The 125735-nt window shown below is 40.7% G+C and overlaps 1 protein-coding gene across 7 annotated transcripts; it reads right to left on the bottom strand.

Annotated features, from left to right (window-relative positions):
* Window positions 1–35615: 35615 nt before the first annotated feature.
* Window positions 35616–119223, bottom strand: CSNK1G3 (casein kinase 1 gamma 3). Of its 7 annotated transcripts, none has more exons than XM_081941658.1 (16): window positions 118680–119223; window positions 117963–118200; window positions 106621–106691; window positions 103797–104217; window positions 85346–85386; window positions 76668–76737; window positions 67892–68040; window positions 64988–65222; window positions 63183–63268; window positions 63000–63084; window positions 56986–57134; window positions 55564–55659; window positions 53122–53211; window positions 44315–44421; window positions 43053–43101; window positions 35616–37872 (listed from the first exon to the last, which is right to left on the bottom strand). In XM_081941658.1, exons 4-16 carry the CDS (start codon window positions 103969–103971, stop codon window positions 37747–37749), a joined length of 1458 nt encoding a protein of 485 aa, XP_081797784.1. In that variant the 5' UTR covers window positions 103972–104217; window positions 106621–106691; window positions 117963–118200; window positions 118680–119223; the 3' UTR covers window positions 35616–37746. The 7 variants fall into 7 exon arrangements, with proteins under 7 accessions (XP_081797784.1, XP_081797781.1, XP_081797785.1 ...); XM_081941655.1 differs by having other exon boundaries at window positions 53116–53211; window positions 118680–119220; XM_081941659.1 differs by lacking the exon at window positions 43053–43101 and adding an exon at window positions 43354–43377 and having other exon boundaries at window positions 53116–53211; window positions 118680–119218.
* Between the last annotated feature and the right edge of the window lie 6512 nt (window positions 119224–125735).

Below are 125735 nucleotides of genomic sequence, written 5' to 3'. Positions count from 1 at the left end.
ATTGAATTGTTTGTAATTTAGTTGCACAAAGAGCACTTGAAACATGATACTTGTTTTTCCGAGGCAAAACTTTCACAGTAATTTTAGTCTAGATGAAATCTTTTAAACTCAAAATGCAATTATTCTTGTGTATCTTCTTCATGCCACACCCCAGCATGCTTCATATTTCTTAGTTCAGTAACACTTCATTTAGGATTGGTTGTGCTTGCTTGCATAATATCAGTGTGGTAAACTGAGCGTGCTAAACAGAAGAGAATAACAGAGTTGGAAGCAGACGTGGGTTTCAGCCGGTCCTATCCGGTACGTGCGTACCAGTTGAAAGAATTTAGCCTGCCTTCCTGTACCGGGGATTCCGGGGACCTGGTACTGGAATGGTTCCTCCCCTGATCTGCCCCCGCCCCTGCTTGCCTGCCAGCAGAAGCCTTCCGGGAGGTTTTGGCTGGCACATGTGCAGAGGGAGCTTTAAGCCTTTTTGCCTTCAGCAGAGCTGATTCTGCACCTCCTACGTTTTCCTGGGCAGCCGAAGGAAAAGTCCCGGGGAGATATTGGATATTTTAAATGTATTGATTGGCTTACTAAATTGAAAGGATTGAGGCAGCTATAAAGGGAGCTGCCTAACCTAGTCACCCCACGAGGGGCCAGATTGCCGGTCCGGTGTTATGATCTAGCTATCTGCTAAATGTAGCAAAATAGATAGGAGAGGAGTGGCGGGCATCTGGGAGCGATCAACAAGTACCATTTGGCTCACAGGGATCATAGTCCGTTCTACCGGAAAGTCACCGCTCGGCTTTTAGTGCAGATTACAGCCGTTGGGGAGCGAGCCAGCCAGCCACTACTACATGAGCTGAGCTGCCTGTTGAGGCCGATTTTCTGCGCTTATCTCTGTTCCAATCGGCAATTGAATTAGCTGTAGCCGCTTGACAGGGTAATTACCGGCCGCACTGTGAGGTGATTGACTTTGTATCAATATCTCCCTGGGGCTTTTCCTTCAGCTGGCAGGAGGAGGAGAGCAAAGCTGCTTTGGCCACTCTCTTCCAGAAGCACGGCTGGGACCGAAAAGGCGTCCTTTTGGCCAGGAAGAGATCAGCTGCAGATGTGGAACCATGCGTAAGCTGAGCAGAAGGAACGGCCCTTTCCCACTCCAGACCAACCTGTGTAAGGCAAGACAGACAGGCGGGTGTGCATGTGACTGCCCAGGTAAACGTAGAAGGTGCAGGTCTGCCTGAAGGTGAGAAGGCTCAAAACCTCTCCACCGCTTGCCTGCCAGCAGAAGCCTCCCAGGAGGTTTTGGCTGGCGGGTGCGTGGAAGGAGCTCCAAGCCTTTTTGCCTTCTGGAGACAGTATTTTCCAGGGTCTCCTAATTTGTTGCTGGAAAGTGGTTGGTGGGTCGCACTATCCCCAGGCTAAGCCTCTGAAAAAAAGAGGGGGGTGAGGCAGAATGAAGCAGAAGAGAAGAACTGGGGTTCTAAATTCACCAAACAGGCTCACCATCTTTTCTCTTAAACCAGTGAAACATCTTGTGCCAACGCAGCCTTTGCTTCGGGTTTTGGGGGTGGAGGGTGGGGATGAAGGGCAAAGCATACAAAGAAGTCTCGGGGGGGTGCGTGCATACACAGACGCGTGCATGTTTCCCCATGCATACCTCTATCTCAAACAAGCCACTTGAAGGGTGTTGGTTGATTCTTGATTGTCACCAAGACCAGAGCTCCAGAGAAGATGTGATACCAGATGTTAGTTCTCTCCACTTTGGGAGGGAAAGGATCAACAACTTCAGCTTTGACCTAAAAGAAAAGAAAAGAGAAAAGAAAAGAAGCCCAAATTCTTTCTCTCCTCCTTTCGCACCTTCTCCTGCTTTCTGGATTAAACGGACCTTTATAGAGGGTCTTTTTTCTATTCTAGGCAATCCACTTCGTTCCCCCCACGCCCCCCTAAACAAAAGAGCGGAAAAGAGTGAGAGGTCTCTCTAAAAACTACCCTAAAACTTTGGTTGTGAGTCTTCGCCCCCCCCCTCTTCCAGCTTTGTTTTCTTTTTAAACGGCAAAGGGAAGAGTGCTTATGCTAACACACACACGCACATTGCCGCTTTCCTGGCCAGCCACCCAGCCAGGCAGGGGCGAGCAGTAAATGAAGAGAGTGCCGGCCAGCATCTCCGCCTCCTTCCTCTTGGAGCCGCTGCAGTGGAGAAACAGAGGCTTCTTTTTTGTCAGCCTCCCAGCTGCTCCAGTCCCACTTACATATGCGCCTTGCGTAGTGTGTGTGTGTGTGTGTGTGTGTGTGAGAGAGAGAGAGAGAGAGAGAGAGAGAGAGAGAGAGAGAGAGAGAGAGAGAGAGAGAGAGAGAGAGAGAGAGAGAGAGAGAGAGAGAGAGAGAGAGAGAGAGAGAGAGAGTACCTTCCATAGCATGCCCAACACCTTCGGACACTCAACAGGTCACCCACCGAGTGGCAGAGAAATCAGGCTTCGGCAAAAGGAAAAAAAGCCATTTGAAATTAGCCCTCTCTGCTGCTCTGCTAAAAAGGCGGGAACTGCAGCCAAAAGATAACAAGACGACTAACTTGTCTAACATATTCAGTTAACCCCCAGAGCAGTAAGAGGCTGAATTGGGAGCTCTGTGAATTGGCTTGTAGGACACAGAATGCCATAATCATAGGATTTATTGGGCACCAGTTTTAGTTCATAAAATATATCTACTACGAATATAATTGGAAGGGATGTGTGTGTGTGTGAGAGGGGGGGGTGGGAGAGAGAAAGGAAGAGAGGAAGGAAGGAAGGAGGGAAGGAAAGGAAGGAAAGTAGAGAGGGAGAGGGAGAGAAAAAAGAGGGAGAGACAAAGAAAGAGAAAAAGAAAAGAAAGAAAAAAGAAAGTGGGAGAGAGAGACGAAAGAAAGAAAGAAAGAAAGAAAGAAAGAAAGAAAGAGGGAGAGAGAGACAAAAGGAAGGAAGAAAAGAAAGAAAGAAAGAAAGAAAGAAAGAAAGAGAGAGAGATAAAAGGAAGGAAGGAAGGAAGGAAGGAAGGAAGGAAGGAAGGAAGAAAGAAAGAAAGAAAGAAAGAAAGAAAGAAAGAAAGAAAGAAAGAAAGAAAGAACTTATGACCACAATTGAGCCCAAAATTTTGGTTGCTAAGCAAGAACATTGTTAAGTGAGTTTCACCACATTTTCCAAGTTGGCCACGCCTACCCAGTCACATGCCCACAAAGCCACACCCACCCAGTCACATGACCGCCAAGCCACTCCCACAAAATAGCCCATACCTGCAGAATAGGTTCTAAAAATTTTTGAAACCCACCACTGGTTGGAAGGGACCTTGGAGGTTTTCTACTGTTTCCCTCTGAAAATAAGACAGGGTCTTATTTTCTTTTGACCCCCAAAATAAGCATTTTGCCTTATTTTGGGGGATGTCTCATTATTTTTGAGGTGCAGGAAGTGGCGAGCGTGGTCATCTCATGGCTGCTGCAGTGTTGCAATATTTTCAGAGGGCTTATTTTTGGAGGATGGCTTATTTTAGAGCATGCACTCAAAAGCCCAACAAGCTTATTATCTGGAGAGGTGTTATTTTGGGGGAAATAGGGTAGTCCAACCCTCTGCTACAGCAGGTAACCCTATATAATTCCAGACAAGTGGCTGTCCAGTCTCTTCTTAAAAGCCTCCAATGATGGAGCACCCACAGCTTCTGGAGACAAACTGTTCCACTGGTTAATTGTTCTCCCTGTTATGAAAGGTCTCCTTTGTTCCAGGTTGCTTCTCTCCTTGATCAGTTTCCATCCATTGTTTCTTGTTTTGCATACTGGTGCTTTGGAAAATAGTTGACCCCTTCTTCGTTGTGTCAGACACTCAAATATTGGAACACTTCTCTCATGTCATCCTTAGGCCTTCTTTTATCTACTAGACAAACCCAATTCCTACAAACATTCTTCATACGTTTTAGCCTAATCATCTGTCTGGAATTTTTTTTTAATGAAAATGAGGAATATGGTTGGGGTTTTTAAAGATCATCCTGTTTAATTATGCTTCAATAAATAGCTGGATCTGGCTGGCCTTGCCTGAATTCAGCAGCAAAATAGGGTTGGTCTTGGATAATATAGGTAATCCTTCTTACAACAGTCCAGTGACGTGCGGTGAGCTTTACAGCTGGTGAGACTGGTGACGTCATCAGCGTGAGCTGCGGTCCCCTTCATGTTGACTCAGGAGTCAGGAAGGAGGGGAATTCCCCTCCTTCCTGACTCCTGAGTCAACATGAAGGGGACCGCAGAGCGTGCTCCGCGGGACCGCAGCTCACGCTGCGCAATCCCTCCTCCGCGATCCCTCCAGCCTCCCTCTTGCGCACATCCCATTCCCCACCTTCCTAAGTCAACATGAAGGGGACACGGAGCATGCTCCGCGGGACCACGGCTCACACTGCACGATCCCTCCTCCGCGATCCCTCCAGCCTCCCTCCTGCGCATGTCCCATTCCCTGCCTTCCTAAGTCAACATGAAGGGGACCACAGAGTGTGCTCTGTGGGACCGCGGCTCACGCTCTGCGGGACCGCGGCTCACGCTCCGCGGTCCCCTTTATGTTGACTTAGGAAGGCGGGGAATGGGACGTGCGCAGGAGAGAGGCTGAGGCTAGAGGAGCCTCCTGCACATGTGGTCCCATTCCCCTCCTTCCTGACTCCTGAGTCAACATGAAGGGGACCACGGAGCGCTCCCATTCCCGACCACGTGTGCAGAAGGCTCCTCAGCGCCTTTTCCCTTTTTTTAAAATTTTTTCATGATGAGAGCGGTGCAGCTCTGCCTCCCCTGCCTCCCCTGACCGCACGTCCCTGCAACAGTCCATTTAGTGACTATTCAAAGTTACAATGGAACTAACAAAAATGAAATGATCATTTTTCATACTTATGAACATCGCTGCATCCCCATAGTCACATGCTCAAAATTTGGATGCTTGGCAATTGGTTCACATTTATGATGATTGCAGTGTCCTGGGGTCAATCAACTTTTGCGACCTGACAAGCAAAGACAATGGGGAAGCCAGATTCATTTAACAACCATGTTAATAATTTAACCACTGAAGTGATTCACTTAACAACTGTGGCAAGAAAGGTTGTAAAATGGGGCAAAAGTCACTTAACAAATGTCTCACTTAGCAACAGAAATTTCTGACTCAATTATGGTCAGAAGTCAAGGACTACATGTCCAGTTTATACTATAGCTATAGGATAAACTGGAAAGTTGACCAAAGATCCCAGGACAAGGTGATAGCAGGCCACAACGTTTTATGAGGGAGTCCAGGAAGTCAGGAAGTAGTTTTGAATTAAGGACAAGACTATATTTATTTCACATTATCTGATGACCCGGCATTGTCCAGGTATTTATAGACCTCGAAGTGTTTGTCTGACAGGGAACTGTTTATCTGCCAGGAGCTTTTCTTCCTCCTACTCCCATGCCCATCATCCCTGCCCTCTCCCTTCCCCATCCCATGCACTCCTCTTTCCCACCCAGTCTACAATACTGGTGCTTTGCCTGACAGGGCGTTTGTCTGACAGGGAGCCATTGAGAGGAGCCTTTCTTCCCCCTACTCCCATGCCCATCATTCCTGCCCTTTCCCTCCTCCCCCCCCCTGTGGTCCTCTTTCCCGCCCTATCTATGATCCTGGCACATTGCCCCAAATATATATAAGATTAGAAGAGCGTCTTCAGCTTTTAATGAAATGTGAAAAGGAGGGCAGGAGATATATACATAGATATATTGGATTGCTAGTATTTTAAACAGTATATTAAAAATGTTACTCTTAATGTCAAGGTGGCACATATAATACACAATGTATTTTCATAATAGCCGGAAACTTCTAAGATAGGTTTTGACTGGCCTAAAATCCTTCAGTGAACTTTGGTGACTTCTATACCTCTCCAGTCTAGTCCAGCCAACCAATCACAGGCTTCATCTTGCTTCTCTTATTTGCTTATCTTAAGCATGCTTATAGGCATAATGATACCTAATTGGTCCAAATAAGATTTTGAATGATAGTTCTTTCCTTTAGTCCCAAGATAAAAGCACATAATATGGCTTTCATCTATATGTTTATATATTTATCACCATAAATACCTAGTGTCTTACTGCTTCTCTTTTCTTTTACCTTGCATTGCCTTGCATTCCACCATTATGAACTCATTAATTATGGTGGAAAATATCCAGCAATATAAATGAGTTCACACAGCACATAAATTATAGTATGATTTGTTCATTTTTATATATTCTATTAAACAAAATTATTGCTTTTGGTTTGAAGAACCTAGACTAAGAACCTAGACAGAAGCTTCCAGGGGCACCTGAAGTCAACTCTATCTAACCAGTTTAATTCCTAGCCATTTTCTATAAACACTTTTCCATGACCCTCCTGACTTTTATCAACCTATCACTACATTCAGGCATTAGGGGTTGCCAGGTCCTAATGATCCCAGTATGGCTCTTCCAGCAGTTTGGCTATAGCACTAATAATTCAGTTCTTTCTACAATATCAGCAAAAGTGAATTCTGCAGACTTTCCCCACATATTGAGGATTGCAAGGCTCTTTTCCTCTCTGCTTAAAGTTACATTCTAGAAAAGGGCAAATCTTCTGTGTTCCTCCTTTGTTTTTGTTTTTCAATGAATGCAACCTTTTGATCAGAATAATTTTTGCTTTTCTTTTTTTTTTCTCTCTCTTTTAATGTTTGGGGGACGTTTTTTATGCTGTCCTCTTCTTTCACTACATCGTGATTTTTTTAGTATGCTGTACAGAGGCAAAAAGGAAAAAAGCTAGCTATCTCTACTTATCTATCATCTCACTACACACACACACACGCACACACACACAAACTGATAGCTTTTGCAGAATTCTACTTTATAGGATTGCAAATAGATATTTTTTAAAACAAAGTAAAGGCATAGTTGACTCTTATCTTAAACAGCTAATTTATGCTGTGGATATTAAGAAAACTCACTCAGGGACCAACATTCAGATAGCAATTAATTAAGGGACTACTAATGTAAGTGCAGAGAGCCAAAAGTAAAGCTACTTTAAATTAACCTAATGAATTTATAATACACATTTAAAAAAGGAAGAGAGGAGAGAAGGGTGAAAAAAATGATTTGCAAGTATGCACTGCCAGACGGGAAATGGTTTTACAATCTTTACTTATACTTTATTATGGTCAAAGACCAGCATAGAATATTACAATATAAAAACTTTATAAATCATAATAAAGAGAGGGAAACATTCAAAACAAGGCATAGTCAATCCATAGTAAGTATTAAAAACCAAAATAAAAAAGGTAAAGATAAAAGAATATATAGCCAATTCATCCTGTACAGAAATAATATGGACAAAATGGAAATAAAATTACCCTATACAATATATACTCAACCACAGGTAAAGCAGGAAAATACCAGTGCAAGAAAGAAGTACATCTTTAAAAAAAAACTTGCTGAAAACAGAAAATATGTATGTTAAATATAATTAACATTATTTCAAAAAGCTATTACAAGTAGTTTTGGAGAGAGAAAAAAAGCCAGTCTAAAAAAAAAAGTACAGGTAGTCCTCTACTTACAACAGTTCATTTAGTGACTGTTCAAAATTACAATAGCACTGAAAAATGTGACTTATGACTGTTTTCCACAGTTATAATAATAATAATAATAATAATAATAATAATAATAAATATTTATTTCTTAGCCACACCCTCTCCCGAAGGACTCGGGGCGGCGTACAATAAAACATATGAAATAAATATATAGACAAGACATACATATAACAAAGACATATACCAAGACATGTACAAGGAGGAGGTCGGCTAGTGAATAAAAAACAATTAAAATACAATGTTTAAAAAAAAACCCTAAATAATTGAATACAATTAAAATACCCAAATAAGAACCCGTCAGGAGCGATATAGTTAGATCAAAGTTGAGCCAGGCCAGCTACTTGGAATAGGTGGGTCTTGAGCTTAATGCGAAAGGAGCGGAGGTCAGAGGTATTCCTAATATCCGGAGGGAGGTCATTCCACAGGGCTGGGCCCGCCACAGAGAAGGCTCTACTCCTAGGCGCCGCCCCCCGACACTGTCTGGTGGACGGCACCTGGAGGAGACCCTCTCTGTGCGAGCGGATTGGTCGCGGGGATGTATGGGGCAGAATACGATCCCGCAAGTAACTAGGTCCTGAGCCATGGAGCGCTTTAAAGATTGTTATCAAAACCTTGAAACACACCCGATAGACCACAGGAAGCCAGTGCAGCTCGCACAGGAATGGTGTCACATGGGAGTACCTAGTACTCCCCATAATTACCCGCGCGGCTGCGTTCTGGACCAACTGTAGCCTCCGGGTGTATTTCAAGGGAAGCCCCATGTTATGACCTTGCAGGGTTCCCATCATGTGGTCAAAATTCAGAGGCTTGACAACTTGGCCTTTGCTGTGTCACAAAGTCATGTGATCACCTTTTGCAACCTTCTGACAAGCAAAGTCAGTGGGGAAGTCAGATTCACTTAACAATCCATGTTACTAACTTATCAATTGCAGTGATTGACTTAATAACTATGGTAAGAAAAGTGATAAAATGAGGAAAAACTCACTTAACAAATGTGTCACTTAATAACAGAAGTGTTGTGCTCAACTGTGGTTGTAAGTGAAGGACTACCTTTATTGGTAATATTTTGGAGGGACCAACATCTTTCTCATCTTACATGCCACCACACAAAATTTCACTACCTTGTACATTATGGTGAAGCTCCTGCCAGACAATAGATTGTGATGTGTCTGGATGACCTGGAAAATCCAGTAGCCATGATATAATAAATATACAGTTGATTGTCAATATATGACTATATTATCGGCAAGCAAGTAGCACATTCTCAGTTGTGTCTAACACTCCATCAATCAACTTGGACTGAAAATATTGTTATGTTTCTTCTCAATCACTGTGAAGGAAGGGCCAGCAAAAGCACTTCTATGCCCTGAATAACCAGTTCTGATCCTACCATCAGAAATTCCCAGTTGCCAAGGAATTAAGGTTATCCACAACATATCATTCATTTGCCAAGGGAATGTTTCTCCCACTGTGTCTTTATTATTCAATTTTACTTGCAAAGAGAATTATGCTATTTTTCAGCTTAGTGAATTGCTGCAATCAGACAAAAAAAAAGATAGGCCAAACAACAGCAGCAACAAATAACTCCATCAGCCATTTAGCTGATATGTGTACCTGTGTAACATACCTGGAGGGCAGGTTTCTGTGACTTTTTGTCCCCTTTCAGATTTTCTGAATTTTTGCATATTTTTTCTATTAAATATGATCATAGTTTCATGCAGGCCCAGCTGATGCATATAGAGAATTTGGTTGAACAAATAATCAATTTTGGCTGTTGCTTCCTTCATTTATCTCTTAAAATGAAGTCTTCCAACGCAAAAGTAATTATCCCTCAAATTCTCTAATTAGTTGTTCACCTTTGGCTGCAATAAGTGCCAATTAAATTCTTCCCATAAGTGATCAGCCTGTCTTATCATTGGGTAGGAATTTTGGCCTGTTCCTCAATGGCTATTTGCTTTGACTCAATAATATCTGAAGGCTTTCTGACATAAATCATTTGTTCCAGATCCTGGCACAATATTTCTTTGAGTTTAGGTCTAGACTTTGGCTATTCCAAAACAACAAATTTCTTATTTCTTTTCTTATAACCTTGCTTGTACATTTAGATTATTGCCTTTATGTATGACCCCTTTCACTTTAGCCTCAGGGACCTAAATGTCCTATACAGTTCTCTGATACAAAGCAAAATGCAGTCTTCTTTCAATGAAGACATGATGTCTGGGTAGCAACATATCTCTAAATGTTGTCAATGCCATCTTCATGCTTGAAGGGTGATATGATGTTCTTATTGTGAAATGCACTGTCTGGTTTTCCACAACCCAGATTACACTCATGCAATCCAAAAAATTCCACTTTTCACTCATCCTCTGTAGAAAATTCTACCACATTAACCATGTTGTCTGCTCTTCATGCTTTTCTGGGAATCTCATTTTTATTCACATCTCTTTTGAAGATGGATCATGAGCACCAACTTTAGATAAGGAGAGAAAATACCACCTGGATATCCTTCTGAGATTTTTCGTGTGTTGCCAGACTTGTGCTGTTCACCTAGACTATTTTTATAGTTTTTTGGGAAATTTAAGCTTTTTGCTTATCTTTGAGCAATTGTAGAAGCACAAACATTCTGAAAAGCTAAAAAAATATTGTATTGAGCTTAGCTCTTGCTAATTACTGATACATGGCCAAATCCATCCTTGCTTCCCTCTTCCTCACAGTAATATGTAAATATTTTGCCACTTATGCTATGCTGATGACATTATTTTGATAGCTGAAAATGCAGATGTTTCACTGGTTCTAATAATGAAAGTCAAGGAGCACAATAAAAAATGGAACTAAGATGAAGTATAAAGAAAACTATGACAACAGGTATAAAGTATAAAAAAACTATGATAACAGGTACACCAACCAGCTTGAAACTGACAATAAAGATAATGAAATTGTGAATAATTTCTGACTTTTAGTATTCATTAAATCTTAAAAATAAAGGAACAAGCAATATGCCATTGATTTGATAGAATAGAAATCCAGTTTTTGGAAAATATGTCAGATACTGAGACATGTCTATAACTACAAAGATCAGAACTGTGTAGGGAATGGTTTTCTTGCAACAGTCATAGAAGTGAAAGTTGTCCTTTGAAGAATCAGGATAGAAAGAGTAGTGGCACTTTTAAGCTTTGGTGTTGATGTTGGAGAAGATTACGGATAGCCAAGAAAACAAACAATGGATCACTGAATAAGTAAATCTATAGTTTACAATGGAGGAGCAAAAGCTCAGATTATCATACATTATGTGAAGACTTAGGTCTCTGAAGAAGTCTATAAGTCTGGGAAATCAGCAGTAAGACATGTGTAACATTGAAAGACCTGAAGGATCAGGTTGAAGTCAGATTGTCATGGGAAAAAATATATGGCACATAATCAGTCAATCAATCAATTTGTTGTGCTATCTTCTGGATTGTTTGTTTATTTAACTTCTTAGTCTAGTTTATAGCCATGGGAATTCCTAATAATACTAAGTAGGTTTGATCTTACTTAGTTTTTCTGAAATCTGGTTCTGATACTTGCTGTGACAACAAAATTCTTCATGCATCCCAAATTAAATGTTTGGGAAATTATAATGTTTTTAAAACTAACTTTAAACTTTTAAAGCACAGCTCTTTTAGGCAAAGCATCTGAAAGTTTATTCTGGTAGCAAAAAAAAAGTATCTCTTCTTCTCCCCCATTTGCACCTGGCTCAGAAGATGGATTTGAGAGCTCAAAAAGTGTTATATGGCAATTTGCTCTTTTTTTGCTCCTGTTTAGATCACTCATCCACTGGGCACAGGAAGATAACTTCAAAAGCATTACCTAATCTGACCAAGGGAAAATATACAATAATTATACTGATGATCTTGCACCCTGTACTGAAAAATGAAGTATCATATAGCTTCATATAAATGTTAAATAGGAGTGGCAAGAAGGTGGAACACTAGGACACCCAACACAGCAGGAGCTTCAGCTTCAGACCCTCCCTTCCTCCAACATCAACTGGAACCAGTATCAGTCAAAAGAAGAGGACTACTAGAAGCAGGAGAATTATACACAGGAATGGGTAAAATGGATTGATTATATACAGAATAAATATCGGACTAGAAAGTACTATGTAGCCTTTAGGTAAGAATGTTTAGATTGACAGATGAACAGAGTAAATAACATATGGGATGTTTGGAATTACTGGAGTGGTGCATAGCAGAAGCTAGGGGGGTGGGTTTGATTGAAAGGTGGGGGGAGGGTTAGGGTGGAGGGTGGGGAAATATATATATGTATAATTAATTTAGAAGATGGGACTAATGGGATATTGTTACTTTAAGAGGAATTTATGCTATGATTTATATATGTCCAATTAATTTAGAAGATGGGGTTAATGGGCTATTGTCACTATAAGAGAAATTTAAATTATGATTGTTGGGAGGTGAGGGGGTACAATATTTGAATGAGAAACTTATCTTAAGACGGGGGGAGGGAAGAGGGTATGGTATTTGTATGTGATCTATATTATATGTCGGGGGGTAAAAGGGGGGGGGATTTGTTTGTATAAAACTTTTTCAATTAATTTTTTTTTAAAAAAAGAAGAGGACTACTGAATAATAGTGCCTCTTACTCATAGCTCCTCAGCCAGCCCAGAAGAATAAGCAAGACTTGAAGACTACAGTATTGAATTATTGAAGACTATAGTGTTGAAGACTACAGAGAAATCAATGAGGGTCAGATTGGAGGCTGTCAACCATCCCACTAGTTGAGACAGCAAAGGAGACTCCTATATTCTTTACCAAGAATATATCTTTTTTGAAAATTCCATGTGGAAAAGCCAATTCTAACGTTTTCACACACAAACAGCATAGGAAAACTTTTCTTTCTCCCCTGGTGCTGACACTTTCTAATTGTCTATCCAATTGGTTACACTCGCATCGTTTTGGGAACAGTCTCTCCACTTCAGACTTTCCCAGCTGATGACCTTGGAGAACTGGATCTGCCTCGAGCTTCAAGTTGGCACACTTGCATTCCTTTACCCTCCCCGGCTTGCCTGCTTGCATTCCAATGCATTTCTCTCCCTCCCGTTGCTGATGTCTGGTTATGAGTGGGGTTTGGGTAGAAGGCCAACTATGACAGATGCATTAATGTAACTCCAAGCCTGATAAAAGTCATGACAAGTGCAATCTTAATTGTATGAGAAGGTCTAAATTCTGACAGAAATCCAGTTTATGACAAAATAGTTCAGGTTTCTTGGAAATCTGCATGACGTATACTTGTAATACTTTTCATCAACTGATCATTTTAAACCAGTTTATCTAAGCCTCAGTTTAAAGGTGAATAAATCTTTTCTAGAATTAGCTCCGTAAGTTTACATTACATACTGTAAATGGATGTGTTACAGTTGTGCCTTAATGTAATCTATTCATAGTTCACCTGCTTAGCTACTTTTAGTCCTTGCTTTTAAAAGTTAGGTTGTGGTTTGTGTGACCCAATTGATTTTGCAAGAAATAAATAAAAATACCAATTCAACTATCAGATGGAATAGATTATAAGTATTGAATAAAAATGTGGTCTAAAGTAGGAAAACAGCAAACACAGTGTCTACTATATTAATATGTTCATACATAATGCCAAAATAGAAAAATAGTGGAATATATAATCAAGCTGACAGCTAAAATTAGATCAGTTTGCTTGACAGTCTTATTCTTTGCCTTTCTATTGAGAAAAAGCCAATTCAAACAATGAGAGAGAATATATACCAACAATACATTGCTACAAATTGGGATAGGAATTATTTTTCCAATGTTCTATAATAATTATTTTAGTTCCTTGCCATTTGACTTATTATTGATACATAAAAATAGATTTCATATGCTAAAGACAAGAAAACAGATGCATGTTTAACAATCAGCAGTCATTTTAAAATCATATTAATAACATTATGAATTTTCCTCAAAATTAAATAATAAGAGAAGGCCAGATTCATGTCAACAATTGTTCTGGAACTAAACTATAATTCAAGCTACATGGAATCTGCAGATAATAGCACTGTGGCTTATATATCACTTCATAGTGCTTTACAGCCTTCTCTAAGTGGTTTACAGAATCAGCATATTGCTCCAACAATCTGAGTCCTCATTTTACCAATCTTGGAAGAAAGGCTGAGTCAACTTTGAGCTGGTGAGAACTGAATTGCTGACAGTCAGCAGAATTGGTCTGCAATGTTGCATTCTAACCACTATGCTACCACACCTCTAAATAATAGTTATTTAATATTCATAATTGAATATTAAAATTCCATTTGAAATTAATTTTAAAATGAATAAAGTCCTCAAATGACCATGACAATTGGGACTGAATTGTCATTATTAAGTGAAGTGGTCATAAAGCGTGATATCATGTGACTATGTCTGTCACTGATGGCAATTCCAGACGTCTTCTATCTTGTCTATAAGCAAGGACCACAAAGGTCATTAAGTGACTTCCTGGCAGCTTCCCCATTGAGATTGCTTGTGGGAGGTTGTCAGGGAACATAGGAAATTGTGATCCCATGCCCAAGAGATACGACAGCAGCTCGAACTATATCACCCTTTGTAACTTATTTTTCTTCAGTGTGATTGCAATTCTGAATAAATGGTTGTAGCCAAAGATCAACTGTATGAACTTATTTCTATTGCATTCACCTTCTGCTGGAAGCCTGATAACAGCAATCATCCATTGTAGGTAGAACTGTAGCAGATGCTACATATAATAAATCCAAGATCAAAAGGAGAGAAGTGGTAGTACTGTGCTGCAGAACATATTTATTCCCAGATGTTCTGCTGTATGGGCAGTATGGGTCATCATTCTTTGCTACCTGCCCATAGGATATCCCCTATAGCCTCTACATATCCCCTACCAATAGACCAAGGTGAATATTGTGTTTGTCTCTCCACTAGTGTGCCTACCACCCAGTTGCTTTGCCCTTAGTGTTATTTTTCCTTAAGTCATTATCATAAGGAAACATCTGGTTTTCTTCTCATTTTGCAGTCGAGTTAAACATGGCTTAAGAGCTTCTTATTTGGATACAAAACTGTAACTTGCCACGAAAAGGCCACAACTTCCTGTGTTATTCTGATAACATAGGTTTGATTATATATAATTAAAAAGACACACCAAAAGAAATGTCTCAGGGAATATCTTTTGTCTTCCATTAATTCACTGTGAAAACATTAAGCAGTTCTCTGCCTTAACATCTCCTCCAAACCCTGTTATTTGTTTAAAATATACAGGAATAGATATGATTAAGATACCATATGCTTTTATCACCAGATAATATAACATATCCAATGCTCTACCAAAAGAAGATGGAAAGCAGTCAGCATTTTATTGACTTGCAAGCAGCATTCAGAAAAAATGTGGATATTGTTTTTCCCAGCACTTTGAAATGTTACCATCCTAAATGGTCAAAGTGTACTTCATTTTACATTAAATTAAGCTCAAGAGCAAGAACGTAAATCACATGCTCACCAAGTCTTCTTCCGACAAGCCTTTGTTACCATGGAAACATTTTTTTTCCACAAGCATCAATCAATGAGCTGGTGGAAAACAAAAGATTATAGCACACCAATTATACTTTAGCCAAATTAGAGAGGAGAAAACTGATAGAAAATAAGACAGGAAGAACAAAATGTAACAAAAACTTTGAAGAGGAAAGGAAAGCCTATGTTAATTTTAAAACCTAGAATTTTGGAGGCACACAGAGAGAGAGTGAAAGAGAAGAAGGGAGGGAGGGAGGGAGGGAGGGAGGGAGAGAGAGAGAGAGAGAGAGAGAGAGAGAGAGAGAGAACCAGTTAAACATGAGCGATAGAAACATTTTTTTTACTATTTATTTGGCTGAAAATGCCGTGTAACTCCCTACTTGCCTCCCAAAATAACACCTATTGATTCACATTTTTAAGAGAAAATGATTTGGAAAAGCTGCTAAATTTCCTTATTTAAGCTTTGCCATTTATAAGATAATTGTATTTCTATGCCTAAAAGAGGGCCTCAAGTTGAACATTAAAATGAGCAAGATGCTTTGTGCTGATGCATTGGAATGACTGTCATTCTTTGAGGAGCCAGCAATGTGACAGACAAGTTAAGGCCAAGCTTAATGTAAGACTATGAGTCTGTAAAAAGCAAAAGACATCCTGCCTGTCAAGACATCCTGGCTGGGTATTCAGCAAAACAGTCCAGACAGTGACCCTGAGCAGCACACAGTGGGGGTCACGATTACATGCCCCTTTGCTTGGAGTCATAGCTTCAGGCAAACAATAGACATTGTTCACACTCCATTGTTCAAGAGCATTTGAAACATTCTATGGGGGAAAAATCAGTGTTAAAACACAGCTGGAACATTCCGCTATTCTTTCAGGAAATTAATAGTATCAACTTTTTATATCCTGTTCTTTCTTCAGTAATGTTCCATGGTACATTTTAGCTGAAGAATAACTATATCCAAACTGACCATAGTATCTCAAAAATAAGTTGGTAGCTCTTACAAATGCCTTTATTATATGTGTTCTTTATTGTTCTAACAAGTTTTCTAGCAAAAGCATTTGGCATCATTTCAATATTTATAACTGGAGTGGTCTAATATGATGTTGCTGGATGTAATGGACTTCTATAAGCCATCTTTTGGGTATACTAGTGTTCATGAAGCTCTGAAGTTTATAACAATACAACGTAGCAAAGTAGCTAACTATCTGTCTGTCTACACCAGGCATGTCCAACCCATGTCCTGCAGGCTACATACTGCCCTGGACAGCTAGTCTCACAAAATTGTAAACTTTTTTCATTATTGTGTGATTTATATATATTAACTATATTATATATTTTGTATGCAGTCCAGGACAATTTCTCAACCAGGCCCAGGCAAACCAAAAGTTGGACACTCATGGACTACACACACAAACACACACGTGCACACACACATTGAAAACTGGTGTATTGCAAAGCAACTTTTTTGCCTTTTGCCCCATCGTTTTCGGAAATGCATTTGAGCGCTAGAAGTGTATTAGAAACTATCTCACAGTGGTAGATAATTATAATTTAGTTGTTGTTTTGAAGTGGCCCAGAAACATAAGAACTAAAGCAAATGTTAGAATCTTTCTTCTGAATTAGTGCTGGAGGTAAAACATGACCTCGGTAGCTAAGTGCTTTAATATCTGTAGCAAACTTGGTTATCTGGTTGGTTTTGTTGTGGTTTGGGGGAGTTTGGAAGTTTTTATGTGCAAAGATATATCTGCCAAGATTTCAGAATCTAAACAGGAACATGATTAGCTTGAAAGTTAAGCAAGCATTGAGCCTATTCACTATTTGGATGGGAGATTTTCAAGGAACAATAGGTTGGAGGGTAGATTGAAAAGTCAGAGAGTATGGCATAGTTGTGAAAAGTAAAAAGTACAAACTTACATTTGGTTGGGTAGAAGAATCCATGAACAAGTTTAAAATGAATAGGATTCCGGGAGAGGGGGTGGACAGGGGAAAAAAACCTTTCCCACAGGATCACAATGGGAAAAGCAGTTGGGGAATGTCTCAAAATGCTGCTAATTGCTCAATGCATTCAAAATAAATGTCATTGAGAACAAAAACAGCAAATGAATTCTTTGAGCAATTAAGATATTTTGGAGCTACAGCTTTCCTTTTGTTTTGCATTTAAGCTTTGAAAGGTAGTTATTATTGTTGTTTTACACAAACACACAAACACACAAACACACACACAGGGGAAATAAGTGAAGTGTTAGTTGTTAGGCCTGTTCACCATGGCCATCATCATAAAGTATTTATCTAAAGGTAGAATAGATTCATAGAAATTTTTCATAACACACTTTCTGTGTATTTGATACACTGCTAGAGAAATGAGGTTATTGGGTGAATGTAATGAATTTGAACAAAATATGTGTTGAGAAATTGAGTTTTGCAATACCATCTGGGAAATATCTTTCACTCAATAGTTATAAAGGCCCGAGTTTTCCAGTATTCTGCAAAAGCTTCTTGTTTTGTTTTGTTTTTAAAAGTGAAGAAATGTTTTAAAATAAAGGTCCCAAACTTTTTTTTTTCATTTCACTTCTTTATAAGCTCTACAGCTTGATTTTCTGCTGGGATTACTCTCCACTAGTAGGCAGTGCTGAAACTCGAGGCAGGTTGTGGTGATTTACAACAGACCTTATTTACCCAAAATAGATTGTAAGGATTTAAATGGCACAATCCATTTCAAAATTATCATCTTGATCCACTGATTTAATGCATTGCAAATGCAGATATATTAAATACTATTCAGTAATATAAGATGCCAGAGTAAGGAGGGACAGAGGTGAGTACTGGTTTTAGTGATCCACAGTTCTAGGTTATAGCAACCGTATGACCAGAGCAATAAGCAATAAGCATTGCCTAACTTTCAATGATTTTGGAACAATTGAACCACTGAAAGTAATTTATGTAGCCTGCAGAGGAGGCCAAATTTCATGCCCCAAGAATGAAAATTGGAGCAGGGATATTTGGGAGTGCCACAAAGGTCAAGGGGAGAGCAGCAGCCATGTGACTGAAGCCTCATCCCCTTTTTCTTTTTTCTTTTATAGATGTCAGAGATGTAAAATAATGGTTGAGAATAATAATGTGATCATAGCAATAATCTTGATTTTGTTGGATCCCCGAGATCACATTCCTGATCAGATGGACTGCACAATTTCTCAGTGCCTAGGACCAGAGGTGGGTTGCTACTGTTTCGCACTGGTTCGGACAAACCGGTAGTGGAAATTGTGACTGGGTCACCGAATCAGTAGGGACGCCTGGCTGGCCATGCCCCCGAACTGGATCCCTGGTTGGCCATGCCATTGCCAGCATGTTTTTAGTCATTTTATACTGTTCTGCATATGCACAGAACAATTTACAGCCAACTGCTCATGCGTAAGCAATGTGTGGCGGGCGTGGGCGCGCAAAGTGAACTGGCATTAATGCCTGCAGCAACCCACCCCTGTCTGGGACCTATCATCTCTGCCCCTGACCCATTCCAGACTTGGTTCTCCTCCAGATATGCCTTATTGTTGGGATAGGATAGGATAGGATAGGATGTTTTTTTTCTCCTTAAAATCTCCTCTCTCTGTCACAATAATCACAGTAAAGAATTACCCTTTCTCTTGTATGAACCATTTTAAACTGTGAAAAATGCTATACATTTTCTCCACCAGAGGAACTCTTTTTGCTCTTAATTTCAGTGTATTTTTCCCAAAACAAACAAAAATTAAGGGTTGTAAAATATTTATAAAGAGTGTGTAGTTTGAGAACCTTTACACAGATTTCTAGGAAACTGCTCATATTTCAGCCTTAATAATAATCTAGATTTCCTGTAAACATTATCCATTAAAATAGGAAAAACATGAGTACTTTAAAAAGAGATTCAGCTTAATATTTGTTCTGGCAAAAATGGATGATTCTAACCTTTTTGCAAAATTTCATCCTGTTATGGTAAAAAGAAACAAAATCAATGTAGTCATTTATGTTTTCCCCAGATTAAATAAATAGGAGAGCAAATATTCTGACTGGATGCAAGTCAAGTCACATGTTTCTGGAAGGGAAGTAGAATGGATTGGGCCATTTATAGAACTCTTAGAAAAGGTCTGGTTGGTCTCTACATAATCACACTAAATGTATAATTTAGGGCCATGAGATTTAACATTATTGGAAGAACCCATTGCATATTTAAATAAATAATGCACCTTTGAGCATATTTAAGGTTTTTTTTTTGGGGGGGGAGAAATGAAAGAGGAGGTATGATGGATGTAATCATGTCACATGGATAGGCAGGACTGAATCTCTTCCCCCCCCCCCCGAGTTTTCTTGGCAAAAAATAAGATTGGGTTACTCTTAGTTTATTTTACCATATGAAGCCTGGTTTGCAACACAGCTATTATTTTGTGTGTCAAAAATGAAGTTGTTTTGGTAAAATTAATTAGCATCATTGGATCAAAAAAAAAAAAGGCACTTGGCCCAGAAGCCATAGCTTTTCTACCCCAGGTCCTGATGATTAGGGAAAAAAGGCAGAATAACCACAATAAGAAAAAAATATTTATGCAACTACTGTGCTTCTCAGCAAATAAGACAGGGTCTTATTTTTTTGACCCCTGAAATAAGCACTTGGCCTTATTTTGGGGGAGATCTTATTATTATTTTTGAGGTGCAAGAGGCAGCGAGTGTAGTCACCTCATGGCTGCTGCTGTGTTGCAATATTTGGGGAGGGCTTATTTTAGGGGGAGGGCTTATTTTAGCTCATGTGCTCAAAAGCGCGGTTGGGCTTATTATCCTGGGAGGTCTTATTTTCAGGGAAACAGGGAATTACATATTAAGTCTGAATTTGCCTTTGTATACTACAGAGCAAACTATAAAAGAGTTGAACAGTAGAGTCTTGGTGCTCCCTGATCTTGGTTGTTGGCTTTCAGATGTCTCATTATCCATGCACTAATGATGTTACCTAGTCAGGTAATGAAATGTCTGCAAGGCAACAACCAAGCTCAGAGAGCACCAAGGACTCCATAACAAACTATGTTTCCATATGATGAGGTCATATTTGGAGAATATTACATAGCTAACTATCTAACAGGATACCAACAGGGCCTGCACACACACACACACACATATATATATATATATATATATATATATATATATATATATATATGTATGTATGTATGTATGTATGTATGTATGTATGTATGTATGTATGTATGTATGTATGTATGTATGTATTCACAATTTGTGGTCATCAGTGATGATGTCATCACTTTATTGATTAAAACTGAGTGGCTATTATTTCACAGTTCCCATCATTGGGAATGTAAAATGGCAACCTGCATCTTTTTAATACTGCCAGAGAAGCTCAGAAATCCTTGCAGATCATTTCATCAGCTGACTGATAAAGACAATAACTGTGGCATCCTCATTTCCCTAAATACAATGGAATCATATATAACATATATCGCTTAACTTATCAGTAATCTAATGTTTGTTCCTCTTCCACAGAGCCAGAAATAACAAAAATCAATAGGATGGTAAAAACAGCCTATGCCTTATTATAAACACTCAAAAATTAAATCTGAATTAATACCTCACTTTATCCCATTGATTTGCTATGTTAAAAGCAAATTAAGCCAGAGGAAGTTGGAAAAGTCAGGAAGATTTACCCTTAACTCAACATTGGCTTTCACACGAATGGAATTTTATGGACTTTGTGTTACGGTAGAGCTGAACGTTTGCAATTCTTACTTGTTCATGTTGAACTTCTTTCATACAAGATAGCTTATTCATATTACAGCTAGAAAATAGCTTTTTATTATATTGATCCAATGGTAACTAAGACAAGAGCAACTTTATGGAAGGAGACTTTATACAAACATACACACAGACAAACCAATAATAAACAATTAATGGCAACCATCCTATACCTGCCGATCCTTGTTTCATTGGGTGGGGTACCTAGATGTTTCTTTTGACAGTAGTCCTCAACAGCTGTGACTTAATCCTTGTTCTGCAAAAATTGATGATTCTAATCTTTTTACAAAGGTTCTCTCAGCAGAGTTTCCTCTGTGGCTTCAACTCTCACACAAATAATTGTTTTGCAGTCATATTATGCAATTATTATTTTTCTTTCAACAGAGAAAAAGCCCTGAGATGTCATGCTGATCTGCTGAGGTATGGTTTACTACCTGCAGGGTTTGGGGTTTTTTTTTTTAATGAAACAGGCTTTAATTCAAAACTATATTTGATTTCTGCTAGCTTGCATTAAAAAGTGTGTTGGTACATCACTTCTTTCATTCTAAGCAACATTCTTATAAATACATCCTTCAAACACAGAGTTGAACATGCTTTAGAAAATTCAACAGAATTTCTTATACATGATTTGTTCTAATCAGTGCATTTTAGATACAGCACATGCCTCTCCCACTTCCTCTCAGTTATTTTGGCTCCCCCACCCCTTTTGTCATCTTATATTAAGTTTACACATGCAAGGTTTCTGCCTGCACAAAATTTCCCAAAAACATCCTGAAATAATGTCACAGAAATCCATAGAGCTGTTCTGTAATAGATGTTTTTCCCTCACTAAATCAATTCAGGGGCTAATTGGGGTGGAAGGTGACTATCTCTAGTGGTTATAAATACATTTGCATTGCTATCAATCTTTTCCCACAGCCAACATTTAAGCAGGCAGAAGGAAAAAGGCCCATCAAGTTTAACTACATAGGCAATGCTGCCATCAAGTGGCAAAATTATTAGTTGGTGCCACTGTGAAATAAATTAACAGTGCAAGGGACAGGGAAGAAAGGAGACTGGATCTTAAAATAGATTGTTGCTGGAATGGACTGAAGCATTTACAGTATAACATTGTTTTTTCATGCTGGTACCTTCCAGAGTTTTCTACTAGAACATGGTTTTGTTAAGTCATCTTTGAAAAACTGTCACACGCCTCTGCTCATTTTGGCAGTTCTTTTGCATAGCATGTGAGCTGCTGGTCCTCTTTGTGATTGCTATATAAAAATACTTCTATTTAACCTTTCATGACAGCCTCAAGCACCGGGTATTCGGAAGTCTGCTATGCGTTTGCATCTAAATCTCTTTTTATGTCCCTATTTAAGACTCCTGAGGAAAGTTGAATTCTTACACACCCAGCCTCCCACGTATTTTTCCTCCTGCAAAATAGCACATGGGATCAAGCAGCCTTAAAAATGGAACAAAGATAGAGAGGAAGTTGTTCCATCTCAAAAGACCCTTAATTAGGCAGATAGTAACTCAAAATAAGATTCTTAGCTGTAGATGAAATACCAGATTGCCATAGCATCAAATGTAATGTCTGTGCTGTGTCAAAATCATTTTTCATGTGGACAGGTTTTCCAGGATGCCAGATAGCTCATTTAAACTAGATGGGCTTTTACAATTTCAATTGTTTCATTTGTTTGATAGCACTCTTGCTACTTGCACTGTTAATTAAAAGTTTAAAAGTATTGGTCTATATGATTGCTTTGAGAATTCACTCAAATTTAAGGGCAGCATCGTAAAATGAGAATGCACCATTTTGTGACCTGAAAGTCACATGCCATCTTGAAAGTCTGGGATTTAACCTCCAAGATCATTTGAATGATTGCCAGAGAATTATATTTAAAGTGATGGGGCAAATCATTACAAACGTGGGATTATAATCACATTGATTGTATTCAATTTTAATGTATTTACATCTGTTTTAATTTTTTTTTAAATTAAATTCTAGCCTATCCAATAACTATTCTCAATTTTATTTAATGAGTTCTGTCAGTGATGTCCATGTGAACTTTCATTCATATGAAGGGCCCTTTCATTCCCATCTTTCAGCATTGCCTCCTGTCAAGAACAGAATTGGGAGAGAAAGTTGAAAGATACAGTGAGCAGGGAACTTTGCTTAGCCAGCATTTTTATGGAAGGATATAGGTAAAGGTTCCCCTCGTGCATACAGTATGTGCTAGTCATTCTCGACTCTAGGGGCGGTGCTCATCTCCATTTCAAAGCCAAAGAGCCCATGTTCTCCAAAGACGTCTCCGTGGCCGTGTGATAGGCATGACTAAACACCAAAGGCTCACGGAATACTGTTACCTTCCCACCAAAGGTGGTTCCTATTTTTCTACTTGCATTTTTTTACATGCTTTCAAACTGCTAGGTTGGCAGAAGCTGGGGCAAGTAACGGGAGCTCACTCTGTTACACAGCACTAGCGATTCAAACCACTGAACTGCTGACCTTTTGATTGACAAGCTCAGTGACTTAGCCACTGCATCCCTTTTTATGGAAGCATAACTTCAGAACATAAATACCTTTGTAGAAGCAGCAATGGATATTTATTCTATCACTTTACCTGATTTAAATTATGAACTGATAAGAGTATAAGGTAATAAATATATAAAGGGAATCCCATAGAAGGTCATGGTCTGCTTCGTAATGTTTCTCACTTCAGGATAAGGAGTAGCTGTTTTAAGTTACAAGAAAACATTGAGCATAGTAATAGGCTTGCTAACAAAACAAAACTAATATAACAGGGAAATTTATCAAGCTAGTGAAGCAATTGATAAGGTACACCTTTAGATGTGTTCAAGCAAGAGGTAGGCTATCATTTTTCAAAGATACTTTGATTTGGATTTTCTTTGTGGCACCCCACAAATACTGCAACAATGCTATCATGTTGCTCCTAGTTCTGGCTCTTTACGCTAGAAGCAGAGCCCCAGTTAAGTCCTGGGCATATTTATCTATAAGTAAATATGCTGCCAATTTCTCTTTCCAGGTGGAGTTAACCCTTCCACTCACTCCATTCTATAGGTAGTACACACTTAACATCTGCTCACTTAATAGAATAGAGTAGAGTAGAGTAGAGTAGAGTAGAGTAGAGTAGAGTAGAGTAGAGTAGAGTAGAGTAGAATATAATTCTTTATTAGCCAAGTATGATTGGACAAACAAGGAATTTGTCTTTGGTGCATATGCTCTCAGTGTGCATAAATAGACAAGATATGTTCATCAAGAATCATAAGGTACCACACTTAATGATAATCATAGGATACAAATAAGCAATCAAGAAACAATCAATATCAATATAAATCATAAGGATGGCGAGGCCACAGTCAGCGTCTTTGGCAAGTTCGGGGACCTCACAAGGCCTTTGCAAGGTCCCCGGACTTGCCTAAGATTCCTGGCCGCCAACAAGCATGGGTGCGGGGATGGGGATGGCGGTGGGAGATTACGCAGCGTGGCCAGCATCTTTGGCAAGTTCGGGGACCTCGCAAGGCCTTTGCAAGGTCTCCGGACTTGCCTAAGATTCCTGGCCGCCAGCAAGCACGGGCGCAGGAGTGGGGATGGCGGCGGGAGCTTACGAGGCACAGCCGGTATCCTAGGACCTCCTAGGTGTCAGCCGCGCCACACAAACTACCATCCGTGTCCCTGTGCTCAGAAAAGCAAGTCCGGGGTGGTCCTTTGCTGGCGGGCAGGTGTCTAGAACCTAGATGGACGGTAGTTTGCGCCGGCCACACAAACTACTGCCCATCGCCCCGTGCTCAGAAAGCAAGTCCATGCCCAACCTCATAAAGTGGTAAGGAAAGATCTGCATTTAAAGATAGGAGCCTTAACCGCCACCGAGGCCTGCTGCTTGAAGAAGTGGGTGGAGGAAGCAATTGCTCCTTCTTCCAGGTCGGATTGGCTGCAGTGCTTACACCATTTCCCGCCCGTTAGGATTTCACCAGGTTCCGTTTTCATGATAAACCCCCCCTTCTCTTTTCGAGGCTGCAGAGTTGATCAGTTTCCACGTGCATTGGTGGCCGTGGCTCTTGGGGCTAACATGGATGGGGAAGCAACTTGGGAGGATTTTCCCCACAGGGTTTGGAAGAAAGTCTCGCAGAACGGGTTTTTTTGCAAAATGGGGAGTTTCCCCTTAAGGCTCCACCATGTTCCCACGTTCTGTATCTGGATGGGTTCGCCGGTTTGCTCTTTGCCTTGGTTGGGGCCTGTAGTGTACACGCAGTGGGCGAAAGGAGTGAGGGGGGAGGGATACTGGACAGGGAAGTCCATTGGAGTTGGCCGGCTAATAAATTCAAATAGATAAATAATTAAAATAGAAACTTTGGGGGCTACTGGACTTGGGATCCTGGGGTCAATCCACAGATTGCAAATTGCATTTCCAGTACCCCAAATTGGGGTTTACTCAACCGGAATCCAATCAACCCTATTGTGGTTTAGTGGGACAGATGAAAATCAGGACTAATGCTAAGATTGTTTAGCTCTTGCGTGACTCAAACTCCTGCAAGAGATGATTGGCATCTTTTGCAAATTCAGAATGTTAAAAGGGTCTTTATCAGAAGGAACCTAAATTACTTGCAAATAAAGTAAAAGCCAAATTATATGCAAAGACAACATCCCCACTAAAGTTTTTTTTTTAAAGATAAATATTCTTGAAAGGGTAAAGAGGAATGACTTGTGTGAGAATCACCAATTGTAATCCATCATTTTAAGACTTCCAATTTGTTCTGCATGTCCATAACTGAGTTTGTCTATTTATTAAAGTTATATACCTCCCATCTCAGTAGCTTAACTGATTTGGGACAGCTTACAATGTCATAAAAGCTAATAGACAAGCATTAAAATTAACAATTAAATGAAGGCTAAAAATCCATGAGGATGAAACACTGCAGGGATGGTCTTTTTATGTTTGTGTCTTAAGGACAGCACCACACCTCCATATCTTCCCTCAGTCCCTGCTTTGATTTATTTATTTGATCAAATTTTGAAACCAATCATCTCCCTCACAAAGGGACTCCAGGCAGTGTACAAATAAAACATTAAAACCTTTTTTAAAAGCATATAAAATTTGAAAAGAAGCAAAGATGATTAAAATGCTAAAACTGAATTAAAATTAAAACTTTCAGTTTGCCCTCGTATCAAGGCTCTCCAACAGAAGAGACTCTTGATAGCTCCCGGTTGAAATGAGGGGTCCTGGGTGCTCTCTGAGCTTGGTGGTTTTCTTGCAGACATTTCATTACCAAACTAGGTAACATCATCAGTGCTGAAGGGAGTGGGGTTAGGGGAAAAGGAGGAGAAAGATGGAAGGACAAAAAGAGAAGGAGAAAGAGGAGGTGGAGGATAGTAGGATCCTTGCTGCTTTCTGAGCTTGGTGGTTTCTTACAGATATTTCATTACCAAATTAAGTAACATCATCAGTGCTAGAAGGGAATGGGGTTGTGGGGAAAGGAGGAGGAGAAGTAGAAGGACAAAAAGGAAAAGGATAAGGAGGGAGAGGACTGTGGGGTCCTTTGGTGCTCTCTGAACTTGGTGGTTTTCTTGCAGGCATCTCATTACCCAACCAGGTGTCATCATCAGTGCTAGAAAAAATGGGGTATACAGAGAGGAGGAGGGCGATGACTGTGTGGTCTTTGGTGCTCTCTGAGCTTGCTTGTTTACTTGCAAATGTTTCATTACCCAAACTAGGTATTATCTTCATCATCAGTGCTAGAAAGTGGAATATCTTGAGAGGAGGAAGAGGAGTGGGGGTGGGGAGATGACAGCAGGGTCCTTGGTGTCCCCTGAGCTTGGTGGTTTTCTTGCAGACATTTCATGACCCAGCTAGGTATCTCACACCGATGACAATAAAACATCTGCAAGCAACCCATCGAGACCACAGGGCATTTATTTTTTCATTTATTAAATTTATATGCCTCCTGCCTCGTGGTCATCACGAACTCATCAGGACCTTCCATAATGACTGGCCTCAGAATTACATCTCCACAATCTCAAATTTTATTTATTGTATATAGAATATTTTAATAGTTTTATTTTAATCTATTATGTATAGAATATTTTAATGGCTTTATTTTAATTTATTGTGTACAGAATATTTTTAATTGTTTTATTTTAATTTATTGTCTATAGAATATTTTTGTTTTATTTTAATTTATTGTTTATAAAATATTTTAAGTTTTATTTTAATTGTGAATAGAATATTTTAATGGTTTTATTTTTAATTTATTGTTTATAGAATATCTCTTAAAAATTATTTTTAGGGAATTTTTATTTATTGTTTATAGAATGTTTATTACAAGAAATGTTATTCCTTTTTGCAAATGTTTTATTTGTGATGCAATATGTTGCTTTTAAGTGTGCAGGTTGGTGGGTGGTTTACGTGTCTCAAAGTGGCTGCTTTTCTATGGGCAGGCCAGGTTGGTGCAAGGCAGCTTTCCCAGATTTTGTGTTTCTGTGTGATACCTGGTTGTTTAGGTAATTGTGAGGTGGTTGCTGGTTCTGTGAGCTTCCTGGCACTGTCCTTTATAATTTCCCACAATGCCTTGATGGTTTTTATTTCAGTGGCTTTGTCTTTCCTGTCCTTAGGGTTAGGGGAAAAAACTGGTTTCGTCTGCAGTCTTTGGGGGGGAAATTGTTATTTTTTGGTGTTTTCCTGGCACTGTCATAGTTTGTGTGTGTGGGTGTGTAATGTTCCACAGTTATCTACACATTAATAATGATCAAGTACTAATATTTCCTTATACATTTTGGTGACCTTTCCTTACATAATTTGTGTTTTCTTTCATACTTTTAGATTTCTAATTTCTGTTTCTGTTAGTTAGCAATTGATAAAACAAATCCCTCATGAAAAAGTATTCGAAGCCTTCTTGATTTTAATGGTCAATTTATTCATTCCTGCACATTTTAATATTTATTCGTTTTCATATCTTTGTTTTTCCACTGTTCTGCAAACACAATTCCAGCAGCTGTTAACATGTGTAAAATTAAATATGTATTCCCTTTGAAATACTGAACAAAATATTACTGGTTTTAAATCCATATCTTGCTTTACCATTGCTTCTAACCATGACACTACTAACTCTTGAATAGCTACTTGGTCTGTCCTAAGTACTGAACCTAATTCATATACTCCTATTTTTTGAACTGAGGAATAAATTTCAGAAAAAGAAATCTGTATTGCTCTATGAATCTACCTATGACATTCATTCTTGATCTAGCTTCTTAGATGAAAAACTATCTTTCCTATTTGTTGGGGGACATCCTTCCTAAAAAGACTGTACATTATTGGGTGAAAACAGAGGTCCCTTCTGTTATCTGTAATGTAGTCCTCAGCTTACAACCACATTCAAGTCCAATATTGTTTTATTTCTTCTGCAGTTTGTATTATTTAACAGAATGAAGAGGCAACAGAGTATGACCGCTAGGACAGTCATCCTTCCTCTGCAAGTAGCTGTCTTTATTGTTTTGTGTGCTGGTTTCATCCTAAAGCAGTGCATGCAGTGGAAGAGTTCATTTCTGTGTATCTTCTTTGTGCAGGCCATTCATTGGAGTCAGTGATACTGAAGACTGGCAAAGACAGTCATCTTCCTTCTGTAAGTAGCTCTTTTATTGTTTTGTGTACTTATTTTAATCTTATTTTAGTAGTAAGTGCACAAAATAATAAATTTCCTTTTTATATCTTCTTTTTGTAGATCATCCATTGGGGCAAAGAATTCAGTGACATCCCATCCCGTTACATGACTGCCAAGCCACTCCCACCCGGTCACATGCTGGTAAGCCACTCCCACTCAGTCACATGGCCAGAAAGCTACTCCCACAAAGCAGGCCACCCCTACAGAAGAGGTTCCAAAAATTTTTTAAACCCACCACTGATCTGTACCCTCAGTCACCTGAATAGTGCAAATGGGTGTGGAATCTTCTTGAAACAGCTGAAAGGACTGGGTTGTAAACAGGATGGTGTTGTATCTGTTGAGAAGGCTGTTCAATCTTAATGTAGATGGCCTCTTTGACCCCTTTCAAACTAGAGGTCCTCTCTATCCAGAATGTGGACTTTTACTATCTTCAAAAGAGTGACCTTTGTCTTTCAAATGCAGATTGACTGCTGAATCTTGTCCTAATGGATTTGTTCTCCTATGTTGTGCTGTGTTTGAGGTGGTTGTTTTGTTTCTCCATTATACAGATCTGCACGTCCACATTGTACAGCATGTATCACATTGCTCAGTTTGTGCCTGGATGTTTTAGCTTCAGGTGGACAAGTTTCTGCCTTAGTTTATTGGGGGTTTAAAGTCTATATGTATAGTTGATAATCCTTCTGAGCTTTCCACATATTCCTGCAATGTTTGGAATGACAATATTGCTTTCCTTGTTGTTGTTTTTTGTCTGTTATGGAGACACTCCTTCTTTTTCTCTTTCTTCTTTCTTTCTTTCTTTCATTTATTTGATGAAGGCCCAGTTGAGATAGCTACAAGTTTTGAGGGCTTCCTTGACGTGTTTTAGTTCTTTTTCTTTCCTATCTTTGCTTTTCATCTTTGCCTACCACTTTCCTGCCTACTTTAATTTGTATTCCTAGTCTGTCTTTTAGGAATAGGAGGTTCAGCTGAAGTAGACATAACCTAAACATGGAAAAGGCATGTACAGTATATAGAGGGAAAAAGCTTGTCAAATGATCCCTTTGGGGGGTAGATAACAAGGAACAACATTGATAAAAGATCACAAAAATGTTACCAGGAGACAAAGACCCTCCCCCACTCATTGGCAGATTTGTGGAGCAACAAGACAAGGGCTTAGGCAAACAAAATCTGTAAGTACATTTATATCATGTAGACCTGGTGGTTTCCGATCCACTAAGTGCCTGGCAACCTAGATAAGAAGGATGTGGGCGAGTGGAGATAACTGTTTGAAAGCAAGCACAAAAGTACATTATAACAAAATTTTGCTACCACTTTTAATTTATTGGGTTTATTTTATCTAAAAAACCCAGGTCAACAGCAAGGGCAGCTGAAAGATTCACCTGCCTTCACAGGCTGTATACCTATCAGCAAATAACTTATGTGTGTTCAACATAGGCATAATATTCAAACAATGCTGCTGTATTATTATTATTATTATTATTATTATTATTATTATTATTATTATTATTATTATTATTATTATTAAAGTACTATGAGTTTTATTGATTCAGTACTATACCAGAGGTCCTCATTTAATCCACTCATTCATGACTATTCAAACTTGTGTTTAACCAATGGTAGCTGTGACCAAATATCATGCCCTTGGAGTTGGAGTCAGGGAACGCTTCAGGCATTTACTTGGAACGCCCCCCCCCCCGCCCCGGCAATTCCTCCAGGCACCTCACCCACTGTGCAACTTTTGAGCAAGCAGCAAAATGCTGAACCAGCCAACAAAGCTTAAGAAAAGATTGGCAACAGTTGTAGACACTTAAATAGGGAAGGGATTTAAGCCCCATAGAAAGTCTTCAGTTTCTAAAAGCAACTTTTGGCTTCACATATCATGACTTAATTAGAATCCAGTTATTTATGACCTTGGCTTGTTAAATGACTAAGTCCTCATCCCTTCCTGTTTCATATTGACACTGGATTGCTTGATATGGAATTCACCTTCACCCAGCTAAGTTCTTGTCTAAACTGAACTGTACTTTCCTCCTTTTGCCATTTGCTTTGCTAATTTCTGTTGCCTTGATGTTGGGACTTCTAAGTCTTTTACTTAACACTGTGTGTTGTTGAAACTGTGCTGGTTCCTGAATGGTTATTGAAACCAGAACTCAAAACTTCAGCTAGTGCAGTAGCCCTACTGTTGTGTGTCGATTTGGGTGCACTGCAACTGGCCCAGTTTTTCAATTGTCACAGCATTCTGTGGTCATATGCTTTTGATTTGTGATCTTCCCCCTCTAGCTTCCTGCAAACCCGGTCAATGGGGAACCTGTCAGGAAGTAGGAAGTTGTCATTAAGTGGCATGGTCACGTGACATTCCACTTTATAACAAATTACTTAGCAATGGAAATTGAGTGATGTGGTGGCCTAGAGATGAAGATGCTCACCCCCACTCAGGAGGTTGAGAATTCAATTCTAGACAGCGGTAGACGGTTCTCTATCAGGGCACAAAGAGAAAATATTTGCTGCGAACTCCACATAGGCGTCAAGAAGGGCATCCGGTCAGCTCCACTCAGTTGCCCTGACTCCACTCTGAAACAAGGAATTAAAGGGTGGTGCAAGAAAAGCAATGCAATGCAAATTCTGGTTCCAATTACTATTGTTAACCAACAGTACCTGGTACAAGTAGAACAAATAAGTACAAATAAAGAAATCACTTTCTTTCATTTAGCATAAAAAAATACATGTAGAGCTAATGCTATGAGAACATCTAGGAGGTAAGAAAATATTAATAATTACTCATAAATAAAATATTATTTTTAGAAAGAGTTCAACGCAGGTATTAAAGAGTTTTATTTTGAGCAGCTCTATTTCCAGTTGGGATATTCCCCCAGTAAGTTTGAATTTGTGTCCTGTTAAGGAAGTAATTTATGTAGATGTTTTAAATAAGAGTCAGTGGGATTTTGAAACATTTCTGGTCCTCTCTCTCTCTCTTGGTAAAGTCACAAAAGAAGGTAGGACGATAGCCTTACACATGTATATACCATCTTATTTCAAAAAATAGGCAAAGGGGATTTTTAATCCCAACTCCCATACTTATCAATGAAAGCAATGATTCAGTATATAACGAACATATTTACTTGGCAGATGATTCTTAGGTAAGATGGATAGATTAACAACTTAATTGTAGATAAGAATAATATACAGATGATTTGGCCCTTTCATGCAAAGTCTTTTCTAAGTTCCAGAAATTGAACTCTAGGCTTTTCTCTTCCACCAATGAACGTTAACTTGGCACTTTGCTTGGTGGCTTTAGGCTACATAATAGTCTTCTCTAGTCCGAGAACTGCTAGTTGCTGCCTCACTAGATTCAGCTCTTTTAAAAAAATTAAGTCTTGCAGCTTGCCAGTACAAATAGCCATTGAACTGAGCTAAGCAAAGAAACAAGAGCAGTGAATTCACTCCAATGTGCTTCATGAATGTCAGATCAAAATGTACATTTCTCTGGCAATTTTGTGTGGTTTCAAGCATGGAAGCCTTGCATCAATCTATTTCAAGGTTGGAATGGTTCATTTCAGTTTTCTGTGACCAGAACATTGAAATTTGCTGCTCATAATGGCTAAGTTTCATTCTCAGTTTGGAACAGCATATTTTGTTCTGACCTTGAAACAAACTTTTGAAATACATGAATATTGTTTCAAGTACATACACTTAAAAAGATATCTTGAGCTTCATACGTTTTTACATACCATTAATCTAAAGTTTTATCTTTTCACCTTTCTACCCCTCGGCTTGCCCCTCGTGGAAATGTGCCCACCAGGATACCGTGTATTCCATCAGCCTTGTGCCCGGGGTAGCGGTGGTGGGGTGGCGGTCATTATACGGGAAGTCCTGGCACCGAGAGAATTCACCGTACCTCAGATATCCGGATGTGAGACTCTAGGTGTGAGATGGGGCCCAGGGAGTCAGTTGGGCCTGCTGATTGCATACTTGGCTCCTCGCTATGCATCAGCGGCCCTGCCAGAGCTCCTTGAGGTGATTGCGGAGGTGGCGGTTGAGACCCCCAGACTATTAGTCATGGGGGACTTCAACCTGCCATCAACGGGTGAATCATCCGAGGTAGCCCGGGAGTTCATGGCTTCCATGACAGCCTTGGACCTGACCCAAATAATTCAGGGCCCCACACACGAGGGAGGCCACATGCTGGACCTTGTTTTCATCTCTGGTCGATGGAAGAGTGATCTGGGAATAGGGGATCAGGTTATCACTCCGCTGTCATGGTCAGATCACTCGCTTCTCCGGCTGGACTTCCCTGACGCCACCCCCCATCGCGGGGAGGCGGAACCAGATCTTAGATGGTTCCGCCCCAGGCGACTGATGGAACCAGATAGGTTCCAGACGGAGCTTGGGCCACTTCCTGTAGCCCTGACCCGCTCCCGGACGGAGGACCTGGTGGCCGCATGGAACAGTGCGGCCGCCAGGGCCTTGGACCGGGTGGCGCCCTTGCGGCCTCTCTGGTGGCAGCGAACCACCCTGGCCCCTTGGTTCACCGAGGAGCTGAGGGTGATGAAGCGCCACAAGAGACGCCTAGAGAGCAGATGGAGATCCTCTCGTGCCGAATCTGACCAAACACAGGTAAGAGCCCATTTACGGACCTACCTTGTGGCACTAAGGGTGGCTAAACGTCGATACTATGCCACCCTTATTGCGTCCGCAGAAAACCGCCCTGCCGCCCTGTTTCGGGTGACTCGCTCCCTCCTTTCACAGAGGTCGCGGGAAGCCGCTTTGCAGGGGAGGGCAGAGGAATTTGGGGAATATCTGCAGGACAAAATCGCTCAGATCCGGAGCGAATGGGTCCCCCTCAGTGATCGTGGGGAGACACCGGAGGCGAGTCTTGAGGTTCCACTCTGGGAGGAGTTTGACTCTGTTGCCGCCGAGGATATGGACAGGCTACGCGGGCGACTGCGGGCCACCACATGTTTATTGGACCCGTGTCCCTCCTGGCTTGTACTGGCAGCCTGGGAGGTTACACGAGACTGGCTCCTGGGGCTGGTGAACGCCTCGCTGGGGGAGGGGTTCCTACCAACTGCCTTGAAAGAGGCGGTGGTGAGGCCCCTACTTAAGAGGCCTTCCCTGGACCCAGTAGAGTTAGCCAATTATCGTCCTGTCTCCAACCTTCCCTTTTTAGCGAAGGTTGTTGAGAGTGTGGTGGCGCAGCAGTTCCCTCGACACCTGGAGGAAATTACTTATCTAGACCCGCGCCAGTCCGGTTTCCGACCCGGCCACAGCACGGAGACGGCTTTGGTCACGTTGGTGGATGATCTCTGGAGGGTGAAGGATGGGGGTTGTTCCTCCATCCTAGTCCTGTTAGATCTCTCAGCGGCTTTCGATACCATCGACCATGGTATCCTATTGCGTCGACTGGAGGGGATGGGGGTGAGGGGCACCGTTTTGCGGTGGTTCTCCTCCTTCCTCTCCGGTCGGACGCAATGTGTGTTGGCGGGGGAGCAGAGGTCGACCCTGAGGCCGCTCACGTGTGGAGTGCCACAGGGGTCGGTCCTCTCACCTCTCCTGTTCAACACATACATGAAACCGCTGGGCGAGATCATTCGAAGATTCGGGGTTGATTGCCATCTGTATGCAGATGACACTCAGTTGTACATCTCTACCCCGAACCACCCCAACGAAGCCGTCGAGGTGATATCCCGGTGTCTGGAAGCTGTGCGGGTCTGGATGGGTGACAACAGACTCAAGCTCAACCCTTCCAAGACGGAGTGGCTGTGGCTACCGGCGCCCCGCTTTAGCCAATGTGTTCCATCTCTGGCCATCGGGGGGGAACAAGTGCCCCCGGTGGATAGGGCACGCAATTTGGGCATCCTCCTAGATTCCTGGCTGTCGCTAGATGATCATGTGACGGCCGTGGCTAGGGGGGCGTTCCACCAGGTTCGCCTGGTGCGCCAATTGCGCCCCTTACTAGAGCGGGACGCCCTTTGCACAGTCACTCATGCCCTGGTGACTTCCCGTCTTGATTACTGTAATGCTCTCTACATGGGGCTCCCCTTGAGATGCACCCGAAGGCTCCAGCTGGTTCAGAATTCAGCCGCGCGGGTTATTATGGGGAGTACTAGGTACTCCCATGTAACACCTTTCCTGCGTGAGCTGCACTGGCTGCCTGTGGCTTTTCGGGTGCGTTTCAAGGTGTTGATTGTCATCTTCAAAGCGCTCCATGGCTCGGGACCTAGTTACCTGCGGGATCGCATTCTACCCCATACATCCCTGCGACCAATCCGCTCTCACAGAGCTAAACAGTGCAGGCGGGCGGTGCCTAGGAATAGGGCCTTCTCTGTGATGGGCCCAACCCTCTGGAACGACCCCCCCCCCGATATTAGAACCACCTCGGATCTCCGCTCCTTCCGCAAGAAACTCAAGACCCACCTGTTTCGATTAGCCGGCCTGGCCTAATTGAAATTGTAATTGTATTTACAGGGAACATCTATTACTAACCTTCCTGGATGGCTTTTTAAATTTTAAATTGGGGTTTTAAACTGGTTTTAGAATTGTTTTTAATTATTTAAATTGGTTTTGGGTTTTATACACAGACGGTATGTTTGCGTTGTTTTGTTTGATGTCTTATGTTATGTTTTGTTGTCTTGTACATGAACGGTCTGTACACCGCCCCGAGTCCCTACAGGGAGAGGGGGCGGTCTATAAATTTAATAAACCTTAAACCTTAAACCTACCCATCTCTCTTCCTTTCTGGGTGCTTGAAAGAGGATCAACAATTCCTGAAGACGCAGGTCTACTTCCCTTTGATTCGACATTCTCTATAATTTTTCTCATTTTCAGAATTTCAAACTAGTTTAAGTAGATTTTTAATACTAGGATTACACCATACCTCCTACTTCCCAATTATTCCAGGCGTAGGCACTCAGCATTAGAAAGCATGTAATAAAGTTAAATGTCTATGATATCTGGCATAGTCGTTAAATGAAAACACAAGAATATGAACCTGTCTGCAAGCATCCACTTTCTTATCACTTAGATTCATTAGTTCAGTGCTACCAAAAAAATGAAAGCAAGGGTTAAAAAAAACTACTTTTATTTTTTCTTCTTCATCCATTACATATTTTTAAACAGGGATGTGTTTTATTATTCATACATTCAGGCAATGTTGATTTTATTAGTTTAGACCCGGAAAAAGCATATAAATGCAGACATTGTTGATTTAACCTGAACACAACTGTGTAACTTTCTACTGACCAAGTCGCGTGTGAGAACATTCTCCTTAGCATTAAAATAGTGTACTTAAAATATTGCTAAACAGCAATGTCTAGATTCCAGTCTTTGCAGTAAACGAACAAGCTTTACATTGATTTAATCTTCATCATAACTGGATTAATATACACAGTGTTATGTGTAAGGAATTCAGATAAACACTGTACAGGGCAAAGAAAACCTTGAAACGGCTAGGTGTATGATAAGAAATATATTGCAAGTATTTACAAATATAATAGAGAAAAGAAATTTGGTCAAATACTGCAAAGAAGGTGTTAACCACCTGCCTTCTTTTTTTAAAAAAATCAGCCTCTTTTAGTGCTTAAAGTATAATCAGCTGAAATGGTCAAGTGGAACTTTTTTTATAAAATCATTTAATTTATGCTTTTATTGGTCAGATCAAGTTGGTAAATTAAAATTTTATTACAATTATTAACAGCAACAGTGATTAACAACAGCCAGATTTGCACAATGTGTTTATATATGCGCCTAATTCAAGAAAACACACTGCAGTTTGGCAGTTAAGAAAAATAAATTATAAAACAATCCCTGTAAATGCAATAATGAATTCAACTGGTGTGCATTTATCAATTAATACACAGTTTGAATGTTACCATAAGATATTAAAAATAAATAATTATGCCCAAAGGCATGCACTGATAGACAAAAGTTAGCTCTAGGAAACCCTTTTTATAAGAAGACACATAATTTGAGTTTTGGTCAACAAATCTGTCTAGCCATTTTATTTCCTTTACTCAAATCCTTATGATACTGGCAGCTTAACATGATAAACATACGCTTCGGTCATTATGGCTTTAAACAAAGCAAACTGAAGGGAGGAGGAGGAAGAGAAGGAACTGCCTTTTCTAATGAACTGTTATTTCATAACACAGGCACTTTAAGGAATTATCGGGAAAGTACCTAATCAATCCAATCATCTGTATTTTAGTGATGCAGTATTTTGTTGAAATGTAAGCATGTTCTAGAAACCCCCAGTGGCAATCATAAACCACAGGCTAACATTCATTGAAGGAAGCATTATGTTTAACCCACTTCCATTTTTCCTTTCTTAAATCAATAATATGCATACCTCAGTTTGTTACTTGGCACATCCAGACCTTCATTTTTAAAACTATCATTCAACAATAATGTTTGATTAAAGTTTTGTGATTTCCCACTCTACATGTTTGCAGTTACTTCCTAGGAGTGTGGTTTTATAACCCTTAAGCAACTTTCAGTTGATGTTTCAGCATTGATGTCATACATAACTGGAAGCACAACTTGCATTATACAAATATTTGCATTTCAGTACAAGCACTATTGCCACTTTAACTACACCGCATCTCAACTAGAGGTACAACAAAAGCAGATTTGAAAGCCCAGATTTTACAAACACTGATACACTTCCTCCCTTAGAAAGCACAGCATTTAGGCTTGTCTTCAAATGATTCATCCAGCTTCTGTCTTAGTACCACCAGGCAGTGACTTTACCATATTTGTAATAATATTAAGTGGCACGACTGGAAATGTAGTACCACCAGAGCAACAACTGGGGGGAAAAAGTTTTTTTTAAAAAAACCTATTACTGAGAGAAGAAATCTTAAAGCAAGATATTTTAAATGCTTGGACAATAATAGTTTAATTTCCAGTGTTCCTTTTTTTAATCATTTTCGGTATGGCATCCCCCAAACCTTAGCAAATACCAGGTTTATAAAATATCTGGTCTTCAGCTAATCACTGCTAATGTTTTCTAAGTCAAATTTTCTGAGGAAAAAGACCATTTTTTTTGTATCTTGGTGATCAAAAAGGTACTTATGTTGACACAGCATTAAAGCTCCCAGGAGAGATGATCCAAATTAAAAATATGTTGAATCAGAGAATCCAAGCAGGTATGAGAACCTTCTCACTTAAAGATGATGCTGGAAAAATGAGTGACAACTAGAGATGACTTATCATGATATAGCAGATGAGTAAGTGAGTAATTCCACACCGTCTCCTTTCCTCCAAAGTCATTTGTGACGTTGAATGGTTTTCCTTTTCCTTCGCTTGAAGAAACAGCAGCACCTAAAATTATTCATAAAAACAATCTTATATAAACAGAAAAAACATGCTTGATAAAGGTTACTTTGAAAGTTATCGTGAAGTTTTGAAATTGAAGCCATTCAGATAATATTAAAATGCATTATAGCAAAAAAAATGTATAATAATGAAGACACATAATACAGGCCACTCCATTATGTATCTAAATAGATGGTGTGATGAGACAGTACAGTCATAGCCAAACATCAAAATAAGCACAATGCAGGCATTTTCTATACAATACAATAGTAGAGTTGGAAGGGACCTTGGAGGCCTTCTAGTCCAACCCCCTGCCTAGGCAGGAAACCCTATGCCGTTTCAGGCAAATGGCTATCCAACATCTTCTTAAAGACTTCCAGTGTTGGGGCATTCACAACTTCTGGAGGCAAGCCGTTCCACTGATTAATTGTTCTAACTGTCAGGAAATTTCTCCTCAGTTCTAAGTTGCTTCTTTCCTTGATTGATAAGATTCTTATCTGGTTTAACAGTGTTTAGAAATAATATATTATATATGTATTTCTATATCCCACTATTACAATTAGCCTATTATTTTTTAATACATTGGACAGATTTTGTGGGTATTTGAGAGGAGAGTCTTTTTTTTTTTAACGGATTCTCCTTTCCCCTGGACAGCTGAGAGAACAGCACGTTACTAAAATTAGTAGTAGTGTGTAGCAATACATCTCTATAATTCTAATAGTTCTATAGGTAATTAATATCTGTTTAATTTCTTTGTTGTTTAATGTTAGCTATAGCATTACTAAAATCTAAAGGCTTGTTGTATACTGCAGAATTAAGATTGGCAAACAACAAAGGTAGTGAACATTCCTACTAGTTTATCAATAGGAAAGCATTGTGGACTGCTTGTGCTGTTTTTATAATAGTGTATAGACCACATTATAAAAGATAATTGCATCAAGTAAAACTATGTTATCAATGAAATTGCCTAAGATCCTGGAAACCAAAAAAATGGCATTGCTGTTTCACTAAAACCTTGCACAACAGCTGAACTTCTGAAGACTCTAATGGGCTTGCAAGGTAAAGATATATATTCAACTGCATATATTCATTTTGGATCTCTTGGTGGGGTCAGTATTGCCTACTAAATGTATGCATCTTTCAAGAAATATCAGCAATTAAATGAATAAGAAATTTTGAAATTTCTTCAAAGCTTGGCATTTTTATCTATAAGAACTACTATATCTGCAATGTTCATTCAATTTCTAAGGAAGTTAAATAAATCTTTGCTTGAATGAACAGTAATGAGAAATTCAAGTATATGAATCAGGACTTAAACTTGGATCTCCAAAATGATTTATTATAGTATCAGGGAATTTAAAGAACATAACAATTAGGGACTGAACCAAGCCTCATTTTAGAACAAATTCTGTGTATAATCCCTTAGCAGAACGTATCACCTAGCCTTTAAAACCATGACAAATCAAACATTGTCCCACCAGAAACTGTAAGTGCCTGTTCTTCTAAATAAATTTTTAGTTAATCTTAAGGGATGATGTATTGGTGTGATTCACTGTAGAACTGAAGAAAATGAGAACAGTATCATGTCTTAAACACTAACATCATCTCCATTTCTTCGGACATAGAAACATTCTGTAAGATTTCAGCTGTGTTAAAAAGTACAGTATTTAAATACAATAAAAGAACTACCGTAACTCCAGCGAAATGTGTGCTCTTAAGTAAATGGTCACTAGAGGGCCTCACTCTCATATGTACTAAACATTTGCTATGTCCAAATTCTCTTCTCTCTCTTTCTCTCTTCTCAAGGACTCAAATGTTTGTGAAGCCAACATTCATACTAAAACTATTATTAAAAGTTAAAGTTAGTCTATACGAATTTATTCTACCATGCATTAAATATTCTAAAATGTTTCAGATCTTATACAGGAAACAGAAATTCACTGTTTGCCAGAAATTTGTTGAAAAACATTTTTCAGAGAAACTACATTAGAGAATGCAAACATATGTTAATCTATTAGTATGAATACAGTGATTAATAGATCTTAAATGGGATTAATCCGCTAGTCCTACTCAGAATGGTGAATTGTTTTTCAAGAGACCATTGTTTGCCTTATGGTATTGTTTCTACTGCAGCTTTTTGCAGTGATGATCTCTGGAAGAAAGGTACTTTTAATTATGGACAAAACCCAACCATCTGCCATAATATGAAAATAAAACCAGAGGAAGGGGGAAAACAGAGAAGTACTTTCTCTGAAAAGGTTATATTGGGAATGCTGATAGTCAAAAATGTATATGGAGGATACTAAAAAAAGAATTCTTTGGCCTAGTTTCTTGCTATTAAAGTGTCAGAAAAAATGAGCTGGAATAATTTAGTTTAGTTTATTCTTGATTGCCAATATTGATACCATTGTGTACTCTAACCACTAGAGCAAGTATATTTTGTAGTTTCTGTACTCCCAACTCCAACTGAAGCATTGTTGCAACTAAAGAGACTCGCCTTCAAATGTTAAGCCCTTGATCCTACCCTTGGATTCAGAAAAGGGCTAGAATCATACATGATATAGAAAAGTAATATCATAACTTTTTATTACAACTCAATCTGCTTTATGAGATTGTATTATGTGTTTAAAAGGCTTCTTCTGAATACACTGGAGTACAATACAAAGCATTTCTTTTGAAAGTGTCCATACTTGTCATTTTACATGATATTAAGCCTGCTTTAAAAACTGATCCTTTCTTGAATGATGTATTAAGCGTTTGATTACTTACTTGGGAATATACTTTTATCTTCTAAGAATGAGAGTAAAAAGTGGGATCTTTAATATAAGACTTGTTCCTTAGCTAGGCAACCTTGATAATTTGCATCTAAATATTCTCCAAAGAGAGAAATTTTCCAGCTAAAGCATCCAAAATTTATCCTCAGGGGACACCGGTGCTACATTTGGTAGAATGTACCTAATAAGAAACAACCTTTATAATTTTATCTGTGAGCCAGATTTATCTAGTGGCTAAGCACCAGGCTAGAAATCAAGGAGCTGTGAGTTCAAGACCCAGCTGGCTGGTGGGGAGGCAGGGCATCTCAACACCGGAAGTAATAAAATCTTTTTCTTTCATGAGCTTCTGTTTCATCCTTTGCAGGGAAAGACAAGCTCACGAAAGAAAGGCCACAGAGATCTGACCTGGGGTGACAACGCGCGTGCCAGCAAAGAGGGCTTTGCATTCCACCTCTGGATGCGTGCCATAGGTTTGCCATCACGGGACTAGACTGACTTAGCAGCAGCAAAATAAAATTCAAATATTCCTATCAACCCAATTACCTCCCTCACAATCCTTACTTATTCCATTTCAGCTATGTGAATCTGTATATGGTGCTGGTTTTATCCTATAAAGCCTTACGTGGCTTGGCACCTAGGTCCCTTCTCCACCTTGTCCAGCCAAATTCTGACTGACCAATTAGATCTAGCTAGGAGAAACTGCTGCAAATTCCACTTTGGGGGGGGGGGGTGGGTGTTGAGGCAAAAAGGCCCTATTTTTCTGTTGCAATGCGGATACTGTGTGGCATAGCCCCTCCCTGTGGAGATTAGACTGGTTCTTCTATACTAGTTTGCTAAAAGTACCTCAAGATCAATATTTTTTAAAAGAGTCTTCCCCTGATAAGAGTTGTTATTGTTGCCATCTTTTATTTTCCTTATTTTTCTAGTGCTGATGTAATTTTATTTCTTTTTGGTGTTGTTTTCTTTTTACGTAAGCTGCCAAGAGTCAGTTTTTTATTGCAGCAGCATACAAATATGTTTAATAAATAAATAAATAGATAAAATTACAGCAAACTTCAGTATGCATACATTGCCCATCTAAAATCTGCAACTGAAAGAATGTTATTTTTGTGGTAAAATTATGCATTACTGGTTTTCCTATACTTTCAACTCCCTGGTAAACCCACAAATAAAACTCATTTCACAATGTAAATTGTGATGAGTTGTGCAAACAGATACAATGGAAGAGACAATATTATGGTGGTTACCATACTGAGAATATAAGGGCTAAATTATATGGTAATTCAGAAAATTAAATATACTTCAATATATAAAAAATCTAGCATAAACTCAATGCTATCTGTAAAACATATACAAAATAAATACTAAATATATTTACATAATATATATTATTATATATATTAAAATGTTTAACTATATTTAGAGGGACTGAACTGATATTTTTGCATCCACCTAAATATAGTTGCATGATTTAAAAAAAAAACTATGTAAATAATCTGTCCTAGCCACAGCAATTAAAATTCAATTTCAAGCATAAAAAACAGGTTTTAAAAGGACCAATATAGAAAATGTTGACATAATCTCCTGCACTGTATTATTAACTATATTATCCTACAAATAACTTAGGATATATTATTATGGTTTCTCCAGGATCTTTCTTCAAAATGAAGGTGTATTAATTTATTAGAAGGGCTAGTAGCTTTATACAACATCACTGCCACTTTCTGTAGTTTTACTGTAACTTTTTTATACCACTATATCTAAAGCTATGGTTTTTATAATATACTTACGGTAGTTTTATGTCATGATGAGTAGCTACGAATTAACATTTTTAAGCCACTATTTTCACCTGCATTTTTCTGTTTACATCATGTATGGAACATTGAAAAGTGGAGGAAATAAAAGTTTAGTAAGTTTATTTCCTCCAGTTTTGATAATGAAAAGTTGATGATGACAAGTTATGAGGAGAGGGCGGGAAGAATGGGGTGCTTTTATCCAAACCAATAAATACAATTTCACTAATTATATCCAAATATTGGTTATTTAAAACATAAAAGAACTTCCAATGATATTATGAATATAGCCTCCCTATCTGGTGCAGTTATTAGCATTCATAAATTAGAAAAAAATCATTTTAGAAAATTTGTCATTCCATCCAAAACTAAATTTGTCAATAATAAATTAAAAGTGAAAATGTTTTATAGATTGCTTTTTGAGATGAGTACAATGGAGTGTGGAAAAGCACTAAAATACAAATTTGATAGGAGTAATTGTTCTCTGAGTTTACTAGTTAGCAATTTATCAATCGCTAACAACTCAGTAAATATGGATGAAAACACATACTGTAATTTGGTGATATTAAAATATTTAATTATTCATGAAGTTAAGGTATTACTGTGGAAGTTAAAATACCTGAAATTGTTGTTTTCCCTTTAAAATGGCAAATCGATGGGCAAAACAACTGTATTAAAGCATAAATCGAAATTAAAGCATAAATTCAGACGTATTAGATAAAAATACATAAATTCTACATCACTTCAAAACAAACAAGAATTGAAGCAGGCAAAAGTGCTCCTCAATATGCTAGCAAGTTTCTCGTATTAAAGAAGACCAATATTAAAACAATTAAAATTATTTTGGGTTTTTTTCCAATTGTACTTTTGTTTTTAAATGCTCTGGAGCTATTTCTGCCTGCCTGTGCTTTAAAACTCACCACATGTTCAACACTTTCTGGCAGCTAATATGAGGAAAATACAAGGAAGGGGGAAAAAATCAGAATGCAGCACGTTATAAAGAAAACTTATATTTGAACACACAATCATACAGTCAAGTAATGAGTAAGACAGTGACATCAGTTAAATTAATGAAGACCAAAAGGATCAAACCAACAATGCCTTTTAAAATATTATAGTATTTCGTTTTCAAATTTCAGCTTGTAGTTTAGGAATTGCTTCAAATAGTTTATGGCACAACAAACGTACATATCTTGCTTACTTTGTTGCATAGATCATAATTATTTCTGTTTTTTTAATGTGGTAGAGAATTTCATATGCAGAGATTGAGATATTTTCCGTTAATTTCAATTGTGCCTGTCACTAACACCATTCTTTGTAGATGGCAAACTTGACTCTGGGTTATATATCCCATTCCCTACAGAGTTTTGGTGCACTTCAGGAGAGAAAAATGAATTGCTTTCATGTATAAAATCCAAAATGTTTTCATGTATAAAAACTACATACTTTGCTGTATTGTGAGTTAGAGTATTTTGTACATTATTTTTAAAAGTTCCGGGAAATGCTATTTTTTGCTTGCTTATAAATGCGCAGAATGCTGTTGGAAACAACAGCAAGCTGCATAATGACAAAATCCCTCTATCACATTATTGTACTAGTATTTATTCTAGTAGTATTCTATATATGATGGAGAAATTGTGCTGCCTAGAGAGTCTAATAGGTTCAACTAAGAAACTATTTTATAGTGAAGTAATTGGAATTTCTCTGGAATTCTGAAACACATTTCCTCTGTCTCTTAGAGTTAAAAAAAAAGAACTGTTTAAGGGCTTCATGTATTTACTTGTAACAGTTAAGAACTTAAATATCTTGAGAGTTGCAATTGGAAAATTGAATCTCACAAGATGTGCTCTTTCTAAAGAGATTATTTCAAAGCCTACATACTTGGTTTCATCCATAACTTCTACTTCAGTAGGGGCTGTGATGGGTGCATTTGAACGACCAGCAGTAGGATCATCGGTGTTGAGTTCTCCATTTGTTGAGCTTACAACCTGCAATGGCAAACAGATTCAAAAATTGTGCAATAACAATTACCTACATTTACTACACTGGTTTATTATGACAGCAAAGAGTTGGAATTAGTGTATGAGCATATTATTTCATAGATGGTAGTATTTTTTTTTAACTCAGTCAAGTGTTTCTATTACTAATCATTGCAAGATCCAATCTGGATCAGTCACTGAGACCAGAGGTTTACTCTTGTGAGGTTTTGGACTCGTCAGGGAACTTTTATCTACTGGAATAGGTGCTTTGATCCCCTGAGGATGGGCTCCAGTACAAATCTGAAAGCTCAGAATAGTAAACCTCTGGTCCCAGTGACCAACCCAGTTTGGGTCTTGCAACATTATCCTAGAACACTTATATCTGCCTTTATTAATTACTAATAATTCTCCAACTGCTTGTATAAAAAGCCATCTACAAAAATGGTGGTAGCAATACAAAATATTGCAACATTTTTTTCTCTTCATGGAGCTGGGGTGGACGTGGCCTGTGCATCAGTGGTGGGTTCCGGAACCCGGTGCAGCTGGTGTACTGTGCACGGGGCTGGGTGTCCTAGACAGGTACGTGCGCTGCATGCACGTGCACACCACCACCCTGTGACACCCAGCTGGCCGGCAGAGGTCGCGCAGGCACCGCACGTTGTGTGCACGTGTGCAATGGGCCAATCGCATTATTAAACGGCCATGGAACGCAGGTGGGCCAAACAAGCCACCATACCGGTACGGTGGCTGCTTCTCCTGGCTACTATCGGTATGGCCATACCAGGCCATACCGCCCAGAACCCACCACTGCTGTGAATGACACATTCAGCCCACGGGCCGCCAGTTGGACACCCATGCTTTAGTGGAAATGGAAAATGCAGAATAAAACTGAAGGCAGAATACAGAAAAACCAAATTGCAATTCTGAGTGACTTAAAAATATAATCATTACCAACAGATTGTGTCAATTCAAGTCAGAGAATTTCGATTCCAAAAATCTTCTCTTTAAAGATGCTGTAAATTGCTTTATGATTGCCTAATTTAGTAATATAGACTAGTATTTCAAATGCTGGGAAACTATGTTAAAGAAAATGAATAAAGTCCATTCATTACCAGGAACAAAATGCACAAAAATGAAACCATTTTGCATAGATGGAACTACTACTTCTCTCATCATTGAGAACCTTTAGTAAAAACTGATAAATACTTATGTTTCTCAGTACATAGATCTATTTTCCCCAAAACATAAGACAGGCGATGGTAATTGAACCAGATTCCCATTCAGAATGAAAATGGGCATTGGTTCTTACCTGAGACGCCCGTTCTTTGGGAGGTGGATAGCATGCAGGATGGGTTAACTCTGTCCAGTATCCAATCGGACTGAGTCTACAGTTGTGATGTCACATCTCCTCTGGTGACTCCTCCCAGCTTTTGACGAAGAGGATCTGTAGACTGACGTATGGTGTAAACAGGAATCCTTCAAACCAACATTCTCCTCCAGTACCTATCACAAGTGCCCTAAGAGGTCCCTACTCCTTACTATAAGGTTCGGCTGATACAGGGTGGGGCTGGATGCTATCTCCACCGCCCAGAGAACGGGCATCTCAGGTAAGAACCAACGCCCATTCTCCCTAGTTGGTGGAGATAGCATCCAGGATGGGACATACCAACACCTGGCCTGGCCTCAAGGGAGGGTTGATGTCTAGACCTCAGTGTTCTGTGTTGAGAGGACTTGCTGCAACACTCTTCTACCAAAGGCAGCATCCGCCGATGCAAAACTATCCAAGCGATAATGACGTACAAAGAGAGAAGGAGACGTCCATGTAGCCACTTTGCAGATCTCCTCGACCGAGGCCTGAGTGGACCATGCCACTGACATGGCGGCACTCCTGGTAGAATGGGCCGTCACATGTCGAAGAGTCGGCAAGGCCTGGGACCTGTAGGCCATTAAAATGCAGGATCTGATCCAGCATCCAATAGACTTTGAAGATACCTTGGAGCCCAGACTGGTCTACTGAAATAAGACGAACAACGCCTCTGTGTGTGTGAACCCAGCAGTCCATTTGATATAAATTTGGAGTGCATGTCATACGTCAAGAGTGTGTGCCATTTGCACTCAAGCCTGTGTCTGGGAGAGGGACAAAAGTTAGGCAGGACTAGGTCTTGAGACCTATGAAACCTGTTATTAATCTTGGGAATAAAAGCCAGGTCAAGTCTGAGAACTACTCTATCCTGATGAAAAACGCAGAGATCCTGCCTCAAAGACAGGGCTGTAATTTCCGAAATAAGCCGAGCAGACATGACGACCACCAAGAACGCCACTTTGAGCAATAAATGTCTCATGCAGGTACTCCGCAGAGATTCAAAGGGTGGTCCTGTGATGGCATCCAGGACCTTATCTAAATCCAACGGTGGGAATCTATGAACAGTGGTAGGGCTGATGTTGGTTGGCCCCCGGAGAAAACGCGTGACTAGTGGAAAGAAAGAATTTCGAATGATGGGGAGACCAGGACTGAAGATAGGGCTGCCACCTGTCGTCTAAGGGTGTTAGATGAGAGGCCTGTGTTGAGGCCCTGCTGGAGAAAGTCCAAAATCAAGGGTATGGACGCAGTAGCTGGAGCAATGGCTTGGCTGACACACCAATTGGAATGAACCACTGCAGTTTTCGGCTGTGGAGACGGGACCAGGGAACAACTCCGAAAAAGGAAACCATTTTGCCCAAGAGCTGTGAGAGCCAAAGACGTGGTACCTGACAACATCTCGTCATCTCCATGACCATTTCCTGGAGACTGGAGAGGCAATCTGGGGAGAGAAGAATGGTGCCCTGCGCTGTGTCTATTACAGCCCCTAAGTGCAACAGACGGGTTGAGGCAACTAGATGGCTTTTCTCCACATTGATGGAGAACCCGTGATCTCACAGGGCCTGGACAGCGGCCTGGAGATCCTTGGGTGCCTGAGTTGCTGACCTGGAATGGATCAAAATGTCATCCAAGTAGAATTGTAATCTGATGGGCCTGGAGCGGAGGTGGGCCATTAATGCCGCCAGAATTTTTGTAAAAACCCTGGAGTGGACAAGAGTCCGAAGGGGAGTGGCCTGTATTGAAGATGTTGCCTTGCATAACAGAAATGGAGAAACTGCCTGTGGGCTGGAAGGATGGGGGCATGAAGGTATGCCTCCGTCAAATCCACCAATGTCAGTTGGTCGCCTCCCCCCCCCCCAGCCGGAATCCCCTCCAGAATTGTCTGGAGGGACTGCATCTTGAACCTGCAGTACTTGATGTAACGGTTCAGTGATTTTAGGTCGAGAACCGCTCTCCAACCCCCAGAAACCTTTAGGATGACAAACAGATGGGAATAAAACCCCTGTCCTACCTGATCCAGAGGGACAAGTTGGATCGCCTGGATGTCGAGCAGATGACAGATCGCCTGTTCCATAAGGTGCCATCGATGTGGCTCCCGAGAGACAGAACATAGAACAAAGGACATTGGAAGGTTGGAGATTAATTCTAACGACAGGCCGGATCTGATTGTGTTCCTGACCCATGAGTCTGTGGTTGTGTCCTCCCAGCAATTAGCAAATGCCGAGAGACAGCCCCTGATTGGGAGATCATCCAGAGAGTCACTTTTGACGTCTGAATGAGCAGTTAGCTCCTCCTTTAAATGACCTCTTGGGGGGAAAATGTTGCCCCCGCTTCCAAATCTGTCCTGGGACTGTTGTGGTGGCCTGTGCCTAGACTTATGTTGAAGATGGGAGATATTGAACCCCCTGTCCGATCCCCGATGTAATAATGAGAAGTTCTGCCCTCGGGCTTACAAAATAGAGAGGGTAGAACCTTGCATTTGTCACACGACTCCATTAGGAGAGGCTCAGAGGAACCCCGAAAAGTCATTCCCTTGCGAATGGGGCTAATGCCAGTCGCCATTTGGCTCTGGCATCTGCCTGCCATTGCTTCAGCCAGAGAAGGCGTCTGGTGAATACCAAGGAGGCTATGGCTTTGGATGCGAATCGGACTGCATTTAAGGACGCATCCGCTGAGAATTCAACCGCAGCCTTGATCTTATCAAGGTCGCGATGTGACCTGGAATCTCCCGGGGGAAGTCTATCCTGTAATTGTTTAATCCAAAGGATGACGGCCCTGCTGAAAAAGGAGGCCAAAGTAGAGGCCTGGACAGACCAGGCCGCAGCTTGGTGGCCCTTGATAAGTGTCTGTTCAAAACACATGTCCTCGGGTTTCAACACCTCCTCCGGGGCCCCAGTCACAGCTGAAGGGGAGGAAAGGGCAGTCACTGGGAAGGGGAGGTCCACTGCAGGAACCTCCAATTTCTTGGCCAGTTCCAGACCTATATTGTACAGCCATTTGTCTAGGGAGTTACAAAAGAGATACGACCCTGGGGAAGCCTACTGCCTTTGGACTAAGTCCAAGAATAATCTGGTGGAAGGAATCACTTCTCAACCATAGGTTCCAGGAAGAGGGGATCCGCCAGATCCCCCTTTCCTGGATCCAAATCCTGAGGTGGAGGAGCTAACCCTACTTTGCTATTTTTTGGCCTTAAAAAGAGATCTAAAAACAGCTGATTGGAACAGCCCGACAAAGGTAGCCTGGTCTGGGGATAGGTCCTCATCCTCTGACAGGTTAGAATCCTGAATGCCTCTTTCTCCTCCCCACCTACTGAAACCTTAGATAACGGTTTGGAATGACTGGGTGCTGAAGGAGAAGCAGGACTTCTGCTGACACGGGGTTGCCTGGGAGAAGGCTCTCTGAGCTGGGCAGAAGCAGGTGACGATCCTTGCTGGAGACCTGCCACAATGCCTTGGTGAATGGCTTCAGAGATGATGGAAGCCATATCAAGACTTCCAGTTGGAAGGAGCACAGGTGGATGTGCTTGGATCGGTGTAGATCCCCCTGCTGGGGATGGGGCCCTAGTGACAGTAATTCAGCTGATGCTGAAGGAGACCTTGAACTGTGCTGCCTCGCTGAAAAAGGTGATTCTCCCTCACTGTCCTTAGACAGGTCTGTACACCTTGGACTATCTATTGGCAAAGGGCCTGGCAGAAATGGATGTGGGCTTGTTGGGCACACGGTTGGAGAATGAAGCTGCTGCATCGCAGCAAGATGTTTAGCCTTTTTGAACTCTTTGTCCAACAACCGTTGGTGACGAGGTTCCGCCTTTTGGGTTGCCTTTGAGGCTTTGGCCTGTCACTGTGCTAATTGTTTGCTAGCCGAGCTGAAGACTTATTGCGCAGGTCATAGTCCCTTATCAGCAATGATTTACTGTGCATGCTTTCTAATACATCACACATTCCAGAGACTTCTTCCCTTTTGATCTTTGTTCGTCTTCAAGAAGGCGGACAACATTTGTTCTTGCCAAAATGTAACAATTAGATAGATTTGTTTTATTTCTATTTTGTTATTTTTGTATTAAAGTTTGTTTTCATTAGAACATGTTCTCGGGTTTTATTTTATTTTTCGCTTCTTGAGGATATGCTGTTTGGAAAAGCCGTCGATTCCAAACCTCATTAGTTCAGGGTGAAATCTTCCCCTGACATGGCCAGGCTTCCTTTGGATCGTGGATCTGGGGCTGCCTGTTTCTTGACTGAGATGGTGTGGTTCCCATCTTCAAAAATGGGAAAAAAATAGATCCAGGAAACAACAGACCTATCAGCCTGACCTCAATACCAGGAAAGATTCTGGAAAAAATAATCAAGCAACGAATTTGCGAACACCTAGCTGGCAGGAATATCCAACACTCCAGAAGATAGGCTTAAGATACAGAAGGATCTTGACAAACTTGAACATTGGGCACTATCTAATAAAATGAAATTCAATGGTGAAAAGAGTAAGGTTCTACATTTAGGCAACAAAAATGGAATGCACAGGTACAGTATAGGTGGTACCTTGCTCAGTAGTAGTAACTGTGAAAGGGATCTTGGAGTCCTAGTGGACAACCATTTCAATATGAGCCAGCAGTGTGCAGCAGCTGCCAAAAAAGCCAACGCAGTCCTAGGCTGCATCAACAGAGGGATAGAATCAAGATCATGTGAAGTGTTGATGCCGCTTTATAATGCCTTGGTAAGGCCACACTTGGAATACTGCATTCAGTTCTGGTCGCCACGATGTAAAAAAGATGTGGAGACTCTAGAAAGAGTGCAGAGAAGAGCAACAAAGATGATTAGGGGACTGGAGACTGAAACATATGAAGAACAGTTGCAGGAACTGGGTATGTTTAGCTTAAGAGAAAGAAGGACTAGGGGAGACATGATAGCAGTGTTCCAATATCTCAGGGGTTGCCACAAAGAAGAGGGAGTCAAACTATTCTCCAAGGCACCTGAGGGTAGAACAAGAAGCAATGGGTGGAAACTAATCAAGGAGAGAAGCAACTTAGAACTGAGGAGAAATTTCCTGACAGTTAGAACAATTAATCAGTGGAACAGCTTGCCTCCAGAAGTTGTGAATGCCCCAACACTGGAAGTCTTTAAGAAGATGTTGGATAGTCATCTGTCTGAAACGGTATAGGGTTTCCTGCCTAGGCAGGGGGTTGGACTAGAAGACCTCCAAGAATAGTTTGACTCCTTCTTCTTTGTGGCAACCCCTGAGATATTGGAACATCCACTCCTTTGATTTGACTGAGTCTTAAGCTGGGAGGATTCACCAGAGGAGGCGTGACATCACAACTGTACACTCAGTCCGATTGGATACTGGACAGAGTTAACCCATCCTGGATGCTATCTCCACCAACTAGGCAGAATGACAATTATTTCCTATGTCTATTACAAAGGTTGACAAAGTGATTACGGAAGGTTGAGTAAGGTGAGAAATACCCAAAAGAGAAATCAAATCATCTTTGAAGCATGGTGTTAAGGTGTATTAAAGATGTTTTCCAAAAACTGTAGTAAACAACCCTAAAAACAATTTACCGTATTTTTCAAGTATAAGACGCACCTTTTTTCCTCAAAAAAAGGGTGAAAATCTGGGTGCCTCTTATACACTGAATAGAATATTTTTGGCCTCCCGAAACCCCACCCCCTTTGCAAAAATGGCCGTGCATAGCCTTTAGGAGGCTTATAGAGTGCTCCTGGGGGGTGGGTAGGGCAAAAATGATCAAAAAATTGGCTCATTTTTGCTTGTTTTTGTTCCCCACCCCCACCCCAGGAATACTCTATAAGCCTCTTAAAGGCTATGCATGCCTTTTTGTTGAAAAATGAGCTGTTTTTCGCTCGTTTATGCCCCCCCCCAGCCCCCAGGAGCACTCTACAAGCCTCCTAAAAGCTATGCATGCCCTTTTTTTGACAAAAAACTGCCCTTTTTTGCAAAATACTGGATGTTTTTGAGAGGTCTGCAGAGTGCAAAAACTTTTTTTTTTTTGCCTCTTCAAAATCTTGGTGTGTCTTATACTCCAGTGCGTCTTATACTCCGAAAAATACGGAGTATAAGATATATATAGCCTTTAATATATATTAAAGGCTATATAAGACTACAATCTGAAATTTTACAGGAACAACATAAAAAACAATAATTAACAAAGTGCATTTCCTTGGAGATAATGTTATACTTCAATATTACTTACAATGCAGACATATTTTTACTTAGGAATTATGGGCAGTTTTCAAAAAATGAAGCCGTCCAATTTTCTTTCAACAAAGCAGAATGTATCATGCGGTAATGCATTATTATCTTTATGGCTTATCCCTAAATCACTAATCCTGTCTCAGATGCAAATTACAGTAATTTAATATAGGAAATTAGATTATCATTAAGTATGAGAGACAACAGCAGACTAGACAACTACAGCTAGACAAATAATTCTTCAAATATACCTTTTTAAAGGGTCTGGGTGATTTCAAATTGCTATATAGCCATTCAAAAATATATAAGAAAGATATATGATTAGCAATGGAGAGATATTGGTGGTTTAAAAAAATGAAATATGCCCTTTGGCAGAAGTAAAAGTAAAAGAAAAGGTATAAAAGAACTGCTGAGAAAACAGCAGGAAATAATCCAGATCCTTATTGAAACAGAGAAGGAATAGTAGGTGACAGGAAACATTCCATCTGCTTCTCTCTTTTCCACAAATTTATATAATCATAGATACATGAGCTCTCTTTACATCACATGGACTGCAACAACTTTTACTGGATTTAGTAAACTTGTTTTTCAAGATTGTTTTAGGGAAAATGAACAGCTACATAGGCATAATATATTTGAGATATATTATTCACTAATTCAGCAAATATAACATTCACAAACCAGGCAGATAATATATAGGGGGGAGGGGTAGACTACACTTCAAATGGATTATTATAATAACAGGAATATCAATATTGTTTTCAATCATAGGCATAAAAGGACATTAAATAGGAGCTGGAAATTGTTACTATAATAGGTGATTCATATGATCAAATTATTACTAAGAGTCAGCAGTCATCTGAAGCTCTAATGGTACTGCCATTTTCACCAAACATCATTCAATAACAATTTTATTGCCTAGGAATCATCCAAATATGTTTCAAAATGCAGATGGCTGTTCTTCTACAAGCACTTGTAGAAACAAAAACAAATTTTGTCTGATGTTTTTATTATGGCTTTTATAACAGAAGATGTATAGTTATGGACACAATTAGAAGTAAATGGCAACTAAACACATGCCATTTTTGTCCAAGGAGTTTAAGATGTGGAAATAGTCATGCAAAAAAAACAGAAAATACCTGTACCGAGCCACCATGTCTGTCTGCAGCCAGGTGAGCTCTCAAGTGATGGGGATTGGCCTGATGGGGGTCCCAAGCTGCCCTGTGGTCTGTTGACTGCCAGTAATATAATGCATTAAGCATGCATACAAGAGGAGGAAAAAGAACCCAAAATATATTAAATACATCATGCAGCTTAATCAATGGTATTTTATTCTAAATAAAGAGCACAAAAATGTATAGAAGCCAATGCATGTGTAATAAAACATGTACAAATGCAGAAACAAATCAGTTTAAAGTCCCCCCTTTTAAAAAGAGTTCAACAACGAGTTGAATCATTTAACAACATGTCAAACATGGAATCCCATGCAGAATAAAAATATTTGGGGAACTAATTTTGGAAATTATACATTTTAAGAAAAAATAATTTCTAAATTATTTTGATTAGGGGCATGCAAAATGATTCTGAAACGGTATAGGGTTTCCTGCCTAGGCAGGGGGTTGGAGTAGAAGACCTCCAAGGTCCCTTCCAACTCTGTTATTGTATTGTATAGTTGTATTTTATTCTGCAGAAATATAGGTTTGCAATAAGTATATACAACAACAACTCTTTATTTTGCATATGAGCTGTAAATGTGGGCATTGCTATTGGCAAAGTCTGTCAAAATAAATAGTGGGAATGAGTGATGTTCATTAATACAAAGTAGATGTATAATTAAGTAACACTTTTCTGCAATCAGCATACCTATACAGTTATTCTTATGTAATGCTTGGCTTCATCTTCATCACAACACAATTTGTGCTTGGTGAAGAGTCAATTTAATTGAGAGCATTTATATTTGTAGATGCAGATACTAATTGAAGAAGGCACACATACATGAACAAACACACACCTTTTTGGAAAAAGATGTAATAATGGACTACTATTCTATCTATTCTTACATCCTCATGTGGATGAAAAACAAAGGGAGCAAGGAACTTCTGAGTGTCCACTGCTATTTATGGCCACAATACTTGAAATGTTTTTAGTTCTGTTCCATTAAGACATAGCTGAACATAGCTAACTTAAAATATTCTAACAGAATGTTTTAGGCAGGCTGTTCTGTTAAAAATACTGTTTCGTTTCCCATTTCATAAACACCTCAAGAATTTTCACTGAGGAGCACAAAATAATAAAATGAGAACTTCAGTATTTCAATGGCATGCACACTTAACTTATACATATCAAATTATAGTCAAATTTAATGTTTAAATACTAAAAACATATGTCCATAACCTATCTTACTATATTTTAAAGTTATAACTTATTTTACATTTAAAGATCATGTCAAAATGACAAAATTAATATACATTTTATTACTAGCAAATTGTGCCCCATTGGCACACTGTTTCGGAGATATTTCTTTAGTGAGGAACAGAGAAACAGGATGATCACAAGTGGGGGGGGCAGTTGGAGCGGGAGCACCTTCTGACTTCCTGCCAGCTTCCCTATTGAGTTTCCTTGTGGGAAGCTGGCAGGGAGTGCTGGAAATCTCTTTCTTTCTTCCCTTCGTTTCCTTTCTTCCAGTTTCTTCCTTCCTCTGTTACTACATGTATCTCACCCTTCCTTCCATCCTCACTTTCTTCCCTCCCCTCTTCCTTACTTTCCTTCCCCACTTCCTTTCTCAGGTTTTATGCAACTGAGCTGGAAAAACTTGAGTATTCGCAAAGACAAAAATTAAGATAAAATAGAATATAGTATATTATCACTCAGTTAAGATAAAGTACAGTATAGTAAGTTATCACTCGTTCTTGCTCACAAAAATTATTTTCCATGCGATTATTTTCATTCCAAAAATTCTAAGAAAAGCCAAATTAGTTACAGGAATTATAATATTAATTTTACTCTCAAAAGTCATTTTACTTTTTAAAATTAAAAAAAAAGATTCAGAAGAGTCATAATAAACAACTTCAATTATTATAAAAGACCAAATGAAAGCTGTGGGATCACTTCTTCATAATGAATTTTCCCTTTCTTAGGCCAAATAAATTAGTTTAGAAGCATCAATATTACCTCTCAAAAGAAACAAAATTCAGTAATAAAAATATGTAAAATGTGAGTTTGAAGCTGGCTTCAAATCCTGACCTAAAGAGGATGCTGATTATACAAAACTTTAATTAATTCCCATGATAATATGTTTAACCACTGTGAAGACAGGGAGAAATTCTCTTTGAAGACAGCAATGGGATAATCTCAAATCCACTATTAAACTTTAAATTCCTTTTAATTATGCCTGTATTAACAATAATAACTTTTAAATATTATATTGTACAATATAGTATTACACAAGATTATTTAAAGTCTAGAGTCAAAACAATGATATGAGTAAATATTTCTTCAAAGAAACAAATGATATATAATTTTAGTCACAAACTATTACTATTACAATGCAACATGAAACTGGCATGCAATATTGCTAGATGGCATACCTGATTTTTGGACTGCTGCAACTTATCTCTGTGTGGATGTGCTTCTCTATTGGAAGTTATCGCAGGATCTGAATGGATGGAACCCACTGGAGTAGGCTGCACAAAAGGTATTAGAGGTACATGATAAGAAAACTGGGACAACAGTAACTAATATATTTATTTTGAGAAATAGTGAAAGATTATTTTTAGTTTCCATGGTAACTTGACTTGCAAACCTTTAGTATTGGCACATGTGGTCAGAGGGAAATAATTTCATTGATTATAAAATTAACTTACAATAAGTAGATTCATCACCACAACAGGCAAATCAATTAAATACCTTTAAAATATCTTAAATCAAAAGATCCAGTTGCCCAAGAAGGAAAACAGGAGCCTAAAGGAGCCATTTACAACTTGAGTGTTTAAGTACTGTAACAGCTATTATGTAGGCTAGGCAGACAGAAAATAGCACATTGCATTCATGAACACTAACAAGCAGTCCGAAAACACAATAAAAATTCCGTAATTTCACAACACATGGAAAAACTCAACCACAGTTTCTGAGAGTACCTAGACCAGGAGTAATCAACCTTTTTATACCTACCGCCCACTTTTGTATCTCTGTTAGTAGTAAATTTTCTAACCGCCCACCGGTTCCACAGTAATGGTGATTTATAAAGTAGGGAAGTAACTTTACTTTATAAAATTTATAAAGCAGAATTACAGCAAACCCCTACCACCCACCATGGAAGCTGGAACGCCCACTAGTGGGCGGTAGGGACCAGGTTGACTACCACTGCCCTAGACCAAGCCAAATCCAAAAATGCTGAGGAATTTCTGGAAGCTTGGCATTGAAACAAATCAGCCATCAGACATATAAAGATATACAAATCAGCAATCAGACATATAAAAATAAAGTATAGTTACAATTCAAAAGAAACAAAAAGCTAAGAAGGAAACAAAAAAGACCAAAACACATCCCTCCACCTTCCAAAAGCCAGCACTCAAATAAGTAGCGATTAATACCAGATGGACTATCAAGCAGAAAACAATACCCTAATCAAAGAACTAACAAGGAGAAAACCACACCGCCTACCAACACTGGCAAGGCAAACTACTGTCTATAAACAAGAAGCAAATCCCACACTTATCAGCACTGATGATGTCACCTGGTTTGGTAATAATCAGCAAGCAAAAAAACTAAACTCAGAGAACCAAAGATATAGAAGTGGTTCTTGACATAGGACCACAACTGGGAACAGGATGTCAAAGCAGTTGTTAAGTGAGTTGCTCCCAATTTATAACCTTTTTGCAACAGTTGTTAAAAGAATCACTGCAGTAGCCAAGTAAATCACATGGCTATTACATGAATCTGGATTCCCTCATTGACTTTACTTGTCAGAAGGTAATTGGAAAGATTGCAAATGGTGATCGCATACTTACCAGTTGTTTACCAATCCAGTCATATTCATAATCAAACATATAACCCTTCCGATCAAATAAGTCTGTAAAGAGCTTTCTTAAGTAGTCGTAATCTGGTTTTTCAAAGAAATCTAGCCTTCTCACATAACGAAGGTAGGTAGCCATTTCTTCTACAGGAATAAAGAAAACATTGGTAATATTAACTGCTAGAAAAATTAGTGTCAATTACTATAAGCCACAGCTTTTTCGTGTAGGATAAAATATCTTTATAAATTATCATTTAATATAAGTACTGCCAATCTTATCAATTATATTTATTCAAATTGTATGTGCCTTTCTAACAAATTTGTGATTAGAAGATCTGGAGGGAGGAGGAAGTATAGAAAAAAAAAATACCCATGCAACCTGTTTTTCCAACCTTTTATTCCACTGAAAGGAGCAGGGGATGAAAAGCCACTAAAAATAAATAAATATATCATTCATTAAATATTATTATAAAACCAAGTTGCAGCCAGTTCAATTTCAAAATTAATGGATAACAATCAGTGAAATTAATACTGCTTTGGGGGGAGGGATATCAGTAGATAAAACTTTGAGAGCTTGGATGACATCATTTGTATCATAGCATGTTGTCACTATTCTAAAATTTGAAATTCAAGCTATGATATTGATTGTATTTTCAATGATATTTTGGCTATAGGTAACATTTTTTCCTAATGCCATTAGTATACAAAAATATAGCAATGGAATTATTGAGCAAGCATATTTTACCAATTATATGCGTCATTTAGATTGCAAAGCATCAAATTATGTGTACAGACCTAATAAAAGAAAATCATGAAAACTACTTCAATATCTTGCTTAGTACAGGAACCCAAATTTATAATACCGTGTTTCCCCGAAATTATGACATGTCCTGATAATAAGACCATGCCATATTTTTCCTGTGGGCAAAAATATACGCCCTCCCCAATAAGCCCCCTGGACAACCCCCCCCCCTCCAGCCAGGCAGAGTGCCACTCACCAACCTAGCGATATCCCGAAGGCGGGGGGAGGGGGCAAAGGCACTCGCATTGCTTGATGCCTTTGGGATACCGCTAGGTTGTTGGGTGGCGCTGTGCCCAGCTGGAGCGGGACTTGCCGGGCAGCTGCTCTCATGAGCAGCCGCCCAGCAATGCCCCTTTCCAGCCGGGCAGAACGCCACTCACCAACCCAGTAATATCCCAAAGGTGCTAAGCCACGTGGCACTCTGCCCGGTTGGAAAGAGAGGATGCACAAGCACTTGTTCTGCCTCCAGCTTGCATGCCTCCCAGCCTCGCAGAGAGCTGGGACAGAGTCTTCCTGCAGCCAGCCCATAACCATAGAGCATAGTCTCAGAGCGGTCGCTGCGAGAAGACTCGGCAGCGGATCTCCAGACTTTGGAAGCCAGTTATGCTCGGAGCATGGCGGCAGCGGCAGCAGCGCCCTGGCCCAGCCCTGCATGTAGAGCTGGGCATGGTGAGGCTGGGAGGCACGCAAGCTAGAGGCAGAACAAGTGCTCTTCCCAGCCGGGCAGAGCGCCACGTGACTTTGCGCCTTTGGGATATTACTGGGTAGGTGAGTGGTGCTCTGCCCGGCTGAAAAGGGGCATTGCCGTATGGCTGCTCATGAGCGTGGTCACCTCATGGTGGCTTTGTTGCACTGCTGTGACAGCGCAACACAGCTGTTTGCCCCTGAGGCTATGCCCGCCTTTTCGGGCGCTCGCTCGCAAGAGAGCAGCCACCCGGCAATCCCAAACCAATAAGCCCCCCCCCCCAAATAATAAGGCCCAAGCAAAATTTGGGGGGGATCAAAAGAAAATAAGACCCCATCTTATTTTCGGGGAAAAACGGTAGGTACAACTTTTGACTATGTCATTTTGATCTAGACTTATGTAACCAATACAATGCTAATTATCTTCTTCCTACACTACAATGTAATTGGAAATTTTCCACAGCATTAGCACCTTCTCTGAATAGAAATGAAATATGTATCTGCACAGATTGTTATAGAAGTTAACAATCTCAAAATCACTGAGGCATGTATATGTAATTTTCAGTGGAGAAACTCTAATATAATTTTTTTCCAGAAGAGAATTAACATTTAAAATTGCATATATAATGTTGAATGATGTACTGAAAACTTAGAACTTCTTGTGTTTGAATATATCAACATTGGGAAACAATATATTGTGCAATTGGAAAAAAGACAATCTCAGATGTCAAGTCCTGAATGGAAGCAAATATTAATTTTCAATCTTTGAACTGGCTCTTTATAAATGTAATGGAAATACTGTCCAATGTGATTCATGAAGGCAAAATTTAATCTGGACAAATAAGAACAGTGGTTTGTGTATTTATTGTGATGTATTTTTTACAGCAATAAAATATGTTGAAACATTTTTGTAATCCTTAAACTTATCTTGATGCTTCAAATTAATCTCATTAAATTTCTGAAACATTCCAAATGTCAGTGTTACAAGAAACACCCCCAATGAAAGAAAATTCCGAGGCTTGCTTCCAGGTCTGACACCAGGCAAGTAAGTAATATATTGTTCATATTTTTATATTGATTGCAGAAATCCATTTTCTTTTCCTTATGATAAAATGTAAACCTAATCCTGAATAAGTCCATAGCTCTATCAAACAGCAGTCTTAAAAATCTACCAAATATCCATGTTTAATAAGTGTACAAACTGTTGTTATCTTAACAAAGTTGCTGAAACAATTTATTCTTTCATAATTGAATTTACTTATTTATTCATTTACCACAATATTTAGTGAATTGTGTACGTCTGGACGTAAAATGGTCAACAAAGCAATTCTTGTTAAGTATACAAAGAATACAGAAAATGTTTGGAGTTGCTTTTAAAAAAATGCCATTAATCTGCAGTATTTTCCTTCCGCAGAACTCTTATCAACTACACACAGCAATAATGTTACTTAATGGAATACTGGCATTTTCAAGGTATGCTTTTAATGCAGCAAAATTGATTTGCTATAGCTATAAGACTTTTTGTAGCTGCATATCTTCTTATAGGATATAAAGTTATCTTCAAAATAAAGTATACGGTCCATTAATAAAACTTTGCTGTCCACAGCTTTATCCAACCATAGGGAGAATTTTATTGTTTTCAATATCATTACCCGTTTCATCAATGCTTCTTTGTACCACAATATTACTATTTGATAAGAGTCTCAATAGTTCAGTTGGTTCTTGATGCATTACTATAGAAATAACTTCCTGCAAACATGGCATTTATCAATGCTATGTTAGCAATAAACTCTGAAATACAGTAAAATGAGTAAAGTCTTTTTAGCCTTCTTAGAACATTTTTTTAAATGTAGCAAGTATTGTTTAATGTTTAATAAATAACCTATGAACATTTCTGAAATATTCAAAGTCTTTATCATTTTTGCTTGGATGTTTTTCATGAAGATGATTAAAGTTGAGAAAGTTTCATTGCTTCATTTGAAAATGTTTGCAGAAATGGTGAGGTATTCTAAAGCCTCTTGCAACAATAATTCTAAGTGTATATGCAAAGTTGTTTGATAGGTAATGATGAGAATCATTTATATTTGGAAGCATAGTTTCAAACCTTCTTATATTTCTCATGGCATATTAACAAATATACAAGGATTCAAATAACCAATTCAAATGTTCAAGTAACATGAGTTGCACATGCTTTTAAATTACTGATACTTCTACTGAGTTGTAGATGGAGATAACGCAGGATACCAAATACAAATGAAATAGCGTTCTGACAAACACATAAACAAGGAAAACTGGACATTTTTAAAAAAAAATCAACCAGATGAACAAATTCATTACTTCCTTCTTTTTCATGGTGCCTATCAGAAATAAAAAAATAATCATGCGGGTGGTGAAAGGTATGATACGCCCCCTGATTAAAGAGCATAATATTAGAGAAACAGGTTAAAAGCAGTAGAATTAGTGCAAAATTCTTCATTCAGGGAACAATAATCAAATGGATATACAGTGCATTCAGATAGTATGCAATTACAGCCTTCAGTCTTTTGGGATATTACACGACAAGCTTTGCACATCTGGTTTGAGAGATTTTCTGCCATTCTTCCTTGAAAATCCTCTCAAGCTTAGTCAGGTTGAATGGAGGCTGCCAGTAGACAAACATTTTCAGGTCCCTCCAGAGATGTTCAATAGGGTTCAAGTCAAGGCTCTGGCTGGGTCACTCTTGGACATTTTAAGCTATTCCTGTATCTAAGCCACTCCTGTGATGTCTTGACTGTGTGCTTAGGATCATTGTCATGTTTCAAAGTGAACCTTTGGCCCAGGCTGAGGTCCTGAGTGCTATGGAACAGTTTTTCATTGAGGGTATTCCTGTACTTTGCTCCATTCACCTTTCCCTCAACCCTGACCAGTCTCCTAGTGCCTGCTGACGAAGCACCCCCCTCCCCTGCATGACGCTGCCACCACCATGCTTCACTGTTAGGATTGTATTGGGCAGGTAATGAGAGGTGCCTGGTTTCCTCCAGACATAACATTTAGAACTGAGGCCAAATAGTTCAATCTTGATTTCATCACACCAGAGAATCTTGTTCCTCAGTCTTGAGAGTCCTTCAGGTGCTTTTTTGAAAACTCCAACTGGGACGGCTGCAGCGATGGTAGTCCTGCTAGAACTCTGTCCCAACTACAGACAGGATCTTTGGAGCCAAGTCAGAATAACCATCAGGTTCTTGGTCACTTCTTACTAAGGCCATTCTCCCTCAATTGTTCAGTTCGACCGGGCAACCGGCTCTTGGAAGTCTCCGTTGTGCCAAACCTCCTCCATTTGAGAGTTATGGAGGGCACTGCTTCTTTAGGAACCTTCAGTACAGCAGAGATTTTATTGTAGCCTTCCCCAGATCAGTGCCTTGCAATAATCTTGTCTATGAGCTCTGCAGGCAGTTCCTTTGATCTCATGGCTTTTGCTCTGCTGCAGTATGCATTGTCATCTATATGCCTTCTATAAAGTGGTGTGTGCCTTTCCAAATAATCAATTTACCACACGTGAACTCCAATCAAGGTGTAGAAACATGTCAGCAACGATCAAGAGAAATGGGAGGCACCAGAGCTGAATTTCATGTGTTGTTGCAAAGGGTCTGAATACTTGGGCCAATGTGACATTTCATTTTTTTTTCTTTTTAATAAATTTACAGACATTTCTAAAATGAAAATTCTGTTTTCACTTTGTCATTATGGGGCACTAAACATAGATTAATGATAAAAAATGAATTTCAACAACTGTAGGTTGAAGCATGACAAATGAAGATGGCCTGAAGACTTTCTGAATGCACTGTATATATAGGCTGGAGGATACTTGCCTTAGTAAAGGCACTTGTAAAAATAAGTCTTTGAATGTTTGCAAATCGAATACTGTATAGCCAGCAGTGTGCATTTAAAGTTTAAATTTAAATGACATGAACAAAACAATTCATAACAAGTAATTATTCTACTTTATTCTGCTTTGTTATGATACCATATGAAATACTATGTCCTGTTCTAGACATAATTTTAAGAATTCAGTGACAGTGAAACGAGTTCGGAGAACGGCAATAAGGATGACAGAATACTAGAAATATTAGAATAGTCAGCATTCTTCAAAATACCCATTAAGCGTTATCATACAAAAACTAGGTCAAACCTGGTATCTCTTGTTACAGACTTAAGACAGGAAATGGTGAATCTTTGTTACAGGAAGGAACCTAGATTCTGGCTGAATGTTACACAAAGCTTCCTAACCTTATGAGCAGCTTCACACTGCAGTTAATTAATCGGAGAAGGGATGTGCTACTCATCATTTGCAGTGTTCAAGGGAAGTCTAGACAGATTTAATTTCAATTCTCGAGCTGTACAGGAAGCTATTTGTTGGCCTAAATGGCCTTTCCAATTCTATGAGTCTAATTATTGCAGCATTAATTGCATTATCTGGCATTATAATATATAGTGTAACAAGCAATATAGCCACTCATAGCCTGCTCAATAACAGAACTCTTTACCTGGGAAGTTTTCACATAGTACTTCAATAGGAGTTGCTCTCTTAGTATCTCCAATTTTCTGATACCGTTCTTTCAGTGTATCTGCCTAAGTTGAAAGAGCATCAAGTTAACTGCTTCAGAAACATTCTATAAAGCTTTGGTAATATCAGAAGAAACAAGGCAAATCAAAAGAATTCATACTACCTTTAAGCCTTGCCAGGGAAGGCTGCCTCTTAAAAAATACATGAACATATGACCTAAAGCTTCCAAATCATCTCTTCTACTTTGCTCTGAAAATGTAAATTGAAAATATGAAGGCTAGATTTTTGAACTGATGTATAAAATCAAAGGAAAATATGTATAAACTGCATAACTGTATAAAGCAATGTAATATTTTCTGAAAATTATAAACAAACAGCAAATTTGGAATTAACAACTCCATCAAGTAAATCTGACAAATCCCACGAAATGTAAAAGCATTAACTGACTGTATAGACTCATAGCTGAACTAATTATAATGCTATGATTCTAAGCTTTCTCTTTTTTTCTTCTACATCTGTTGATTATAGATTTCCAGAGGCAGAGATCCCCAGAAAATGTTTTCTCCAACATTTTAATAAGTTTTCCCAGAAATCTATAAGCTAAAGAAAGAAGAGAAAATTGTAAACTTTCTTTAAATCTATATAAATTGTCATTATGAAAATATGGAAGAACTGAACACAAGTGCTATTTTTCAGGTTTGGATGTTGAGTTGAATTAATTTATTGTTCATTGATTTTTCCTGGATAGCTATTTTCTCGTTTTCTAACGTGTTTTATTTTCCACTGATGTTTTACAGGTAGTTCTCAATTTATGACCGGTCATTTAACAACTGTTCAAAGTTACAACTCCCCAAAAAGTACTTACAACCCAGGTCCAAAGTTCCAACAGCCAAAACCATCTCATGTGACCGCATTTTGGGTACTCAGAAACAAACCCATATTCACAGTCATTTGCAGTATCCTAGTTACATGACCACGATTTACATTTTTCTCAAAAGCAATGTTGGCAAAAAACATCCCATAGCAAACAGGTTCACTTTAAAACTGTGATGTTGACTTAACAACTATGAATTTAGTTAATGACCAATATGATTCATGTAACGACTGCTGCAAACAAAATCATACAATCAGATTGGTCACATGGTGACCTACCGTATTTTTCAGAGTAGAGAAAAGAGGGTGAAAATCTGGATGTGTCTTATACATTAAATACAGCATTTTTGGCCTCCCGAAACCCCGCTCCCTTCACCAAAATGGTCATGCATAGCCTTTAGGAGGCTTCCAGAGTGCTGCTGAGGGCTGGGGAAAGTAGAAATTAACAAAAAACAGACTGTTTTTTACTCAATTTTGCCCCCTCCCCCCCCAGCCTCCAGAAGCACTCTACAAGCCTCCTAAAGGCTATTCATGCCCTTTTTTTAAAAAAAAAAAACAGGCCCGTTTTCGCAAAAAACAGGTCATTTTTGGGAGGTCTGCAGAGTGCAAAAACTTTTTTTTAAACCTTCCTCTTCAAAATCTTGGTGCGTCATATACTCCGGTGTGTCTTATACGCTGAAAAATACGGTAATTTACGACTGTCATGACTTATGACCATAATGGACAGGCTCCACTACGTTCATAAATCAAGGACTACCTGCAATTGTGTTTGCCATCCAGAGCTGTTATATGTGAGGTGGATGGCTATTTAAATCTAATAAATGCTGCTGCATTATAATAAAAAAAAACTGAGGAGCTGTACAAGCTTAGAGCTAAATTTTCATTAATAAGAATATAACTGAACTTGACAATTTATTAAAAACTTTTATTAAAAATTATTATTTTGCCATGCAACAATAACATTAAAGAATTATATCCATACTCTTATACATCTGTTTCAATGAAATAGACTTAAGTTTATAAAAACATTATTAATATACAAGCTGCTTACAAAAATCTAGTGAAACTGCTGTGTTCATGTACATACATACATACCTTTTCCTAAATGTGTATTTATACTCATGTATCTAGCAGTTCCTGTAAGGCTTTTGTGTTCTCGATATGGTATGTGCTTCTTTGTTTCTGGATCTATATACTCTTTTGCCAAACCAAAATCTATAATATGAATAATTTGTTGAGTTTTGTTCCCTGGTCGTCCTATTAAGAAGTTTTCAGGTTTTACATCTCTGTATATTAAGTTCTTTGAATGAACATATTCCATTCGTGAAATCTGTCAAACAAAATGAAAGAAAGTTTAAAGACATTAAAATAGTCATATCTTTAGTAATAAAACAAATGAAGGAGTTACTGTGTTCTGCTGTCTTGAAATCTAAGATTTTTCATGAATGAAATTAAAAATGAAAACTTTGCTAATATTAATTTATTTTGCTTCATAATATAAATACAGCTGGTGATATATACCTATCCATTAAACACGGTACCTTTGAAAAAATATTCCTTCATTAAATTATACACTGGTTGCCATTATGTGTTAATGATAGTTCATACAACAAAGGTATTTTTAAAACTGAGGTAAAAATAGACAGTGAAGAAAAAAGCTTTGTTCAATCTGCATACTTCTAATGTCTTGTAAATTAACTGACTGCCAGATATCCGTAGATTTGAGAATATTCTGCTATACTTATACCATTCATGCATAAAAAAGGTACTGCCTACAGAATCACACTATAATTCAAATTTATTTCACTAGTAAACTTTCCATTATTTTTACTTATACAGTTATCCTTCTTTATGGATTGTGCAGGTATTGGCTATATGGATAGACAATAGTGCAACACAGAACCAACAACTATATTACCTTCTAAACCTATGAAAAGATACCTTTATCATATAACCAAAATCTCAGAAACTACCAAAAATTATAATAACGTCTATGCATTCTGGTAGCCATAAACAAACAATATCTATCCAAAGCTACTTAAGCAAAACCCAAAGACCAACAATATATAATGCAAGGAACTGTGAAAACTATTATATGAGGCAGAAAATTGAGAGAAAACATCCATGAATGTTAACTGGCAGTTAGAAGACATGATAAAAATTCCTTAGTTTCACAACAGACAAGTTCAACTCACTTTTTGAATTGGAACACTGTACACATCTCAGATTAAACCAGATGAAAAAATGATAGTTCATTCCTAAAAGCATAGGAACCTAATTAATCGCCCATTAAAAGATATACTATATTGCCAAAAGTATTCATTCACCCATCCAAATAATCAGAATTAGGTGTTCCAATCACTTCCATGGCCACAGGTGTATAAAATCAAGTACCTAGGCATGCAGACTGTTTTTACAAACATTTGTGAAAGAATGGGTCGCTCTCAGCTCAGTGAACTCCAGCGTGGAACTGTGATAGGATGCTACCTGTAAAAAAAATCCAGTCGTGACATTACTCGCTCCTAAATATTCCACAGTCAACTGTCAGCTGTATTATAAGAATGTGGAAGTGTTTGGGAACGACAGCAACACAGCCACGAAGTGGTAGGCCACATAAACTGACGGAGCGGGGTCAGCGGATGCTAAGGCGCATAGTGCGAAGAGGTTGCCAACTTTCTGCAGAGTCAATTGCTACAGACGTCCAAACGTCATGTGGCCTTCAGATTAGCTCAAGAACAGTGTGCAGAGAGCTTCATGGAATGGGTTTCCATGTCCGAGCATCTGCATCCAAGCCATACATCACCAAGTGCAATGCAAAGCGTTGGATGCAGTGGTGTAAAGCACGCTGCCACTGGACTCTAGAGTAGTGGAGACGCGTTATCTGGAGTGACAAATCGCGCTTCTCCATCTGGCAATCTGATGGACGAGTCTGGATTTGGCGGTTGCCAAGAGAACGGTAGTTGTCTGACTGCATTGTGCAAAATGTAAATATTGGTGGAGGGGGAATTATGGTGTGGGGTTGTTTTTCAGGACCTGAGCTTGGCCCCTTAGTTCCAGTGAAAGGAACTGAATGCTTCAGCATACCAAGACATTTTGGACAATTCCATGCTCCCAACTTTGTGGAGCTGGCCCCTTTATCTTCCAACATGACTGTGCACCAGTGCACAAGCAAGGTCCATAAAGATATGGATGATAGAGTCTGGTGTGGATGAATTTGACTGGCCTGCACAGAGTCCTGACCTCAACCCGATAGAACACCTTTGGGATGAATTAGAGCGGAGACTGAGAGCCAGGCCTTCTCGTCCAACAACAGTGTGTGACCTCACAAATGCGCTTCTGGAAGAATGGTCAAAAATTCCCATAAACACATTCCTAAACCTTGTGGACAGCTGTTATAGCTGCAAAGGGTGGACCAACGCCATATTGAACCCTAAGGATTAGAAATGGGATATCACTTACAGTAAGTTTATATGCGAGTAAAGGCAGGTGAACGAATACTTTTGGCAATATAGTGTATATTGAAATAAGCTCCATGTAAAAACCTTTTAAGAAAGCAAACAACCAAACCTGAAAGAAAAAGACAAACACATCCTTTTTCATCACACACCTATTATTCAATACCCAGATAAGGAAACAGCACCAGTTAAAGAGAAACTACAAAGGAAAAGATAAGATCCCACTTTATTTTTTTTAATGAAAGCAACCTCAAAGTCAAATATGTCTCCATAGTTTAAAATAATAAAGCCCCAAAATCAATCAAGGAAAAACAATATCCAAATCAAAGCAGATAACATAACCTACTACTAATAAACAGTTAGCAAACTCCACTCTCCCATTCGCTGATGTTACCTGGACTGGCAATGAAATATCAGCAGGAAGAAAAGCAAGCTCAAAAAACATCAGGAACCCAATAATGATACACTTTTTGTGCATTCTTGATATTTTTATATTATTTAAGTATAAGGCACAGAAGACAATTTATAGAGAAGCTATACTCACCAGTTGTATGGCTATCATAAGTACAGTTTTTAGGGAAAAAGTCCTATCACACAAATCAAATAAATCTTCCAAACTAGGTCCCAGTAGTTCCAGCACCATGGCATTGTATTTGCCACAAGGGCCAAAATAATAAACCTGAGGTATTCCATCTAAAAAGTGAAAACAAATGGCATTCATAATATTTAGTTGCATTCAGTTCCTAAACAGGCTTTTCTTTATCTTAGCTATATTTGCAAATGAAAATTTATCTTGCTTATTGTAACCATTAAATGAAAAACACATCAGGCAACAACATCCCTTCATGAAATTTCACAACAGTTCAGTCTCAGTCTGTTATTTAACAATTTTCATAGAAACAGTATCAAGTGAAAAGCTTAAATATATGGAAGAACATAATATTCAGTACAAAAATATGTTAACGGGGTTGTTAACTATACAAGTTACCAATTTCACATTAGTAATTCTTTTAATATTATAATTTCTGTTCTCTTAGATTTTGGGCAACATGATTCATAAGCAAATCAAATAATGAATCTAGAAAAAATCCATACAAAAGCATAACCTTAGGTTGTTATTACTCCTAAAAATCATTGTATCTCCTCAAATTTCATTGTAACAAATTCCCATTTCATTATAGATAAAAAAATTAATGAAACTACTTTTTAAAAAATGAAGGAAATAGCTAATGGTTTTTGTGGCAAGCCTCATATACTTAATTTAAAAGCTTTGAGGATCTCAAACTATGTTAATTTGTAAGCATTTCCAAATCAAAATATTTCCACCTTTCATTAGTATCTAAAATAGCAAACAGGTCCATTTTAAAAATCAGTGAAATATTTTTATTATAAATTTGCTGTTATAAAACCTTATCCCACAATGATGACTTTTATAATGCTAGTTATGGGAAATGTGTATAAAATTTTAACTAGCTCTGTCCATGAGAAATAGAGCATCTTATTTAAATAGTTGATGCCTTATCAAACCTTATTGTAGTTTTAAAAAAAATTAAACATTCACCGTGTGTATGTAGTATCAAATCTACAGCCACATATGATTAAAGCACATTAACTCCTTTTTCAATTACAAGGCAGTTTGAAAAGGATGAATTATGAAGACAAAGGTATTTTGATGGTTGGTTTTTACCTGTGAATAACTTATCAGGCAAATGCTAAATGTCACTGCAGTGAAATAACACACTCATTTTCTGGTAGAGACGAGACAGCAGCCAGACTGGGTATGCTCCGTCCATTAACCAATCAGACTGAGTCTACACTTATGATATCATCGGGCCCTTGTGGCTCCTCCCCAGTTTCAGATGAAAGAAAACTGTAGACTCAAGTGAGAATTGTGAGCAAAAAGTGAAAGTCCATAGTCACTTATCTCTCTCCTCCGCTCAAGGAATTCCCTTGTGTGACTCATACCACGGCGGGGCTGGCTGCTGTCTCTACTCTACCAGAAAATGAGCATATCAGTTAAGAACCAATGCCCATTTTCCTGTTATCGTAGAGACAGCAGCCAGACTGGGACGTACCAAAGACTCGGCTGTCCACTAGGGTGGGAAATTGTAAAAAAGGTCTGTTAGGGCACAAGCACTTGTTGTAGAACCTTGCGCCCAAAAGCCACATCAGCCGACGCGTACTTGTCCAACTTGTAATGAAGTATGAAGACTGTGGGAGATGCCCCAGGTGGCCGCCCGGCAGACTTCTTCCAAAGTGGCTTGAGTGGACCAAGACGCAGATGTCGCAGCGCTACGTGCAGAGTGAGCTGTAATGTTTGCAGGGACCTGTATGGATTGAAGTTCATAAGACAGTTTAATACAGGCTCTTATCCAGGACCCGAGACTAGACAATGACGCCTTGGTACCCAAGGAGGCCTGGCGAAAGGAGATGAAGAGAGCTTCCGAGTGGCAGAACGAGGTGATGTGGTCAATGTAGATCTTGAGGGCATGACGTACGTCAAGAGTGTGCCACTTGTGCCCCCTCTCGTGATGGGGAGACAGACAGAAATCAGGTAAGGTCAACTCCTGACCTCGGTGGAAACAGCTATTGACCTTCGGTATGAATGTCGGGTCCAGTCTTAAGACAACTCGGTCTGGATGGAACACGCACAAGTCATGCCTGACTGAAAGAGCAGCCAAACCAGAAATACATCTGGCTGAGGTTACAGCCACCAAAAGCAGCGTTTTAAAGGACAACAGTTTCAAAGAAGTGGATCTCATAGGTTCAAAGGGCGTGGAAGTCAAAGCCTCTAGGACACGAGGCAAGTCCCAAGTCGGATATCTATGTATGGCAGGGGACGGTTGGACGCTCCGCGGAGAAATCTCCGGATCAAGGGGTGAGAAGGCAGATGTTCGGATGCCATGCCATCCAGAACAGAGGCCAGAGCAGCCACCTGTTGGCGTAGCGTGTTAGGGTAAGTCCCTGATCAAGCCCCCTCTGCAGGAAGTCCAATATCTGCGGAATGGATACCCTAAGTGGGTTAACAGTCTGGTTGGTACACCACAGAGCAAAGGTCTGCTACGTGGCATCATAAATGCGGTTAGTAGAGCTTCTGCGTGATGCTTGAATGGTAGCAATGACGTCAAGGGAGATGTTATCGGATGTTAAGGCTTGCCATTCAATCACCATGCGGTTAACTGCAGCCACTGGGGGTCGGGATGACAAACTGACCCTTGGTGTAGAGACAGGAGATTCCATGGAATGTGCCATGGGGTGGAGATTGACAGTCACTAGATCGGCATACCAAGGCCGGCTTGCCCAATTCGGCGCTAGCAGAAACACTTCTGCTTCCTGCTCCAGCATTTTTTGAATTACCCTCTGATTGAGGGGAAGGGAAGGAAATGCTACAGGAGACCCCCTGGACCACTGGCATCTGAGAGCTTCTACTCCTTCTGCCATGGGGTCCATGAACCTCTAGTAATACCTGGGTACCTGGTTGTTGTCTGCCGTCGCGAACAGGTCTAGGACTGGGAGGCCAAGCCGTTGTGTCAGTCGATGGAAGGGCTCGGATGGATGGTCCACTCCGCCTGATCTATCGTTGTCCGGCTCAGCCAGTCTGCTTGGACATTGGAGACCCCTGAGATGTGTTCTGCCCTGAGAGATGACAGGTGAGATTCCGCCCACTGGCACAACAGGTTGGATTCCTGCATCAGGGACCAGGAACGAGTTCACCACTGTCTATTTATGTGTGCCTTGGTCGTGGTATTGTCCGTGAGCACTAATATGTGACGGGCCTGAACTCTGTGGTGAAAGTGTATGAGGGTGAGGCAAACCGCCCGCAATTCTAGTCAATTTATGCTGTTTTGGCTCTCTTCGAGGGACCACTGACCCTGAGCCACTAGGTCCTGCATGTGTGCCCCCCATCCTGTCAGACTTGCGTCCATCGTAAGTGTGAGACAGCACGGCTCTCTGAACAAGGTCCCTTGCAAAATCGCTGGGGACTGCCACCATTTGAGAGAGTGTAATACCTGTCTGGGAAGGGGGACCCTGAGAGGAGAGCTGCTCCTGTCAGCCTTTTGATGTAGAAGCATGAACCATTGAAGACTCCTGCTGTGAAACCTGGCCCACAGGACAATGCCGAAGCAGGATACCTTCTTGCCCAAAACTGGGAAAGAAGAAGGGATTGCGTACACGTAGCAGTTTGGGTAGACGTAGCACCTTCCTGACAAGTTCCCTCAGATTGAGAATGCGGTCGTTGGATAGGAACACCGTCTCCGCCATGGTGTCTATCAAGACCCTGAGGTGGAGAAGGCGAGTACTGGGAATGAGGTGACTCTTGTTGAGATTCACCCCGAACCCGTGACTCCGCAAGGTGTGAATGGTGAGGCCGAGATCTCTTTCTGCCTGAACCGGAGACCTGGACAACAAGAGAATGTCGTCCAGGTAACAGAGAATCTGAACTGGGGATGACCTGATGTGGGCAGCTAGTGCTGCCAGTGTGAATACCCTGGGGGCAGAGGATAGACCAAACGGTAGTGGAAGTGCCTCCCCCAATAGGAGAAGCGGAGATATTTTCGGTGGTCTATGAAGATGGGGATGTGAAGGTAAGCTTCGGTCAAGTCTACCGACGTGAGGAAGTCACCTTTCCTGACCACCTGGAAGATGGTGTGCAGAGAATGCATTTTGAACTGCCGATAGACAATGTGGTGGTTCAATGTTTTTAGATCTAAAATAGCTCTCCATCCCCCAGAATTCTTCAGTACCACAAACAGGCGGGAATAAAAACCCTGCCCTTTCTGATGGGGAGGAACCAGTTGGATGGCCCGGATCTCCAACAGGTGCTGAATGGCCTGATCCATCAGTGCCCGCTTGCGAGGACACCTAGAGACCGGGCATGGTACGAAGTGTTCTTGGGGGATGGAGAGGAATTCTAGCATGAAACCAAATTTGACAGTTTTGAGTGCCCAATTGTCTGTTGTGGTCTCCTCCCAGTGATGGGCAAAGAACGCCAGGTGGCCTCCAATCGGAAGAGAGTCCAGATAGTCATTTCCTACATGAAAAATGGTGGTTGCCTCCTCCACGGTATGACTTCTTGGAGGGGAAAAGCTGTGTGTTTCTACTAGACCTGTCCTGGTCAGATCCCTGTCTGGGAGTGTAGGATTGGCATTGTGGATGGGGGAAGGAAGGTCCCCTGTTCGCAGGTCAAAAGGGCGACCTCCTATAGAAGAGAGCGGGCCGACAGTCCTGTTTCTTATAGATGGATGAAAGGACCTTGCACTTGTCCTTAGATTCTGTGAGGTACGGGTCTAAGGGATTACCAAATAATTGGGTGCCACTGAATGGGGAGGCTGCTAGACGCCACTTGGTATGGACATCCGCCTGCCATGGCTTGAGCCAAAGCAGACACCTGGCTGTGACCAAAGAGACCGTGGCTTTAGAAGCGAATCAAGCAGCATTAAGGGAAGAATCAGCCGCAAATTCAACCGCTGCCCTGATCTTGTTGAGATCCCTATGTGATCTAGTGTCAGTAGGACTGATGCGCTCCTGAAGCTGTTCAATCCAAACCAAGGAGAAAAAGGAAGTGACTGTAAAGGCCCTAACAGCCCAGGCCCCAGCCTGATAGTGTTTGACTAAGGTTTGATCTGACCTTTTCTCCTCAGGCTTGAGAATCTCCTCAGGGGCTCCAGAGACCATAGTAGGTGAACACAGGGCTGCAACCGGTGCGTCCACTGGAGGAGTCTTGAAGAACCTGGTGAGGTCTGGTGCAATGTTGTAGAGATGTTTGTCAAGGTTGCTCGGCTGTGGGCCCGTGCCTGGAGACTCCCCCTGCTTCTGGATGATGTTCAGGAATATCTTGAGAACAGGGATCACCTCTTTTTCCACCATGGGTTCGGTGAATGGGGTACTGGGACCCTCAATTGAAGCCAGTTCTGCCGGTTTATCCTGTGAAGTAGAAGCTGAAGCAGAAGATGGTAAATTAGAGCTTTAATCGCCTTAAGAAGAAGGGACTTGAAACGATCAGTTTTGAATAATCCGGTAAAGGCAGGGGTATCTGGGGTGACCACCTCGTCATCAGACAGGCCTGAGTCCCGCAGGTTATCTTGCTCCCTGCCAATTGAGGCCTGAGAAGTAGAGGCAGAGGGATCAGGTTGCTGAGCCGCAGCAGAAGATTTATGCTTATGGCCATCTGATGGAGCAGGTTGGGGTTGCTGTTGTAGGCCAGCAACCATGACCTGTTTAATGGTTTCAGCAATGATGGTTGCCATATCAGCAGGAGAGGTGTACATGGTGTGGGGGGGGGGGGCAGAGCCATGTGTAACTGGGAAGGAAGCTTGTTCAAAGGTACACTCCCTATTGAGAGGGGCATCAAAGAAATTGCCTCTGTTGTCAGGTTCCATCGAAGACGAGGACTCCGAAGAAGGTAATTCCCCTTCTGAATAGGCCAGGGGGGGTCAGGGCCCATGGGAGGCAAGACAGGTGGAGCTGGAGATGCCACTTGGTGATCCTCGGAGGGAGGGGGAGGGCTGGGCAGTTAGAATATGTTGTTGTTTTTGGGCCCTCTGAAATGCTTTCTCAAGGGCCTTCTGCCTGCACTCTTCTGCCCTGGTAGTCGCTTTAGAGACCTTGGGGTTTACTCCTGAGGAAGGGCCCTCTTTGGCTTGCCTCTTCCTGCTGTTCTTTGGCCCTGATGGCCCTGCCTCCTCTATTCCTGCATTCCTATCCATAGCTGGATCAGCCATTTCCCCAAACATAAATCAACACCCCAATAAGATAGGCAACGATCTCACCCATTTGCTGGCCAGGTGCTCCTGATCCGGTCCACCTGGGGTGATCTCGTGTTGCTGGACACTCCAAACGGCTGCTGTAGAGTTTGCGCCTTTTTTAAAGCATCCAAAATGGCAGACTTTTTTTCTCTGAGTGTGGCCAGGCAATCTGCAGAATGGGCACCGGACTCGCCTGCAACCGCTGTGCGCTAAACGACCAGTCGCACATCCCTCTGAGTGCCCAGAATCAAGGAGCGCCACGGGGAAATAGCCGTGGAGCCGTAGCTCGTGAGCTGGCCGATCTGATTGCAAAGCAGGCTTCCTGAGCGAACTCGTGGCCGCAGGCAATCAGATGGCTGAGGAGAGGCAGCCAGAGATCAGTTTCGAATTTCCCTCCAATTTGTAGAATAAAGGATTATTTAAGGCAGTGTTTTTCAACCTTTTTTGGGCAAAGGCACACTTGTTTCATGAAAAAAATCACGAGGCACACCACCATTAGAAAATGTTAAAAAATTTAACTCTGTGCCTATATTGACTATAATAATTAATTATAATAATTAATTAAGTGTTATATAATGTCAGTATCACTTAACAATGCTCCTGCTTAGACCCTTTGCACCCCTAACCCTTTAGGGGGAAAAAAACCCAGGGGTCTTCAAACCTGACAGCTTGAAGACTTCTGGACTTCAACTCCCAGAATTCCTCCTCCAGTCATGTTGGCTCAGGAACTCTGGCATTGAAGCATGCAAGTCTTAAAGCTGTTAAGTTGCAAGACCCTTGCACCCCTAACCCTTTAGAAAAAAGAAAAAAAAACCAGGGTCTTCAAACCTGACAGCTTGAAGACTTGTGGACTTCAACTCCCAGAATTCCTCCTCCAGTCATGTTGCGGCAATGTCATCTGCGTGGATCCATCTTCGGCTTTTTTCACAGGGGGCAGGGCTGCCACTGAAGATACCGATGAGCCCCTGCCGCCACCAGAATAGCAGCTGCCTCCTCCTCCTCCTCCTCCAACAGCACCACCACATTTGGAGTGAAGCCGCCAAAGCTCCCGCTGGCGCCCCCCTCCACTCAGAGCACCGCGTTACCCCTGCTGCCTTCTCTGCCGCCGCCATGCTTTTGAGAAGCCATGAGGCCTTTTTCCCCTGCTCCTGCCCCCTCCACCGCCTTCCTACTGGCTCCCGCGGCCTCATGGCTCCTCAAAAGCACAGCAGAGGAGGAGGGGGCAGGGTAACGCGGGGCCCAGCTCAGGTGCTCCGAACGGAGGGGGAGGCGCCGCTGCCATGGGCGGGGGTGCCGGCGGGAGGAAGGAGCTTTGGCTGCTTCACCTCTGGCGCAGCGTCGGGTGCTGTTAGAGGAGGAGGAGGCGGCAGCAGATATTCCGGTAGCGGCAGGGGCTTTACTTTAGCTGCAGCGCCGGGCACAAGCAGCTAGGATTGGCCACTCAAAAGGCAACCGACAAAAGCCACTTTCCCAGAGGGGGGGCTGTTGGAAGAGGGAAGTGGCTGCCGTTCCCCGCTTGCCGCTTTCGGAGTCGTTTTGAGGCTGAAAGGGAGCAACTAACACGTGTCCTTGCCACAAAGTGTCATTGAAATGCAATATCTTCTGTGTCTTCTCCCTCCCCCCCCCCCCAATACCGAGGGCGATTTAAACAGATTAAGGCCGAAGCAGATAAAGCGAAAGTACAGTTTGTTAGCGAGTCACTCCCCCCCCATGTCTTCCTCCTTAAAACCTGTAGCGGCAGGGGCTTTACTTTAGCTGCAGCGCCGGGCGCAAGCAGCTAGGATTGGCCGCCCACAAAGGACCTCCTCCTTTTTTTTTTTTTTATCTTTCGAATTTTTCAATTTTTCCCACGGCACACCAGGCAACATCTCGTGGCACACTAGTGTGCCGCGGAACAGTGGTTGAAAAACACTGATTTAAGGAACCAATTTAAAGGAACAACAAAAATTTTTGGAAAAATTTACCAATTAAAGATATAATTAAATAATTTGGAGGTGAGATCAATTCTCACAGCCTGGACTGAGTCTGAAAACTGGGGAGGAGCCACAAGGGCCCGATGACATCATAAGTGTAACTCAATCCGATTGGTTAATGAGCATACCCAGATAACAGGAAAATGCGTAATTTGTTATGTATCAATAATACATATCATTAAATGTTTCACTGTCTAGTAAAGCAAAAATATTATAGTTAATAAGCTTTCATAATCTAAATGACAAGTTCCCAATTTACTACAGATACGACATAGTAAAATATTGATTAAAAACAATGTTATGTTATTTAAATAATTAAAATATATTTAAAGCAAAACAGTTAGAAATAATTAATTAACCAAGTTATTTAACTTTTAGCTGCAAATTGACTTAAGGATAAAAGGCTGAGTAAGAACATATCAAATATTGCCTGTCAAGGAAAGGACAAAAGCTAGCCTGACTGCCTTATCAGACTTACAGGGTCTGAGAGGACTAGTCAAGAAAACTTTCTCATATTTCTGACAGTCAGTGGCGTAAACCAGTACTAGCGTACAGGTTTGTTTCAATAATAATTTATATTCCACTATAAATTATACTTTACCTCCAGACCCTAGCTGCTTGTAGAATCTGTATTCCAAGTGCAGTTGTGGTGCTCTTGACTTCATTGGCTCCTGTAAAAATCAAATGTTTTGTTTTGAAAGCCAAAATCTACACTAATATAATACGGATAATAAAGAGAGGCAGGCAGAAATAGATTTATTTGCAGATATGTAATGGCTCTGACGGGTTGATTATATGTGCCCGGCAAGAGACAGTACCTCCGATAACCTGGTCCCAAGCCATGAAGGGCTTTAAAGGTGACAACCAGTACCTTGAATTGCACCCGGAAGCAAATAGGCAACCAATGTGGCTCCCGCAGGAGAGATGATACATGTGCACACCAGGATCTGCACAAAACCATGCAGGCTACTGCATTTTGCACCAATTGCAGCTTCCAGATGCTCTTCAAGGGCAGCCCCATGTAGAGGTTGAATATATCAATCAGATGCATGCCTACATAAGTACAAAATAAATAATGCATACCCAGTGTTTCTAATCTCAGCAATTGTGTGGACTTCAGCTTCCATAATTTCCCAGGGAGCATGTGATATATACTTAATCGAGTTGGCACCATATACCTCCTATAGAACAAGGATATTGTCTGAAATGCTCAAAGATTGATCAATCTTACTGGAGGATAAAGTGACATCTACGGCTATGTAAACATGTATTACCAGCTCTGATTGGTAAAGTGTTTACAGTTTTCTGTGATTTCATGTGATTTCTGTCACAACTTCAGATAGACTTTCTCTGTAATAGTGCCTACTTTCTGGAAAGTACTGCAGTATTTAGAAGGTACCTACTGTTATATAGTTTACGTTTTTTAAAAAAAAAGAGTAATCATACAGGTCTACCTTATCAGATTTTGTTCTGTATCATTTAAATATCAGAAATTTTATTTTCTGTATACTTCAGGATATATTAACAGTCCAATTCAATACCTAAAATCATTAAAGATATATTCTACAACTTTCCAGAGAAGACTTATCAATATTTAGGGGCATGCAAAAGAGAAAAAACTGAGTCAAAATCTCCAGAAAATTTGAAACAGAAGAAAACAATTGGGGGGGGGGGGTGAGGCGTTGAAATGTATGAAGTACTTTTTTTAGTACACTTATAGGTATGTTTTGCTTTGCATACTATAACTAGATTTATCTCTAAAATAATATATGGAGGTGAATCATTTATTAACTGAATTTATCTTTTACTGCAAATGTAAAGTTATACTGTACTTTAAGAAATGCATGCTGTGTGGCACCCTTGAGAATTAGTCCTGAAATCTATTTTGTTTACCCTTAATATTCTTCCTTTGTGTGTCTTACTCATGATTGTCCAATGATTACTTTCATTTAGTAATTACTGCTAGGCTTATCAGTGTGAGAAATTAATTCCCAAATTATTCCAGTGTCCTCCACTGGAGCCTCAGGGTTTTGACTTATGTTCGGTCAATTCTCTAGAGATGTAGCTTCCAGATTGCAAGCACCTGACCCCATGATGTTGGAATTGGTTGTTACATTGATTTTTGTGAATATTTGATAAGCCTTTAAAGGGGGTTTAAAGACCTATTTATTCGACTTGTGGTTGGGTGGATGTGGGCCGGTTTTTTCTACCTTATTGGAAGGAGTTTCTAGTTTAAAACCTGTTTTATATTAAATATCAAGAAAGCAACTGTCTGAAATATTGTAGGGTAATTATCATTTAAAGCATAGCATTTTAGAAAAATGTATCTATCTTTTTCTTTCAAGTTAACCCTAACAAAAATAAAATGTTAAGGAAAAACATTGCATTTTTATTTTATGCCTTCATGTCTCCACTCGTTTCCCATTTCATTAAAAGAAGCACTTTATTCAGCAAATCAACCATAACTTCCACCTTCATTTAATAATAACAAGAAAGTAAACTCATTACTGCTTAAATGGCATAAAGAAGTTCAAATAATGTCTTTATTGAATGGAAAGTAATTTGGGCTTCTAACGTTTATAGCAATAATGGAGGCATAAGGCTATTTGAAATCTTTAGCATAACAAATACAGAGGCTGGCTATCATTCCAACATCTTAGAAATTTCTAGAAGTTATACTTAAGCTGAAGATATGCAGGAAAAGATATTCCTCTTTTTGACAAAGTGTTTTAATCCAAAACAACACCGGAAGATTCACTTTCCAACTAAGTAGATAGCATATAGCTGACTGCCAATATATTATAAAAGGAAACACAGAAAAATGGATATATTCTAGCCATGCAAGTTGCAGCAGGATTAATAAAGAATAAAAAACAGATATAGAAAAAATACAAAAATTACTTCAATTGGACAGTATATAACCCAAGATGTACATTTGTAAAATCCAAACAAAGAAGTTTAAAATTACTAAAATGACTGAAAGTCATCATATATCAAAATTGGCTCCAAAACAATCCAAGATATGCTCAAGATATGAATCTTTATCACAAGAGCATGTGGGCATCATTCAAAAAGTCCTTGTACCTTAACGGTAAGGCCAGTGGATTACCAACCACAAGAGATTAATACACACACTCACATATAAAAGCATACGTGATTTCTAGATTAAAATGAAAATAGCCAAAGAGGAACAGAGAAAGCAGCCCGAAGCCAAAGTACAAGGGAAAAAATGGGTATAAACTTTTATATGGACAAAAGGTAATAGATAGCATTGAATAAAAAAGGAATCAAAGCACCTAACAAAGATAGAATACTTTAAAACCAAATGCAAACCAAGATCATAAGAATTATATTAAACTGCTCAGCAGTTTAATGCCAACAGTGGCATTATAAAGATTATCTCATGAGAGAGAGTTGAGGCAAGTGGAAAAAAATAGCCAAGATTATCTGAAGGTAGATTATAACCCAGATCTCTAAGTATGGCAGTTCTGAACAATCAATCTGAAGAATTTATCTTTATTACATGTTGTCTTTGTTTTGTTCATCCATCCATCCATTTTTTTATAAAAGTTTTTTTTAATTTTCAAAAAAAACACAACACATAAAATCTTCCTTCTTTACATACTGTAGAAAGTGTATCAGTTGGTTACAAAAGACTTTCGTGCATCTCTTCCACAGTCATCAAGCATAATTCATGTTAACTCAAGTATTTTAACTCAGATATTTATACATGTTACCATCATCATACCTCCATTTTCATTTGACTATAACTGTTTAAACGTCCTTCATCATAAAATATACCAAGATTTAATACATAACCACATATGGCTTTTCATTTACTATTTCTAAAATCCTCCAATAACACTGAATCCTTATGTCCTATTCTAGCTAAATATCCATAATATTTAATAACAAAGTTTTCTAATCCTTCTTTCCAAATCCAAATTCCAAAATGTTTACAATTTACATCCCATTTCCTTATGTTGTACCCATAAATATATATATATATGTTATTATCATTATCCCTCCTTTATTTGACTATATCCTGTATCATATCATTTTCCCCCCTAATAATCAAGACGTAACTGAATCTAACTTAATTCTTTTTTTCATTAACATTTATATATAATCCAAAAGGATTTCTAAACTTCCTTTCATGGGTACCATTCAATATTCATATCCAGTATCATAACACTACACATTGTATACATTATTATCATTATCAATTTTTTATTTAACTATATCAATTGTCACTAAATTTCACTAAGTTTAGCTAGTTTTAAATTATACTCTTCCATTTATCAACCTGTATCTTTCCAGTAGCAAAACAGTCTCATATCTTTTGCCATTTATGGTGTCAGTCCTCTAATCATCTCCTTAATCAACTTTGTATGGACTCCTCTTAGCAACTCTTTGCTTATAAAATCTCTCATGTAATTTCGATGCCCTTCTTCTGTTTCCTTAATCAGCTTATCTTTGATTGTCGGTAGTGTTATTAATGATATTGCTAATAAAGTTTCTCACTTTAAATCCATAAAATCTTTTGTTTTCCCTTCTTCTGTATTTTGCCATCTGGGGTAGATTTTCCCCTCCATTTAATTCCCCTTTCAGAATTCCACTCTTTCCCTTTTCAGAGACAAACCAATCACCATAAATATCAGCAATTTTAATTTCTTTATATTCATTTTCCTCTTTGATTTTTAGGATTTTAACTGCCACTTTTTCCATTTGATTAGCATCTTCAACTTCTTCATCATATTTTGCTGTTAGGTGCACTAAGTCTTCCAACTTATTCTCCATCCTCTCATGTGTATCTGATAATTTCTGTATTTCTCAGAGTATCTTTTGCAGACTTAAAACTTCTTTCTGCTGTTGAAATTGTACCATTATCTCCAGCTAACAAACACTGTGTCAGCGTTCCAAATATCATGCATGAAATCAATCAGAGACCAAGGCAGAATCATCCTTAAAGTTCCAATTTAATCATACAAGCATGTTGGCACGTCTGTGGAATTCCAACTTCGATTCTCTTCCTGGAATTCCATCCAGTTGAAAGTTCATAACCCTATCCCCACACCCACAATCCATCACATGTTCCAATCATCATCTTCCACGCTGGCATCTACACCCCTCTGCTTCCGGTCAGGTGTCGAGGTGCGGAGACAAAAGATGACCTTGAGCTTCTAGAAAAGAATCACAACAATGCATTCCACAATCCTACTCCTTTCTGTTCCCCCCTCCCAACTACTACACTAATGAAACAGCATAAGAAATTAATAGAAAGTGTGGCAGGCCAAAGATACTAAAAGAAACATAACTACAGGCCTGACACACTGTTGCTCTAGCTTAGAAGGTTTTAACAGGATTAAGCCTAGATTCACAATAACATTTCAACTTTCTCTGGTTAAAAATATACTTCAAAGGGACATCTGTATGCTTTTCTTCTTATCACTTTCTATAAACAAGCTGTGAGATCTTGAAGTGCCAAGCCAGGATAATCAGTGAAAAAAAATAAGTGTTTCATTTCCAATACACAAACCTCCAGCCTCCAAGTAGCAGTGTTGCAACGTTACAATTTCTTTGTTTCTTTTTGTATCTTTTTTGTATTTCAAGTTTTAAAAAAGTCCAATTCTTAAAATAAGTTAGAAAAACACCCACAGTAATGAAAGAGAATTTTTGTCCATAGATTACAGAGAATAGTAAAAGAAAAAAAATAGAAGGAAACTTAATCCATTCGTTTTAAAAGACTTGCATAAATTCCATCCGTGAAGATAGTGTTTAAAAAGTAAGATAACCCACTGTCCAAAACCAGTCCAAATTTAATTCCGCTGCTTATTTCTTCTGTTCTCCAATTTAAATTAATTTTAAGTTTTTTTTATAGGTAGTCACTTTTAAAACAATAAAAATTCCTCACCAGCTGGAAACACTTGCTCTTTCCATATCCTTCCGTTTTGGAGCCGCCCCACATCATCAGCCAAATGGCTGGATTTTTTGTCACCGGCTTGAAGAACTTATCTTGGGTCAATCAGGGACTTTGGGATGTCCCTGAGATCAGCAAGACGTATTCTTCCTATTCACCGTCTCTGTGGGACGGTTTAGATCCGTTTGGACCACCCAGTGGCAAAAGTATCGACTGCGATCTCAGAGCATTGAGATCATATGTCGTCTCGTAGAGACTTGGGCTCCTCCCCCCTCATCCATCCATTTTTAATTAAATATATTGGCCATCCAGCTCCAGTAGATTCTGGGAGGCATGCATAACTAGAAAAAAAAACATAAAGCAACTAAAACATTATTTAGTCAGCCCAGACTAAAACAACAATAAACAACAAAATCAACAAAACAAAACAGGGTCAATTAAATAAATAATAGACATCAACCTCAGGCATGGGACCAAATACAAGTTTTCAAAGCTCTCTGGAACTCTAGGAGAGAGAGCATTGCCCTTATATTTGAAGGGAAGCTATTTCAGATGGTAGAAGACACATCAGAGAAGGCACCATTTCCTAGGTTCCACAAGATGGCAATGTTTAATGGACATGACATGAAGCAAAGCCACATTGCTGAAATGTATTGGATGGGCAGAAACAATTAGAGACAAGTAATTTCTCTGATATCCAGGCCCTATGCCATATAGGGTTTATAAATAAAAAATAGCACTTTGAATTGCACTGAGAAGCCAATTGGCAGCCAATGCAGCTCGCATAGCAGTGATTATATATGGGCACCCCAAAAGGTGTCCATTACTACTCATGCTGTTGCATTTTCAACCAGCTGTAGCTTCTGGGTGGTATTCAAGGGCGGCCCCATGTAATTCATTGCAATAATCTAAGTGATCAGGACATGAGTGTCAGGAAAGAACACAGCTGGAGTACAAGGTGGACCTGTGCAAAGATAAACTAAACAGTAGCTGTAACTCAGAAAGACCTCAAAGTTATGCACCTATCTTGAATGAGGAAGGATAGTTGCCTCCAAGATCAAGAACAGTAACATCCCCAACCCAGGGAGTCCGCACTCAAGTCTTGTGGCTGAAGTCTATTCTATCCCACAACAGACCCTTACTGCTTCCAGACACGGGGTCAATAAATCGCAAAGTGCCACTTGGGATAGAGATATAGAACTGGGTATCATCCGCATTGTGGTTTTGTCATAACCTCAACTTCTGGATGATCTAACCCAGTGGCTTCATATAGATATTGAATATGAGAAGAGAAAGCATCGAGTCCTGAGGCACCCTGCATGTGAGGAGCTACGGAAATATCTCGGTCTCTCTCTCTCTCTGTCAACACCAATTAGAACTGACCACTAAGGAAACAGTGAACCACTAAATCACAGTGCCTCCCACTCCCTAACCCCCACAACCAGTCCAGAAGAATACTGTGGTTGACATTATCAGTTACAATTTCATGTAGAGTCAACATAAATGTAACATAAACTGTACTAATGGTACATTTAATTGCTAGAAATTGCTTGGAGAAATGCTGGAAAGTTGGGAAGCTGCCAACAGCTTAGTGCTGACCCAACTGTCTCGGTGAACTTGAAATTACTATGCTCTACATAATACACACTCACACACATACATGCACATAAGTTGTGTGTGTATGTACATGTGTTCATATAATGAAAATCAGGTACTATTCTATCCAACCATCCTTTAGGGTTTTTTAAAAATTTGCCTTCACTTATTTTAAAAAAACTGAATAAAAATTAAATTTCAACAGTGTAAAATTGCAGTACTGATACTTTGAATAGGAGGTCATATAACATCTGTGTAATGAACTATTGGTTGCTGGAAAAACCATCAAAACTATTATCATAGTATATGCATCTTTTTATTTCATCAGAGAGAGTAAAGTATTGGTTGCTTTCAATAATAAGCAATAATCTCACTCCTATCTCCAAATCTTTAAAAACTTTTCTATATTATCCCACATACCCGTGATGGCGAACCTATGGCACATGGAGCCATGCTTGAGGGCACACAAGGCGTTGCCCTATGTCAGTTACAGCGCGCATGCTCATGCTGGCTAGCTGATTTTCGGCCTTTCAGAGGAAGTTTCCGAACTTCCGGTAGGCCTGTTGGGCCCATTTTTTGCCATCCACAGGCTCTGGAGCCTGGGGAGGGCAAAAAATGCCCCAACGGGCCTACCGGAAATCCAGAGGCTTCAGTGAGGCTTGCGTGCATGGGGGGGGCAGGGGTGTTGTGTGCACATGCAAGGGGGGAGGGCATTGCATTAAGGGTTTGGGTACGCCAGCACATGCACCCTTTTGGCATCCGAGCAGAAAAACGTTCACCATCACTGCCTTATACAATATATCACTCTCTTTGTACAGTATAAACTGACAGATGAATGTAAATGTAAGCCAGAGATGTGCAAAACATTCATGCTTCTAGTTCGAAAGGTTCATTTGAAGTTCAGAGCAGAGCCTTTGATTTTCAAACAAGATACACTGAGCACTCCAGAAGTGCTTTAGGTTTGAGTTCAAACACCTTTTTTGAGCTCTGAATATTTCTATCATAGTCAGAGCACCCACTTATTGGGTCCATGTGTTTGGGGACTGGAAATATTTTGTGCAGTTCTAAATATAAGCATGCACATTCAAACATTTCACCCCTAATATATATTTCTTTCTTTATACAGTCAGAGGTAAGAGTTTAGGCTACCTTGCAATTTTGGAAATGTTTACAACTTTTGCATTAAATTATAAATGTGGGATGTTCTATATTCCCTACATTAAAATGTCAACTGCCATATTGTTTAACATTTAATTATTAATTATCAATCTTGCATGAGATTGGAAAAGACAATAATGCTCCTGGGTTGTCTTTTTTTAACTTTATAGAAATGAAAAGTAAATTGAGCTATGAAAGCATAAAGGAAAATGTACTTCACAAGAAAATAGTCTTCACTTTTTAAAATCATACAAATACTTTTCTTCCAATGCTAAGAAATAAGTTGTTCAGATATGAAAAATGAAATTGTATTGCTTTCAAAATTATTTCATGAGGCAAACCTCTTATTATGTAACATGGTACATCAGCACAGAGCTTCTTTATTATGACTTTCATGTTAAAGTATATAATTTGAGATGATTTACATCATACAGTCTTGTAATTTAAAATCTAAGAGTGATAGAGGAGGGATATCCACATAAAAGAAGAAAGCCTATATTCCACTGAAATTATTTGAAAACCTCAATGATTTTTTTAACTTCTTGACAACAAGAGATTACAATCTTGTGCATTTTTATCTCAAATAATAACTAATGTTAACTTACCAGTTTAATTGCCACATATTCATTAGTATACAAATTTTTTCCTTAAAAAAATGAAAAACAGGAATGTTAGAATGTATAACTATAAGTAAATTCAAATTATCTTCATTGAAAGTATAGCAAAAAACATTTAATAGTGTAAGCAAAACTGACATGCATTAGTTTACAGATCAAAAACACTAATATAACTCAGTCTTCTGCTTTATCTTATTATTTCAATGTCTGAACATTATTTTAATATTTGTACTTGTGCTCATAGTAGTTAACAATTTAATACATTCAAATGTTACCTTATAGTTAAAAAACAGCAATGCATACTTTAAAACATTGTTTTTAATTCTCACTTTTCTTCCATAATGCACAAAAGACCATATCTCTTCTCATTTCCAGAATTATTTGGAACCTTGAAAATATGGATATTAGGATTCGTAGGAATGAGTGAAAGGGGGGCATAGGTGAAGAATTCTCCCATTATGTCAATGGAAGAACAAGCCAGAGCAGATATATTATCAAAATGTACAGTATTGCACAAAAGTCCTAGGTCACCACCCACTCTGTTTTAATGAATTTTTCAGTATTAAGATTCAAATGGAAAATACAGGAAATATGTACACAAAATTTAAACAAACAACAGTTTTCAGAACAAAATGGCTACTTCAGGCAAAAAGTCAATATTTAGTGTGACTTCTCTTGGCTCTAAGCACATCTTGAACTCTTTTGGGGGAGATTATCCTGAGGTTTTCTGAGGTAATCTTCTAGTATATTATACCTGGCTTCTTTCAGCATTTCCCAGATTTAGGTTTTCTTTTATTTGTTTCTCTGTTCAGGTGATCCCATACTGCCCCTATAATATTTAGCAAGCTGTTTTCCTTGCTAAATATGATTTAACTGTAGTAGTAGTGTACCTGCGATCATTATCATGCTGAAAAATAACCTATTCCCAATTGGGTGTTTTCCAAAAGGAATGACACGATGAATTAAAACTTGTCTGCACTTTTCAGCATTCCTGATTCCCATCAATATGGACAATATCGCCAACACCACTGGCAGAAATGAAACCCTAAACCAGTGGTTCCCAACCTTTTTTTTGGCAATGCTCCACTTAAGTATCTCTAAAATCCTGATGCCCCCGTGACATATAATTCGTACTTTACTCAAAAAGTGAACTCTACTCACGTGGACAAAGCCTAAAAGGCCATTAACTTGGCTTAAACAAGGTTCAAATTGCCCCCATTAAAAATCAAATTGCCTCTCTGTGGGGCGTGAGCCCCACGTTGGGAACCATTGGCCGAAATCAAGACAGACCCTCTGCCATATTTCACTGAAGGCTGCAAGCACTCATTCCTCCATTAATCTCCAACTCTTCTCACATATTGCCAAAAATTTCAAATTTCGATTCATCACTCCATAATATTCTTTTCCACTGATCCTTACTCCAGTTTTTGTGAGCTTTAGCATACTTTAGCCCAGCAATGGCAAACCTTTTTTGGCTCGCATGCCATGAGCCGGGGGAGCGCAGGAGGGTCTTGCGCAGGCATGCCACACCAATAATGCAATGTGCGACCCCCCCTCCGAGCGCATGTGCACATGGCAGACACAATAGCCCATTTTTGCATACTTTTTTCGCCCTCCCCAGACTCCAGAGGCTTTATAGGAGCCTGGGGAGAGTGAAAACAGCCTCCCCCCTCCAAGGCTTCAGGAGCTTCCCTGAAGCCTCCGGAGGGCAAAAAACGACCCTACGAGTAAACCGGAAGTCACTTCCGAATTTCTTGTAGGGCCGATTTTAGCCCTCTGGAGCGTTCAGGAGCCCTCAGGAGACTTCCCTGAAGCCTCCGGAGGACAAAAAACAACCCTACGAGCAAACCGGAAGTGACTTCCGGTTTGCTCATAGGGCCGTTCTTAGTCCTCCTGAGCCTTCAGGGACCTTCAGGAGGCTTCCCTGGCGGCTCCGGAGGGCTTAAACCAGCCCTACAAGCAAATCAGAAGTCTGTTCCCAAACTTCCGGTTTGCCTGTAGGGGCGTTTTTTTGCGCTCCGGAGGCTTCAGGGAAGCTCCTGAAGCCTCCAGAGGGGTGGGGGAGGCTGTTTTCTCCCTTCCCAGGCTCCTATAAAGCCTCTGGAAATGGGGGAGGGTGAAAATGGCTTTAGAAAAAGCTGAACTCAGCTTGCCAGCCCGCGCATGTGCACCGGCCAGCTAACAGGGCAACGCCTTGTGCGCTGTGACAAATGGCTCTGCATGCCACCTGTGGCACGCATGCCATAGGTTCGCCATCCCAGCCTTAGCCTTTTCACCTTGTTCCCCTTGTACAAAAGTGGTTTTTTGGGTTGCTACCCTTCCATTTCCCAATCAAAACCATATCCAATCAAGCTTCTCAGATTGTAGAGGGGCCAACTTGGCATCCTGATGAAGCTGCCGGATGCTGAGCCAGGTCCTTGCTGAACTCTTCCAGTCTCTCAAAGAAAAAACTATGACGAACTTCTCATAAGAATTCCAAAGTTTCCTTGGATTTCGAATCCTTTTTCTGTCTTTGACTTCTCTTGATCTCAAATTTCTTTATAACAGCTTAAATAGCAAGTCTATAATATCAAGTTTGTTTTTGACAGTGGCCTTGCCAAAAATATGGTTTCATTATCACATTCTGTGATCTTTGACATTTTGACTGGAATGATGTGATTGAAAATTGTCTTATTAGCAAGTTTCCAATGAATTACAGTCATACAACATATATGTACAATGTAATTCTCAAGCATGTCTTGCACAAACCTGATGTTAATAAACCTTTTTGTACAGCCGTCATTTTGGCATCAAATGGTAGGACACCTTTAAGTGTTAGCAATGACAGCATATAGCGTTACATTCCACATACTATTGCATAAAAATTTCCTGTATTGTCTGGTTGTATTCTAATAAGGAGATTGAGGCATAATTTTAAATGGTCATTATACCATTTCTGTAACAACAGGTCTAATGGTTGCGCAGACTTTTGAACAGTACTGTATATTTTGCTATTGTCCCATGATTCTTTACCTAAACAAAGGAATCAAGGTATTGATGGCAACTTATTCATCTGAATTTACAACTCTGATTTTTTGTATCAATTAGAAACAGTTACCTCCATCTCATAGGTAAGAGGTTGTAATTACTGCATTACAATAACTGACCTCATACAATAACTGACCTTATAGTACTGTCCTTTAATTGTCCAAACTCTCCTCCCACTTAGCTTCACTAAATGATCATGGATTATAATTATGAACAGAAAAGAAGGGGGGGGGGGAACTGATGCCCAAAAGCCTTTATTCTTGCTGGTTTTAATTTTATACAATTCTATGTCAGCATTTAACTCTTTTGTTTCCTTAAGAAATAAAGCTAAGTTATAAAGTCCTGAGGAGGTACTGCAGCCCTCAATATTTGAGATTATTCCTAGATTCTTTAAATAATGTATAGTAGTACAAATTAGCTATCTATTTCCTTGTTTGTGAACTGCTTATTCATGATTAAAAGCTTGAGGAAAACTCAGCAATGGCATCCCTATCACCAGCCTGGCAAGACAATCTGGAGACATGAGACGACAGAGCTAACTTCCTTCCTCCCTCCCATTTCAGTACTAAGAAAGCAACACCCATGCCTGGTCCATGTAAGGCGCATGACAATAACCTTCAAGCTCCAAGATGTGCCAGGACTGTACTCAGCAGAGGACCTAGGTTGTAGCTATTTTGAATCATAATCCAAAACCACAAATGCTTGTCTTCTAGGAGGTGCCATCACCAGGGAACAAGTAGCTCCTTTGCAAGGCTACATATGGCCACTGGAAGACAGTGAGTCGTGCCTGGCCTGTAGAGCATCAGCAGGCAGACTGAGGTGCCTATGGGAATATTGGATAGATTGGGACCGAAATGAGCCAGTGTGGGTCGACAGGAGTAGGCAGCCAAAAGGACAGAGATTGGGATGAACAGACAAGCGGGGGCAGTTGAAGTGCACTCTGTGGTTGTAAAAGCCAGTAGGCCTCAAGTGCCCAAATTTTGATTGCATCATTGCAGGGCCACTGCAACAACTGTAACTTTGGGAATGGTTGTAGCTATCATTTGTTTGGTGCTATCATAACTTGGAATGGTTGTTAAGCAAAAACTGTATAAAACGAATAGCATCTCTACCAGATCAAAGTAGGAAGTCTTACAAATCAGGTTCAGTGTAAGAATTCAGCTATCTACATTCATAGTCTTCTAGGTGAGGGGAAGAGATATACTGTAGAACACAGTAGAAACAAAAGAAAAGCAGACCTTTGTAACACTTCAGATTGAAGATTGAAGGGAGAAGGAGAAGGAGACCCAGTGCAGTGTAATGAATAAAGTATTAGACAAGCAAAGGGATTTAAATCTGGTTTAAATCTGTCTTTAGTCATAGAAGTTCACTGAGTCACTTTGGGCCATTCACTTGCTCTCAGTTCAACCCATCGAACAAAGTTGTTATGAAAAAAATAGGTCTCTGCTTTGCTTAGTTAAAAGTCAATACCAAATAAAAATACTAAACTGTACTAGCATATGATTTCTTAAAGCAGCTGCATGCACTTTTCCAGAGATCATGTAACTACCTCTTGATACTGTAATACCAGGTACAGTAGCACATTTAGTTCAGGAAATTGTAGAAAAGTGCTACATTCAAGTCTGCTATACCTTTTATAGGATCTTTGTGCCTTCAAATCCAAAGTACCAGACCACTTTAAAAATTCTCCATAAAGTAATAAATAATGGTTCCTCGGTTTTCCATGCAGACCAGCCTTCTGCAAAACATTGTGGGGCTTGCAAACCGCTTTCATTAAATAGCAAAAAATAATCTTTGCATTAAGATTCTAATATCCCAATTTTTGTTCAACTGAGATGACTTAAGGGCAATGATTATGGATATGGGAAAACAATTAAATACAAGGATTGAAACAAACACCAAAGCTTATTTCCTGAACTCTGCTTCTAAAGCAAGTTTACGTAATTCATAGTGTCTGATGAAAGTGTTAGAAACAACTATATGGCAGTCCAACAAACTTGGCTGCTTGTCAACTAGAAAGAACCACTGTCAAGAGTGGTTTGTCAAGTAGTATATGCAGTATGTATTGACTCTTGTGCCCTGTGAAGCTTTCTTTGTTGAATCATCATGGCAATAAAATATTTCTACCAAGGACTCAAAAGAAATCAGACACATTAAAAATACACCAAGACCTTTAAAAAACCTCTTGCTTGTTCTGTTGCATATATCTAGTTGATATCATTCTGGCTCCGTTGATAAGATTTGAAAGAAAGTAAGTTAAAATACATCCTGGGTGCTAGAAGAAATGAATGTGTTTTAGAAATGAAAATATAACAATGCTGCAATAATTTCCATGTGAGATAAATAAATAGTTAGCTTTAGAGAAACAAATACATTTTAATATGTATAACTTAAGATCCAATAACATAACCCTTATGATTTAAATATTGAAAACTTGAGGAGACAGCTAGTTCAAAAGAATACAATCAATAAAAAGAATGGAAATCCTCCTCAGAAATCTAATGGAGCAAAGATAGTGATGCTGCTGAGAACATTAAATACTGTGCTAAGAGGAGATAATGCAGAAAAGATTGAGAGTTCGTTAAAAAAAGAAGAAAATAAAATGGCAAACAATTTTAACAACCACAAAGATAGCAGAAGCAGCTAGTAAGAGTAGGCCAAGGTTTAAAGATTAGACCCATGATGGCGAACCTATGGCACGCATGCCACAAGTGGCACACCGTGTCATTTGTTAGGACACGCAAAGTGTTGCCCTGTCAGCTCCAACGTGCATGTGCACACTGGCCAGCTGACTTCGGCTTTCATTTTCTGCTGTTTTTTGCCCTCCGGAGACTTCAGGAGACTTCCCAGAAGCCTCCGGGGAGCGAAAAATGACCCTATGCTTTTTGCATGCAATGGGAAAAAGGTTAGTCATCACTGGACTAGACTAATAAAGATCAGAAATAAAAGAAACAAATCAAAACAAAGACATATGTTGAAAATGGAAAACAAGTCAGGTCACAAAAGATTACATAAAACTGGAATTATAGAGAAAGTATTCAAAAAATTATAGAGAAGGTATTCAAAAAAGGTAAATGAAATAAGGGTGGAGAAACTGCAGTGATTACAAAAGATCAGTGCAGATTTGTGAAGAACTAATATTTTCAAACTATTTTTTGTGAATTAACTTCTAGTTCTGGGTATATTATAAAAAAGATACAGGAAAACTGTAATAGATTTAGAGAATTGAAATCATGGGATTAGAAACCTTAAAACTGAGACTGAGGGAACTGGGCATGTTCCAACAGGAGAAAAGATGATGATGAGAGAGAGAGAGAGAGAGAGACAGACAGACAGACAGACAAGCATTTTTCATCTACCTGAAGAGATTAATTCCTCGTGTCCTAGAGTGCAGGACATATAAAATGATCTAATGATCTGTAAAGTTACAGGAAAGTTGATTTGACAGTGGAAACAATTATCAAGGAATGTGATGAGTTTTACTTCAATGTGGATATATTCAAGCTTAGGAGATACGTTTATTAAGTAGGTCAATCATACAGACATAAAGATTTATACTTAGAAGGGAGAATGACCATTGGCTTACCTGAAGGGTCCTTTTCTGTACACCGCGGGAGAGTCCAAGCAATGGGTTAATTCAGTCTGCTTGCCCTTAGGACTGAGGAACTATTTTTCCTTTAGCCACACCTCCTCCTGGTGTGATCAATCCCCAGAATTCTTAGAAGGAGTCAGTTCGTGCGGACGGAGCGAAGCGTCCAAAATGATGTACTGTTGACACGAAGAACCCAAATCCCGGCCTCGATAGCCAGGGTGGGTTGGACTCTCCCGCGGTGTACAGAAAAGGACCCTTCAGGTAAGCCAATGGTCATTTTCCTGTACACCCCTTGGAGAGTCCAAGCAATGGGACATACCCAAGTTATTGTCCATCTGGGCGGGCAGAAGAAGGCTCCCGGGATTCGGTCTCTGATACAACCGCCTGGAGCACACGCCTGCCGAAGGACGCCTCAGCCGAGGCGAAAATGTCCAATTTATAGTGTCGCACAAAAGGTGAAGGAGAGGACCACGTAGCGGCCCTGCAGATGTCCAGGATTGAGGCCTGGGTGGCCCAGGCCGCCGAGGTAGCAGCACTTCGTGTGGAGTGTGCGGTGATGCCGCGCGGAACGGCTTTGGATTGGCATTCATAGGCTGACGCAATGCAGGCACGAAGCCACCTGCCAATCGTGGAGGAAGAGACCTTCTTCCCTAGGGAACCAGGCTGGAAGGAGAGGAAGAGAGCCTCTGACTTCCTGAACTCCGCAGTGCGGGCGATGTAAACCTTCAGGGCCTTCCTGACATCAAGATTATGCCAGGAACGCTCTCTAGGATGCGACGGATGAGGACAAAAATTTGGCAACACAATGTCTTGCGCTCTATGAAACCATGAGTTTATTTTGGGAGTAAAGGTCGGGTCCAGCCTCAATATGACCCTGTCAGGGTGGATGACGCACAGGTCCTGGCGAAGAGACAGCTCCGAAATCCGGCGAGCGGACGTGATGGCAATCAAGAAGGCTGTCTTCAGCGTCAGGAATCGAAGAGAAGTAGTGCGTAGGGGTTCGAATGGAGGGCCAGAGATGGCCCGTAGGACCACGGACAGCTGCCAAGTGGGGTAGCGATGAACGGTGGGAGGGCGAAGGTTAGAGGCGCCCTTGAGGAAGAGGCGCACCTTCGGGATTTTGCTGAGAGGCAAAAGGGGGTCACCCGACCAGACGGTGGACAAGGCCGCCACTTGGCGTCGAAGGGTGTTCGGGGCCAGGCCCTTGTTGAGCCCCGCTTGAAGAAAGTCAAGGACTCTGGAAACAGGCGCGGTCGTCGGCTCGATGAGTAGCTCCTCACACCACTTTGCGAAGGCGGCCCAAGACGCGTCATAAATTCTGGTGGTTGAAGGACGTCTAGCCGCCTGAATGGTGCTCACAACCTCCTCTGACAGGCCTTCGCCTTTCAGTTGGTCCCCCTCAAGTGCCAGACGGCCAACTGGAGCCACTGGGGCTCTGGATGAACCACGGCCCCCTGGCTGAGGGAGATCTGGTCCGGAGGGATGCGCCACGGAGGAGACACCGACAGGTGGACAAGGTCGGCGAACCACGACCTGCGGGGCCAGTGTGGGGCCACGAGGAGAACTTCTGCCCCCTCTGCGATGACTTTGGAGATGAATTGAGGAAGGAGAGGCAGGGGAGGGAAGGCATACAGTAGCTCGCGGGGCCACCTGCAACGCAGTGCATCTGTCCCCTCCGCCCCCGGGGTGAAGAACTGGGAGAAGAAGCGGTTGAGCTGCTTGTTGTCCCTGGACGCGAACAGGTCTACGGTCGGAGTTCCGAATCTGTTGGACAGCTGGTGGAACAGGCGAGGGTCCAGTTTCCACTCCGCAGGATCTATGGTTGTCCTGCTCAACCAGTCCGCCTGTGTGTTGTCCACTCCGGAGATGTGGTCGGAGCGGAGAGATTCCAGATGGCGCTCCGCCCAGCGGCCCAGGGACTCCGCCTCTCTCATCAGTGCTCTGGATCTGGTGCCACCCTGGCTGTTGATGTGGGCCTTGGTGGCCACATTGTCCGTCATCAGACGCACATGTTGACGATGGATGGACCGGCTGAAATGGCGCAGGGCCAGGCGAGCAGCTCTCAGTTCCAGTAGGTTGATGCTGTAACTGGTTTCCACTTGGGACCACTTGCCCTGGACAACCAGGGAACCCATGTGGGCTCCCCAGCCGGAGAGGCTGGCGTCTGTGGTGATGATTAACCTCTCGGGCTCCTTGAATAGGTGGCCCTTGAGGACGGCCGTAGACACCCACCAGCGGAGAGACCTCTTCACCTCCGGCGGGACACGAATCAGCCTGGGAGAGTTGCTCCTGGATGCCCTCTGGTGCGGCAGCAGCAGCCACTGAAGCGCCCTGGAATGCAGGCGGGCCCACGGCACGATGGAGATGCAGGAGATCATTTTACCCAGCAGCTGCGACAGAAGGACCACTGGAGCCTGCCTCAAGCTCATCACCTTGTGGGTCATGGACCTTAGACCGTCCAACCTGTCTTGGGAGAGGAAAACCCTGCAGAAGCTGGTATCTATCACCGCCCCCAGGTGTACAAGTCTGGTTGTTGGAGTGAGATGGCTCTTCTCTATGTTTAGAGTGAAGCCGTGATTCCTGAGGGATCTCATGGTGGTTTGGAGATCCCGCAAGGCCTGCTGCCTGGACGACGACTGGATAAGGATGTCGTCCAGGTAGCACTGGAGCCTTATGGGCCTGCGTCTTAGCTGGGCCGCCACTAGCGCCAGAACTTTGGTAAACGTCCGAGGAGCGGACGAGAGGCCAAATGGGAGAGCTTTGTACTGGAAGTGGCGACCGGCATAATAGAAGCGCAGGAACTTCCTGTGCTGGGGACGGATGGGAATGTGGAGGTATGCCTCTTTGAGATCTATAGATGTGAGATCTCCCTGTCGAATCCCTGCCAGAATGGTCTGCAGGGACTGCATCTTGAACCTCCGGTAGGCGATGTACCTGTTGAGCATTTTGAGGTCCAAGATGGCTCTCCACCCCCCCCCCCGAGTTCTTTGGTACCAGGAAGAGGATGGAGTAAAAACCCCTCCCCTCTTCGCCCTGGGGAACGGGTTCCACGGCCCTGATGTCTAGTAGATGCCTGACTTCCTGGTACATGCGCTCCCTCTTTTGAGGGCAGGATGGGACGGGGCACCGGATGAAGGTCCGGGGGGGAGGGACAGGAACTCCAGGGAGAGGCCTTCCCTGACTATCTGCAGAACCCAAGCATCCTTGGTTGTCTGGGCCCAATGGGAGGCAAACAGCTGGAGCCGACCCCCGATGGGCGCCAAGCCCGGGCAGTCACTTTGACTTACGGAACGGCCTGTTGGAGGCCCCACCGCGGTTATACTTGCGGAAGCCAAACTGTTGTCTGCCTCTGTCCCGAAAGGGTGCCCTGTCCTGGGACCTGTCGCCCTGCTGACCGAAGGACCTATTGGAGGGAGAGAAGGAAGAGGCAGAGGTGGAAGGCTCGGAGGCACGAAAGGACTGCCTCCTGGAATAGGGAGCGGTCTTACGTTCCTGCTTCTTGTTTAGAGAAGGGAGGATCTTCCTCTTGTCCTTGGACTCGATGAGGAGAGGATCCAGGGACTCGCCAAATAATTTGGACCCCTTAAAGGGGGCGGAAGCCAGTTTCCATTTGTTTTTCTGGTCTGCTTGCCAATGGCGGAGCCAGATCAGACGGCGAGAAGTAATATTAGAGCCGAGTGCCCTGGAGGCGAATTTAGTGGCGTTAAGGGATGCGTCAGCGGCGTATTGGGAGGCCGCGATTATTTTGGACACGTCCTGGTGGAGGCGGACGTCTCCCGCCGGGAGCTTGGTCAGAAGCTCGCGCAGCCAGATAACTGAAGCCCTATTAAAAAAGGAGGCGGATGAAGAGGCCCTGATGGCCCAGGCAGCCGCCAGATGGGTCTTGTGGCACGCCTTTTCCGCCTTCTTGTCCTCCGCCTTAAGGCCTTCCAGAAGGTCGGCCGGTAGGGAGGAATTAGAGGTGAGTGCAGCGATGGGCGGGTCGACAGTGGGAAGGGCCAGAAGGTCTTCCAGCACTGGTTCCATAGTATAAAGCTTCCTATCTACCCCGCTAGGAGAGAACTGCGTGGCTGGTTGAGCCCACTGGCGCTGGATGAGGTCGAGAAACAGCCCCGGGACCGGCACCAACTCCTGTTGTGGAGCTGGAACATCGAACATGACCGCATTGGGATTAGCCGGGGCGGCATCTGCCGCCGGCGCGGCTGGTTTGGGCTTGATCCCCACCCTGGTGGCAGCCATGACCTTGTGGAGGACATATTTAAAAAGGCTAGGCTTGAACAGACCCGCAAAGGCAGGCGCTTCGGGAGGAAGGTCCTCGTCGTCCGAAAGACCTAGCACCTCTGGGTCCGGGTCCTCTATGGCAGAGACCTCGCTGACCACCGAGGACTCCAGGGAAGGATGGCGGGCACGCTTGCTAGGAGGGGGAGCTGCCTGACCACATTTTGGGCCCCTAGGGGCCACTGCAGTGGGATTCTTAAACTTCATGGCTTCCGTGATGCCCTTAGCAATGGCACGGGCCATCAGTTCCTGCATGCGGGGAGATAGCTCTTCTGAGTCAGAGTCAGGATCTAGGCCCTCCTCCAGGGGGGGGTGAACCTCACCCGGCATGTCATCTATGCTAGCATCTCCAGGGGGAGGGGCCTGCTCGCAGGCCCACGAGGGGACCGGGGAAGCCGGCTCCGCAAATGACCTATTTGGGGACAGGTCCTGGGACTCCACCTCCTCGGCAAGGACCAATTGGAGATCCTCCCGGGGGGGAGGGATTCCGGAATGGGACTGCTCCCTGCCTGCCTGGCGTCTGGCCTTCTCAAATTGCTTGTCAAGGGCCCGCTGGCGCCTTTCAGCATCCTTGGCCTCAGCCACAGAAGGGGTTCTGGAACGCTGTTTCCCAGAACTACCCCCACCACTCTTGCCCGCACCCCCACTCCCCGATGAGGAGGAACCCTTGCTAGGGGCCTGAGAGAGGCTCGGCCTAGTATCTTGGGAATCGGGGGGAATGGGCAGGTCCATAGTCAATGACCACACAAGATGGAGCAAGGCTATGACAAGGCAGAAGTTAGAGAGAGAGACTGGTTGCTGCAGGGGGAACAAAAACAAAAAGATTTGTCAAAATTGTTCTATGCACAGTAATTGAGGCAATACGTCTGAAATCATCCCATGCTTAATACCAGTCAGAGGCCCAGGGGTAGGATTGGGGCCTGCACCGAGGCGCAAGGCTCCGCAGGAGAAGCAGGGAGGAGAATGACTAGAAAAAAGGCTTTGGCCTGCGCTTACTTAGGCCTCCTCCCTGAGCCGGTATAATGACCGTTGGTATGGCCCAGGAACCAGCACCGCTCGCAAAAATAGGTAAAAAGACGAAGGTGGTGGCCCCAGCCTGAGAAACCCTTGCCAGGCCCTGCCACCTCCAGCGGTCTCCTGATAACGAGGCTGATGCAAAATGGCGGCCATGGCTGGGCGCGCTTTTTTCGCGCCTAAAATGGCCGCCGCAACAGCGTGGGGCTAAGGGAGAGCGAGGAGCGAACGCGCCTTGAATGGCGACGATCGCTCACTCCTCCCTGCGGCAGAGGTCCTCTAGCAGGCCGGGGAACGAAAAAACTACGTCTAAAATAACAAACGAGGGGCCTGGGAACGTAGGAACCTCGCCGCTGCAGCCGCGCCGTTTTAAACGACAAGCGGCAGGCCTCCGAAGCCGTCCCATAGAGATAGGCTGAGGGGCACCCCCACCACCTTCCAGCTTACCTCCTGGCCTTCAAACGAAGATTCTGCTGGAGAGAAACGCAGCAATGAGGAGAAAAACGTCTCACAATGTTGGGGAAATGTTAGGAAAGAGGAAGAAAACGCAAATAGAGAGTCCAAGCCAAAAAAGGATTAATTCAGCTCAGAGCTCTAGCTAATTACGTCCAAACGGGCTGACTGAGGAAGAATTCTGGGGATTGATCACACCAGGAGGAGGTGTGGCTAAAGGAAAAATAGTTCCTCAGTCCTAAGGGCAAGCAGACTGAATTAACCCATTGCTTGGACTCTCCAAGCGGTGTACAGGAAAAAAAAACATTCCCCTTCATTTTCACAAGGAATATTTGGAATTACTGTTTCTAAAAGGAGAGCTGCCATAATGTCAGCCTTACCAGGTAAACCAATCAGGAAGCACAAGACAAACTAGTTCTATTTTACTGTAAAGCTACATTATCATAGGCTAAAGATACAGAAGGATCTTGACAAACCTGCACATTGGGCACTATCTAATAAAATGAAATTCAATGGTGAAAAGAGTAAGGTTCTACATTTAGGCAACAAAAACGAAATGCACAGGTTCAGTATAGGTGGTACCTTGCTAAATAGTAGTAACTGTGAGAGGGATCTTGGAGTTCTAGTGGACAACCATTTAAATATGAGCCAGCAGTGTGCAGCAGCTGCCAAAAAAGCCAACACAGTTCTAGGCTGCATAAATAGAGGGATAGAATCAAGATCACGTGAAGTGTTAATACCACTTTATAATGCCTTGGTAAGGCCACACTTGGAATACTGCATTCAGTTCTGGTCGCCACAATGTAGAAAAGATGTGGAGACTCTAGAAAGAGTGCAAAGAGCAACAAAGATGATTTGGGGACTGGAGACTAAAACATATGAAGAACGGTTGCAGGAACTGGGTATGTCTAGTTTAATAGAAAGAAGGACTAGGGGAGACATGAGAGCAGTGTTCCAATATCTCAGGGGCTGCCACAAAGAAGAGGGAGTCAAACTATTCTCCAAGGCACCTGAGGGTAGAACAAGAAGCAATGGGTGGAAACTAATCAAGGAGAGAAGCAACTTAGACTAAGGAGAAATTTCCTGACAGTTAGAACTATTAATCAGTGGAACAGCTTGCCTCCAGAAGTTGTGAATGCCCCAACACTGGAAGTCTTTAAGAAGATGTTGGATAGCCATTTGTCTGAAACGGTATATGGTTTCCTGCCTAGGCAGTGGGTTGGACTAGAAGACCTCCAAGGTCCCTTCCAACTCTGCTATTGTATTGTATTGTATCAGAATATTGTAAGCTTGAAAATATAATGCTCCTTTTACAGTGACCATTTGAAATTACAACAGCACTGAATGAAAAGACTTATGGCCTTTACCCCAAGTTACATCCGTTGCAACGACCCCTTAATCATGTGAACAAAATTCAAGCACTTGAATCCACCCATCCTTATGACCAACCCACAGGGATGCTGCAGCACCACCATCCTCCATTATCTTCCACCCTATCTGGAGTACTTCAGAAGGTATTTGGAGGAGAGGGATGTCCAGGGACATCCAGGGCAGACCATGTGTAAGTTGGGGAAGTGCTGCAGTGCAAACCTGGGACTGTGCCAGGCCTCTGAGGGCCTCCTCTGAGGAACCTCTTAATGATCACAACAGGGACAGCAGGGATTTCTGTCAGGCTCAAGGAACTAGAACAACCACCTAATCAGAGTTGGTTCTTTATTGTTGCATGCCTATTTGCAAGAATCTTGCCAGACTGACTCTTAGCAATAGCCAGATAAGGGTTTCAGGGATTCTAGAGGAAGTCAGTTCTGCGTCACTTCCTGCTGTGCAAGGACACTAGCTAACCTCATCACACCTCCCTCTCCGCCCCCACCCTAACTGGAGATTCCATCACAGTTTTAGTAATTCAGCAATGTAATCACATTAATACTCCACTTAATGACTGTCACAACTTACAACTATAATAAATAATGTCACAACTTGTAATAAGCGGGCTTATTATGGCTGTAAGTAGATGATTATAACAAAACCTTGTAGGATCTGAATTGGTTATCATTAGGTTTCCAGGCGCAATTAAAAATACTAATTTTTATTTATAAATAGTGTTCCTCTGCCCAATGAAAGATATTCTCAGAAGAATATGCTGATATCCCATTTTTATGAGGTGAAGGAAGATGAGACTAGAAAGTAGTTTTTCAACTAGGGCACTTATATTTTGGAACAGCCTCCTTGTATAAATTAGACAGCCCCCTCCCCCCATACACACACACTGATAAAGGCTTTCCAGAAGCTGAAAAAGGCTGATATTCCAGAGGGCTTTGGAAAAGTTATTGTTCACCACAATGGGAGGGGGGTTGTCTTTTTATTGTTACTGTTGGTTTTGATTTTAAGGTTTTTGTGTTATTTGAGTAGCAGGTATTTATTTAACTATTTTAGAAGAGCCGAGGTGGCGCAGTGGTTAGAGTGCAGTACTGTAGGCTACCTAAGCTGACTGCTAGTTGCAATTCAGCAGGTCAAATCTCACCGGCACAAGGTTGACTCAGTCTTTCATGCTTCCGAGGTGGGTAAAATGAGGACCCAGGTTGTTGGGGGCATTAGGAGTCTGGGTTAACCTCCTCCGTGTAATATATATATGTGCTTTATTTATTGTATGCCGCCCCAAGTCCCTTGTGGAGAGGGAGCGGCTAACAAATCAAATAAATAAATAAATAATAAAAATAAATTTAGAGAGGGATGTAAAAGCACTATGAAGCCATATATAAATCTAAGTGCTATTGCTATTTTCTTACCGTGCATGATATACCACCGTGATGGAAAACTTGTGGCACACAAAACCATATTTGATGGTACACCAGTGGTCAGCTCCGGCACACATGCACGCGCTGGCCAGCTAATTTCCGGCCTTTTGGAGGGCTGTGGGACACCATTTTCGCCCTCTCCAGGTTTCAGGAAAGCCTCTGGAGGCTGGGGACAGCGAAAAGCAACCTCAACGAGCCAACTGGAAGTTCGGGAATGAACTTCTAGTTGGCCCGTTGGGCCTGTTTTATGTTCTCCCCAGTCTCTGGAGACTTTCCTGAAGCCTGGGGAGAGTGAAAACGGTTTCCCCTGCCCCCCTAAAGGCCCCCTGGAAGCCGGAAATGGATCGTTTCTGAACTTCCAGAATTCCACCATTTTTCACCCTCTCCAGCCTCCTGAGACTTTTCTGAAGCCATTTTTGCCTTCCCCAGGCTTTAAGAAAGCCTCCAAAGCCTGGGGAGGGGTTGTGCACGAATATGTGGGGGGGGGGGGTTGCACGCACATGCATAAGTGGGCAAGGAGGATTGAATTGGTGTGGGCACATGTGCGTGCAATTTTGGCATGCCCTAAGAAAAAGATTCACCATCACTGATATAGTACGTTTGGAAGCCATGCCAAAAGGTCTTGGATGACACTTAGAAAACCTGTGCATTGACAAAATTTACGGTTGTCAATTACAAAAGGCTACACTACTTGGATCCACACATCCTAGATTTTGGGAAGAACCTGATATGAATGTGAGCCAACACCAACTAAAGAAATGATAGCTGTGATTTCATATTGTTGTGCAGTATATATAATAACAAGATAACAGCTATAATGTACATCACAGGGAAGGAATCTTTACTGAAGCATATCTTATTACATCTCTTATTTTCCATGCTGGTTAGGTTAATATTAGGAGCACCTGAGTCTCTGTTGGAGTCTCTGCTAGGATGCTGATTTATGAAAGGAATATAAGAACACTCTCCAGAAGATTTCTGTAATCAATTCTAACAGACCTCTATCTAATCTGCACCCACTGAAAATTATCCCTTCCTTTTAATCCTATAACAACCTTGTGAGGTAGGTTGGACCAGAGACTAAAGTTCACTTGAATTCAATCAGTGATCTCCAAGTTTAGTTACAGGACTTTGAATCAAATCAAAGTCCAATAAATTATTACACTAAAATGACACTCTGCTTAGTACAAATTTGCTTTTTCACTATAGAGGCAAGAAAACAAAGAGAGCAATAAGACAATGAAAGTTAAAAAAAGAAACAGGAATGAGAGGTTGAAAATGAATAGTAAGATAAATTTGCTAAATAAATGGTAAATAAATAAGTAAATGAATTGCTAAACCAAGAGTTTGGTGTTTAAGTAAAACTCTCTTGGAAAAAGACTTAAATACTGCAAAAAATATGTATATATTTAGGGCCGTTGTCCAACTAGCTGTTTGCTACTAAATAAATAGTAGCAAACCTAATCTAATCTAAATTCTAAATTTAATATTATATAATCTACCAGTACATTTAGGTTCTGCATGTATTTCATTACATAAACATACACACACACACACACACACACACACACACACACACATCTATAAACATTTATGTTTACAATTTTCCATTGCCTATCACCATTGAGCTGGAACAAATTACTATCTACTACAGAAATATTGCTTTGAATAGTGTAAATTTGAATAATGCAACCATTTGATGGGTTTAGCCTTACTAATCAAAACTTACCTGTCTTCATATCAATATGCTTGACAACTAATGAGATCCAGCAACATCCCTTTTCCCAGCAACCCCTTTTACTATCATGTACCCTGCACACAGATTAAACACATCATTGGAATCCAAGTCATGGTAGCAACTTCATCTTTCCTATGCATGAGCTTTCCTATGCATGAGTTAGGTAAGTAACTGATTTGCAGTTGTTTTCATCAATTTTAAACCATCATTCCAGTATTCAAGTTCAAAATTTTCATAATATTTTAAATCCAAGCAGTAATGTTATTATAAAAGACAATGCCAGAACAAAACTAGCAAACAAAAAAATCTGAGAAAAATACATGAATGAGACTATGAAGAGCTGCCAACTTGTTGCCTGCTATTCCTCAGCTTTCTTTTAGAGATGGGTTTTACCTCACTCTGTCTCAGGATCTAGGTCTAGTGGAATATGCATTTCCTTTACTGTTCATTTTGCTGTCAGTTTCTGCTATCTGATTTAATTATCTTAGATCTGCCCAGTACATCTTGTCTTTTCTGTCTTCTTTCTATCTTCTGAGCTCCTCACTAAGCTTTGGCCAATTTGTTAAAAACATTTTTAACAAAGGCCATTTTTGTGTCCAACTAATCATATTTATTTTTTACATGGCAGCTTTTTTTGATCTCTCTCTCTCAATTACATTTCTATAAAGTTCCATTTTTCTAAATTGCTTTTCACCCATCCAAAATAGTACTTTTGACTATTGTTTTTTTCATGCTACAAATTCTTTTTTATTTAGTGAGTGGGTAAATCAATTATAAATCAATTCACTATGTTTTGTAAACATGGTCATAGCTGAGCATGATATGTAAACCAATAGTTTATTAAATAACCTGTAGTTAAACCAATAGCTGGCTTAGAGCAATGTACGAAATCATATAAAACATTCTGAAACTGCTCTCTCAGAAGTTTCTATCTTGTGCTCAATCATGGATCCAAAATTACATTTATTTGCAGAATTATTTTTATAAAAACTAGAATTCAAATTAAATTACTATCAGATTATAACTCCATATCAAATCCAACTGAATTAATAATTTCATAATACATTACAAGGTTAACTTGAACTCTAGCTTGAATCATCTAGTATATATTTCTTCAAACAGGACAGTTAAAGATCACTTTTAGTGGAAATTGTTTGGGAAGTATAGTTTAACATTAAACAAGCAGTATTCTAACATAGGTTGCCTGATCATTTATGTCTTCCAGTGGGAACAGCTAAAAATTATTCCAGTATCTTTTTAACATTATACCCAATATGTTCTATTATGAAGTGTGGCCCAACTGACTATAATGGTTCAACAGATTGTAGTTTAAAATCCCAAGTGAGTCTTATGTGTGAATAACTCCAAAGATCTAACCTGGTGTTATATTATATATTACTTCTTGTTTAAACATAATATTGGCAGAGCTGTCAGAAATATAAGTGGATATGATTTTGAATGTCCTAGTGAATGAAATTATTCTTTAGATACACACTGTCTTTAGATGTCTTTACTTGACTGTTTAGATAAAGAAAGGCTTACCTAATCGTAGCTCCCCAAAATTGCCACAACCAATTTTCTTTCCAACTCTGAAGTTAGGTCCAACCATTAACACACCAGAATTTGATGAGCTGCTACCTCGTGGATTGTGACTTGAGCGTGCACTAGGCCTTGCCATTCTATCATCCAGTTTGTCTTTGTCTTTTTTTTTATCCATATCAAGTTTATGGTACTCCACTTTGAATGTCTTCCCCCAATCAAGGCAAACCAAGTCAAATGGGGTAAAGTAGAAATGAAAACATCCTTAGTTAAGTGCTCCACTTAGTTACTTTGAGTTATGAAGCTGCTGCAGGCAGTCACTCTTTGCGTATTCATCCCATTCGCAAAGTGTTTTTCACTGGTAGCTATTATAGCAAAATCTCAGTAGATCTTCTATCAGCACCATTTACTGTTTAAAGTGCTTCTGTAACAAAAATAATAATTTATTAAATAATTGTGTTGCATATAGCAGAAAATTAAAATTTCTTAAAACAATAAACATTTAATAAAAGCTACACACAGGCTGTTATAATACCTGCAATGAAAAAAGCAATAAAGATACCAAAAATAATTATTTAGAATAATGCATACCAAACTGTACTTAAGTTGCAGAAACCCACAAGTATAAATCAAAACAACTATACTATAATATTTGCTCAAACCTAAACTTAATTTCAATCCAGTATAATCCATATTCAATAATGATGCTAATTTATCACCAACACAAGAGTTGTTTTCACTAAATGGAATGCTTGGGAAAAGATAAAATATAGAAGAGTTGCAGGTAATATTTGATTTACCAATTGAATTTCTTTCACTTAGCAATGTAGTCATAAAATGTGATGTCATGTGGCTTAGGGACAACAATCCAGTCTCTGTTGCCATTGTTAAATGAACCCCATCAGTCCTTAACCAAAGATTCCCCTCAATTTTATCCCACATTTTTACTGAAATGTGTTGTGAATGTGCTATACAATAAATAACCCCACCCCACCCCAATCCACCTGACTTGATCCCTTAAAATTCCAAATCTCAATTAAAGTACTACTTGCTCTGGAAATCCCCGCTTGCCTATCCACTCTCTCCATCCTTGCCTTTTGGGCTGCCCATCTGGTCAATACTGCCATCTGCCCTTGTCATCTAGTCCTAAATCACCACCAATGCATTTTTTACCACCCATTTTACCCCTTTGTCTTCATTTTCTTTTAGAACAGATCTTTGGGTATTTCCATTAATAACAAGTAGTCTTCAGGTTACAACCACTCATTCATTCAGAGGCCATTCAGTTATGATGTCACTGAGAGAGGGGGACTTGTGATCCTGAAATTTGAAATTTGGACATCACAGCTCATGCTTGCGATTTGGGTGCTTGGCAACCAGCTCTCACTTACAACAACTGCAAGACCCACAGTCAAATCATTGCATGTGCAACCTTCTCTGCCTACCAGCTTCCCACAAAGTCAATGGGCAAGTTAGTAGGAAATTGCAAGTTGCCCCGCCAAGCGCTGGGGGAATCAGGAGATTCAGGCAGTTCATATGAGTATAAAGATTTTTTTAATATTTATTTTTATTGCACAGTTTTTCTTTACATGTCTCTATCACATATTTAACAGATCTATGGCATTATTCATACAACTAGAATCAATATATTATATACATTCTATTTCCAAACATGCTAAGCCTATGTACATTTCCATTTCTTATTTCTATTGTCTATCCATTCATACCATTTCTCCCATACCACATAGTATTCTGAATCATCCTTTCCCTTTAACATGTCCATTTCTGCACAATGAAATATTTTTTGGATTACCAATCCCTCTGGCAGAATATTCTTCCTATATTGTGCAAAAGCAATCCTTGCCACGGTTATTATGTGTAACATCATAGTACTTTAACTTTCTGTTATATTTAGCATTAATTATCCCTAGGAGAATTAGTATAAAGATTTATTGCAAGATTAATGTCTCTACAAGAATCTGGCCAACTAGTAGTCAAGGGAAATCAGCAGGAAATAAGAAAGGCATTGAATGAAGGTAGGCTGGACTTAAGATTTCTTGCAGGCATCTTGACTTATGATAGGTTGACCCCCTCCTGAGGTTTACCCTGGTCATCTCCTGGTCATCTCCTACAGGCTCTTTTTCACTCACCTGCACTCCATAATGCCTGCCCACCCATGCTCTGTAACACTCAGCTACCTGTACTCTGTAGCACCCACCCACAGTACCCACTTGTAACTCTCACCTGCCAGCCTGCTTGCCTGGGACTCCTGCCTCTTCCCCCCATCACAATCACGAGGTCCTTGTTTAACACTCTGCATGATCCTGGGGTTATGACAGCAATCTGGACTGTCATCATTAAACAATGCAATCATGTGATATCATGCTTTACAACTCCATCAATTGGCAACAGTAATTCGGTTCCAATTGCTGTCATAGCCTGAGGACTACTTGTATTTGTTACAAAGTCCCAACTCCCATTAGAGCTAAACTCATAGACTAAACAACTAAGCAGCACAATTGGATGACAGGCCAATCAATATCAAAAACAAAAAGTCATCAAAAATATGAGTGCAGGTCAAAGTATTTCAGCAACAGAAAAGGGAACTTCAGGAATCAAAAATGCTAAACAAATCTGGCTTCTTCTCAGTACTTTATGTTACTGTTAGCAATTTGTTAATTAATACTCCTGCTGTTGTTGATTAGTTAAAAGACTATTTCCTAAAGGTGTTCACTTTAATTTCTTTCCTGAACTCCCTACAATTACACTTATTATCTGTCATTTCTTCCCCCTTCTGTAAATAAAATAATTTATAAATCACACTCACCCAAGAAAATGTTCCACCTTTTTCATATTTTCTCATCACAAGTTATACACCGTTTTATTTGTGCATGGTATCTGAAAATAAAAATTCACTTAATATTATCAATAAACATAATTCAGTATTTTAATACACAAAATACTATAATATAAATACTTCTTGGTGCAATTAATATTTTATAATTTACTCTATTAAATGCATGTAGGCTGATGGTGAAAGCTATACCAGCAATGAATTTTGACTGAAAATATTATTGTGAACATACTTGAGATTCTTTGACCTTTATGGATTTCAATTACTGTATTATTCCACAATAATACATTTAAACCATCCTGGTCACCTTTCTTATCACTAAAACCTGGCATTCATACCAGGGGACTGATAGGTAGCTAAAGTGACAGAGGTTCAAAAAGCAATAAATGGGATGGATAGCCAGGAAACTACAGATCAGTTAGCTTAATAACATTTGAACACTCTTAAAAGAGAGCTATCATCAAGTAACATATCTGCCTGATGAAGAATCAGTATAATTCTTGTAAAGACAAGATCTATACCTTTTTAGGCTTCACTAGAACTGCGTGATCCAGCATATTTCATTCTTTCAAAAGGAACATGACTTAAAACTTATCAATTCAAGTGGCTTTCTTATATATTGAACACAGGAATCACCTTCATGGAAAAACAGGATTTTGGGAAGACAGGGTAGTTTAAAATGTTTTCTATTTTTTTCCTGGTAATCTAAGCTTTAAAAGTACCATCTCGAGACATACATTATGAACTGCTGTCTCAACTTGGTCTATACCCTACAGAAGTTCCAGATGGTATCTTTGGAATACAGACAAAACAGATATGTAGGAACACCAGCAATGGAATGAAGTATATAGGACAGTGATGGCAAACTTTTTTGGCTCGCGTGCCATTGGTGGGGGGAGCGCAGAGGGGTCATGTGTGGGCGTGCTGCACCCATAATGCAATGCGCGACCCCCAGTGCGTGTGCGCGCACTACAGGTGCGACCTCTCCATTTGTACATGCTTTTTTCTCCCTCCTCAGGCTCCAGAGGCATTATAGGAGCCTGGGGAGGGTGAAAGTGACTTCCGGTTTGCTCGGAGGGTCGTTTTAAGCGCTCCGAAGGCTTCAGGGACCGTCCGGAGGCTTCCCTGACGCCTCCGGAGGGCGTCCGGGGGGGGGCAGTGAGGCTGTTTTTGCCCTCCCCAGGCTCCTATAAAGCCTCTGGAGCCTGAGAAGGGAGAAAAATGGCTTTAAAAAAGGGTGAACTCAGCTGGCCAGCGCGCACATGTGCGCTGGCCAGATGACAGGGCAGTGCCTCGAGTGCCCTGACAAATGGCTCCGCGTGCCACCTGTAGCACGCATGCCATACGTTCGCCATCACTGATATAGGATATGGCAGACTGTGGAATTTATGCTCTAATTGTTTTGCTTGCTTTATGCAGTCTCCAAGAACAAAATATTGATAGTTTCAAAATTCCACCAACAAACAGCTTTGCAGAGTTTCTTGTACAAGTAGTCCTTGGCTTATTCCTTTCCTGCTGCTTCTCACTTACCATCCTGAATGTCTTGGGGTTATGACAGCAACCACAATTGCCAGTATTAGTGTTACTAAGTGATACAGTCACATCACACATTATCACTGCATCATTTAGTGACAGCAATTTTGGTCCCAATTTTCATTGGAGCCTGAGGACTATCTGTATTTTTTATATAATTAACAATATTATTTTTCTTGGTTTGTTGTGCTGTGTTTCCCAGAAAATAAGACAAGATCTTATTTTCTTTTGATCCCCAAAATAAGCACTTGGCCTTATTTTTGGGGAGGTCTTACTATTGTTCAGGTGCAAGAGATGGCGAGTATGGTCACCTCATGGCTGCTGCTGTGTTGCAATATTTTCAGGGAGGGCTTATTTTAGCGCATGCACTCAAAAGCCAATTGGGCTTATTATCCAGGAAGGTCTTATTTTGGGGAAAACAGGGTATAATAAAAGTGAATACAAATAATTATTGTTTAGCATAAATAATTCTTCTACAAATTGCATAGATATATTACATGCAACTAATGTTTTAAAAAATACTATTATAATTCAATTTTACTTTGTGGTGACCTTGGGCTACTTACAATAAAATCTGAATTGACTTGGTAAGTTATGACACAATAGTTTGAGCAAAAACAGAAAATTACAATAATAGAACGTGTTTGTTCAAAAACAGATTTATATAAAGAACTATATTGGGACCAGTGCCTTTAAATATAAAGGAAGTGTTGGTAAGAATGGGCTGTTGTAAATTACACTGTTTACAGTGGTGAATTCAAAATAACTACAAAGACCTCAAACAGCTCTTTCAGCTCATGATAGGCAACCAGACGGCAAACACAAATAACCGTAATATCATATATACTGAGGAAGTCCAAAGATGAAATGCCTAGTGCTATTTTATATTGTATATAATTTTTGGAACCTAAAATCAGGAATATATTTTCTCCTTTTGTGCAACTGGATACATATTTGAGATTCTAAGTAAGTCACATGTATACTATCAAATGACTGCAATTGGAGGTGCCATTCACTTATAGTTAATATAATATGTGGCAACCAGTAATGGAATATCCTTTTCACAGGAAACAAATAAACAGAAATATACTCATTCCTCAAATTAATCACCATACTGAACACTTCTCAATATTTTATATAATCCTTCATTGTTTGGGAGTATAGAGTAGGGAGGAGAACCTTTGTGAAGCTTTGACCTTATGGCCTGTGGGGCTTTCTCCAGTTTAGGATGAACAAATTATATTCAATACAATTATACAAAGCCTAACATTTTTTCAGCTGGAGGTGGGGTAGAATATTAAATCTGACTGTTTAAACTTTGTCAGTGCTGTCTTTGTTACATTAGTTGCTATGCTTTCAAATGTTCATTCTAACAATCTGAACATTCTAAAATAATGTATAACATTTACAGTACAATCCTATGTTTGTTTGCTGAAGAGTTAACGCCAAAGTTATAGCTATAAGTGGATAGGATCACATATTTTAAATTACGTACATCATCAAACCATGATTTAAAACCCTCTTATAACCCAAAGAATAGACTAGTAAAAGAAATGACAATGTCACAGAAGTAAGATTTTTCAAAATATGCTGGGTTTGAGACAAAAAAAAAAATCCAAGTTCAAAAACTTTTTGAAAATCTTCTAGGATACAACTATGTATTTTACCCTCAAAATGTTATGCTAATAAGATGAATAAAATAATAAAATGGATTGCATTAGTGTGTTCTAAATATACCGTGTTTCCCCGAAAATAAGACATGCCCTGCCAATAAGCCCAATCGGGCTTTTCAGAGCATGCGCCATAATACACCCTCCCCTGAAAATAAGCCCGCCCCAAATATTTAAGCGCATGCGCAACCAGTCCCCGACATTAACACTGTCCCACCTACCGGCTTCCGGAGCAAAAAGAGGGCTCGCGGCAAAAACAGCGGCAGGCCAGCAATGTGATCACCCCCTCCTGCCTGTTCCTTCTCGTGCAAAAAAACACCGCCCACCCCAACGGCAAAGGCAGCCTGCCTGGTTCCCTTCCTCGCGTTCCTCGCCATTGTGCTCAGGGAAGCGGCTGGTGAAAAAAAAACTTCTCACGAGTTCAATCAAACATCTTGAAATCGCGAGAAGGTTTTTTTTTACCAAGGGCTTCCCTGAATACAATGTCGAGGAATGCAACAAAGCTAGAAAGGTAAGAGGCGCGCCCCGCGGCCCAACACTGCCCACTTTGACCCAATGGTAAAGGCAGCCTGCCTGGTTCCCTTCCCCGCCGTCCCTTTAACGAGGGGCGGCAGGTTGGGGGGGAGAGAAGCGAGGCACGCCTCCTACCTTTCCAGCTCCGTTCGGTTCCTCGCCCTTTCGCCGTTTGAATACCTTTGTAAAAAAAACCTCATGAGTTCAACTCGTGATATTTTTTTTACAAGGGGATTCAATGAGCGAAAGGGCGAGGAACGCGATGAAGCTGGAAAGAGGTGCGCAACGCGGCCCAACACCGCCCACCTCACCCCAACAGTAAAGGCAGCCTGCCTGGTTCCCTCTCCTGCCGTCCCTTTAGTGAGGGGGGAGAGGTGTGGGGGGGGAAGCGCGACACGTGTCCTAGCGCTACCAGACACTGACAGCTCCGTCGCGTTCCTTGCCCTTTCGCTCATTGAATCCCCTTGTAAAAAAAATCTTGCGAGTTGAGCTCATGAGGTTTTTTTTACAAGGGGATTCAATGGGCGAAAGGGCGAGGAACGCGACGGAGCTGTCAGTCTCTGGTAGCGCTAGGATACGCGTCACGCTTCTCCCCCCCCATCTCTCCCCCCTCACTAAAGGGACGGCAGGAGAGGGAACCAGGCAGGCTGCCTTTACTGTTGGGGTGAGGTGGGCGGTGTTGGGCCGCGTTGCGCACCTCTTTCCAGCTTCATCGCGTTCCTCGCCCTTTCGCTCATTGAATCCCCTTGTAAAAAAAATCTCATTAGTTCAACTTGCGAGGTTTTTTTACAAGGGGATTCAATGAGCGAAAGGGCAAGGAACGCGACGGAGCTGGAAAGATAAGAGCTGTACCTCACAGCCCAACACCGCCCACCTTACCCCAACAGTAAAGGCAGCCTGCCTGGTTCCGTCTCCTGCCGTCCCTTTAGTGAGGGGGGAGAGGTGTGGGGGGGGAGAAGCGCGACACGTGTCCTAGCGCTACCAGAGACTGACAGCTCCGTCGCGTTCCTTGCCCTTTCGCTCATTGAATCCCCTTGTAAAAAAAAATCTTGCGAGTTGAACTCATGAGGTTTTTTTTACAAGGGGATTCAATCGGCGAAAGGGCGAGGAACGGAACTGGAAAGTTAAGAGGCATGCCTCGCTTCTCCCCCCCACCTGCCACCCCTCGTTAAAGGGATGGCGGGGAAGGGAACCAGGCAGGCTGCCTTTACCATTGGGGCGAGGTGGGTGGTGTTGGGCCACGAGGCGTGCCTCTTACCTTTCCAGCTCCGTCGCGTTCCTCGCCATTGTATTCAGGGAAGCCCCTGGTAAAAAAAAACCTTCTCGCGATTTCAAGATGTTTGATTGAACTCGCGAGAAGTTTTTTTTTTTTTACCAGCCACTTCCCTGAGCACAATGGCGAGGAACGCGACGGAGCTGGAAAGGTAAAAGGCGCGCCTTGCTTCTCACCTGCCCCAGAAATAATAAGCCCTCCCCTATAATAAGCCCAAGGCCATATTTCGTGGGGCAAAAGAAAATAAGCCCCTGTCTTATTTTCAGGGAAACACGGTAGAATGAATCCAATTTTCTAGTTTTAAATATCCTATTAAATATTTCCAAACAAGGCAAATCCACACTATATTATAAAGCAAGTTCAACTCAAAATGTTATTCTTTTATTAATTAGACAGTGGTGCTTAAGTTTATGAAAAAGTTCTATTTTAGTCTTATCGAACCAAGAGGATTTGGAGAACAAGGGTATGGGATATGTGTGATCACAGTGAGGCCAGGAAAAGAAGATACAAGCAACTTAATGTGATGGAATGTGTGGATTATTTGGGTCAGGGGTGTCAAACTGCTTGCATCATGGGCCATATTGTGCCATATCTCTGCCTTTGCAGAGATGAGGTGGGGTGGCCTGCATATCTGGTCTGCAGGCCACCAGTTTGACAGGCCTGATTTGAGGGAACGAAGGAAAGAAATGCTGCCTGGGAAACAATCAGATAAGAGAGAGGGAAGTCCCCAATGGATTAACAATTAAGAGGAAAAGTCAGGACCTGACCTAATTGATCAGGTAGCTGTAAGTGCAAAGTTGATACCTTCAGAGTTCTGCTAATGTAGCTTCACAATAAAGTAGAATAAGCTCATCTAGTCAGGTTTTCTTGCTGGTTTAGGACTGATATAGTTGGGTCTATCTGGTTTAAGACTGGCATGTTTCCTCTCTGAGGAAGGGCTGATATTGTGCAACTGCTGCAAGGCCAGGGAAAGAAGACACAGGGTGTGATGAATGAATGGAAAAAGAGGGGTATGATGCATGGAAGCAACTAAAGGCAAGGGAGGATGGAAACTTAACAAAGCAACTTGCAGGCTTCATTGCTGGCTTACTCACGAACATTGCTTGTAGGAAGCTGGCAGGAAGGTCACAAATAGTGATCACATGATTGTGGGACACTGCTGTGCAAACTGGTTGCCAATTGTCTAAATTTTCTTCATGGAGTCCGTAACAGCCAGAACTTGGCGTATGCTCATTCTAAGTTCTTTTATGCACAGCTGTCATAACTTCAGATACTAACTCAACTAATGGTCATACATCAAGAATTACCTATATGTAGCTTTCATTCATTTTCCTCAATAAATAAATGAACAAGTATGTTTTGTATTCAGTTAATTGGGTTGTTTTAGGATATGTGGAAAACATAATGTTTAGATTATATTTATGCAGAAATATTGAAAATTCAAAATGTTTGTACATTGTACATCAATACTACTTACGTTTGCCGAATAGCCATTATGTATTTTATTCCTCAGCTAATTTTTTTACAGTACAAAAGGTTTTAAAAACAATAAAAACCACTGGACTCTATGTAACATTTTATGAATCAGGCATGGCAACTCCACCATAAAAGCTTCATTGGAAAAGTTCATTTTGGTTAATGAAGTAAAATTACTTCAATTTAGGAAAAGACACTTTAGTTCCTCAACAGCACTTTTTGCTGTTTACATTAAAAGAACTTATGTAAGGAAAAAGGAGTAAATCTTCTTTAAAGCTTATTCGCTAATTGCTTTAAATATAAAAACTGTTGAATAAATCCCCACAGCTCCCTCCTGGAACAGCTACACTATTCAGAAACCGCATAACTATTTTTTAGTTTGGGAAGTAATGATATACTGAGATCTCCCAATAGCGTGATAGTTGAACATTATACTTTTTTTCCCCTTAAAAATCTTATTAGTCATGGTAAAACATGGGGCATAATCTTAAGAACAGATACTGTATAATGCTATTTCAAGGGATGGGAAAACTGGTAACCAAAATGTAACATATCTGAGGTTGATGGGAGAAACAGAGTGGGATAGGTTTTGAAGTTCAATGGTTTTCTTTGGAATACACAGTAGCTTTCATGTGTTTCCATTTCAAAATGAAAATAAACTTTATAAGGATTTGTTATGGTCACTGGTAGCTTCAGGAATAGGTTGTCATCCTGTTTTATTTAAACTATATTGCAACAATAAAAAATAGAATAATTTGGGAATGACCCCCAATCCACCAACCACACAACACTGAAGATATAAACAGCTTCTTAAAACACAATTTTCTCAAATATATTATTTGTATGTATTTTAAAAGATCACATATCACGATATAATACTTTATTTGCAAAGATTCTGAAACTAAAAAATAAACTATATTACAATGAAGCAATATAAAAGCTAAATGAATCATGGTTTACATATTCATTTTAAGATTATTATAATCTTAACTCAAAAGATATGCAACCTGGCATCCTCCGGATAGTTTGGATTTTAATCCTCATGAATCCCAACTACAATGAATAGTAGGATTATGACAATACTATCCCACGTTAGGACGACAAGTCTGTAACCAAGAAAAAGGTCTGAACTAAATTCTCTGGTTATTTTTGTGTTTCTGATTCTGTAACAACTGAATGCCTCTAATAAACAGGTTTTCTAGGGAAGTATTTCAGCATTTAGCATTTTTGAAATCAGAGATGGGGAATCAATATACCTCCTAGATCCGTGATGGTGAACCTATGGCATGTGTGCCACAGGTGGCACACGGAGGCCTCTCTGCCGGCACATGAGTCATCACCCCAGTTGAGCTATAGCGCGCATGCACTATAGATTTTTGGGTCTCTGCAGCATGTGTTGTTTAATCAAAATGCAGTTAAAACACTATAGAAGCCATCAAGACTATAACTATATATATCCAACAGGAACAGGAAGTGCCTCACAGGAGCAGATAGAGGTAAATCATACAGAGGCAGGAAATGCATCACTGAACAATGGAGATGAAGGCTAGAGAGGAATAAAGCTGCATTCCAGGCAGACATAATACCTGTAACAGTGTGCGCATGCACGGGGGAGAGGATCGTACATGAGGGTCATGCATGCATTGTATTATGGGTGTGAGCACGTTCGTGCGCACTGTCATGTATGTGCATGCGCTTTTGGCACGCGAGGACAAAAAGGTTAGACATCACTGTCCTAGATAATGTTAACAATTCCCACCAGGAATGATGGAATTTGAAGTTGGCATACCTGAGCTCGAATATTCCCCATTCTTCTTCTACATTATGATGAACTTCTTGAGTTAGGATTGATAATCAGAAAAACAATGATCAGACTGGCAAACAGAAATGTTGTGTCTTAATTAAATAAAAAGCATTATTACTAATGTTTTCTTGCAATAAAGGGGTCAATCACTATTTCTCAAATGTATGCCTAACTTCACACATTTATTCATTTACTCATTATCAAATTTATCCATGGACACTATAGAACCAAATTCCAACAGCATCAAATAAAACAATATAAAACATATATAAAACCAAGATCAATATCAGATGTCGTAAGTACTCTGGGAATTAATAAGGAAATGTTTATTTATACAAACAGCTTTTTGATTTTTTAAAAAAATTTCATCCAGTAGAGATGAAGTCTCCACTCACCATTCACAATATTGGTGCCACCACTTCAAAGACCCTCGACCTAACCATCTCTAGCAAGCCATCCAATTTTCAGCTGCTCTTACTATAAGCCCACAGATGATAGAGATCCAATTAATAACAAAGTTGTTCTTTAGATAAACAAGACAAATCTGTAAAGGGTTTTATATGTTAAAAGAGACACTCTGAATTTGACTCAGATAGCAATGGGAAGCTAGTGCATCTGAGCCAGAGTACATACTACATGCTTCCAACGAAGAATGCAAGGCAGAAATCTCACCACAGGATTCCTGAATCATTGCAGTTTCTGGATTATTTTCAAAGGCATCACCCATCTAAAGTGTTCTACAGCAAACTATTCATAAGGTAATGAATGAGTCCATTTAGTCCTAACCAAGAAATATGAATGCAATAGAAAAAAGGAATACTTCACCACCAGTCACCTGAACTATCAGACTATGTGGGAAATCAACAAGTACCCCCAGTCCACCTATGAGCCTTTTTCAGTGAGTTTGAAATTCCATATGCATTGAGATTAAATAATTTGGTGCAATCAAATTATAAGAACTCAAGAACTTGAGTTATGTATTCATTTACTTATTCAACAGATCAGGTGAAACCAAGTCGTATTTAATGTAAATCCTGCCATATTGTAAATACTAATTTTTTTAAAATTTACTAGTCCATACTCATAAAACAACAATCTGTATCAAGAAACACCAGAAACTTTGACAATGCTGATTATATTTCAGAAGTGGGGCTGAAATCAGTTGCCATCTCTGCTATGAAAACATATTTATTTGTTTTATGACAAAATTGCACATTACATTTTTAAAATAGATAAAAAAGTGTAACAAGGCTAAACAAAAATTTAAGCATGGGAATAGGTTCTTCAAATCCTACATTAGGCAATTTTCCACCTAGTATCAAGTTTCTCCTGAATAGAGAAGGAAAATTTGCTTTACTCTGCATTAGCAGTCTTTACAAAAATCATAACTGATTGTTACATCTAGCCAGCTCATAAACTCAAGAATCCAGTGTTTCTCAACCTGATCAACTTTAAGATGTCCAGATTTCAATTCCCAGAATTACCTAGTCAGGTAATTTTCAAGCTTGATTAAATTTCTGATTAGCCTTGTTAAAACATGGTTGACAGGGGAATTCTGGGAGTTGAAGTCCAGACATCATAAAGTTGCCCAGACTGAGAAACACTACTAGACCCCCATGCTCTAAAAGCATAGAATACGGTAGCACAATGATGGCAAATCTTTTAGTCACAGAGTGCCCAAACTGGAAGGTGTGTGTGTGTGCGCACGTGCCAGAGCACCAGAAACCCGATGACAAGCTGGCCAGTGCGCCTCAGAAACCCAACAACCAGCTGACTGAGCTGGGGCAATGGTGCACGTGCCCACAGAGGGCTCTGTGTGCCACCTCTGGCACGTGTGCCATAGTTTGCCATCATGGCCCTAGCAAAACTGAATTGTGTATTTTCCATAAACATTTGTTAAAATCATTCTATTCTTGAACTTAAGGATATTGTTTATATTTTCAACCCCCTGGAGAACATTCAAAATTGAAAATATAATTCAGAACTCCATAGAAGTGTTTGTTTACAAAACATGGTTTACATAGACAGTGCTAAACAGTCAAAACCTTTGTTAAACTTTTTCATATAGCAAAGAGCAAAGTATTAATACATAAACAGTTATACCTTAACTTTCCAACAACTGGAACATAATTTAGCAATAGATATAATGCAAGACCTTCTAAAGTTGTTTCATACAAATATTTTAACAAAAGTTAATCAGAGTATCCCTGATCTAATGTACATGTACAGTATATTTGTGAAAACTTTTGAGTTTTCATAATCTAAACATGAGAACAGTGTTTTATGAGCACATTATGAGCCATCTATTAAAAACACGAAAACAGTTTTAGATCACATCTAATATCCAAATCTTGAAAAAAATTGTATCAAATTATACAGATATAGGTATACAGCAATAGGAAAAGTCTAATAAAGAGCTATTAATACTACTGTGTGACCTTTTGCTATTATACATTAATCCAAACTTTACGGTCTTAACACAATTCCTAAATATGATACATACCCTTTGTAGCAACTCACAACTCAAAGTAACTACCAACTTTGGTAAGCTAATTGGGTTTCTATCCATTATATCATTTTGACTTATTATAATTTGATACCTCAATATAATACAAAACTTGCGTGTAAGTCCAGTATAATGCATGCAACATTTAAAGAGCTTCACAAATCATTTAAAAGTAAATAAGAGTGTTCACTCTTAAGATAATTCAGTGCTCATTGTAAATACTTTTTCCCAGTTGAACAATTCATACAAGTCATAACTGCACCTTAATAAAGCCATTTCTGAAGGAGAGAGATAGGAGTAAGCCTCTAGAAAGAGACCTACACAGTGTTTTGCCATGTTGCCATTAGTTTCTTAAAATTCTGAAGAACATCTAATAACAGATCTTTACAGAAAGCTTTTCTGGTTTTTTAAGACAAGCATCAGTGATCTAAAGTAATCCCCTCTGCTTTCTATCTGGGGTGACTGGGAAAGGAAGATCCGATCCCACCGAGCAAAGAGAGAGCAAGACAGAGCGAGAGCGAGGGGGGGGGGGGTTCTTACCATGATAATAAATCTCGTCTGCGGAGGATGGTTCCTCATTGGAAAAGGATCAGGCTGCTAATTCTCTTCTGTTTTTCGGGCTGGAGGAGCAGCCAAACTGCGGAGCTTTGGTCTCACCTCTCCCCAATCTTCACATCGCATTAACACTCCTTCGCAAGGAACGGCAGATGCGTGCGCGTTGTGAGAGCCTTCCACCCTCATGTATTATGCACACATAATCCTTTCCACTGTAAGCGCGCTGGAGGGGGGGAAAAACCCGAAAGAAAAACCACGCCATACACAACACCCTCCCCATCTCCACAGCACGGAAGAATAGAGGGAATTTCAGAGCAAGCCACCCTCACGTCTCTGTTCCCCTCAGAAGATGCGCTTTGCCCTTCGCGACGCGGACCCCCGGGCTTTTTCCAGGGAAGCCCACGCACAAGGAACATAAACACCTCCAATCCGCCGCAGGGTTGCGACTCCCTTTCCCCACCAAAAAGGGGAGCAACAAGCCTCACAACTAAGAGGCGGGACCCGAGCCTTCGCCTCTTCCGCCCAGACCTCCCCCCACTCCCACCCTCAACCCACTTGCCACCTTCTCCATTGTACACCGTTCAAGGAGAGCCACCCTTCCCCGCCGCCGCCTTTTCCCTTCCCCTCTCCATCCCCGCCGCGGCCGCAGCCGCCGCCTCCCACCACCTTTTGGCCACGGCGCGCTCCAGAAACCACTCTTACCTTGGAGGAGTCACTGCGGCCGACTCCGGCCTTGCCCTTCTCTCACTGTGGCCGGGAGGTGCAGGTGCCTCTTCAGGCTCGGGGGCAGCAGGAACCGGGAAAAGGAAGGAGGGAAGGTGGCGCTGCCGCTGCCACTGCTGCTGCGGCGGCGGCGGCGGCGGTTATGGGGGAGGGTGGGAAAAAGAGGGAAGGGGAGGAGTCTGCGCTGCCCCTGGCCGGCGCGAGGACACAGCGAGGGCGAGGTTTTCGGGACCGAGACCCCAGGATTGCGAGCGACTGGACTGTCGTCTTTCTGGTTGCCTCTCCTCCGTCCCTCGGGGAGGGGGGGGTGAAATTACGAGCCCCGCGAATCCTTGTCCCGGAAGTTTCGATTCAGCCAGGAGCCGGCTTACGGAACTCTTTTCTGGGACTGGCTGCGGCGATTTGATGCAACGGAGCTTCCTCGCTGGCTCTTCTCGCCCCGCCTCACAAACAGGAGCCGTAGCTATCCGGGCCACAGGCCTGAAGTGGAGGGGCGGAGCCTCTTGGAAAGGGGTGGAGCCGCGCCCACGAGCGAGCCGACCATGAGGACTGGTTTTTTTTTTAAACGGAGTCAATCGGGAAAGTGGGCGGAGTTAAGATCGGGGATGAGTCACGTCGGGGGGGGGAGAAGAGGGAGGAGCCTCGGGAATGTGTTAGGGACGGAGAGCGGCTGGTGAGAAAACGCGCCACGGGAAAGCTAAGCCTCTGGTTTGTGATTTGGAGAACCCGCCTTCCTCTTTCGTTTGAAAGACACCTTTTCTGTCCAATCAACTGGAAGAAACATGCTGAGCGAAAGGGGGAAGGTTTCCGTCTTTTGCAAGCAATGTTTTTACCTGCCCGGAAGAAAGACGGACCTGTGGGATGGTGGTTTCCTTTCTTTTTTTACCCGAGTAATGATTGGCTTGGAGGCATGGTTGGCGGGTCTGTCCTGTGTTTACCCGAAAGGGGTAACCTGACAAAGGATTATAGTTCTGCAAGGCATTCGTGGTTGCGTTGCCTGCAGAAATCAGTCCTCTGATTAAATGGAGTTTACTCCGAAGTGAGCGGACGGAGGATTGTATCTGATCGGACAAACAATGGCTTTTTCTGTAACCTCTTAGTCTTCCGGTGGATAGTTGACAGGCCAGGTAGCTCTCTTCTGGAAGGATTGTTGCTTTCCTCAGCGGTAAGTGCTAAACTGCTTTAATCATTAGTAAGTCTGGATATATTAGGAGAGGGGCGGGGTGTATCTAGAACAATTTAAACTTAGAATATTCCATTAATCAAGGCCAGAGTTTGGTGTATTTATTAATCCGAGGCTTTAAAAACAGAATTAAAATGTTTCTAATAGCAAGATAAGAAATTAAGTGAGTGTAATCATACACTTGATTGGCCCTTACTGGATGGATATAGGATTAGGATTGCAGCTAAAGTGCACCATGTGCTTGTGGATACATACTGGAGTGGATGGATTCTTCAGTCATAGGATTGCAACAAGGAGAAAGGAGAGAGAAAATCAGAGCTCATACAGTACCTTATCTTGCTTATTTATTAGTACATTCTCTACTCCCAAAATACTGTAAGTGAAACAGATTATTTGAACCAGTGGTGGGTTTCAATTTTTTGGGGAACCTACTCTGTGGGTGTGGCCTCCTTTGTGGGAGTGGCTTGCCAGCCATGTGACCTGGTGGGAGTGGCTTGGCAGTCATGTGACCAGGTGGGCATGGCTAACTTGGAAAATGTGGTGAAACTCACTTAACGAAGCTCTTGCATAGCAACCAAAATTTTGGGCTCAATTGTGGTCATAAGTTCTTTTTCTTTCTTTCATCTCTCTCTCCCACTTTCTTTTTTTCTTTTTCTTTCTCTCTCTCTCTCTGGCTCTTTGTCTCTCTCTCCCTCCCTCCCTCCCTCCCTCCCTCTGTCTCCCTCTGTCATTTTCTCTGGGTGTCTATCTGTCTCTCTCTCTCTCTGTATCTCTGTATCTCTCTCCTCCTTCCCCCATCTCTGTCACTCTGTGTGTGTGTCTGTCTGTCTGTCTCTCACTCACTCTGTGTGTGTGTGTGTGTGTGTGTGTCTGTCAGTCTCTCTCTGATTCCCTCCGTCACTCCCTCTCTCTGTTCCTCTCTCTGTCTGTCTGTCTGTCTCACTCACACACACACACTGTGGTCACCTTGTTGAGTGTTCCAATCACATTTGAAACACTCAACAACTGGCCTGCATTTATGGTATTTTGCAGCATTCTGGAATGCTGCAAAATACCATAAATGCAGGCCAGTTGTTGAATGTTTCAAATGTGATTGGAACACTCAACAAGGTGACCACAATGTGTGTGTGTGAGTGAGACAGACAGAGAGAGGGAGTGACGGAGGGAATCAGAGAGAGACTGACAGAGTCTGACAGAATCAGAGAGGTACAATGCTGCAAAATACCATAAATGCAGGCCAGTTGTTGAGTGTTTCAAATGTGATTGGAACACTCAACAAGGTGACCACAGTGTGTGTGTGTGTGAGTGAGACAGACAGACAGACAGACAGAGGGAGTGAGGGAGGGAATCAGAGAGAGACTGACAGAGTCTGACAGAATCAGAGAGGTACTTTTAACTACCTGGCAGCGGCGTTTTTCCTTGGGGGGCTCCTTAGAACATCCCAAGACTTCGGAGGGAAGCTTAAAGCCTGGAGCAGGAGCAAAGCCCCTTTTCCAACTGGCCTTTCCTTGCTTGGAGGGCTTCGGAGGGAAGCTTCTGCAGAAGCCCGAGCGAGTGACAACAAGTTCCCACCGTTACGAAGTCTCGGAGGTTGTAATTTTCTGAGCTGTGCGCGCGCGCCTGTTTTCCAAGGCGTGGAGCAGCAGCGAGGCTCTGCCCGGTGAGCGATCATTCCGGAGGCCATCAACGGTCCCCCCTCGCGTTCCTCGTCTTCCCGGATGGCATCTGGAGTCATTGCTGGCCATGCAGAGCCTCGCTGCTGCTCCACGCCGTGGAAAACAGGCGCACGCGCACAGCTCAGAAAATTACAGCCTCCGAGACTTCGTAACGGTGGGAACTTGTTGTCACTCGCTCGGGCTTCTGCAGAAGCTTCCCTCCGAAGCCTTCCGAGGGAGGAAGGGCCAGTTGGGAAAGGGGCTTTGCTCCTGCTCCGGGCTGTAATTGCGCCTATGTTTTCCACGGAGTGGGGCCGCGGCCAGAAGACAAGGAACATGAGGTAGCGCAGCGGTGGCAGCGGGGAGTCAGCCCCGATGCAAAAAACGCCAAGGGGGCGGGGCAGGAAATTACTTCCGGGTTCATTCTCCAACCCGATCGCGCGATCCGGTGCGATCCGGTAGAAACCCACCACTGATTTGAACCTTTAAAAAACATTAGACAACTGAAAAACTGAGCTGAAAATGCTTAAAAGAGAATCACCGAGTTGTATGCTGTGTTCTTACTACTGATGTGAAAGTAAGTCTTAAAGGCCAAACTCATTCTTTTGTGCTGCTTTCCAACTAGTGGTCAAATAAAAGCCATTATTTCTTTAACTGTTTCTAATTTTATTGTAATTGATAAGAATATGGAAATCTTGGATTCACATACTGCCATAAACCAGGAGGACTTTTTACATTTTTGTCAGAACATTGTGAAAATTCAGCTAATTTTGATTTATTTTAAAAAAATGTGGGTCTTAGCCTGCTATAGGTTTTATGGCTGCTCTTTTATAAGTCAGACTTTAATTATGTTTGTTCCTAAGTCATGTACCATAATATTGTATTATATTTTATAGTTAGTTGTAAGTGATCCAGAGTCATTGAGTGAGTTGAGAGGCTATATAAACTTGTTTAATAAATAATAGTTGTTTTAAAGCAAACATGAGATAAAATATATGCATTTAAACAGAAAAATGTCTTCTGATAGCTAATTACTGAAACAGGACAGCACCTTCACCCAAACACAATTTCCATCCATCCCAACTAAGAGTTTACATTATTTCTGGACCTCTCTATGGGAAGTAGTAAGAATGGATTTATGGCTCTTTGTGAGATTCATCTCCAGGATTCTTGAAAAACCAGTGGGTGACTTTGGGCTAGACCAGGGGTGTCAAACTCTCAACGACACATTGTCACATGACATATTGCAACTTTGTTCCCCTTTGCTAAAATGGGGGTGGACGTGGCCAGTGCGTGACACATCTGGCCCATGGGCCATAAGTTTGACCTCCCTGAGCTAGACTCAACTCACTTCACAGGGTGGTTGTTCTGGGGAAATAGGAGGAGTGGTATATTCACTGCTTTGAGTTGTATGTGAATAAAGATTTTAAAAAACCTGGTTAATTGCCTCAATTAACTTTTGGGAACATATTTCAATTGTTTCAAATCACTGTGGTTTGACTCCCTAAATTCCACAAGAAGTGTTGTCTTTAGCAATTCAGTTTATGATAATAGGTGAGATGTATTTTTATATAGGTAATAGATGGGAATAAACACAGACACCTAATTTCTAGCTTTATTTTAGGAAATTCCTTTTTTTTTTTTTACTAAATTGTGCTTCAAATTGGACATTAGGACATACAGAATACTGGACTACATGGTGGTTGTTTTTTAATCCTGATCATCAAGACTATTCTTAACAATGTTGTTACTAATACTATGAAGTTTAGATAGAATAGCCTATTGATGTTTAGAAACAGTTCTGTAATCATTGGAAAAAATCAGAGCAATTATTCATCAGGTAAAATTGACCTGATCTAAATTAAATATACCGTATTGTTCAGAGTATAAGACGTACTTTTCTCCCCACAAAAAGTGGGTGGAAATGTATGTTATACTGTGAATGTTGTTGAATGTTGTACCAACGCCCCCCCCCCCTTCGACCTCTGTCTCCCAGCAATTTGCCTCCTTGCAGCAAACAGCGTGATCAGCTTCAGCACAGCCTGAACTGATTGGCAGTGGATCTGCCTGCCGGAATACCTCCTATCAGCTGTTCCAGGCTGCGGGAATCACTGCCACCCATCGGCCCTACCACCTATCGCCGCCTCCATGTGCCCCATTTTCAGCCTCCGCACATCCTATTTTCGGACCGCTCCAGGCAGCGGAGATAGACGGTGGCGGGGATCCTTGCCTCCTGGAACCAGTTGAAAATGAGGGACGCAGAGGCCGAAAAATCAGGCGTGTGGACGCTGAAAATGGGATGTGCGGAGGCCGAAAATGGGGAGTGTGGAGGCAGCGATAGGTAGCAGCAGTGACGGTGGCAATGGGCAGTGGCAATACCCACAGTCTAGAACAGCTGATAGGAGTATTCCAGGAGCCAATCCAACCGCCAATAAGCTGCATGTGCTAAATCAGACTGTGCTGAAGCTACCTATGTTGTTTGCCCTTTGCTGCAAGGAGGCAACTTGCGCAGAGGCAGATTTTGTTTTCCTTTTTAAAAGCTAGGTGTGTCTTACACTTCAGAGAGTCTTATAGTCCGAAAAATATGGTAATCAGTATCAGTTTCCTGTTTTCATATCAGTCGTGCCTGAAGACAATAACTTTCTGAAAAACATAAATACCGTAATAGTTGTATTTTATTGCAACACCATTGATTGCAACATATGCATTTACTTGCAACTGGCGTTATGAATTCTCTACATAAAGCTCCTATCCTTGGATGTAGGGAATTATTTCCATTCCATTTTGGACCTTCCCATTGATTGCTGGATTTGGCCATTGTCTGAAAGAAACCATGTAGCTGTCATGTCCCTTGATTCAGCTTAACATTTGATATTTTTCTTATTTAACTGCTTGATAAAAAAAAAAGAATAGTGAACTCTGGAATACTGGGTTGCTGGTATAACCACTGATACTGCATATCAAATGATGCCTTAAATTGTGCACATAAACTGTGAAACCACTGTTGTTCATTGCTATGATTGGTGCATTCAACCAGAATTATTTTAGATCTGATTGTAGCACTGAGTGTTAATATGTTATGTACTACTTCTTTGTTTTCTATTTTGCAGATTAAGGCACATAGAAGTTAGAAAATTATACTAGCATTACCCTGGGACAACAGTTGCTGGTGTAATATGAAACAGGCCTGTAAGCATCTAAACATGGGTAATTAAGCATATTGTACAGATGAAAAAGATAGCTGAGAACATTCCTTCTAAATCCCTTTGCGTAATGTAAATCTAAGATTCAAAATGTACCTTTTATGTTTATTTTTAAAATAAGCCATGTCTTCTAGGTTTTTTTTAAATCACTTTGTCCCCAAGTAACAAATATAATGAAAAGTAGAAAAAATAGCAATTTTTTAAAAAATACTCCATAGAAATTCTTTTTATTTTATGGCATTTTTGAGAGCTTTATTGCTATAAATATATGCTATGTTTATTTTAAAAAAATAAAAATCTTTCATGGAAATTCTATTTACTTTATGGCATTTTTGAGAGCTTTTATCACAATAAAATGTTACTTTTATTAAAAATATATTGCACCTGCATTTTTGTTGAATTATTGTTTTGTAATATTTGTGTGTTCTGTTCAGTTCTGTTCATTCCTGATTCTGCTGTTTTATCATGTTTTTAGCTTTGAGCTTTTTAGCTTAGAATATCCAAAGTTGTTATTGAATTATGTAACTCAGACAAACAGAATTTAAATCATTAAGGAGGTCATCCTCCTAAATAGTAAAATAGCATATTCAGTCAAATACTAACTAGATTTTAACACAGCATTTTAATTCACATTCAGCTTGTGCCCCAGGGGTTATTTTGATATTTTATATAATCAACTAGTAGGAGCCAAATGGGTGACTGAATTGAAAGAGAATGTGGTCCTGAACAGTTTATAAGGCAAATCAAAGATGTGAATGAAAAACATGAAGATAAGCAAACAGAAGTCTGCTTCTGACCAGAAGTGGTCAGAAGCATCAAAGGCCTAGGCCAATTCAAGAAAGAAAAAAGATAGGTTTTACTTTTGCTGAAAGTAACAAAAAAAATTATGTTGGCTTTGTTGCCTGTTGCTAGATAAATGACTTGGGACCAGGTTATCTGAGGCACCATCTTTTGCCGGTCACATCTACCCAACCCATCAGAGTGGGGAGGCAGG

Source organism: Natrix helvetica (genome assembly GCF_964273705.1).
Source record: "Natrix helvetica genome assembly, chromosome: 2".
NCBI classification, from domain to species: Eukaryota; Metazoa; Chordata; class Lepidosauria; order Squamata; family Natricidae; genus Natrix; species Natrix helvetica.
Note: the sequence above shows the minus strand (reverse complement) of the source record. Positions and strands in the feature narration are given on the sequence as shown.

Excerpts from the sequence above, each read along its gene's own strand:
- CSNK1G3 (XM_081941655.1), bottom strand. The coding sequence starts at position 103,971 with ATGGATAAAAAAAAAGACAAAGACAAACTGGATGATAGAATGGCAAGG. Across the intron at positions 68,041-76,667 it reads CAAGCAGCTAGGGTCTGGAG|ATGGAATACCTCAGGTTTAT; the intron begins GTAAAGTATAAT and ends TTCACTTTTTAG. Across the intron at positions 63,269-64,987 it reads AAATACACATTTAGGAAAAG|AGCAAAGTAGAAGAGATGAT; the intron begins GTATGTATGTAT and ends TTACATTTTCAG.